Source organism: Nicotiana tomentosiformis, chromosome 10 (assembly GCF_000390325.3).
Source record: "Nicotiana tomentosiformis chromosome 10, ASM39032v3, whole genome shotgun sequence".
In the NCBI taxonomy this organism is placed as follows: domain Eukaryota; kingdom Viridiplantae; phylum Streptophyta; class Magnoliopsida; order Solanales; family Solanaceae; genus Nicotiana; species Nicotiana tomentosiformis.
In genome coordinates this window covers 62,777,078-62,921,256 of record NC_090821.1, presented here as the reverse complement: position 1 = coordinate 62,921,256, position 144,179 = coordinate 62,777,078, and the positions used below count along the sequence as shown (strand labels likewise).

The 144,179-nt window shown below is 35.8% G+C and overlaps 7 protein-coding genes, 1 long non-coding RNA gene and 2 pseudogenes across 13 annotated transcripts in view; 3 read left to right on the top strand and 7 right to left on the bottom strand.

Moving 5' to 3' along the window:
* LOC104089499 (uncharacterized) overlaps window positions 1-1,111 on the bottom strand; it is a 2,946-nt gene extending 1,835 nt beyond the window's left edge. The window contains exon 1 of the mRNA XM_009594413.4: window positions 294-1,111. Coding sequence (XP_009592708.1) covers window positions 294-660 — 367 coding nt within the window. The 5' untranslated portion in view covers window positions 661-1,111. The remainder of the gene's footprint in view (window positions 1-293) is intronic.
* A 10,554-nt stretch (window positions 1,112-11,665) lies between these two features.
* Window positions 11,666-18,005, bottom strand: LOC104089500 (pentatricopeptide repeat-containing protein At1g80150, mitochondrial). Of its 2 annotated transcripts, XM_009594417.4 has the most exons (5): window positions 16,253-18,005; window positions 15,791-15,983; window positions 14,356-14,446; window positions 13,356-13,546; window positions 11,666-12,368 (listed from the first exon to the last, which is right to left on the bottom strand). In XM_009594417.4, exons 1-2 carry the CDS (start codon window positions 17,265-17,267, stop codon window positions 15,943-15,945), a joined length of 1,056 nt encoding a protein of 351 aa, XP_009592712.1. In that variant the 5' UTR covers window positions 17,268-18,005; the 3' UTR covers window positions 11,666-12,368; window positions 13,356-13,546; window positions 14,356-14,446; window positions 15,791-15,942. The 2 variants fall into 2 exon arrangements, with proteins under 2 accessions (XP_009592712.1, XP_009592709.1); XM_009594414.4 differs by having other exon boundaries at window positions 15,791-18,005.
* Window positions 18,006-51,221: 33,216 nt separating this feature from the next.
* On the bottom strand, window positions 51,222-58,049 carry LOC104089501 (uncharacterized; annotated as a pseudogene).
* A 6,920-nt stretch (window positions 58,050-64,969) lies between these two features.
* LOC104089502 (probable inactive purple acid phosphatase 1) lies at window positions 64,970-71,548 on the bottom strand. 5 transcript variants are annotated; one of them, XM_009594418.3, is made up of 13 exons: window positions 71,256-71,548; window positions 70,144-70,330; window positions 69,889-69,980; window positions 69,652-69,718; window positions 69,445-69,567; window positions 68,989-69,081; window positions 68,702-68,831; window positions 68,407-68,488; window positions 67,879-68,011; window positions 67,372-67,577; window positions 67,151-67,276; window positions 66,358-66,667; window positions 64,970-65,555 (listed from the first exon to the last, which is right to left on the bottom strand). In XM_009594418.3, exons 2-13 carry the CDS (start codon window positions 70,309-70,311, stop codon window positions 65,250-65,252), a joined length of 1,836 nt encoding a protein of 611 aa, XP_009592713.1. In that variant the 5' UTR covers window positions 70,312-70,330; window positions 71,256-71,548; the 3' UTR covers window positions 64,970-65,249. The 5 variants fall into 5 exon arrangements, with proteins under 5 accessions (XP_009592713.1, XP_009592714.1, XP_070043413.1 ...); XM_009594419.3 differs by having other exon boundaries at window positions 70,144-70,327; XM_070187312.1 differs by lacking the exon at window positions 71,256-71,548 and adding an exon at window positions 71,012-71,095.
* Window positions 71,549-83,255: 11,707 nt separating this feature from the next.
* Window positions 83,256-83,849, top strand: LOC104089503 (uncharacterized). The gene has a single exon (XM_009594420.1). It carries the CDS (start codon window positions 83,256-83,258, stop codon window positions 83,847-83,849), a length of 594 nt encoding a protein of 197 aa, XP_009592715.1.
* Window positions 83,850-91,470: 7,621 nt separating this feature from the next.
* Window positions 91,471-99,189, top strand: LOC104084559 (argininosuccinate synthase, chloroplastic). The gene is made up of 10 exons (XM_009588451.4): window positions 91,471-91,655; window positions 91,764-91,822; window positions 91,926-92,007; window positions 92,858-92,999; window positions 93,602-93,650; window positions 93,799-93,981; window positions 97,065-97,139; window positions 97,252-97,437; window positions 98,078-98,166; window positions 98,256-99,189. The coding sequence occupies exons 1-10, from the start codon at window positions 91,598-91,600 to the stop codon at window positions 98,806-98,808; spliced, it is 1,476 nt and encodes a 491-aa protein (XP_009586746.1). The 5' UTR covers window positions 91,471-91,597; the 3' UTR covers window positions 98,809-99,189.
* LOC117273812 (U1 spliceosomal RNA) lies at window positions 97,862-97,998 on the bottom strand (annotated as a pseudogene).
* Window positions 99,190-99,640: 451 nt separating the features above from the next.
* LOC104084558 (wall-associated receptor kinase-like 20) lies at window positions 99,641-102,014 on the bottom strand. The gene is made up of 3 exons (XM_009588450.4): window positions 101,144-102,014; window positions 100,516-100,572; window positions 99,641-100,058 (listed from the first exon to the last, which is right to left on the bottom strand). The coding sequence occupies exons 1-3, from the start codon at window positions 101,952-101,954 to the stop codon at window positions 100,024-100,026; spliced, it is 903 nt and encodes a 300-aa protein (XP_009586745.1). The 5' UTR covers window positions 101,955-102,014; the 3' UTR covers window positions 99,641-100,023.
* Window positions 102,015-104,608: 2,594 nt separating this feature from the next.
* On the top strand, window positions 104,609-105,550 carry LOC138900290 (uncharacterized). The gene is made up of 3 exons (XM_070187013.1): window positions 104,609-105,226; window positions 105,320-105,397; window positions 105,470-105,550. Exons 1-3 carry the CDS (start codon window positions 104,609-104,611, stop codon window positions 105,548-105,550), a joined length of 777 nt encoding a protein of 258 aa, XP_070043114.1.
* Window positions 105,551-117,561: 12,011 nt separating this feature from the next.
* Window positions 117,562-121,026, bottom strand: LOC108943092 (uncharacterized). Its single transcript, XR_001966998.3, has 3 exons — window positions 120,635-121,026; window positions 117,756-117,787; window positions 117,562-117,682 (listed from the first exon to the last, which is right to left on the bottom strand). It is a non-coding gene; the product is annotated as an uncharacterized lncRNA (long non-coding RNA).
* Window positions 121,027-144,179: the final 23,153 nt, after the last annotated feature.

Sequence of the window (144,179 nt, the reverse complement as noted above, 5' to 3'; positions counted from 1 at the left end):
CTTATTTCTCAAGAAAGTGAATGAAACAATAAGATGTGAGATCAACTAAGATAGTTGAGTTTAACTTATATACACCGATAATGTAAAAGAACTTTCGCACTAACATGTCACCTTATATGATTATTATACGTAACCATCCATAAAAAAGTGAGATCAGCAACTTGGAATGTAAGGTAGGTTACATGCTACAATAAGTTAAAATATATTGATAGCGTAATTTTTTTTTATATAATCAGTATATATAAAAGTTAAATCCAAATAAATTTTGGTATAATAATTGAAGCTGAAAGAACCTGTTGAATTGAATGGTCTACTAGAAACTTTGTTCCTGGTAATTGTATGCTCTCTTCCAGTATAATCTTCTGGTTTGCATTCGACCGCAAATTCAAAATTTGCTGATGAATCAAGATTAAGATGTCTGAATCCGAAAACCCCTTCGTCAGAAACTTCGTTTTTAGCTCTTTTTCGAGCTAATCTTCGAAATGGACAAAACATTTCACGCACTTGGTACATCAAATTCTTGTTATCTGATTGTTCATGTGTTGAGATTTTAGGGAATTGCTTTTGCTCTAGTAAGTTGTCCTTATTGTCTGATGAACTTTGCAAATACTGTGCTACATAACCAGCACCTGCAGCTGCTACAACAACCCAAAACTCCATATTCTTGAATCTTCATGCACAAGAAAAACTACACCTTATTTCCTTACAAAGAAAAAAAAATGATCTTTACTTTCTACTATGTCAAGATTACTAAGATGAGCTTAAATGAAGCGGCGTGAGCAATGAGGATTCACTCAATCGATCCCAATTTACTTGTGATTGAAGCGTAGTAGTTGTTGTAGTATTTCAGAGATTTTTTCCCATCGAAGGGTAGATTTGGCTATTACATGTAGGAGGTAACAGGTATACCGTGAGATAGTCGGAGGTTGCACAGATCATGAACATCACCGTTAGAAGAAAAAACATGAATATGGAGTATAGACTCTAAGTTGAGAACATAATATTGATTAAAGAGGAGAGAGTTTCTGCTAAAATTTATTGGATTATAGATGATCTAAAAAACAAGTTGGACTAGGAAAAAAAGAAAAGAAAGAAATGGAGAAAGTATGAACTGGAAAATGAAAATCTAGTAATTAATTACTTATTCAAAGATAAGGAAGACGTGGAAACTATGATAGTAACATTGTCCCTTCTGAAAATCCACAAAGAACATAGCATAATTCCATAGATGACGACATAGAGTTAGATCTATTAGATTAATAAACTTTATGGCTTATTAAGAAAAAGAAAAAATGATTTTTCACAAGCCGTGCAATCGGCCACTAATTAGGCTGCTTACATCACACCCCTTTGGAGTATCGCCCCTTCCGCGAATCCTGAATGAACGCGGGAATGCGTCATACACCGGGTTGCCTTGTCTTTGGAGGCAAAATAACAACATAATTTAAGTTATAAATACGGATAGTATAAAAAACTCTCACCTATATGCAAATTAGTTATCATTTTTATCAATTTACAAATTTATCTTTAAAATAGATATTTATTACAATTTTATTATAAATGACCAGATTATATAAATATTTATCACACTATTAATATATAGAACTTAAACTCTTAACAATATTAGAGTAGTTCAAAAAAACACTCTATACAGAACCATTTATTCCTAAAAGCAATTGCCAGTCATTTTTTACGAAAAATAGAAGGAAAAAAATAGGTGGAATTATGTATGGTTATCATAGTTTAGTCACCATGACCACGTAGCTTGTTCTTGAAAGTGAAAGCTGGAGCCAAAGAAATAAATTTGAATAAATATTAGTATTAATAAAAAAAAGAAAGACTAATAAGTGGACTTTTCCAACCCACTACAATGAAGTCCAAACATTTTCTTTTTCTCAAAAAAAAAAAAAGAAAAAAGAAGTGAGGCCCTAAATGATTCACGTATCTTTTGAGATAATTTTAATTTGTATATTATTTTTTTCGACGAATTTTTAAATTTAATTGTTATTATAGCTACCAAAATAGCTGGCGCCAGAAAAATTGTGAGCCAGCATTTGGCTAAAAATTCGGCAACACAACTAGAATTTAATTACCTGGTTTGAGATTGGATCCCACTCTAGATTGCGTTTGTTTCAAGAAACAGGTGAATTTCTTTTTTTTTCCAAACATTATTTCTGAAACCTTTTTCTTTCAGATTTTTTAGCACACTGAAAAATTATTTTTGAGGTGCTTTTCAGCTTTGCAAAAATAAAAAAGCTTCTTTCTAATAGGAGTAGTATTTAGTTGGAAAACATTTTTCCATAAGTTTTTCAAAACAAATGATGGGATTGTTACAAAAATAGTCGGCCAGATTCATTATTTTTTTTAGTCGATATACATAGATTATATACGGTTATATACATATTATTTACGAAATATATATATATATATATATATATATATATATATATATATATATATATATATATATATATATATATATATATATATATATATTATACATCCACCGGCTATTTTTATTTAAGAGATTAAGTGGGCTCCTAAGTGAGTTAATTCTTTAAACATTTTTCATTTTTTTTACTCCTATTTAGAAGCGAGAATAAGGAGGTCTTGGTCGTTCAGGGCTACTTCGGTCTTTTCAACAAGAGCAATGTACGCCTAATTTTTTTCTATTCCATTCGGTTCGCGCTCGCGGCTCTTCATCTTCTCTGACGTGTAACATTAACCTGCTCTTGCTTTTGGCGCTTTGAGCTGTTTTTCTAGCTCGACAATACATGCGTTCTTACGGGGATCTACAATATATTTTTAGGGTTAAACATTATCTCTTCAGCTTAGATAAATTCGATGCCCTTGTTTTTTTGCATATTTGATTTTTAATTTTAAGGTTATATTTGACAGTTTATTGAACTGTTTAGCTGTGATCGTCGAATAAATTCTGAAACATGCTCTGTTTTGCTTGGGTTTCCTTTTCTGCTATTTATCTTGTCTTGTCGTCTCCATCTCTGCTCGTTTGCTGATAGGTTATTACTTTGCGCTTCGTATTTCATCTCCTTCTTCATATTTGTGTGCCTGAGTTAATGGAAAAAGTAACTTTATTAGAAGTACTATTCAACTTTTTTGATAGAAATACATAAAGGACCATACTGTTATAAAATAAAGACTGTAAAGTAAAGACAAGTATAGAGAGAAACTGATATATTATTCAAACTTCAAACTTCTGTACATAATGAACTGAAAACTCCTCTATTTATAGAAGAAAGGAAGCAGCTACGAGGCTTTTCAGGAAGCAGCTGCAAGGCTTTTCTTTAGCTGCTTGTAAGATGTCTGCATGAGCTGTTTGCAACCTGCATGTTTAATAAGAACCTGCTGCAAATTATTTCATTGAGCTGCTTGCGACCTGCCTGCATCAGCTGCTTGTAGATAAACTTCAACAGAGTACTAAATGGATAATCTTCTTCAGGAAGATTATCTATAGCGGAGTAATAAATGAACATCCACAATATAATTATTTTTATAATACTCCCCCTTGGATGTTCATTAAAAGGTATTGTACCTCGTTAAAACCTTACTAGGAAAAATCCAGTGGAAAAAATCCTAGTGAAGGAAAAAGAGTAAACATATTTAGTAATACGCATTTCTAGATGCCTCATTAAAAACCTTATAAGAAAAACCCTGTAGGAAAAAACTTTAGTAAGGAAAAAAGAATACATCGCGTATTTTACTCCCCCTGATGAAAACCTTGTTTCAAATATTTGAGTCTCCGCATTCCAATCTTGTATACCATCTTCTCAAAAGTTGAAGTTGGCAAAGATTTAGTGAATAAATCTGCCGGATTGTCACTTGAACGAATTTGTTGCATATCAATGTCACCATTTTTCTGAAGATCGTGTGTGTAGAATAATTTTGGTAAAATGTGCTTCGTTCTATCTCCTTTAATAAATCCTCCCTTCAATTGGGCTATGCATGCAGCATTGTCTTCGTATAAAATTGTGGATCTTTTATCACACTCCAAACCACATTTTTCTTGAATAAAATGAATCATTGATCTCAACCATACGCATTCCCTACTTGCTTCATGAATAGCTATTATCTCAACATGATTTGAATAAGTAGCAACAATTGACTGCTTTGTGGAATGCCATGATATGACAGTACCTCCACATGTAAACACATACCCGGTTTGAGATCGAGCTTTATGGGGATCAGATAAATAACCTGCATCTGCATAACCAACAAGATCTGCACTATCTTTGTTAGCATAAAACAAACCCATATCAAGAGTTCCCTTTAAATATCGCAATATATGCTTAATCCCGTTCCAATGTCTCCGTGTAGGAGAAGAGCTATATCTTGCTAGTAAATTAACAGAAAATGCTATGTCAGGCCTTGTAGCATTAGCAAGATACATAAGTGCACCAATTGCACTGGGATAGGGTGTTTCAGGACCCAGGAGTTCCTCATCCTCTTCTGGAGGTCGGAACGGGTCCTTATTCACTTCAAGTGATCGAACAACCATTGGTGTACTCAATGGGTGCGCTTTGTCCATATAAAAGCGTTTTAAGACCCTTTCTGTATAGGCAGATTGATGTATAAAGATCTCATTTGCTAAATATTCAATTTGCAGTCCAAGACAAAGTTTTGTCTTTCCAAGATCTTTCATCTCAAATTCTTTCTTAAGTCCAACAAGATTTATGTCATCAACATAAACAGCAAGTATAACAAATTCTAATGCCATTTTCTTTATAAAAATACATGGACAAATAACATCATTTATGTAACCCTCTTTCAACAAATATTCACTGAGGCGATTATACCACATGCGCCCAGATTATTTTAAACCGTACAAAGATCTTTGTAATCTGATTGAGTACATTTCTCGAGATTTTGAATATGCTTCAGGCATTTTAAATCCTTCAGGGATTTTCATGTAAATCTCATTATCAAGTGACCCGTACATATAAGCTGTAACCACATCCATCATATGTATTTCAAGCCTTTCACGTAAGGCTAAACTGATGAGATATCGAAATGTTATGGCATCCATAACGGGTGAATATATTTTTTCATAATCGACTCCGGGTCGTTGTGAGAATCCTTGTGCGACAAGGCGAGCCTTGTATCTTTCAACTTCATTTTGCTCATTCCTTTTTCGCACAAAAACCCATTTATGACCAACTGGTTTTATACTAGCAGGTGTTTGAACTACTGGTCCAAAGACCTCTCTTTTAGCAAGTGCATTCAATTCTGATTGAATTTTCCCTTTCCATTTTGGCCAATCAGATCTTTGTTGACATTCTTCGACAGATCGGGGTTCAAAATCCTTACTATCTTGCATAATGTTAAGTGCAATATTATATGCAAAAATATTATCCACTACTATTTCAGATCGATTTAAATTAATCCCATCACCAATAAAACTTATTAAAAGTTCCTCGCTCACTTGAGCCTCGGGTTTATTGATTTCTTCAGGAATCTCATAACTAATCAGATCTTGGGTCTGTTCAGGAGATCCCGTCATAATATCATTTTGATCATTTGTCGATTTTCTTTTTCTAGGATTTCGATCCTTAGAACCCATAGGCCTACCACGCTTTAGGCGTGCTTTAGGTTCACTAGCTCTCATGCTAATAGATGGTCCTGCTGGGACATCAATTCGGATAGGCACATTCTCTGCAGGGATATGTGACTTAGTTATCCTTTTCAAATCAGTAAATGTGTCTGGCATTTGATTTGCTATATTCTGTAAATGGATGATCTTCTGGACCTCCTGATTACATATAGGGGTATGTGGATCAAAGTGAGATAATGATGAAACTTTCCACACAATTTCTCAATATTCTGTAAATGGATGATCTTCTGGACCTCATGATTACATATAGGGGTACGTGGATCAAAGTGAGATAATGATGAAACTTTCCACACAATTTCTCTTTTGATTTTCTTTTTCTCTCCCCCTAATTGTGGGAAATTTCTTTCATCAAATCGACAATCTGCAAATCGAACAGTAAATAAATCTTCCGTCAATGGTTCAAGATAGCGAATAATAGAGGGTGATTCAAACCCAATATATATTTCTAACCTTCTTTGGGGGCCTATCTTACTGCGCTGTGGTGGTGCTACTGGCACATATACAGCACATCCAAAAATTCGTAGATGGGCAATATTTGGTTCATGACCAAAAACTAATTGTGACGGAGAATATTTATTATAATGTGTTGGTCTGAGACGGATAAGTGATGTTGCGTGCAAGATAGCATGGCCCCAAACAATAGTGGGCAATTTTGTTTTCATAAGTAGTGATCTTGCTATCAATTGCAGACGTTTAATAAATGACTCTGCAAGGCCATTTTGAGTATGAACATAAGCTACCGGATGTTCAACTTTTATCCCAACTGATAGACAGTAATCATCAAAAGCTTGAGATGAGAATTCTCCAGCATTATCAAGGCGAATAGCCTTTATAGGATAATCTGGAAATTGTGCCCTTAATCGAATTATTTGGGCTAATAACTTAGCAAACGCCAGGTTGCGAGATGATAATAGGCACACATGAGACCATCTTGAAGATGCATCTATTAGGACCATAAAATATCTAAACAACCCACTTTGTGGGTGAATAGGTCCACATATATCCCCATGTATACGTTCTAAGAAGGTAGGGGACTCAATGCCAACCTTCATTGGTGATGGTCTAGTGATCATTTTGCCTTGATAACAAGCATCACAAGAAAACTCATTATTTGTAAGAATCTTCAGGTTCTTTAATGGATGCCCACTCGAATTTTCAGTAATTCGTCTCATCATTATTGATCCAGGATGGCCCAAACGGCCATGCCAAAGCACAAAAGTATTTGAATCAGTAAACTTCTGGTTTACGATAGAGTGTGATTCAACTGTACTAATCTTTGAATAATATAAGCCAGAAGATAAAGTTGGTAACTTTTCTACAATGCATTTCTGGCCAGAAATATTCTTTGTAATACAAAGATATTCCACATTCATTTCATCTATTGTCTCAACATGATACCCATTTCGGCGGATATCTATAAAACTCAACAAGTTTCTTCGGGACTTGGAGGAGTACAATGCATTGTCGATAATAAGTTTTGTTCCCTTAGACAGGAATACAATAGCTCTTCCGGAGCCTTCAATCAAACTTATATTACCAAAAATTGTAGAAACATTTTCTTTTTCCTTATGCAAATAAGAAAAGTATTTCTGATCTTTGAATATGGCATGAGTTGTTCCACTATCAACTACACAAATATCTTCATGATTGGTCTTTGATCCAAACATAATTTGAGGATTATCCATATTCTTCAAAATGACATAAATAAAATAAATATGATAGTAAACATTATAACTTTTATTTATGTACAATAATTACATAACTATACTATCTACTACAAATAACAGAAATTAAAATATTTACATCTCTACAGATTCACTACCGATCACATGACTTGTTTCTCCTTCTGGGAGTGCAAAGTAATCAGCTACATCCAAATGCATGAAGTCTAAATTATCTTCAGAAATAAAATTTGCTTCAGCATTTTTCTCTGTCTTCTTCAGGGAAGCTTGATATAGCTCAACCAGGTGCTTTGGCATACGGCATGTACGTGACCAGTGCCCTTTTCCTCCACATCTATAGCATGCATTTTCTGGCTTTGCTGCTTGTATCGCTTCATGCTTTTGTTCCTTCTTTTTCCACTGCTAGTGGTGAGGAGGGTTCTTTGGTGCATTATTATTACCACGATTAGAGTTTCCTCCCCGACCACGGCCATGACCACGACTGGGGCCACGTCCTCTTCCACGTTTAGCTTGGTGGAAGTTCGTCTCATTCACTTCTGGGAATGGACAAGAACCAGTAGGTCGGCTTTCATGATTTTTCATTAATAGCCCATTATGTTGCTCGGCTACAAGAAGATGTAAGATAAGTTCAGAATACTTTTTGAATCCCATCTCTCGATATTGCTGCTGCAGGAGCATATTCGAGGCATGAAAAGTGGTGAAAGTTTTCTCCAACATATCATGATCAGTAATATTATTACCACATAGTTTCAATTGGGAAATAATTCTGAACATAGCAGAATTATACTCACTGATAGATTTAAAATCTTGTAGCCTTAGATGAGTCCAATCATAACATGCCTGTGGAAGAATGACCATCTTCAGGCGGTCATATCTATCTTTCAAATTACTCCACAGTATGACTGGATCTTTAACAGTAAGATATTCCATTTTCAAGCCCTCATCAAGGTGATGGCGTAGGAATATCATTGCTTTGGCACGGTCTTGGTTTGATGCCTGATTTTTATCTTTGATGGTGTCTGCCAGACCCATCGCATCAAGATAAATTTCGACATCAAGCATCCAAGACATGTAACTTTTGCCCGATCTATCCAGGGCTACAAACTCAAGTATAGAAAGATTTGACATTATTTAGAAAAAGAAAGTTCGTACCTCTGATACTTTCAAAGTATTTTCTCGAGATGGCAGAGTCTCGTGCTGATAACGTGTTATAAAATAAAGACTGTAAAGTAAAGACAAGTATAGAGAGAAACTGATATATTATTCAAACTTCAAACTTCTGTACATAATGAACTGAAAACTCCTCTATTTATAGAAGAAAGGAAGCAGCTGCGAGGCTTTTCAGGAAGCAGCTGCAAAGCTTTTCTTTAGCTGCTTGTAAGCTGTCTGCATGAGCTGCTTGCAACCTGCCTGTTTAATAAGAAGCTGCTGCAAATCATTTCATTGAGCTGCTTGCAACCTGCCTGCATCAGCTGCTTGTAGATAAACTTCAACAGAGTACTAAATGGATAATCTTCTTCAGGAAGATTATCTATAGCGGAGTAATAAATGAACATCCACAATATAATTATTTTCATAATACATACAAGTAACTGTTCCTTCTTCTACTTATTTTTTGATTTTTTGGTCTGAGAAAACAGTCTTCCCTTGATTAGATTGAGAACTAATTTACTGTTACAGTGCTTGTTTATTACGACACGCTCCATAATGGTAAAACTCTAGGAAAAAAGTGCAGGAAAGAACCGTACATATATTGTTACATGTTGATGTGTTAGCTCCTTTAATTTGGTAGCAGGCAACAAATCTAGATTATTTAAATCGAGACATAAATGTGGGAAATGACAGAACTATGATTGAGAGATAGGGAAAAAGAAAAAGTATTAAGAGAGGTAAAATAGTCAAGGACTTTGTAGAAGCAAAATCTACACTGTACTTTGCTTGTTTAGCCAAGGAAGTGTTAGCTTTAAATTTGAGGCAGTTCATAATTATGTTCTTTCTTGAATTTTGCTATGATCTAGAAAGAACAAATAAAAATGAAAACTTTATTATTCTTTCCCTTTTATTGCTGGAAGTTTGGTCAAATTCATTCAAATTGTGATTTTGTAGCTCACTTATTGTTCAGAATCAAAGCCCAGCGTTGTTTCCTTACCACTGAACCAACACCCTAAGGGAAATTTGGGTTAATATATGTGATTGAACAAGTTGACAAAGGAACTTTTAGGTATTACGTTTGTGTCAAATGTTACTTGTCCACAAATAAAATTGTACTCCAATCAGATATTAGGAAAGTAAAAGAAAGAGACTACAAAATCAGAAGTAGAAAAATAATAATGTGAAATTGAGAGGCATCAGGAGTATAATAACTATGATATGAGACGGAGTGAGTAGAAATGGCAAAGCTTTGCCCTGTTTTGGTATAGGAAAGTTGTGGCTTGAAGAGGTGCTGCCTCTTTTTTGCAACATCTCTGACTTAGCTTGAAGTAGGATGAAGGGGATGAATAGAGAATAGAGAATCTCAAGTGTCTCTCACTCATTTAGCAAGTGTAATTTCTACATGCTCTCAGTGCATGTCCACAGTTATGCCTATTTTTTAATATGTTTGAATTTTTTTTGACACATTTGTGTCAATCAAGCTTTCAAGTTAAAATACGAATTCTGCTAAAACATTCTGTTATCTTGACTTTTTGTTCTGGATAGTAGAAAATAATATGAAGACAATGTATCATAATTATTACTTCGTATATCAGTTAAGCGAGAATACAAAAGGCATTTATATAAAAGAAAAGAAAAGAAAAACGAATTTCTTGATTGCAAAGTTTCAAAAACAAGTTTACTTTTGTTGGAAGAAATTAATTTAATCTAATGAAAATATTATTACACTCTTTTGATTCATATTCCTACCCGGATACACAAATGCATGAAAAGTTGATTCTTAATTGTTTTAGGAAAGTTTTTTTTGTTTTTTCCTGATTAGAATAGGATTAGAAGTAGGAATATATAGTATTATAAATAAGCACAAAACTATTTAGAGACACTTACCAGAGTTAACTTAGCAATTCTTTTCTCTTTGTCTCTAACCAATTTCTCCTTCTTTTTTTTGGGTATAATAAATATTGAATCAATATTTCTAAATCGTTTTTGCATAGAAAAAAAAGTCCGATAATATCTTTGAGTTGATTCAAGCAACTACAACCGTGGGTAAATGGGAGTATCCTACGGAGTTTAAGAAGCACAAATGATATAATGAAGTGGTTGATGAATCCGGAAATATCATCTCAAGAATATGAATCTCATGAATATGATTCTTCCGTTGAAGTGGAGAAGATGGAATCTCATGATCTATTTTCAACTTCACCTAATAATATTATTATTTATATTATTAAGAATTAATTCAAGTTAATAAGATATTAATCATGTATTTGCAATATATTACCTTAGATCTTGTTGTAAAAATTTTGTTTACCAATATGAAAATTTTAAATTGTTTAATTCAAAGTTCTAAAATATTTGTACTGTTAAAAGTCGATAGTCTTTCTTTCTTTTTATAGAGATTTCGCTCTTTTTTTTACAAACTTTAATATTGTCTAAACAAAAATATTTTATTTATTTCAATATTAATACTGACAAGAGGGGTTGCTCTGATGGTAAGCAACCTCCACTTCCAACCAAGAGGTTGTGAGTTCGAGTCTTCTTGGAGGGAAGGATGCCGAGTTTCTATTGGAAACAGCCTCTCTGCCTCCTCCCCAGACCCCACTACCCCCTAGATGGAAGTGAAGCAGATGGAAGCAATTGTTCAAAGAGAAAATTCATATTTTTCAAGATTAAGAAATACAAACCTAACTCTAGTTTAACAGCAGAAAAATATAGTTTCAAAAAGATGGCCATGTTTCCAACACAAGAACATGAATACAGTAACAACGATGTCCAAGAGTTACACTGATGGTTTAAGGAAGATCAAGGTGTCCATCAAAAACACAAAAAGGTTGAGGAAAAAAAGAATTCTTCTAAATACGACTTCCAAAGAGAAAAATAAAATTTTACTAAAGTCATTGAAATCCCTCTTTTTGAGCTTCTTTACTTCGTTAATGGCTTCCTTAGCAACGGTTGAAGAAAGAGAAAGAAAAGAAAAATATGGAAAAAAAAAGATTAGCAAAATACAGTTAACCACAATAAAATTTAAAAAGTGAAATTTTAAAGTTATTTATGACAGTGAGATACACTTTTTATGCCATGTAGACTCGGAAAGTGTTATTTATTACCGTTCAAACAATGACGAGGGTCATAGAACCTCCACAAAGTATAAAATAGGTTATCCCGATAACAACAATAAAACAAGAGAGCTGAATGCTCGCTCTGCAATGAACTACTACTCCTACTTTTATTATTTCCAAAAATAAAATGACCGCATTCTACTCCAGCAAAAGGATTCTCACTCTACTAAATCGAAAGAATGACTCTCGCGTTTGGAACAAATAAATTCAATACAAATAACAAAGAATAGGAATTGGAGAGCAAGACGCGCTTCCCTAGTGGAAGCCCCCTTACCAACCCAAAGAAAAAATGCCAAAACTATATGGAAAAAAAAAAGATGCCTATATCTGCAAAATAGTATAATTCAAAACCCCTGATAATTAAAGGTTCTCTATGATGCTGAACCAACAATGTTTAACGCGCTGGCAGTTTCACACAGTTGTGCACATTGAACTGAAAATGCCATATGTTTCTTCATAAACCGATAAAGAAGACGAGGGCCATGCTTCAGAAACTATCCGCAGTGCTGGCCAGGTACAGCAATAGAAGCATCACTTGACTGTTTCTATTTATTTGATCAAAGGGATTGATAGCAGACTGAAACGAGTACGATATGGCATCATCTGTCAGCGACACTCCTTTGTGAATCAGTCGCTTTCAAGAGATGGAGACTGCTGGTTCGATACTCAGACGCTGTCAGCTTCACATATACCTGAAAGTACTCCGTTTAAAGTGCTTCTCGCTGTTTATCGCTGACGCACAGAGGTAAATTTCTATATTTTGCATTGCTATGTTGATGTATTTAACTGCAAAATGGGGCAATTTCATTCAAATGTTAGGCAGAACAGCATATAGCTACTCTCTTTAAACTCAAATTCTGATGTTAGATTCTTTTTATTCAGTACAGCAAAATATAAATTTTGTTAGATTTACTTTTACATTATAGTAAAAATAGTTCACATATATTTCTAAGATTTTGTAGGCAACATATTCATTTTGGTTTCTCAGTAACGGAATAGGGGAAAAGAGAAACCAGCACTAGAAAAGAGAAACTGTTACATTGAGACGGGTAAAATTCGGTCACATATTACTTAATTGGGTTATGTAAATTCAAACCTTTGCTCATAAGGAATTTGGGTATTAATTGCGGATAAACTAGAGAGGAATTTAGGGTATTCAATTTTCGCATAGGAGTATATGAGATTTGATGTTCTGCTTTTAAGTAAACAACTAAATCTTTCTATACGATAGTACAATTCTAAAATAGCAAATTAAAAAGATTATAACCGAGAAATCCACGAGGGTTGTTAGCATACAGTTCGAAACTCGGTGGATAATGAGTCCGCCTCTCTATTCTTCTCCAATTAAATACCACGATTTTGTAGGGTTCGAAACCGTGAATTATGTCTAACCCACACATCGCGCATGGTGCTTTTAACACTAGATCAAAGCCCTGCAGGCTAGACCACGAACTATTCCCTCCTTCCACTTTATAACACTATTACTATTCAGAGAGTGCAACGTCTATTTTGACCAAAAAATTTCATATATTTTTTTTAGATATCTTCAATATTAAAAAACTGTAACTTACAAAAACTTTTTATGTAGTTTATAATTATGTAAATTTTATTTTCAAGAATGGCATCACAAACCCTTCTCGTTTCTTTTCTTCTTTTTATTTCTTTTTTGCTTTTCAGTTCTTTTTGGCCAGTAAATGACCGAAAAATCATATTAAAAGCCCTGAAGATACCTGGTAAGAAAACTTATCCAAAAAAGTTACAGAAAATAAATACCTGGTAATAGGATGTCCTTTCATAGTTATGTACATGTTCATTATTCATTATACATCCGCAAAAGCTTTTGAAGGTTGCCCTCCTCTTATGATCTACCAAAGATCCTACATCAGCCTGAAATTGGAGTGACCCGTGTTGGATCAATTGAAGTTGACGAAAAACCTCTCTTCAATTTCAGAATTGACGATTTTCTGAAAGAAGGAAAAAGCATCAATAAACATTATTCAAAGAAGTACTATAAGTTGTAACTTGTAACAAAGAGTGGGAGAGGAAGAGAGATGATAGGAATTACGTTATAACCACCCCATAAGAACAATCGAGGAGAAGAATGAGACAGGTCAGGGAAAACAGAGAGGAAAGATACAGAGAATAGAAGAAGTTACATCAACTACAGCTACACCTCAATCCTAAGCTAAACGGAGTCAGCTAATTTCAGGAAAACAAATTTTGGGGGAAATTCTTTTTGGAGAAAAAGTTTGTATAGAAAGAAAACTGTAAAGTTTGTAGTTTTTCTGAAATTGTAAGAATGTCTTTAAGTGAAAAATTACTTGTTGGTTTTTATAAAATAATTTTCTGTTCCAGCATTGCAGCAACGCAAGAGGAGAAAGAGGCATTGTCCAGCTGAGGTTCAAAATATTGAAGAACATTGCCCATATTTGGGAGGTGATGTTACAGTAATACAGTGTAAGAACAGATGGTCGGAATCTTGTTTATCAAATCATGTTCAGTGTTTTAAATCAGCTATGCACAACTGGCACATGCCATAATCAGTATTAGACCTCAAAGACTCAGAGAAGATATGGGAACCTATGAAAAAAAAGGGAGTTCTACATTGAAGCAGAGATCGGGACTCCCGTCCTCCAGCTTCCTCTTTTCTAAAACTACGTAGTTGCAGCAAGCTTCTCTTGGAAAGAAAAAGGGGAAAGAAAACTAAATACCACTTACTCGTTTATTTCTATAAAAAGAACTAAATTTTACCAAATAGCTGAAGTATAAGTACCTTGAAGCAACCAGCTCAAATTCACAAGCAAATTGATCCATTGTAATGGTATATTCTCTTGCGAGGCACATGAGAACACTGGATTATTCTCCTGCATTTCAAAAATTAGAAGCCAGTCATTACTATATTGGCCATGAGAAGACTGCTAGGCTTAAGAATGCTTGACAATGTCTTCTAATCTATGAAGTTCAGTAAAGAAAAGGAGAAAAGAATGCTAAAAGATGGGGAAACTGAAGGAAAAAGGTGTTAAGAAACTTTCTTATTTAGGAGGAACTTTACAACAACAGATCCAACATAATACCACAAGTGGGCTCTGGGGAGGGTAGTGTGTATGCAGACCTTAACCCTACCCTTTGAAGATAGTGAGGTTGTTTCCTCGGCTCAAGGATAAAGAAAAAAGGGGACAAAAATCAACAAGCAGTAACAACAACAAGATAATAAGATAACTGAAGCAAAAGAACTTTGTCAACGAAAAAAGAGAAGAGACAATCATTTCTGAATGGAAGGCAAAAGAGCTCTACATTATAAATCCTAATATCCAACAAAAACCCATAGCCATAGATGTCCATCTAATACCAATATTACGATAGTAACATGTTGACTAGCTGCCGTGCAGTAAAAGGCTATGGTAAGTCTCAACTTGAAAGTTCAATTGTATCAGCACACATGATAATTTGGTATATCAGAGGGTCAACTTTTTGTGACATTCCTAAGATTATTAATCGTCTGATTATTTGTTATTGCCAGGGTCAGCGTGATATTTACACGAGTGTATAATGTACACATGTCAAAGGTACAACGAGAGAGATATAGTCTTTGCATTTCTCCGTTATCAAGTAATACAAGGGTTTTAACTGGCACCACAACAATCTAGTGGGACACAACACTCGGTCCCAAGTATAGAGACAAGTGAAGATAAATAATTAATCAACTATATCATACTGCAACTTTTTTATACTATTAACTGCAATGGCTGTCGAGAGATGATAACGGAGAAACTGCTGCATACCCTTAACATCCCAAATACACCAAGAAATCTGAACGCAAGAAAAATAGAAATTTCTAAGAAACATCTCACTTCCTTCAAACACAGCAACTTAATGTCTGAGCTTGAAAAAGTAAAAGAATTACAAATGCAAACATATAAATGAATATGTCTGCCAGAAGGGGTTTCTATATAAGCGGGACAACAACAACAACAACAACATACCCAGTGTAATCCCACCTTGTGGGCTCTGGGGAGGATAGTGTACGCAAACCTTACCCCTACCTTGTGCAGGCAGAGAGGTTGTTTCCAATAGACAGCAATTTAGAACAAGAGATGCAGGAATCAAGAAGGGAAATATGCAGAAACAAATCAACAATAGCAATACACTGAAGCATAAGTAACATAAAATGGAAGGGGAGTCATAAAAAAATGGAAGACAAAACTTACCAAACAACTTAGGTTGCCAGTGTACCTCCAAACATCTTTCAGTCCCCATTGCACTTTCTGGAAAGAGTAGGAACTTATTTCTTGATAAATTACAACTTATCTTCGTTTTAGAGGCTCATAATCCATTGAACTAATAGCTCATCACTTCTGCTTCACCAAAAAGAGAATGGAGCTTTGCGGATTATACAATTTGCTGCAAAATCAGCTAAACCAGTGAGCAGAAATTAACGTTTCTGTACTTTTAACTACAAGCTATTATTGACTGCATCACATTCAAAGCGTCTGATGAGAAAGGAGGTATCTTTTTCTTAGCCAGGATGATTAAAAATCGAGCCTTTCCCATCTTTTCCTCCGTTCCATCTTTGCACAGCCCTTCAAGTAAACTTTTAATACTATCAAGACTTGGAAACCAATTCTTTTTCATGCTATCTCTACACATTGAATATGCCAAATCAAACTCACCCGCTCTAGACAGGTAATGAATCATGGTCTGATAGATTTTAGCATTTGGATTGAAGCCTGCACCACATAAAGCAGAATAGATTCTTTTTGCCATATCAAGATTCTCTGCTCGGCAAAAGCCTTTGATCACTAAATTGTATGTAACCTCATCAGGAGTTATCCCAATACGTTTCATCAACAGCAACAATTTATTAGCTTCCCAAGCAAGCCCCACATTTACTAAGAATTGAATTCTAACGTTAAAGGTAGCAACATTAGGCATACATCCCTTACCGACCATGAGGTTCCACAATCCATCACCAATCTGCCATCTGTTGACTTTATAGAAGGCATATATAAGTGTCGTATATGTAAAAACATCAGGCGTTATACCTAACTTTTCCATCTCAACCATGACCAAATAAGCCTTCTCCAAGATACCCATTTCACAAAATGAGCTAATGACTGTATTTACTGAAAGTATATCTATATTGATGGAGAACTTCTCAGGAACATCCCACAGGAACGACTCAATCGCCTTCAAATCACGAGATTGAGTCAAAACCTTGAGTGCAGCGTTGAATGACTTAACAGTCCGCGGACAACCATATAAATGCATGTCATAGAAGGTATTTACAGCATGCTGCGTCATCCCAGCCTTCCCATAAAGCATTATAAGCCGAATAATGAAACCTTCACGCCGACCTTGCGGAAGAGTCTTCTGATGCTCAAGAAGATTTTCAATATAATCAAACCTGCCCGCACCTGCTAAGCGAGAAACTGTGTCTTCAAACACAAAGCGGTTCTCAACAACAACCTTATTATGAGCATTCTCCTTAAATAACTGAAACAACTTCTCAGGGTTCCTTTCCTTTTTTAGCTTTATAAGTGCAGGCTCATCTACTTTTAAAGGCTTTTTCCTAGATACTAAACCTTTACTGGAATTCTTACCAGCAACACCTGAGGATGCAATAGCCGTGGCAGCAGCAATGTGACTCGCAGTTCCAAATCTGCGAACCAGGCGCAGAGTGAGCATGTTCTGATGCTCTTTCCCTCAGTTTCAAACATATACACCAACCAAGAACTAATCTTTCATTCAATATAAACAAAATCTTGAGTACCCTCTAATCTTCAGTTCATACACAAGCAATATCTCGAAATACCACTAATCTTCACTTCAACATATAAGCGATATCTCATAGTACCACTAATCTTTAGTTCAATACACAGCCAATATCTTAAAATACCACTAATCTTCACTAAATATATAAGCAATACCTCAAATACGACCAATCTTCAATTCAATATAAGCAAAAATGTTGTGTACCCACTAATCTTCAGTTCAATATATAAGCAAAATGCTGAATGCCCATTTCAAGAATCAAGAACCCCAGCATCACTAACCATCAAAATAGGCAGAAACTATTTTCAATTTCATCAAACAGCTAAGCTAAGAAAAGCAAACTGTGGATTCAATTAAATGCAATGTGAAACCTTAAGACCCACAAAAACCAATTAAACCCCAGATGGTTCTTGATTCTTAGCAACACATTCAATCATGTATTATGAGTTTGAATCATATGAAAATATTATAAAGCTGGCATTTTTATGTATCAGATTAATAAGAATTACCAGGAGAGATAAAGAGCCTTGTATTGCAAGAAATTATGATTTTGTAAAATGGGTTTTTCAATGATATTTGTAAAAACAAGCCAGCGAAACTAGGAAGCTGGTGGTAGAAGGGATGTGAGCGCCATGGGGTTTAGGTTTTTTGGCTTCTAATCTAGGGCCCAGTGGATTTGCCTCAGGAAAGAATATATACAAATTAGTCCCTAGAGTGTTTGGATGGGTTAATTAGGTCCTAGGTTTAAGGGTGGAACTTTCTTTCTTCTTTTATTTCTAATGGAAGCGGGACTCTATATCACATCAATTTAGCAAGTATTTAACAAACTTAGTTAGGGTCGTTCGGTAAATAGTAGTATATTACTATATGAAATAATGCGTGAACTAAATTATTATTTCCTCTAATAATGATGGGTTGTTATTTCTAATCTCCTTGTTAGTGATTCTTGCATCAAATTTTAAGTAATTGATATATTATTTCATATGGGAAATGATAATATACGAATTAGCAATGCATGTACAACAACAATAACAACAACACAATAAATTACATAAGTGGGGTGTGGGATGATAGTGTGTACACAGCTCTTACCTCTATCTTGGGAGTAGAGAAGTTATTTCTGATAGACTATCGGCTCAAGAAAACGAAAAGAGATAATAGATCAGTAGAAGCAACAGAAGTAACAGCAACAGAAGCCAGAAAAAGACTATTGGCAATGCCTGTAACAACTCATGTAAATTACGGAAGATGCACTTTCACGGATAACTTGTTTAATCAATTAATTTTTTACAAATTGCCTATCATTGGTTCCTAAATAAATAATGTCAAATTAACCCAAATGATCATTCACCTAATATCTTAAACTAAAAATAGTCGACAAATGTATAATATATGTATAATTATATATACGAATGTATAATTTGTGTATATCGACTAAAAAGGCAAATATTGAATCTGGCCGACTATTTGTGTAACAATCCCCCATCAACAATGTTTATAGTAGTATTAGTTTAAAATTGTACTTTTCATGTTTGGAAAAGGAATGCAAAACTTATTTATTTATCCCATGTTTACTGAACTTCATTTTAAATTTTGCTATAAATATATTATATTATGGATATTCATTTAGTACTCCGTTGTAAATAAATTTTCTGAAGAAACTTATCCATATGAGACTCCGCCGTAAATATGTTTATCTATTTAGTACTCTATTGGAAATAAGCCTCCTGAAGAAACTTATCATTTCGGTACTCCGTTATGGATAAATATTACCCCTGGTAGAAGATTATCTATATCTGGTACAATAGCAACTTACAAACAGCTTACACAGCAGCTTGCAGTAGCAGCTTACAAGTAGCTTACACAGCAACTTGGAGTAGCAGCTTACACAGCAGCTTGCAGTAGCAGCTTACATAGCAGCTTTCTTTCTTCTATAAATAGAGGAGTTTTTAGTTCATTATGTACATCAGTTTGAAATTGAATAATATATCAGTTTCTCTCTATACTTGTCTTTACTTTACAGTCTTTATTTTATAATACGTTATCAGCACGAGACTCTGCCATCTCGAGCAAATACTTTAAAAGTATCAGAGGTACGAACTTTCTTTTTCTAAATAATGTCAAATCTTTCTAAACTTGAATTTGTAGCACTGGATATATCGAAAAAAAGCTACATGTCTTGGGTGCTTGATGCCGAAATTCATCTTGATGCGATGGGTCTGGCAGACACCATCAAGGACAAAAATCAGGCATCAAACCAAGACCGTGCCAACACAATGATATTCCTACGCCATCACCTTGATGAGGGCCTAAAAATAGAATATCTTACTGTTAAAGATCCAGTCATATTATGGAATAATTTGAAAGATAGATATGACCACCCGAAGATGGTCGTTCTTCCACAGGCACGTTGTGATTGGACTCATCTAAGGCTATAAGATTTTAAATCTATCAGTGAGTATAATTCTGCTATGTTCAGAATTATTTCCCAATTAAAACTATGTGGTGATAATATTATTGATCATGATATGTTGGAGAAAACTTTTACCTCTTTTCATGCCTCGAATATGCTCTTGCAGCAGCAATATCGAGAGATGGGATTCAAAATGTATTCTGAACTTATCTCACATTTTCTTGTAGCCGAGCAACATAATGGGCTATTAATGAAAAACCATGAAACCTACTGGTTCTTGTCCATTTCCTGAAGTAAATGAGATGAACTTCCACCAAGCTATGCGTGGAAGAGGTCGTGGCCCCAGTCGTGATCATGGTCATGGTCGGGGAAGAAACTCGAATCATGGTAATAATAATGCACCAAAGAACCCTCCTCACCACCAGCAGTGGAAAAGGAAGGAATAAAAGCATAAAGCGGTGCAAGCAACAAAGGCAAAAAATACATGCTATAGATGTGGAGGAAAAGGGCACTGGTCATGTATCTGTCGTACGCCAAAGCACCTGGTTGAGCTTTATCAAGCCTCCATGAAGAAGACAGAGAAAAATGCTGAAGCAAATTTTATTTCTGAAGATAATTTAGACTTCATGCATTTGGATGTAGCTAATTACTTTGCACTTCCGGAAGAAGAAATAAGTCATGTGGTCGGTGATGAATATGTAGAAATGTAAATATTTTAATTTTTGTTGTTTGTAGTAGATATTATAGGAATATAATTATTGTACATAAATAAAAGTTATGCTTTGATAATAATGTTTACTATCATATTTATTTTGTTTATGTCATTTTGTAGAATATGGATAATCCTCAAACTATGTTTGGATCAAAGACCAATCATGAAGATATTTGTGTAATTGATAGTGGAACAACTCATGCCATATTCAAATATCAGAAATACTTTTCTTATTTGCATAAGGAAAAAGCAAATGTTTCAACGATTTTTGGTAATATAAGTTTGATTGAAGGCTCCGGAAGAGCCACTATATTTCTGTCTAAGGGAACAAAATGTATTATAGACAATGCATTATTCTCCTCCAAGTCCCGAAGAAACTTGTTGAGTTTTATAGATATCCGCCGAAATGGGTATCATGTTGAGACGATAGATGAAATGAATATGGAATATCTTTGTATTACAAAGAATGCTTCTGGCCAGAAGTGCATTGTAGAGAAGTTACCAACTTTATCTTCTAGCTTATGCTATTCAAAGATAAATACAGTTGAAGCGCACTATATCGTAAACCAGAAGTTTACTGATTCAAATATTTTTGTGCTTTGGCATGGCCATTTGGTCCATACTGGATCAATAAAGATGAGACGAATTACTGAAAATTTGAGTGGGCATCCATTAAAGAACCTGAAGATTCTTACAAATAATGAATTTTTTTGTGATGCTTGTTATCAAGGCAAAATGATCACTAGACCATCACCAATAAAGGTTGGCATTGAATCCCCTGCCTTTTTAGAACGTATACATGGGGATATATGTGGACCTATTCACCCACCAAGTGGGTCGTTTAGATATTTTATGGTCCTAATAGATGCATCTTCAAGATGGTCTCATGTGTGCCTACTATCATCTCGCAACCTGGCGTTTGCAAAGCTATTAACCCAAATAATTCGATTAAGGGCATAATTCCCAGATTATCCTATAAAGGCTATTCACCTTGATAATGCTGGAGAATTCTCATCTCAAGCTTTTGATGATTATTGTCTATCAGTTAGAATAAAAGTTGAACATCATGTAGCTTATGTTCATACTCAAAATGGCCTTGCAGAGTCATTTATTAAACGCATGCAATTGATAGCAAGACCACTACTTATGAAAATAAAATTGTCCACTATTATTTGGGGCCATGCTATCTTGCATGTAACATCACTTATCCGTCTCAGACCGACACATTATAATAAATATTCTCCGTCATAATTAGTTTTTGGTCATGAACCAGATATTTCCCATCTACAAATTTTTGGATGTATTGTATATGTACCAGTAGCACCACCACAACGCAGTAAGATGGGCCCACAGAGAAGGTTAGGAATATATGTTTGTAATGACCCGGTCGATCATTTCAAGTATTACAACCCCGACTCCCCATTTACTGCTCAAGTTATGATTTTTAGTTGTTTTATGATTTACCGGGTTAATTGATTCGGGTCCAGTGAGGTTGGGAATGATTTGGAATATTTAGTTTGAAGGTTTAAAACTTAAGTTGAAAAGGTTTTGTGGTACTGAGGTAGATTAATTAGTACAAAGGTTGTAGAAGCTCGGACGTTTTGAGTTAAACATTGCACCGATATGTAAAGAAAATGTTTTGCCGGAAAAAGGGTCATTTCTGTGGCCCACTATGCGATCGTAGAATCACTTTTGCGGACCGCATGATGACCGTATAGTGAATCAGGAGTGGGGCAAGTATGGAGGAAAGTTTGCGGCGCATTATGTGATCGTATATCAGTTATGCAGTGCATTATGCGACCACAGAACAGGTATACGGATCGCATAACGACCGCATACTGAGGCAGACTTGCCCAGTTTCGGAGGCCACATTTCGCGGCCATTTCGCAAGCCGCAAAAGCGTTATGCGGTCACATATGCGACCGTAGAGTGTGTTTCGGGGCTTAATTTTTTTGGTTTTATAAACCCGACCCCATTCTTATAAAACACTATTGGGGGTCATTTTGAAGGTTTTCATCTGATATTTTAGAGAGAGGTGAGAGCATTTTAGAGAGAGAAAGTGAAGACTTAGTCATTTATCCATCAATTCTTGTTCAAGGTTTGAAGATTTCACAAGGATCTTGCTAGGGCTTCAAAGAGGTAAGAATTTCTTTCCCCGATTCTTCAATTTCGGGTTTGGAGTAAAAGATGGGTGATTAAGAGTATGACTCTTGGGTGTGAGAGTATTACTTATACATACACATACCAATAAGGTTTGTGAAAATATTGTTGAGTTCAAATGGGTAAAGATTGAGTTGAAAATGGTAGAAATCTTCAAAGACTTTAACTTAAGATTTGGCGTTCATATTTTGTAACTTTTGTCAGGTTCCGAGACCTGGGCCCCACAGGCGATTTTTGAGTTAAATTTAGGATTTTGTTGGAAACATTGGTATGTTCATATGGAATAAATTCATATGATTTGTATTGACTGAATCGAATTAATTGTGGCTAGATATGAGTCTTTCGGAGACCAATTCACGAGGCAAGGGCATAGCGGAGTGAGAAATTACACGGTTTGAGGTAAGTAATATTTCTAAACTTGGTTCTGAGGGTATGAAAAATATCTTTAAATGATTTTACTGGAACTAAGTTTAAACGAGATGTTTTGATTCAAATCCTGATTTTTAAAGCATATGGTATTTTATTGAGATTTTATGATGTGAACTTTTTATACTTTATTGCTCGTCACTACTGCTCAGTCTTTATTTATTGTTATTACTTACTGAGTTGGCGTACTCACGTTACTCCCTGCACCTTGTGTGCAGATCCAGGTATAGCTGGACATGGTAGCAGTTGTTGATTATTCTGGTTGCAGATTTTCTCGGGGATAGCAAGGTAGTTGCTTGGCGATCGCAGGCCCTGCTCTTCTCCCGCTTATCTTCCTTTAGTTGTATTTAGCTATTTTCCAGACTATGTTAGTCTTGATATTGTCAGACAAATAGCAGTAGATGCTCATGACTAGTGACACCCCGATGTCGGACTTTTCTTTTCCGCATTTTTGTTTTTTTTTATTTGAACTCCTTTACGAAGGTTTTTACGCTAAATAGCTTTGAAATTATCCTTGAAATGAAAATATCGGTTTGTTTTGGAATGAGTCGACTTGTCTAGTTCCACGATAGGCGCCATCACGAAAGGGGTTAGTTTGGGTCGTGACAACGAGGAACAACAATGGTGAAGCAATGTCTATTGTTCATTATGTCGTTTCTCATGGGCCCAAAAATTTAGGCGATTCAGAGCGTCGTCCGAATTCATGAAGATGACGTGGACAATAGCACACAAAAAAATAAAAATCGTCTTGAATTATTATTTATGGCCCTAAAATGCCTTAAGTAATTGTCATAGAAAAGATATGACTATTGTTCATTATATCGTTTCCGATGGGCCCATAAAATTTTATGCGATTCAGAACCAGTCGCTCGAATTCATGAAGATGTCATGGACAATAGCACTATGAAAAATTGGAAAACATCTTGAATTCCTGTTTTATGGCCCTAAAACGCCTAAAAAGGAAGAACAATCATAATGAAGCAATGACTATTGTTCATTATGTCATTCCTGATGAGACTACAAAATTTTAGACGATTCAAAGCCCTTCGCCCGAATTCATGAAGATGGCGAGAACATTACATGAAAAACTTGAAAACATCATGAATTTCTGTTTTATTTCCCTAAAACGCCGAAAAAGGCAGAATGGTCATGGAAAGATTCCGTGGAGTTGCATAATTAAATAAATTTCATTATCCGTACATCCTCCACGTGTTAGAGAAATTGAGCTGAGACTCATGTTAAAGATCATGATTTGGCTATGTGCCGATATATTTTGGGACCCACATGGGTCGTATTGTTGTTGAACTATTTGTTTAAATTTACAATTTTGTACTCAGTCACATCTATCACTTGCATATCATATCTCAGTCTCTGTTGTCATTCATTGATACTTCATATCATCATGTCGGGTTGATTTTTCATGTTATTGAGAGCCCGAGAGACTGGTGATTTTGAGTGATAGTTATGTTTATTTATTTATGCCTGGATCTGGTTATTATAGCGCTTGGGCTGAAGGAGCCCCTCCGGAGTTTGCACCCCCATTGTGAGCGTAGTTGATATATATATATATATATATATATATATATATATATATATATATATATATATATATATATATATATATATATATATATAGGGATGGATCTAGCTAATATAGCGCTTGGGCTGAAGGAGCCCCTCCAGAGTCTGTACCTCCCATAATAAGCGCAGTTGATATACGTATATATATATATATTGAGGGATGGATCTTCCCTGGGCATGGATCTTGCCCGAAGCATTTATATTGAGGGATGGATTTTTCCTGGACATGGATCTTATCCAAATCATTGATATTTGGGGATGGATCTTCCCCTGGGCTGGATTGGCCTTATACAGTACTGAGTGACTGACTGCCAGTTGATGGATATACATATATATTTGGGATGGATCTTCCCCGGGCTGGATTGGCCATATACAGTACTGAGTAATTGAGTATTTTAGATCGTGAGTACACGAAGTTTTCACTAAGGTGCATCACATACAGTATGTACATTGGCATGTAGATACAGAGATGTCATATTCCTCACATCGTTCAGAATTGATCTATTTTATTTGTACTGAGAGTAACTGTTGAACTTGAAAGCATGCTTACATTTCTATATTGTTATTTCTATACTGGACTGTACCTGCTGAGCTCGTCACTACTTTCAGCCCAAAGGTTAGTCTTGTTACTTATTGAGCTGGTTGTACTCATACTACACTCTACACCTCGTGTGCAGATCCAGGTGCTCCCGGATACGGCGGTTGCTAGATTTTGGAATTTATTATGTGGAGATTATCAAGGTAGTTGCTTGGCGTCTGTAGACTTTGACTCCCTTCCTTTTTAGTTATTGTACTGTTCTATATTTTAAGACAGTGATTTTATCAGTCAGACCTTGTATTCATTTAGATGCTCATGTACTCAATGGCACCAGATTTTGGGAGTGTTTATATATGTATTAGTGAGTTTTCTTCCGCTGAATTTAGATATTATGTTTTCAAACTTAAAATATATGATAGTTTATTGAGAATGTCGGCTTGCTTAGTATTGAGATAGGTGCCATCACGACATGTGAGATTTCGGGTCGTGACAATGTTGGGTTTGAATCACCCTCTATTATTCGCTATCTTGAACCATTGACGGGAGATTTATTTATCTCGATTTGCAGATTGTCGGTTTGATGAAACAAATTTTCCACAATTAGGGGGGGAAAGGAAATCAAAAGAGAAATTGTGTGAAAAATTTCATCATTATCCCATTTTGATCCACGTACCCCTATATGTAATCAGGAGGTCCAGAAGATCATCCATTTACAAAATATAGCAAATCAAATGCCAGACGCGTTTACTGATTTGAAAAGGATAACTAAGTCACATATCCCTGCAGAGAATGTGCATATATGAATTAATGTCACAACAGGACCATCTACTAGCATGAGAGATAGTGAACCTAAAGCATGCCTGAAGCGTGGTAGGCCTTTGGGTTCTAAGGATCGAAATCCTCGAAAAAGAAAATCGATAAATGATCAAAATGATACTATGAAGGGATCCCCTGAAGAGACCCAAGATCTGATTAGTTCTGAGATTCCTGAAGAAATCAATGAACCCGAGACTCAAGTGAGTGAGAAGCTTTTAATAAGTTCTACTGGTAAAGGGATTAATTTAAATCGATCTAAAATAGTGGTAGATAATATTTTTGCATATAATGCTGCACTTAACATTATGCAAGATAGTGGGGATCTTGAACCCCGATCTGTCGAAGAATGTCGATAAAGATCTTATTGGCCAAAATGGCAAGAGGTAATTCAATCAGAATTGAACGCACTTGCTAAAAGAGAGGTCTTTGGACCACTAGTCCAAATACTTGCGGGTATAAAACTAGTTGGTCATAAATGGGTTTTTGTTCGAAAAAAGAAAGATAAAAATAAAATTAAAAGATACAAAGCTCGTTTTGTCGCACAAGGATTCTCACAACGACCTGAAGTCAATTTTGATGAAACATATTCACCTGTTATGGATGTCATAACATTTCGATATCTCATCAGTTTAGCACTACATGAAAAGCTTGAAATACATCTAATGGATGTAGTTACAACTTATATATATGGTTCACTTGATAATGAAATTTATATGAAAATCCCTGAAGGATTTAAAATGCCTGAAGCAAATTCAAAATCTCGAGAAATGTATTCAATCAGATTACAAAGATCTTTGTACGGTTTAAAGCAATCTGGGCATATGTTGTATAATCGCCTTAGTGAATATTTGTTGAAAGAGGGTTACATAAATGATGTTATTTGTCCATGTATTTTTATAAAGAAAATAGCATCAGAATTTGTTATACTTGTTATTTATGTTGATGACATAAATCTTGTTGGAACTCCAGAAGAGCTCCAAAAGGCAACTGAATATCTTAAGAAAGAATTTGAGATGAAAGATCTTGGAAAGACAAAACTTTGTCTTGGTCTGCAAATTGAACAATTAGTAGATGGTATCTTTATACATCAATCTGCCTATATAGAAAGGATCTTAAAACGTTTTTACATGGACAAAGCGCACCCATTGATTACATCAATAGTTGTTCGATCACTTGAAGTGAATAAGGACCCGTTCCGACCTCCAGAAGAGGATGAGGAACTCCTTGGTCCTGAAACACCCTATCTCAGTGCAATTGGTGCACTTATGTGTCTTGTTAATGCTACAAGGCCTGACATAGCATTTTCTATTAATTTACTAGCAAGATATAGCTCTTCTCCTACAAGAAGATATTGGAATGGGATTAAGCATATTTTGCGATATTTAAGGGAACTCTTGATATGGGTTTGTTTTATGCTAACAAAGGTAGTGCAGATCTTATTGGTTATGTAGATGCATGTTATTTATCTGATCCCCATAAAGCTCGATCTCAAATCGGGTACGTGTTTACATGTGGAGGTACTGTCATATCATGGCGCTCCACAAAGCAATCTATTGTTGCTACTTCTTCAAATCATGCTGATATAATAGCTATTCATAAAGCAAGTAGGGAATGCGTATGGTTGAGATCAGTGATTCATTTTATTCAAGAAAAATATGGTTTTGAATGTGATAAAAGATTCACAAATTTATATGAAGACAATGTTGCATGCATAGCCCAATTAAAGGAAGAATTTATAAAAGGAAATAGAACGAAACACATTTCACCAAAATTATTCTACACATGATCTTCAAAACAATGGTGAAACAAATCCGTTCAAGTGACAATCCGACAGATTTATTCACTAAATCTTTGCCAACTTCAACTTTTGAGAAGATGGTATACAAGATTGGAATGCAGAGACTCAAATATTTGAAACAAGGTTTTTATCAGGGGGAGTAAAATATGCGCTATACTCTTTTTTCCTTACTAAGATTTTTCCCACAGAGTTTTCCTTATAAGGTTTTTAATGAGACAACTAGTTATGCGTATTACTAAATATGTGTACTCTTTTTCCTTCACTAGGATTTTTTTCCCACAAGATTTTTTCTAGTAAGGTTTTAATGAGGCACATTATCTTTTAATGAACATCCAAGGGGGAGTGTTATAAATATATTATATTATGGATGTTCATTTAGTACTCCGTTGTAAATAAGCTTCCTGAAGAAGCTTATCCATATGAGACTTCGCCGTAAATATATTTATCTATTTAGTACTCTATTGGAAATAAGCCTCCTGAAGAAGCATATCCTTTCGGTACTCCGTTATGGATAAATATTACCTCCGGTAGAAGATTATCTATATCTGGTACAATAGCAGCTTACAAGTAGCTTACACATCAACTTTGAGTAGCAACTTACAAGCAGCTTGCAGTAGCAGCTTACACAACAACTTCATTTCTTCTATAAATAGAGGAGTTTTCAGTTCATTATATACATCAGTTTGAAATTGAATAATATATCAGTTTCTCTCTATACTTGTCTTTACTTTACAGTCTTTATTTTATAACAATTTTCCTATTATACTTGATAAAATTTTAACCATTTTAATTTTACTATTATACTTGATAAAATTTTAAAATCAACTATTATATAAATCATATGAATTTTAATTATATTAAGCTAATTATTTTTTAATTATATAATACTAGAACTAAAACTATATTGGATAAAGTGATTTAATATAGGCATTAGGCAGCGGTATTTCGGGAACATCGTATCCATATTTCAATTCGATGAACCAAAAATCGATTTCAACTATATTAATTCAATGATTACTGTATACGGTCAAAATCGAGCTCGCCTACGACTTGGTAGATTAGGTTTGGAATGCGGCAACCAAGGAATGAAGATCGACCTCGAATCCCACCGAGCTAGGACCCGAGGTCGGAACGTCTGCCTTCGACTAGCGGTGAGTCCGGTGTCGACCTTAGCCTTGAACGAGCTCGGAGAGACATTGTTGAGATAACTAACATAAGACCAAAAATCCATGACCGATCGGATATTGCGGCGGGAATCTCGGCACGTATCAATAAGGAACCGGCAATCAGCAAATCAAGAGATTTTTTACCTTTTATAGAATTGTACCTAAAGTATGGCTCATCTACTATATAAAGAGGGTCTGATAATTCATTGAACACACTGTAACTCGCATCCCAAAGCAATATATTGTTATTTTTAGTTCTTATTATTCTCTTGTCATTCTGTTCTGATATCGATAAAAGCACTTTTGGCTCGAGGGCGACTAACTTTCTAAGGCTGAGACTGTTCAACTTATGTGGTCTGCATTTACTTTCCCATTGTTTATTTCAATTTCAATCTAATTTATCATTATGTATCAAGCTAGATCACGTATCCTTAAAACCAAGTATAAATTTAATTGTTATCCAATTTTGAGGGTAAACAGTTTGGTGCCCGATGTGGGGCTAAGGATAATAGTGGTTATTTGATATAAATCTCCATAACACACACTACTTTACGCTTGCTCTTTGAAGTGTCTCTGATTTCAGGTTAAAACAAAAATATCAAACTCTCAATCAGCACCCATACATGTTGACAACGAGTCCAGTCATCACGGTGAAAATAACAACATAGTGCCCGGTAACGAGGTACCGCCTACTGATCCCGTCGAATTCCGGTCGCAAACCCAATTGACGTTAATTCACGTGTGGCTATCGACACGAACCTGCCAACCGATACCGAAAATAGCATCTGTGGTGGAGCCCGATTAGCGGCTCAAAATACGCAAAACGTTGGTGGAGACGGGATCAGTTTAAGGGTGATCTTCAAAATTTTGCAAGCTCAACAAGCGGAGATAGCCAGTTACAAAACCAAAGCCGCACACCGAGCAGAGTCGAGCCCGATCCGCCCAGAGAAGTTACCCGTAGGGATGAACCGGTTGCAGAAAGATCTAATGAAAGTGAATCAGGGACTAAACTCGAGATCATAAAAATGCTCGAGGAACTGACAAAACGAGTGGAGCCAAAAAGAAAATCGAAGCTAATGAAAAAAAAGTGTAAACCTATAATTTCAGGGTAGACCAGATCCCAGGAGCACCGCCGATATTGAAAGTCCTGAATTTCAAGAAATTCGTGCAAAAACCTTTTCCTCCGAGCGCGGCTCCGAAGCCGATCCCTAAGAAAATCCGTATGCCTGAGATACCTAAGTATAACGGAACGACCGACCCAAATGAGCATGTAACCTCTTATATATGTGCCAGCAAAGGGAATGACTTGGAGGACGATGAGATCGAGTCTGTTCTGCTGAAAACATTTGGAGAGACCCTGTCAAAGGGAGTTATGATATGGTATCACAACTTACCTCCTAATTCTATTGACGTATTTGCTATGCGTGCAGATTCTTTCGTGAAAGCACACGATGGTGCCATCAAGGTCGAGACCAGGAAGTCGGACCTTTTCAAAGTAAAACAGAAAGATAACGAGATGCTCAGGGAGTTCGTGTCCTGTTTTCAGATGGAACGGATTGACCTACCATCAGTTGCTGATGATTGGGTTGTTCAAACTTTCTCTCAGGGACTCAATATCCGAAGCTCGGTGGCTTCACAACAGTTAAAACAAAACCTGGTAGAATATATGGTCGTTACTTGGGCCAACGTGTATAACCGGTATCAATCAAAGATCAGAGTGGAAGATGATAAACTCGGGGCCCCTTCGGGGTCTGTTTATCCCATCAGAAACATCAACAGAGTATAGAGAGACATCGATCGTGAACCGAGACCAAACAGGGATCGGTACTAGCTGTATGATGGAGACTAAAGAAGCAGCGAGTCCGGGCGGAACTCTATGAAAAAACAAAGGAGAAGCGATAGAGGTCATAGCAACCGGGGACTCATGAGCAAAAACAGCTTCGATAGGCCCATCGGGCCTAAAGAAGCACCGAGGTTATCGGAATACAACTTTAATATCGATGTTGCCACCATTGTATCAACTATCGAACGTATCAAAGATACCAAATGGCCTCGACCTCTACAATCTGATCCAAACCAAAGGGATCCTAACTAGATGTGTAAATATCACGGCACTCACAGCCACAGAACGGAGGATTACTAATAGTTGAGAGAGGAAGTAGCCCGACTATTCAATAGCAGGCATCTTCGAGAATTCCTGAGTGATCGAGCCAAGAATCATTTTAGGAATAGGGATTCTAACAAATAGACCGAACAAGATGAACCTCAACACATCATTAACATGATCATTGGTGGGGTCGATGTCCCTCAGGGGTCAATGTTGAAACGCACCAAAGTATCCATCACAAGGGAGAAACGGACTCGAGATTACATACCGGAGGGAACTTTGTCTTTCAACGATGAGGACGCGGAAGGAATCGTGCAGCCCCACAATGATGCACTGGTAATATCTGTACTCATAAATAAATCCCGAGTTAAATTTGTGTTAATTGACCCAGGTAGCTCCACCAATATCATCCGATCGAGTATCGCGGAGCAACTCAGTCTACAAGACCAAATCGTGCTTGTAGTCCGAGTTCTAAACGGGTTCAACATGGCATGTGAAACCACTAAGGGCGAGATAACATTACCAGTAAACACCGCCGGGACCATCCAGGAAACTAAATTTTATGTGATCGAAGGAGAGATGAGGTACAACGCTTTATTCGGAAGGCCATAGATCCACAACATGAGGGCAGTGCCCTCGACACTGCACCAGTCACTGAAATTCCCAACACCTAGTGGAGTCAAAACAGTCTATGGTGAACAACCGGTTGCCAAGGAAATGTTCGCGATCAAGGAGGTGATACTGGCACCTACAATCTTAGCATCGAAGGATCTGAACCAGATGGTAAAAAACGGGGCCAAATAGCAATCACTGATACTAGCCTCGGCAGATTCGGACAAACGAGGAGAAGGCGAGGATGATGATTACGGGGTTCCAAGATCTTTTATAGCCCCCGATGATTCCTACGCCACTAAATCGATGGTCGAGGAGCTGGAACAAGTCATATTGAGAGAACACTTTCCCGATCGAAAGGTATACCTAGGCACGAGGTTAAGCTCCGAGCTCAGGAAAAAACTCATTCAATTTCTTATAACTAATGAAGATTGTTTCGCTTGGTCCCATCTTGATATGACATGGATCCCACCAGAGATAACCACTCACAGGCTAAGCGTGGACCTGAAATTCCATCCGGTCAAACAGAAGATGAGGCCCCAGTTCGAGGTCAAACATGCTTTCATCAAGGACGAGGTATCTAAACTCCTTAAAATAGGGTCCATTCGGGAAGTTAAATACCCGGATTGGTTAGAAAACGTAGTGGTAGTCCCTAAAAAGGGAACAAATTAAGAATGTGTCTAGACTATAAGGATTTGAGCAAGGCGTGTCCCAAGGACTCTTTTCTTCCGCCCAACATCGATCATATGATCGATGCCACGATCGGCCACGAGATCCTCAATTTTCTCGATGCTTATTCCGGGTACAACCAAATATAGATGGACCCGTATGATCAAGAAAAAACCTCCTTCATCACAAAGTACGACACAACTGCTATAACGTGATGCCATTCGGATTAAAAAATGCCGGTGCCACTTATCAACGCCTAGTAAACTGGATGTTCGAGGAACAAATAGGAAAATCAATGGAAGTTTACATTGACGACATATTTGTTAAGTCCCTGCGAGCAAAGGACCATTTAAAACATTTGCAAGAAACCTTCAGCATATTAAAGGAATACAATATGAAGTTGAACCCGGAAAAATGTGCGTTTGTAGTTAGGTCAGGTAAATTCGTCGGATTCATGGTATCCAACCGGGGAATCGAGATCAACCCTAACAAAATCAAAGCCATCGAAGATATCACGGTCATGGACAATGTGAAGGTCGTGCAAAGACTAACCGGACGCACAGCCGCCCTGGGATGATTCATTTCCAGGTCGTCCGATAAGAGCCACCGATTCTTCACTCTATTTAAGAAGAAGAATAACTTTTCATGGACCCCGGAATGTCAACGAGCTTTGGAGGCACTCAAACGGTACTTATCGAGCCCACCACTGCTTCACACACCAAAGGCAGACGAATAACTATACTTGTACTTGGCAGTTTCAGAGATAAAGGTAAGTGGAGTCCTGGTTAGGAAAGATCAAGGTACGCAATTTCCAATTTACTATATTAGCACGACCCTAGGTGAGGCCGAAACTAGGTACCATCACTTAGAAAAACCGGTGCTCGCTTTGCTAAGCGCCTCTAGGAAGCTAAAACCATACTTTTAGTTTCACCCCATATGTGTCGTAACTACTTACACGTTGAGGAACATTATGAATAAACCCGTGCTCTCAGGCCGGTTGGCCAAATGGGCCGTGAAAATAAGTGGGTATGATATTGAATACCGACCCCGGACCACCATTAAGTCTCAAATTTTGGCAGACTTTGTGGCCGACTTTATGCCGTCCCTAATACCTGAGGTCGAAAAAGAGTTATTAATTAACTCAAGGACCTCGTCAGGAATTTGGACCCTCTTTACGGACGGCGCCTCAAATGCAAAAGGGTCCGAACTTGGCATCGTATTGAAGCCACCAACAAGCAATGTAGTTAGACAATCTATTAGGACTGTGAAATTGACTAACAACGAGGCCGAATATGAGGTCATGATTGCATGCCTTGAACTAGCTAAAAGCTTGGGGCAGAAGTGATCGAAGCCAAGTGCGACTCCCTCCTTGTGGTAAACCAAGTTAATGGAACATTTGAGGTCAGAAAAGAACGAATGCAAAGATACTTCGACAAGTTGCAGGTAACATTACATCAGTTCAAAGAATAGAATTTGCAACACGTACCTCGGGATCAAAACAGTAAGGTCGATGCCTTCGCTAACTTAGGGTCATCGGTCAAAGACGACGAGTTCAATTCGGGGGCAGTCGTACAACTTATGAGATCAGTGGTGGAATAAGGTCATGCCGAGATTAACTCGACGAGCCTAACTTGGGACTGGAGAAATAAATATGTAGAATATCTTAGGACCGAGAAAATGCCCTCGGATCCAAAAGAATCGAGGGCCCTGCGTACAAAGGCATCCTGGTTGAGCCTGTCCGAAGACGGAACCCTGTTCAGAAGAGCATTCGATGGCCCACTCGCAGTATGTCTAGGGCCAGGAGATACTGAGTATGTTTTGAGGGAAATCCACGAAGGTACCTGTGGAAATCATTCGGGCACCGAATCATTGGTTCGAAAAATAATCAGAGCCGGTTATTACTGGATCGATATGGAAAAAGACGCGAAGGAATTCGTACGAAAATATGATGAATGTCAAAGACACACTCCGATGATTCATTAGCCTGGGGAGCTGCTGCATTTGGTTTTGTCATCATGGTCGTTCATGAAGCGGGGAATGGATATTGTTGGCCCCTTTCCATGGGCTCTCGGTAAGGCTAAATTCATATTATTTATGACTGACTATTTTTCTAAGTGGGTGGAAGCCTAGGCATACAAAAAGATCAGGGACAAAGAAATCATCGCTTTCATTTGGGATCATATCATATGCCGATTCAGAATGTCGGGCGAGATTGTATGCGACAACGGGAAACAATTCATCGGCAGCAAGGTAAGCAAGTTTTTCGAGGATCATAAGATCAAAATGATCCTATCAGCACCCTACCACCCTAGTGGGAAACGGTCAAGCATAATCGACTAACAAGCCATACTCCAAAACCTCAGAAAGAGGTTAACTAACGCCAAAGGAAGATGGAAGGAAATCCTGCTCGAAGTCTTATGGGCATAACGAACGACCTCGAAGTCCAGTACCGGGGCTACCCTGTTCTTACTGGTCTATGACGCCAAAGCTCAAATACCGGTCGAAGTCGGAGAACCAAGTCTCAGGATACGATATACAACCAAGGAATCAAATGATGAGGCTATGAACGCGAGCCTAAATCTACTGGATGAAAGACGCGAAGCAGCCCTTGTCCGGTTGGCCACCCAAAAGCAGCAGATCGAAAGGTATTACAATCGACGGGCCAACCTTCGACACTTCAATATCGGGGACTTGGTACTAAGGAAGGTTACACTAAATACCCGAAACCCGAACAAAAGGAAGTTGGGTCTGAACTGGGAAGGCCCTTATCAAATTGTTGAGATCACCGATAAAGGATCATACAAACTCGGAACGATGAACGGTGAGCAACTACCTAAGAACTAGAACATAGCTCACTTGAAGCGATACTATTGCTAAGGTACGACCCCATTCATTTCCTTTTATTTATTTACATTCAGAACTAACACTTGCAGGGAATCATCAAAGAACGATACAACTTTTAGGCCTGAAAGCACGCGTTGCACTCTTTTTCCCTTGAACCGGTTTTGTCCCAAATGAGTTTTTCGGCAAGGTTTTTAATGAGGCAACAAGTAAATCGTGCTAACTTAGAATTGAAGGCCGATTACGAACTGGTATCAAAGAACACAACAGTATTCGAGGCCTTTCTTCGATAGGCCCCGAACACCGGGGGTTCACCCTCGGTTAACGACTTTAGCAAGGAAGGAAACTTTATGATTGAACGGTCACGACTCGATTGATAGGATATACTGTAAGGGCCAAACGGTCACATGAACCATGCCCGCATAGACTACTCGAGCCCTGACACAAAACTTGTACACATGTGTAACTGTCATGTACAAGAATAAAAGTTTCTACCTTGCGGATAAATATCTTGTCCTTTAAGAATTTATCTTTTTTCTTTTGATGAATTGCTTATATTCGATCTCCTAAAGGTATCGAGCCCAAGGGCCACCTTTATCTGGGTTTAAACGATCACTCCCAATCGGAGGCTGCCATCCAAAAACAAACTCGGACGAATCAGATTATCAAAGCCCGGGGGCACAAAGCCTATTTGGCATTGCTCGAATTAAAAGGCTACAGCCATTCCGGGATATCGAAACCTGAGGGCACAAAGCCTATTTGGCATTGCCCGAATTAAAAGGCTACGACCATTCCAGGATATTGAAATCCGAGGTCACGAAGCTTATTTGGCATTGCCCGAACTCCAAAAAGCTACGGCTAACCCCGTTCGAGGATCGTTATCTAAGGCAAGTCCGGATAACTCGAGGTGACAAACCCATTGGGCAACACTCGAACTAAAAGGCTACGACTATATTAAAACGGCTCAGAGACATCCGAAACCTATAACAAAAAGTACCGTTGGCAAATTATAAATCTAAGGAATTATAAGTACTTTGGGTAAAATTTCCGGTCATACCGGATTCTCACGATGCCTTAGAAAAAATAAAATCAAAGGCAAAACCAGTTCGAAACTCCGAACATGGCTATTTAACGCTAAGGCGTTTCAATCTCTTCAAAACATAATAAGAAAGGCAAAGGAAAAACTCGAGAATTATGAAAGAGAAATAGAAAATTTGTATTTATGAAGTATAATCTTTACAAAGGCCAAACAGCCTTGACAAAAAGTACTAAATACAAAAAGAAAAGAAACAAAATTACATAGAGGCACTTAAGCAGCCTGATCTTGGCCGGAGTCCACCTCGTCACCGAGATTTCCGGGGTCTTCTCCACCCTCGTACCTGCTTGAGTCCTCGAAACTGTCCTCCTTGGGATAAGCCAGCTTCCTGGCTTCGATTTTGAGCACCTTAGTATTCTCGATCTCAGCTGATAAATCAAAACCCCCAGTGTGAACTTCCTCGAGGGCCTCCCTTCGGGATTGCCACTTCATATGATCAACTATATTTTTTACAAGGTCCTGAGCCGCCTCGGCATCGGCCTTGTACTGGGCCACTATTTCATCAACTTCGGCTTTGACCACAACGACCTCTGACTTGGCCGTTTTAAGCTCTTTGGCCAGAATTTATCGATCTGAGACAGTCGAACCTAACCGGGATTGGAGCTCCTCAACCTTTATGGTCTGAACCTCGGCCCTTTTCTTTGCCGCTCTAAATTGTATTTCAGCCAAAGTTAGTTGCGCCCGACCAACCTTTTTTACCGAGGCCAGACGATCCATTCCGCCTCTCCATTCATCGGTCTCATCTTTGACTATATCCATTTCAGCTCAGAGCTGGTCAATCCGATCAAGTTTTTACTGGACCTGCGGATTTTGACCATCAGTCACCAAATCAAATTCATCGTCACTAACCTCAAAAACTTTTACCTGCTCGACCAAATCAGCATGTTCCTTCTGAGCAACTTCCAACTCAGCACGGAGGTTCTTAACCTCCCCCTCGAACTGCTTGCTAAGAAGTTTAAAGGCGTCTCTCTTCTTAGTGAGCTCTCAAACTTCAACTTCAAGTTTTTTCAACTCGTCTCGATACCTTAAAAAGGTCTCATGATAAAGCATCGATTCCTACGAGCACGAAGAGAAACACTAAGTTATCTACAAAATAATCTAAGTGTAAATCAAAAAATCACTTGGGAAAGCATGAAGTTACCCGGTTCAGCGCATGTTGTGCTTCGTTGAAAAGGTAGGGTGCATCCACCTCGTTCATCTTGGCTTGATCATCCTTGATCACCAGACACCAAAGATAACTGGCCACCCCTACGGGGGCGGAGAGGACTCGGGCATCCTCCGGAAGGGAGATAACAATGGATCGCTTCTGATAGGGATTAGCACTTGGGGAAGGGAATCGATCGACCAATTTCCGACTCGGGGAAGGCCCACTTGCTTCAGAGGGTGAGCTCTTCCTTAGTATCTCTAAATCGCCAAATTCGGTAGCGTTTTCTGTGGCCGCCGAATCCACGCCGTCGAAAAAACCGCGGAAGGGGTCGTTCGCTCTATGGGCCCCTCGATGGGGCATTATTTTGCACCTTGGGCCTCGTTAAACATCAACTCTGTGAACAAGGGCGACTTGGCAATCCCTATCGGGCGAAGTGCTTCCTGCGGGGCTTTGCCCGCATCCCAGGAAGCTTTAGTTCCTGCCTCTTCCTCGGCCTCCCCGACTTGATGAAGATTGGCCTCGCCTCCCTCTGATTCGGAGGCCCCTTGCCTTTTGAGCTGCGGCGTCACACTGGCCACCAGATTGAAGGCTTCTCTTTCCCCCTCGGACTCATCCCTCAATCGATAGAGTGAGTCTGAAGACAATGCTCGAGCATTGGTGCTTTACTTGTGTTTACGCGCCAATCTTTTCCTTAGCTTCTTCTTCTCAGAGCTCGGATAACTCGGATCCATTTTTCTTTTCTTCTCTTTATCCTGCCTCGGAGAAGATGGTTCGGTGAGGATATCATCATCACCGGATGGAGGCCTCATTGCAACATCTTTTAATAAACCTGTCAAAATAAATAATATGAGTAAGAACTCAATAGCGCAGAAGGGAAATCAAATGCAACTTAAGAAAAATCTCACCATGGGAACGGGCCTCCCATTAGTCCTTCGAAAGCTCGCGCCACGAACACTCAGAATAGGTCCTTTGTGTTACAATGCCCTCGACCCATTCCTTAAGTCGAGGAACTGCATCCAGCATCCGAGCAATAGCTGCACTGCCATAAAACATCGATGAGAAGGGAGGAAAAGAAAGAGCGATGAACAAAATCTTAAAAGCAAGATTATACTTACGTGTCATGTTCCACTTCTCAGAAAATGGCATATGCTCGACTGGGATCAAATCTGAGGTCTTCACTCGGACAAAGCGGCCTAACCAGCCTTGATCCCGATCTTCGTCAATGCTCGAGAACGGGGCCTTACTGGCCCGACATGCAAGCTTAATTTATCGCCCTCGATAAAGTTGGGCACTATATAAGCGCATGAGATGGTTGAAGGTGAAAGGATACCCCCCGATCTTGCTTACGAAAAAACGGAGGAGAATTACTATCCTCCAAAGAGAAGGGTGAATTTGACCAAGGGTCACCTCGTACCTCTTACAGAAGGCAATAATGACTGTGTCCAAGGGACCCAGCGTGAAGGGATAAATGTAAACACTTAAAAATCTCTCCACGTGGATAGTGATAGCTTCCTCAGGCTTGGGGACCACTACGTGCTTATTAGTCCAGTTGCAATCTTTCTTGACCTCGGAGAGGGCGTCCTCGGTGATCGAGCAAATATATCGTGAGACCAACTCACACCGACCCGGTACCGAGGAGGGCTTCTCGATCTTGAAATCAGCACCGGTCAGGCACCCCCCGGGGATGAATATTTTCAGAGGAGGTTCCGGTGCCGGTTCCTTGGTAGCAGCAGACGAAACGTTTTCCTCAATAGCCGGTCGCGAAGCAGAGGGAGTTTCTTTTTGGGGAACAAATTTTGAAGTCTTAGTCATTTCTTTGATAAATGAAGAAAAGAGAGGGAGTTAAAAGATTAAGCTTGATGGTTTGGGTTAAAAACAGAGTTGAAGTTCTTATAAAAGGATTTCAGAATAGCCAGAAATTTAATGCTTGGAAGTGTTGAAATTTCTAAAGGTACGAGGTTAGAAGGTTTGAAAGTAAAGTTTGAACGAGCTAATGAGGGGGTATTTATAGCTTCCTAGCGACTGTTCACATCTGGGAATGGCCAACCAGTAACTGACGAGCATTTAATGCCATTAAGACATGACTGACGAGACGTTTCGACTGTTTTGTCGTTTCTGTCACAAAATATCAAAGTCACGATCGGAAGTTCATATCGTTTTTCATTATCTACTCCCCTAAAAATGAGGGGACTATCTGTATACGGTCGAAATCAAGCTCGCCTATGACTTGATAGATTAGGTTTGGAACGTGACAACCAAGGAATGAAGATCGACCTCGAGTCCCACTGAGCTAGGACCCGAGGTCGGAACGTCTGCCTTCGACTAGCGGTGAGTCTGGTGTCGACCTTAGCCTCAGACGAGCTCGGAGAGACATTGTTGAGAGAACTAACAGAAGACCAAAATATCCATGACCGGTCGGATATTGCGGCGGGAATCTCGGCACGTATCAATAAGGAACAGACAATCAACAAATCAAGAGATTTTTTTACCTTTTATAGAATTGTGCCTAAAGTAGGACTCCTCTACTATATAAAGGGAGTCTGATAATTCATTGAACACACTGTAACTCGCATCCCAAAGAAATATATTGTTATTTTTTGTTCTTATTATTCTCTTGTCATTCTATTCTGATATCGATAAAAGTACTTTTGGCTCGAGGGCGGCTAACCTTCTAAGGCTAAGACTGTTCAACTTGTGTGATTTGCATTTACTTTTCCATTGTTTATTTCAATTTCAATCTGATTTATTATTTTTATATCAAGCTAGATCACGTATCCTTAAAACTACATACAAATTTAATTGTTATCCGATTTTGAGGGTAAACAATTATATTTCCTGCATTACACGCGTATAAATTGTCACAAATCAAAGGACCTTATACGAAAAACAATTCTTGTTTATGCTTTCTTAGTTGATTAGGGTATGGAGGTCGAGGATTAGGGTAGTAAAGGACATGACCCTTGATAGGAAGGTATGGAGGTCGAGGATTAGGGTAGTAGAGTAGGTAGTCTAGAGTGTTCATAACAGTAGTATTGGCACGCAGTCTCACTTTCTGTTGGTAGTAGGTTTTTATGCATAACCGTTATTTTTTTTCATTGTTGATCACCTTACTGTCTTGCTTTTATATATCTTTTTGGTATTGTCCATTCTTGTCTATATTTTCATTAATATGGTGCGGCCTAAGAAGTATTGGGGAGAGGTGATCAGGCAGGATATGGCGAGACTCCAGATTTCCGAGGACATGACACTTGATAGAAAAATGTGGAGGTCGAGTATTATGGCTATAGGTTAGGAGATAGTTGAGTCGTGCCTTACTTCGTACTATTGTGAGACTAGCCATGTAGGGGTTTTGTCTAAGATAGCTAGTGGCAATGTTGTGTCTTACTATTTCGCTTTTCAGTGCAGGTCCTATTTACTAGCTATCGCTTTTGCTTTGCATCTTTCTTCTGGATTTCATGGTGTTCTTATTTTTCTTATGATTGTTGTGGTGATACTAATATTGTCTCCCTTTGCTTTGTATCTTTCTTCTAGATTTCATGATGTTCATATTTTTCATATGATTGATGTTGTGATACTAATATTGTCTCCTTTTTGTCCTTTTGTCTTTTTGTTTTTTTGAGCCGATGGTCTTTCGGAAACAGCCTTTCTACTCTTTTGGGGTAGGGGTAAGGTCTGCATACACACTACCCTCCCCAGACCCCATTAATGGGATTTTACTGGGTTGTTGTTGGTGGTGGTGGTGGTGCTTATGCTTTCCTGAGCCGAGGGTCTATTAGAAACAACCTCTCTATCCTCACAAGGTAGGGGTAAGGTCTGTGTACATACTACCCTCCTCAAACCCCACAGTATAGAATAATAATGGGTATATTGTTGTTGTTACTTGGTTGATTTACCTTCCTAGTAACGTCAAGCCTATTGTAGAGCATGTCTAAATGTTTTTGAAGTAGATTAACATTTTTTTTTTTCCAACAGGAAGTTACCTCTTACACGAGTTTGAAGGTAAACATATATAGACTTCTAAACGTATGTTATTTTTATCAAACTTTCAAAAAGTAAAAGTTTGTGTTACCATGTTAAGTGGGCTCCATATTTATTCACATTTACCATATAAAGGAAACCAAAAGAAAAAAGATGATTCCACAATCAAATGGGAGAGTTCAATGCATGATTCTTATGTTGCACGGTTGTATCCAGTTTCGTAGCTAGAAATTACGATAATCATGTTCAAATTTTAAATAAGTCAATAATATTTTTGTCGATGAATAGTGTAGCAAAACTTTTAGATCAAACTATGCAACATTTAGCTAAACAATAAAAAAAACTTTTAATAGAACTATAATTTTATAAAATAAAATTAAAATAACAAAAAATAATTTAGAGATTTTACTAATAGAAAGAAGCATAAAACCAAAGGAAATGGAGTCGAGAGGATTTGTAGCTTGTAGAGAGCTTTTGTTGAAGAATTTTTTGTAGAACTTGACTTTTAAATTATAAAATTTATTTAAAGAAATAACCTTGAGATACAAAATTACTTTTAAGATTAGTTGTTTATTTCTATACAAATTTTAAGTTTTAAGAGTTATTTTATTAGAAATTTGTTAGATTGAAAAAGAATCAAATAGACCACATGGTGGTCTCCGTTTACTTTTGGTAAATAAAATGGGCAGCACTTTGAACCCGTGAACAATACGTTACTTTGAACACCCTGAACCGCTGGACTGCTTTACTCAACTGTCTTAAGTAAATATAATATATAACTATATAAAATAGTATTTAACTTATATACGCAATATATTTTTTCGGCGAAGGGTGTACGCTTGACCACCTTGGCACAGGGTCGCTACGCCACTGGTTGTATCGTAATCGTTACATTAAGTATATATATTTTTCTTAACTGTGTACTAAAGATTTATAAGAGATGCAGAGTGCCTATTTCTACTCTTGTTTACTTGATCAGGAAAGTTGCATAGCACTACCATCTAAAAGCTTAAAGTAAATACTACAAATCTATATCTATATATTATTAAAAGGAGAGATAAAATTCCTCTCCTTAAGTCAAGTGGCAACCTAGAAAAAAGTTACATGGCATAAGTAGTTAATAATTAATTATTGGTAATTACTTTTTAATTTAACTATCTATAAAATAATAAAATAAAATATTTTCTAATAAAAACGAAAATTAAAAAATAACTGTCCATTCAAATTGGAGAGTAGTTTCAAGTTGGAGTTTTTAAATCTATATATTATTAAACGAAGAGGGAAAAACCCTCTCCTTAAGCCAAGTGGTAGCCTAGAAAAAAGTCACATAGCATATAATATTAAAATGAGAAGAAAAAGCCCTCTCCTTAAGCCAAATGCAGTCTAGAAAAAAGCCACATGGCATAAGTAGTTAATAATTAGTTATTTAGTTAATAATTAATTATTAGTTATTATATTTCAATTTAACTATCTATAAAATAATAAAATAAATTTTTTTCTAATAAAAAATAAAAATTAAAAAAAATGTCCGTTCAAATTGGAGAGTAGTTTCAAGTTGGAGTTTTTAAATCATTATCTATATCTATATATTATTAAAAGTAGAGGGAAAAGCCCTCTTATTAAGCCAAGTGTCAGCCTAGAAAAAAGCCACATGGCATAAGTAGTTAATAATTAGTTATTTAGTTAATTTAATTATTGGTTATTACCTTTTAATTTAACTATCTATAAAATAATAAAATAAAATATTTCCTAATAAAAAACGAAAATTAAAAAAAATGTCCATTCAAATTGGAGAGTAGTTTCAAGTTGGAATTTTTAAATCTTATATTATTAAAAGGTGAGGGAAAAGCCTTCTCCTTAAGCCAAGTGGCAGCCTAGAAAAACGTCACATGTCATATATTATTAAAAGAAGAGGAAAAAGCCCTCTCCTTAAGTCAAATGACAGCCTAGAAAAAAGTCACATGTCATATCTATATCTATATATTATTAAAAGGAGAGAAAAAAGCCCTCTACTTAAGCCAAATGGCAGCCTAGAAAAACGTCACATGGCATAAGTAGTTAATAATTATTTATTTAATTAATAATTAGTTATTGATTATTTTTTTGAATTTAAATCTCTATAAAATAATAAAATAAAATATTTTATAATAAAAAATAAAAATTAAAAAAACAAACTGTCCATTCAAATTGGAGAGTAGTTTCAAGTTGAAGTTTTTAAATTATTCATTAAATTTCAGATAATATTCTTCAGAACAATTAGATAAAATTTAAAATTAAAAAAAATATTTCAAGAGTAATAAAATATATTTTTTCTATTATATTATAAAAAGAAAGTAGTAGACAAAAATATTAAATAAAGTAATATGCTAATAAAATATTCTATTAACAATCTATATATTATTAAAAGGAGAGGAAAAAGCCCTATCCATAAGCCAAGTGGTAGCCTAGAAAAAAGCCACATGCCATAAATAGTTAATAATTACTTATTGATTATTTTTTTAAATTTAAATATCTATAAAATAATGAAATAAAATATTTTATAATAAAAAACCAAAATTTAAAAAAAAACATTGTCCATTCAAATTGGACAGTAGTTTCAAGTTGATGTTTTTAAATTATTCATTAAATTTTAGATAATATTCTTCAGAACAATTGGATAAAATTTAAATTTAAAAAATATTTCAAGAGTAATAAAATATATATCTTCTATTATATTATAAAAAAAAGTAGTAGACAAAAATATTAAACAATGTAATATACTAATAAACAATTCTATTAACAATGCAATTATATTAAATATTGAATAATATAATAAAGAAAATACATAATAACAAAAGTTATTCGATAACTATATAAGTCCCTTTAATTTAATTGAGATTTTATTCATTAAATTTAGATAATATTATTGACAACAACAGAATAAAATTTAAAATAAATATATATATATATATATATATATATATATATATATATAATTCTCTTATATTATAAAAAGAAAGCGAGCAGGCCAAAATATTAAACAAAGTAATATGCTAATAAAAATTTCGATTAACAATGTAAAAATACTAAACACTCGATAATAGAAAAAAAGAGAGAAAAAAATCCTCTCCTTAAGCCAAGTGGCAGCCTAGAAAAAAGTCACATGGCATAAGTAGTTAATAATTAGTTATTGCTAATTTTGTTAAATTTAAATATCTAAAAAATAATAAAATAAAATATTTTATAATAAAAAACAAAAATTTTAAAAAAAATATCCATTAAAATTGGAGAATAATTTCAAGTTGGAGTTTTTAAATTATTTATTAAATTTCAGATAATATTCTTGAGAACAATTGGATAAAAATTAAAATTAAAAATATATTTCAAGAATAATAAAATATATATCTTCTATTATATTATAAAAAGAAAGTAGTAGACAAAAATATTAAACAAAGTAATATACTAATAAAAAATTTTATTAACAATCTATATCTATATATTATTAAAAGGAGAGGAAAAAGCCTTCTTCTTAAGCCAAGTGGCAGCCTAGAAAAATGCCACATGGCATAAGTAGTTAATAATTAATTATTTAGTTAATAATTAGTTATTTATTATTTTTTTTGAATTTAAATCTCTATAAAATAATAAAATAAAATATTTTATAATAAAAATGGAAATTATAAAAAACATTGTCCATTCAAATTGGAGAGTAGTTTCAAGTTGGAGTTTTTAAATTATTCATTAAATTTTAGATAATATTCTTCAGAACAATTGGATAAAATTTAAAATTAAAAAAATATTTCAAGAGTAATAAAATATATATCTTCTATTATATTATAAAAAGAAAGTAGTAGACAAAAATATTAAACAAAGTAATATGCTAATAAAAAATTCTATTAACAATGCAATTATATTAAATATTGGATAATATTATAAAGAAATATACATAATAACAAAAGTTATTCGATGACTATATAAGTCACTTTAATTTAATGAGATTTTATTCATTAAAATTTAGATAATATTATTGACAACAACAGAATAAAATTTAAAATAAAAAATATTTTAATATTAATTATATATATATATATATATATATTCTCTTATATTTTCTCTTATATTCCAAAAAGAAAGCGAGCATACCAAAATATTAAACAAAGTAATATGCTAATAAAAATTTCTATTAACAATGTAAAAATACTAAACATTGGATAATAGAATAAAAAAAAAATATAAAACAAAAAAATTATTCAATGACTATATAAATCTCTTTAATTTACTAGCGATTTTATTATTAGATATATCATATTGATAAATAAGATGACAATTGAAATTTATTAAAATAATATGATCTAATATATTCGAATAAACCCGATCATAATTTAATTTAATTAATATTTTTTAATAATGGTCGTGCATCGCGTGGGTACCACTACTAGTATTATTAAAAGGAAAGGAAAAAACTCTCTCCTTAAGTCAAGTGGTAGCCTAGAAAAAAGCCGCATGACATAAATAGTTAATAATTAGTTATTTAGTTAATAATTAATTATTGGTTATTATTTTTAAATTTAACTATCTATAAAATTTATATATTATTAAAAGTAGAGGGAAAAGCCCTCTTATTAAACCAAGTGTTAGCTTAGAAAAAAGTCACATGGCATAAGTAGTTAATAATTAGTTATTTAGTTAATAATTAATTATTGGTTATTACCTTTTAATTTAACTATCTATAAAATAATAAAATAAAATATTCTCTAATAAAAACCAAAATTAAAAAACAATTGTCCATTCAAATTGGAGTTTTTAAATTATTTAAAAATAAAAAACTAAAATTTAAAAAAAATGAAAAAAATGCAATTTTAAAATTTATTTATTTTTTTAATAATTTTGTTTTTTTAAAAAAATAAAAGCTTATTTATTCAGAAAATATTATTGAGAATCATAGAATAAGGTGGGGAGTGGGTTGACAAGAGTGGGTTGCTCTAGTGGTGAGCACCCTCCACTTCCAACCAAGAAGTTCTTGGAGGGAGGGAGTCGAGGGTCTATCGGAAACAGTCTCTCTACCCTAGGGTGGGGGTAAGGTCTGCGTACAAAATACCCTCCCCATACCCCACTAGTGGATTATACTGGGTTGTTGTTGTTGTATAGAATAAAAAAAATATATATATATCTTCTATTATATTATAAAAAGAAAGTAGCTTTCAAAAATTTAAATAAAGTAATATGCTAATAAAATTTTTATTAACAATGCAATAATACTAAATATTGGATAATATCTATATCTATATCTATCTATATACTAATTAATATTAAATAACTAAATCCAAATATTAGAAATTTTACTATATAATACTTACAAATATTATTATTAAATTTTAAAAAAATTAGTAATTTCGAGTAATATTTTAAAATAAAATTAGTATTTATATCAAGATCAAAAAATCACACATTGATCTATATTATATTAAAGGACATAAATGGATAATGATACTAAATAATGAGGAAAGTTAATGAAGGCCACATGAAAATATAAAATACTATATATTAGGTAATGTAATAGCAATAATTAAAATTTTAAAAACATTTTAAATTAGAAATAGAAGGTAAAGATGATTTGAACTTGAGATTAGATTAAAATTATGGTAAAAACGCTCAAACTATGAATATGACCGCAAAATTAAAGTTTTACTAGATAAAGAAAAATAATAATAGGATAACAAATTAAAATATTAAGAATACAAAATAAATGTCTCATGTAGATAATTTAGTGACGAAAATAAAAGTTAAACTTTTATCATGAAACTAAAAGAGAAAGAAATTTTAATTGCACGTGATATAAACTAATTATAAGAAAATACAATAGATTTAAAATTTGCTAATTAAAAAAACTTATGTATTCAATATTTTAGACTAATTCAAAGTTATGACTTAAAATAAAATGTGATATTACATATTTTGATTATTGGTAAAATACTAATATAAAAAACTAATTAAATTTCCATAATAGGGGTAAAAATATATAAAGAGGAAAATAAAGGGAGTGTGAAAATATCTATACTTTGAATTAATTTAAGGATAAGTATATTAAATAATTAAATAATACTCAAAATATTATTGATAGATTTAAATGACGAAAGAGTTCTAAGTAAGAGGATAAAAGTATAAAAATACATTAATTTTTAGGAATAAAAAATTTATATTTATATATGATTATCAAAAGGGTAATAAGCAAGATATTAAATCAATTGATAAGCTAATAAAAGATCACATGACAATTTAACAATGTTAGGTAATGAATAATTCAATAACTATAAGCCAAGATTAAAGAGAGATTTTTTTTATGGTAAAAATGTAAAAGGATAAGACTTATTCGACTTTGAAGTAAAACATAAAAGTGTTAGTAAGAATTTTATTAAAATAATATGCTCAAACAAGACAAATTACAACGTTATATATTTAATACTCTTTAATATCGACCACAGAATAAATGCAAGTACTAAGATCAAGGATGTTACAAATATAAAAAAGAAATATGTTATCCAGTAAGATATATGAGAAACAGTTTCATATCCTGCTTCTTAATTGATATCTAATAATTATATGTAATTTTTATCCAGAGGGTTTAAATTTTAAGGTAAATTGCATATAATCCAAATAACATAATTTGATATTTGTGTCAGCGCATCGTGCGGGTACTAATACTAGTCGAGAGTTAGAAGTGTAAAAATTTCTCTGAATTTTTTTCCGAAGTAATTCACGAGATAAGAGTTCCATAAGGTTGTTATAAGCCGATAACATGAAACGCTTTGGCGTATGCGTGAGAGGAAATTTTCTTCATACACAATTTAATAAATAAATTAAAATAAAATACCAAACAATGTACGTGAGAGGAATTATTGTAACGACCCGGTCAGTCATTTTAAACGTTGTAGCCCCATTCCCCTATTTACTGCTCATTTTGTGCTTTATAACTGTTATGTGACTTGTCGGGGTAGTCGATTCGGGTACGGAGAGATTTTAGAATGAATTGGAACACTTAGTTCCAAAGCTTAAAACTTAAGTTGAAAAGGTTGGCTGGATGTCGACCTATGTGTAAACAACCCCGCAATAGAATTTTGATGATTCCAACAGCTCCGTATGGTGATTTTGGACTTAGGAGCGTGATCGGAATTTCCTGGTGTCTGAGTTCTAGTTTCCTTGTACGCGATCGCGTGGGGTGATCCGTGATCGCGTAAGCTAGCTGGGCGATAGGATGGAATTGTTCTTCGCGTTCGCGGACAGGGGCATATGAACGCGTAGTGAAGTGAGATGGTGCTTCGCGAATGCAGAGACAAGGTTGCGTTCGCGTAGGGTTAAGTGGACCAAAGCTGGACCACGAGCTTTGCTCATCGCGAACGCGTGTGGACGTTCGTGATCGCGTGAGTCTGAGAGCCAGAGCATCGCGTTCACGTGGTGTTTTACGTGTTCGTGTAGAGTTAATCCCTGGGGCAAGCAAAATTGTTCTTCGCGATCGCGTGGCTATTTCCACGATCGCGATTAAGGAAATGTCTGGGCAGTATTAAAGTTTCCAAAAACGGGGGTTTTGCCATTTTATCAAAAACTTGAGTTGGGAGCTCGGATTTAGACAAGATTTTGAGGGAGTTTCAGAGATATCGATTGGGTAATGATTCTACACTCCATTTTTTGGTTATATTCTGCTAATCTATCATTAATTTCCTCTTAAATTTCGAATTTTTGGGGTTGAAATTGGGAAAAATTGGAAGAACTTCTTCAACAAAGATTTCGAGTTTTGAAAGGGAATTTGTGGTCGGATTTGAGTAATTTTTATATGGTTGGACTCGTGAGTGAATGGGAGTTCATATTTCGTAATTTTTGCCGGATTCCGAGACGTGGGCCCCATGAACGATTTTTAAGTTAATTTCGAATTTTATTGAAAAATGTAATATTTTCTTATGAAATTGATTCCTATAATTTTTGTTGACTGTATCGAATTATTTTGGCTAGATTCGAGCCATTCAGAGTTGGATAATCGAGGAAAAGGCCTACTAGTGGATTAAATTGGAGCAAGTCGAGGTAAGTGACTTGTCTAACATTGTGTGAAAAAATTTTCCCTAGGATTGGTATTGATGTGATAATTGTAATGTGTTGAAAGTCATGTATACAAGGTGACGAGTTTCTACACGGGCTAAATGTGAAAGATTATGTCTTTAAATTGTGTAGAGCACTGTTGCATATTAATTAAATTATTTTATTGTGTTATATTCATCATCATTAATATATTTTCGTATTTTTTTTAAAATTTGCCTGACCTGTTCCTGCTAAGTGTTTTACCTGTTTAGTTGAAACTCTGTTTTCTTTTATTCTGTGCATTACTTGAATGATGGATTTCTTAATTTAAATATTATTAAAAATGAAGTATTTTATATTTAAAAAATTGATATTTAGGCAAGGTGTTAAATTTGTGAAATATTATTTTTGCTAAATATTTTATGAGATTTTCGTACTCATTGTGATAGAGCCGTGAGCTCTTTATTATGGAAAATATTGTTGTTGATTTATTTTGGCATGAGCCGTGAGCTCTTTATTGTGGAGAAATATTGTTATTAATTTATTTTGGCAAGCTAAAATATTTGGGCACTTGAGGTGCAAATTGTGATATATTGTGATATTGATATGCATGCGGTGGTATAAGGTCTGGGTGTTGAAACGCATGCGGTGAGATAAATGTGGCTTGTACGCGTGGCTAGTAGGGGAACTACTAGAAGTCATGGCGGTGGGATAAGGGTGGCTAAAACGCGGGATGCTATTTCGGGAAAAATATTTTCTTTAAAATTAAATGTGAAGGGTCCCGCGGTGATATAAGAAAATGAGATATTGTAAAATTATTTATTATTTGGGACTACGAGGCGGTATCTCGGGAGTGCCCTTGTTGATATTTATTTATGGCCGCAGTTGCCTTTGATTAATGTTGTGTTTTTCTTAAAGTTGAAAATTCTGTTTTGTTTCCGCGAGGTATTATTTGCCCTTATTCTGTGTAGTTAAATGGTGACATACTATTTACCTGATTCATTTCCATTGTCATTTTATTGTTAGTATATTGTTAAACATGTTACCATGTCTTTCATTATTCCGGAAAGCCTTACCCGACCTCGTCACCACTCTACCGAAGTTAGGCTTGACACTTACTGGGTACCGATGTGGTGTACTCATACTACGCTTCTGCACATCTTTTTGTGCAGATCCAGGTACTCCCTATCAGACCAGGCATCAGTGAGCTACCTGTGTACGGAGATTTCGAGGTATATCTGCCAGCGTCCGCAGACTCCGGAGTCCCCTTCTATCTTTATTATGTTGTTTTCTTTATTCACATTAGACTCTGATGTATAAAGATATTAGTACTACTTCTTTAGAGCTTGTGACTTGTATTTCACCGGGTTTTGGGAATCTCTTTATGTATTAAGATGTTGAGATTTTAAAAGTTTTTAATTGTTATTTTAATTATTCCGCATATTGATAGGCTTACCTAATCTCAGGAACTAGGTGAAATCACGACATCCTATGGAGGGAAATTTGGAATCGTGACAATTATGAACTTTTTGGTTTTAACTAGCAGGTTTAATATTTTATTCTTTTAAAATAATTTTAAACTCCAACTTTGTTAGACATTTGTCCTAAAAATTAACACTTGTTGAACTGTTGTTTTGCCACTCTGCATCATATAATTGTTCTGCTTCTTTTTTTTCTTTCTATATAGATAGATTATTGTGAAAATGAGTAAATTCGCAAATACTTATTCACTCTTTACCAAGGGAGGTGTACTCTCACTCATTAAGAAAAAAGAAATATTATTAGACGAAAAATGACAATCTATATGAAATCATAGACCATTCAAGGTGTTAGTTTTTGGTCCTATTCAATTCTTTGAGAAGCAATTGAATAGGTAATTACAATGCAGAAGCAACTTAATGAGAAGATGAGGCAATTTCAAGAGGTAAACCCAAAAAAGGTTAAGTCTCACAAATAAGACAGTTGTTGATTCCCTAGAGCTTGTTGATTTAAGAGTTAAGACATTGCTCCTTTTAGAACAAAAAAAGGGCAGGTCGATGCACTAAGCTCCCGCTATGCGGGGGGTTCGAGGAAGGGCTAGACTACAAGGGTCTATTGTACACAGCATTACCCTGCATTTCTGCAAACGGCTGTTTCCATGGCTCGAACACGTGACCTCCTGATCACATGACATGAAGAATTAACTTTTAATCGTCCTCCTCCTCGGGGTCAAAATCTTTAACCTTCACATCAGCATCCTCTCCATACTGAATGCAGTTGTCAATCTGAAATAAGATATACTGTATGCTGCAAAACGGCAGAGAACATTCATCTTTGTCATTGAAGCTGAAACAATAATTTAATAGCAAGACTAAAAGGTACCCTTGTGTGGGTTACGCATACAACAAACACACACACACACAAAAGCACAGACAAACAAGCTATCATCCATCTGATAGTTAAGACGTCTGACAACTTGTTTGGATGGTTGTTATGTATCGTTTCATAATGTATCGTATTGTATTGTATTCTACTGTATTGTATTGATGTATACAATGTTGGATAGATAGTATTGTTTGTCGTCGTTTCATGATATCATGGACCAACAATATGAAAAATAAACTTGCAATATTATAAAGAAAAAGTAAGGTATGAGGTAGAATAATTATATAAAAATATGGGATAAAAGATAAAATAAGATTATTTAATAATAAGGAAAGGCAAGATGAGAGAAAAAAATAAGGTAACGACGCAACCACACCAAATCGGTCGTTCCATAAAGTGGCACTTTTCGTCATTACGTAACAACGGATTTAACGATACAATACAGTAAAATTTACGCAACAATCAAAACAAACATTGTATTTAAAGTAACAACACATAACAACCATCCAAACAAGTTGTAATGTACTATCCCTTAGATCAGAAAGTTATTGGCATAATTTTACCAATCAAGCAATCTATAAGAAATGGCTAAATACCTGGAAAACTAAAAAGCACAAGTTATCACTGTCGTCGTCATCACATTTTTATTTGACAACACTTACTATGAAAACCCTCCTAAGTATGAATGGGAAGCAGGGAGTGAAAACAACATGAGAACCAGGTGCATATTGAGACACTGAAAAATCATTGCATTATGGTTTGCTGTAAGCTGATCAATTCAATCTCGAACAAATGCTGCTTCCATTAAAAAGGGCAGTCCGGTACACTAAGCTCCTGCTATGCGCGGGGTCCGGGGTCTATTGTACACAACCTTACCTGTATTTCTGCAAAAGGCTGTTTCCACGGCTTGAACCCGTGACCTCCTGGTCACATGGCAATAACTTTACCAGTTATGCTGCTTCCATAAAGATTATTTAAATTTACCACAAGGAACAGTATGTGTTACCTGCTCTCTTTTCTCAAGTCAAGAGGGAGAAAGCTCACCATGCTGTACTGTATCAGCCATTACAGATAACTTTCTGCCTCATATCTTTTCATCCGACTTAAAGTAGGGAAGAAGAATCTGTGGCAGATAATTCATATCCTACAAGCCTGTAAAATCTTGTTTTTAACTTGGGAGAAAGAACAACCTCTTCAAGTAAAAGTTGTCGTTAAGTTCCAATGACAAAAGAGAATAATCGAAGTACACAAAACATATATGATTGTCAATTCAATAACTAATACACCAATTCTTGGAAACATTCAGAGCTTACCACTTCAATCAAAGCTTTGTTAAGCTTCTGATATTGTGGAGCCATTCGCTGATTCAACTCTGCCAGTAACAGCTAAGCTCTGGATCCAAGTAACTGAAGGGAAAACAAATTTCAATACACTAAATTAACAAAGACACTTAGTGGGAGCATGTGTTGAAAGCTATGTTGCTCGGACACTCCGAAAATGTCGTTTGGTGTGTGTCGGATCCTCCGAAAGTAGTGTATTTTTGGAGGATCTGACACGGGTGCGGTAGCATTTTGGAGAGTCCGCGCAATATAGGTTGAAAGTGCCAAAGACATGAAACGAATAGTTAAGAGGTAGTAGGACTAACTTCTCAACATCCTTTTTGTTTGTCACAAGATCCATTTTTGAGAGAATGTTAACATGGGGTAGTTCAAGTTGAACCATAGCAGAGAGTGAAGCCATACAACCACTTATGAATTTGGTCACATCTGTGATAACCTGAGATACAAAAAGAACATAAATGCCATGGTTAATAGCAGGGGAAGGAAAAAGAGAAGAAGAAAAATCAACTAGTAAAGATTGCGCACCTGAGAATCAAGCAAATACACAACACAAACATTAAAATTTTTACGCCTTAGGTGTTTCACAAAGTTCTTCAGCACAGGAACATGTGAAAAGAGTTCGATCTGGCATGTATAATGATGAAAAGTCAGAGTAGTATTTGTGTGTGCGCGCGCGCGTCTGGGAGTGTATGTGTGCATTTCTTTCTATAAATACATAAAGATATTTATTAAGAGATAAGAATACAGGTCAGAGTAAGAAGTTGGATTATGGGTAGTCCTAATAGGAGACAGATGGCCGAGCAACAACATACCAATGTAGAATCATGTTAGGAAACTTTGAACAAATTTTCCAAAGTTAAGGATAAGATGAGTGCAATGGACTAAGGTGGAATTGCTGGATCATTATTATCCTTCAACGACTTGAAGCAAGAAGAGGGACCACCGTATATACAGCCTTAGGATGGAGAGATGGAGCCCAAGGAGTGGAAAAGGAAGGAAGTTCTCAGTTTGACGCGAGCCTTTACGTAATGCATTTAGAAAAAACAGGATTTTAAGTTCTCATCCCATATCTAAGATTGCTCCATCATTTTCCAATGGAGTAGAAGGGTCTTAATCGCATAAGTTGCATCAAAGAGTAAATATATCTGAACATGCAATGTTCATTCTCTGAAAATGTACACAAGTTGGATGTCATGGACACAAATAATGACATCAAGAATTAGACAGGTATCTGAAAATTAATTCAGAAGCTTTGATACAAATGTTTCCGGTATAAGTTATACAGGTATATCACAGAATTAGACATGTATGGAAAGGGCAGCCAAGTAGTAAGCTCCCGCTATGCGCGGGTCCGGGGAAGGGCCGGACCACAAGGGTCTATTGTACGCAGCATTACCCTGCATTTCTGCAAGAGGTTGTTTCTACGGCTCGAACCTGTGACCTTCTGGTCACACGGCAACAACTTTACCAGGTACGCCAAGGCTACCCTTCATAATTAGACAGGTATCTCAAAACTAATTCATGTGATTTGATACAAATGTGTCCAGTGGAACAACATTCTGAAGTCATTAAACAAGAAAGAAACAGCTAACCCCTGATTTCAATCTATGAGCTATCTAAATGGCAAGCGTCTGTAGAGACAATTCCAAGGAAAATTACAACTGATAGTCAAGCTCTTGGAGACTCTCCACCACCCCTATGTCCCTATAGTATTTACTCACATGAAATTATGTTTGGCAATATTCTAGGTTAATATCTTCGCCTGATAACAAAACTCTGTAGTCTACAGTGGAGAATTAGTATTGTACCGCTAATATAAGAACAAATATGAGAGGGAAATGTACAAGTACCTGGGCAGTCAAAGACTAGGTAGTCGTCATCCAAGTAGTTGTCCAACTCTTCTGTTAGCCACTCATCCAAATTTTCTTGAAGATGTCTGATATCACCATCAAGGGCTTACAAATTTGAATGGACAAAAACAGAATTTTGAAATTTTTGTAGAAAAAAAACAGAACTCTGAAAATGAAAATCCTCTAAAGGAAGGATACTCCATGCAATACATAAGGCCACCATTTGGTCCGAGACCGAGTTCTTCCATAACATCATCCAATGAGATGAGTTCTCTGATGTCTGCAACCAATATCATTAAGTTAATTTTAGAATTAAGACACTTATAAATGGAAAACTAATTTCTTAAAATACTCCATCTCTGCTCACCCATAGCCACTGGATAGTCAAAGTTCTCTGCAGCAGGATCCAAGTTGACAATATGGATAGTGCGCCGCGTGGTCTCACAATGTTGATGCAAACTAGAGCAGTAAGTGGACTGTGAAAGAAAATTCAGTCTAGGTGAAACTAGCCATACCAAGGACATTTTTTAGCAGGATTGGACATCCAAATATAAATCAAGGACAAATCCAATATAAAACATTATAGTAACGTGTATGATCCAGCTATCACCTTTCCACTGCCTGCAGGGCCAATAACCAACTGTGCGTAGCCCATGATCAACGCTTTTCAGTTCCTTTTACACGTTGCTCAAATCGAGAGGTTAACTGAGGGGAACGTGAAGAGTTACATAAGGTGCCTCTCTATTCTTTAGATGAATAAGAATCTCAAAAGTTATCCTGCTTCAAAACTCACCAAAAGAGAAGCGCGAAATCAACAGATAACTCAAAAAGATGCTACCACCTATACAGAAAACCATCAAATACAGATTACTTCATTGCCCTCCGAAGTAAACCACTTCTTCTTGAACCATATATGTATTTACTTTAAAGCGACAAAACAATATGTTCTTGAGTCTATGATTTGATCACATTGTAAAAGCTGAAACCAAACAGACAAAGATGAAACATGCAGCTCAATCTAAATCAAACGAATCTGGCCACTTGTGCATATAATTGTGTAATGTTAAGTGTAGAAAGGTCATAAAAGCATATTATCAGTCATAAAGAACCTAATCCTAGACCATTTACTATTCGAAACTTCTAGCTATATACTCCTTACTATCAATCCGCTGAGCTCCCATTATAATTGAACTTGTCTTGTCAATAGTTTTGACCTGAACCACTCATCGCCCTTCTATCGTTCTACTTATATGGCAAGACGCTCTAAAGTAGATTATCAATTATTAGTCCACTCAATCTTGCAGACAGTAGGCTCTTAGATAAAGCAGAGTAAGACTCTATACAGTAAAAAGGGCAGCCCGGTGCACTAAACTCCCGCTATGCGTCCCCGGACCACAAGGGTCTATTGTATGCAGTCTTACCCTGCATTTCTGCAAGAGGCTGTTTCCACGACTTGAATCCCTGACCTCCTGGTCACATGGCAACAACTTTACCAGTTACGCCAAGCTCCCCTTCTAAGACTCTACAGTGGCATCCAAATAATCCACCATATGCATTACTATATATGACTTAGCACTCCATGGAACATGACATGCTGCATATTATTCTCCTTCGGTATCTGATTACAGCGTCCGGGTTACTAAAAAGACTGAAGTTACTAGACAAAAGGGATAAACCGAAAAGAGACACAATCCTGAATTTATTAATGCCCCTTGATTAAAAAAATGAATAACTAAAACTTTAACAGTTAAATCAGCACCTGGTCGATGAAGGAAAAGTACAGAATTCACTCGAGTAAAAGCAATTCTCATCTTAATTACACTCTCATAAACCTCCTACAACATAGAAATCCTTTCCTGTTACAACGTACTGAATTTTCAAGTCATCACTCAACAATCCCACGTTCGCACAAGGCAAAAGCAACTAAGCCTAGAAATTAAGGCAAAGCTTCATCTGAATCAGAACAAAAGACTGCTAGAATGCAGCATCGATGTACTAACACCTCAGTCTACAATGACCACGGGGGTAGATCCGTAGATAAAATCAAGATCCTAGTGCCACCCCGCCCAGGAAACTCAAACTAAAACCGAAAAAAGAAAAAGGAAGTGAGCAATATCAGTTCATTTTATGGCAAAATAAAATCCTCTAGGAATCACTATCTGAGAAACAGAAAACAACCACATTAAATCCCATTTGTTTGGATAACCAAGAAATCTTGGAGGGCTAGTGGCACACGGTTCGACCCGCCCATTTACCCTTCTCCACTTAAATACGAGGGTTTTGTCTGCCGAAGGTTCGAACCCGTGATATGGGACCTCATTGAATACCTTATTATGAACTCAAGATTCACATTAACCAAGAAAATAAGCATACAATACACCATCAAGTGTACTTTTACAATAAAGGGAATTTTTTCAATGCAAATACACAGGAGAAGCGCACCCAAGAGTGTGGCCTAGTGGTCAATGAAGTGGGTGAGAATCACGAGGCCTCAGGTTCAAATCTCAGCGGAGTCAAAAAATACTAGGTGATTTTTTCCTATCTATCCAAGCCCTGGTGGATAGAGTTAGCTGGTACATGTTGCCCGGGAGGTGTCAGGAATCCATGTAATTAGTCGAGATACGCGCAAGCTAGCCTGATTACCCGACACCATGGTTATTAAAAAAAAATTTACACAGGAGAAGCACAATATCAAGAACACCAATGAACCCAAGAAACAAACATTAAGAAAAACTACAGAAACTTTTAGCACAAACTGAATCCACAACAAAATTGACACAAAAAATGACACCACAACTTCAGTTTCTATCACAAATAGTGCAATAATAAAGAAAATAATTGAAGGGAAGGGAAAAATGAAAGCAAACTGAGAAACAAACCTTAGTATGTGTGTCGCAAATGGAGAGTGGTGTGAAATAATGATTAGCGAGGAGTTAGATGAATGTAAGTGAAAGAAAAAATATTTAGTTTTCTAGTTTTTATTTGGAAGAATATAGTAAGCAAAATGTCAAATGTTAACTCTCTTTATAAGCCAGGATAAGGTCTATCTTTATAAGGTAGATGTCATCTTCCGCCACCACTGAGAATATATTATTGTTATTGTTTATTATATCAATAAAAAAATCTCGTGCACATTATAAATTATATTTGTAACGTACTGTTGCAAAAATAAGTTGATTAGACAATTCAATATGAAATAAGCGACAACTACGTTTTACAAAACTAGTTTGTAGGCGCTTTGGGCGTGTGCCTATATAAATAGGTATATAATTTTAAAAATTACGTAAATATTGTTAAATAGTAATGTATTTGAGTTATTGAATAAAAATTTAAAAAATAATTTATTTATTTTTTGCATTCGGGATATGTGCCTTTACAATGATATAAAAAATAGAGATATTTTTTTAAACTCCTTCTTACTCGAATAACATCTTTTTCTCTTCTTCGATGTTTTCGCATAATATTTAAAAATTATATTTAATTATTAGAAAAATAGTTAATTAAGTACATACATCTTAATTTAATAGTAAGAATGTATAGTAATCCCACCCCACCCCACCCCCACCCCCTAAATTATAAGTTCAAACATATTTCATATAGAAATTGGCGTAAATAAATATAAGCAAAAGACAATGCAATATTGTTATTTCTCCCAAACAATATTTATGTTAAGACAATGTAATACTGTTATTTCTCCAAACAATATAAGTAAAAGATAATAGATCTTTGTGGTCCGGCCCTTACCCCGACCCCGTACATATGGGGAGTTTAGTGCACCGAGCTTCCTTTAATATTTATATTAAAGTCCTAAATATTAGGACTTCTTACATAATTCAACACAAAAAATATTTTATAACCAATTTCGTGTATTTCAAAATACTATATATTACGATAATAACTAAATTACGATTTTGTCTAATGTGAAGTTTAATTTTAAATGGTAAAAAAGTGAACGATATTTCATTAAGGGACTTCGTGCTTTTAATATAGATAGATATGTAAGTTATTCTATATTATAGAAATTAATTAATTTAGTAGTGTACTTGATTAATCTTCTCTTTTTTTTAGCGTTTTAATTTGAAATTCTACAAATGATACGGAGATTAGACGTGGTAAAAAGCTAGTATTGTTTTTCCTTTTGAAACATAAGTCTTTAGTGTATTAAAATCACGTCTTCCTATTGCAAATAAAATTGTAATACAATCTAATAAGGAAAGATTAACAAATAAAATTCTAGTTGATTTTAAAGTTCTAACTTTAGGAAAATTAGCATAAATGGTAATTGAATGTTTATTCCTAAATATTAGGAAGGCAACTTAAATTACAATTTTATCTAGTGTAAAGTCGATTTTTTAAGGGTAAAAAAGGCAAACGACATTTCACTAAAGGTCTTTATACTTTTAATATAGTATAGATTATTGTACATGCTAAAATAATATTTTTCATATAATAAGGTGACACAATCACAAATAAACAAGTAGATATATAAAATCTTGTCGAGTAATTTGGTTAAGTAACTGATATTAAATAAACGGAAAATGGCCTAAAATGCCCCTTTACTATATGAAATAGGACAGGCTAGCCCTCCGTTAAAAGTTGATCTCTATTCTACCCTGGCCGTCAACAAATGGGCTCGTATATGCCCTTCATCACTAACAGGAGACTCATAAAGCCACGTGGAATATATGTGAGGGCAAGTTAGACTTAGTTCGAAGTGTACAGGGGCATACATGAGTCAGTTATAATAATCATTTCTCAAACACTTCACAACTCCATATCAGTTTACTTAGATACCTATTTGATAATACCAAACTAATTATCATAGCAATTAATCTTAGTCATAGACACAACAAATGAACGGCAATAACTTCATTAAATCCTTGTACAAAAACATAATGCTTCATAATAAAAGACAATAATTAAGCCACAATAACACTAACATTACATATCATTTCCCACATATCCAAAGAACATAACAAAATATCCCAATATCACACACATGAAAATCCACATCTTCTTCCGAAATTTAGCATCAAGCACAACTGAGTACTCTAAATCGGTGCATCAAGCATATGAGATTTGAAGCTCTAGGAGGAAGCTCTTCATCTTCCCATTCCCAATAGGAATATTTTTCATCCGAAAAATCAAAATTAAATAAAATAAATTTACAAGCAAATTGAAATAATTAAAAGAACCCATCAAAAAATTTACTTACCTCATGCTTCGGGCACTTGAAAAACCTTCTCCCAGCATTTAAAGGAGTCCATGCCATGAAATAATTGGTAGCAAGTCCGCAACGACACCTCCTATTCGACCCCTTTGAGTTACTAGAACATTCTGACATTGTCTTTTGTTGTCTTTTATTATGATTCCACCCCTTTGAGCTACTAGGATTTAATGAAGTCATTGTCGTTCATTTGAATGTTTATGTCTATGACTTAGTTTATTTTCTATGATAATTAGTTTGATATTGTCAAATAGGTGTCTAAGTAAACTGATATGGAGTTGTGAAGTGTTTGAGAAATGACTATTATAACTGACTCATATATACCCCGGTACAATTCGAACTAGGTCTAACTTGCCCTCACATATATTCCACTTGGCTTTATGAGTCTCTCGTTAGTGATGGAGGGCATATACGAGCCCATTTGTTGACGGCAAGGGCAGAATAGAGACCAACTTTTAACGGAAGGCTAGCTTGTCCTATTTCATATAGTAAAGGGGCATTTTAGGCCCTTTTCCGTTAAATAAAATATTGTTTGAAGGCTCTTACTCCCATCCAAAAAAATAATAATTAGCTTAAACCAACAAAAATCTTACCTTTTCTGACGTTTGCGGCAGTGGACCTATAATATCCATTCCTCATTTCATAAATGGCCATGGAGCGAGCACGAGATGTAACGGTTCTACTGGCTGATGTAATTGATTCGTGTACCATCGACACTTATCACATCTTTTTACGAAGCTTTTTGCTTCTTCTTCCATTCGCGGCCAATATTATCCTGCTCTTATCAATATTTTTACCATCAATTTACCACCTGCCTGATTACCATAATGTATTTCATGTACTTCCCGCATAACATATTCAGTCTGTCCATAATCGAGAGATTTAGCCTAGGGACCACTAAATACTTTTCGATATAAGTTCCTTTACGCTAAGCAGCTTGTGTTCGTAGCCGCTGAGATTGCTTCTTATCTTCAGATAATGTAATGACACGCCCGGTCATTTTGAGTATTATAATCCTATTCCTCCCATTTACTGCTCAATTTATGCTTACAGTTATTTTATGACTTATCGGGTTAGTTGGTTCGGGTCCGGAAGGAATTCGGAGTGAAATGAGATATTTAGTCTCATGATTAAAATTTTAAGTTAGAAAAGTTGACAGGATGTGGACTTATGTGTAAACGATCTCGGATTTAAATTTTGATGATTCCAATAGCTCCGTAAGGTAATTTTGGACTTAGGAGCGTGTCTGGAAAATTATTTGGAAGTCCGTAGTTAAATTAGGTTTGAAATGACTAAAATAGGAATTTAAGTTTAGAAGTTTGACCGGGGGAGTTGACTTTTTGATATCGGGGACGGAATCCAGTTTTGAAAATTTGTATAGCTCCGTTATGTTATTTATGACTTGTATGCAAAATTTGAGGTCAATCGGACTTGATTTGAAAGATTTCGGCATCGAATGTAGTAGTTAGAAATTCTTAAGTTTCATTAAGCTTGAATTGGGGTGTGATTCGTAGTTTTAGCGTCGTTTTATGTGAATTGAGATTTTAAATAAATTCGTATGATGTTTTATGACTTATTGGTGTATTTGGTTGAGGTCCCGAAGGCCTCATGTGAGTTTCGGATGGTTAACGGATCAAAAGTTGGACTAAAACAGCTGCTGCAATTTTTCTTCTGCTAGAAATTCGGGGAACCTAGAAATCGAGCCCAGGATCGAGGGCCATGATCGAAGACCAGGATCGAGGGCCAGGATTGAAGGCCAGGATCGAGGGTCAGGATCGAGGCCTAGGACCGAGGTCCATGATCGAGGTAATGATCGAGCCCTAGGATCGAGGGTTAGGATCGAGGCCCAGGATCGAGAACCATGATCGAGGGCCATGATCGAGGCCATAATTGAGGGCCAGGATCGAGGCAGGACCGAGGACTGCCTGGACAGAATTATAAAGCAGGGGACTTCGTCCCATCCGCCATTTTTGACAAATTGGAGCTTAAGGAGAGGCGATTTTGATAGATTTTCAAGAAACAATATTGGGGTAAGTGATTCTAACTCGGATTTGGTCAATATACACGAATATATCATTGTTTTCACTTTTCACCATTTAATTAGTGTTTTGAGATTGATATTTGGGAAAATTTTAGAAATCTCATAGAAACGAATTTTTGAGATTTCGGTGTCGATTCGAAGTCGGATTTGAGTGAAACTGGTATGGTTGGACTCGTAATTGAATGGGTTGTCATATTTTGTAACTTTTGTCGGGTTCCGAGATATGGGCCCTTTTTGAACTAAATTTTAGATTTTTATGGAAAATTAGCATTTTCTTATGGAATTAATTACAATAAATTTTATTGACTGAATCGAATTATTTGTAGCTAGATTCGAGGAGTTTGGAGGCCAAATCACGAGGCAAAGGCTTAGCGGAATAAGAATTTCATGGTTTGAGCTAAGTAACAGTTTTAAATCTGGTCCTGAGGGTACGAAACCCCGAATTTTGTGTCATTTGATTGTTTTGGAGGTGACGCACATGCTAGGTGACGGGCGTGTGGGCATGCACCGAGGGGATTGTGACTTGGTCCGTCCCGTGAAACTATAAAGTTGAATAACTTGTTGTTAGCTATATGCTCTCTATGTGTTAAAGAAATTTAACTGTAAATCATGCTTAAGCTATGTGATAGTACTGTTGGGACCCCAGAGGTCGCGTACTTGTTGAATTATTTTCTAATTATTGTCTTGTACTCAGTCGTAATTTTACTTGTGTATCATACCTCAGTCTTTCTTGATTTTTGTTGATACACTATGTTATCTTTATTTGGGCTGATCTTTGTGAATTCCGAGAGCCCGAGAGACTAGAGAGGTTGATGACTAAGTGAGGTCGAGAGCGTGTCGGTGAGGTATGGATATTATAGCACGTGAGTTGTTCGTGCAGCACGTGAGTTGTCCGTGCGGATTATAGCGCTTGGGCTATAGGAGCCCCTCCGGAGTCTGTACACCCCCAATGAGCGTGTGTATCCATTGAATGTGAGTGCTGAGGGCCGAGTGGTTGAGCTGTTGTGACGAGTTGAGTGACTGTTGCCCTGAAAGGCTGTACTTGCTTTTTATTTGTTGTTACACTTAGTTGCTATCTGTTATTGCTGTGAAATTCTCTGAAAGATTTTATATCCGGATTACATGAACTTGAACTGTATAAAATTGATTTGACTTAAACTGCTAGATTTGAAAGCATGTCTATTCTTTGCTGGAATTACTTGAAATGAACTATAACTGTGTAGCTCGTCACTATCTTTAGTTCCTTATTTATTTTTGTTACTTGCTGAGTTGGTTGTACTCATACTACACCCTGCACTTCGTGTGCAGATCCAGGTGTTCCCGGACATAGCAGGTGTTAATTCTTTCGCGCAGTTGATTTTCCGGAGATTTTGAGGTAGCTGTCGTGTTTCGCAGACCTTGTCTCTCCTTCCCTATCTCCTTGTTTACTGTATTTGGTCTTAGACTATTATAGACAGAATTTTTCCGACTTATATTCATACTAGATGCTCATGTACTCAGTGATACCAGTTTTTGGGAGTATTTGTATTTGTACTTGTGAGATTTCTTTCGCTAAATTTAATCATTCTGTTTCAAATTTAAAAGATATGGGAGTTTATTGAGATTGTCGGCTTGCCTAATATTGAGATAGGCGACATCACGACGGGTGAGATTTTTGGGTCGTGACAGATAATATCCCATAGTGCAAATAATTTATAAATTTATTTCGCCAATCCCATTTCATTCAAAATTATAAACAAATCCCATTTCGAATGCAACTTGTAAATTGTATTTATAGAATGCAACTTGTAAATCGGACTTATAGAATGAGACTTGTAAATCGCATTTACAGAAACGACTTATAAGTCTTTGATGAATAATTTATGCTTCCGCCTTCTCTATTCCTATGTTTTATCCTTAAGTGGCATCCATTCAATGCATTTTGCATATTTTTGGTATTTTCCTTAAAGAAACAACACACCACTGCAATTATTAAGCTAAAAGTGTATATTTAAAAAAAAAATTGAGTTTTGTACTATTAGTTGAAGAAATATACTTGGGAATCTTAGTAGCTTAACTGAAAGTCCCATTCATCACCTTGTAATCCCTTATCCCTACTCCTATATATGTGTGTATATATATGTATATATATATATATATATTTAAAAAATAAAGAAAATTGAAGAAATATACAATTGTGTTCTTATATGAAATAACTTTTGAAGTTGAATTCAACTCAAGTCCTTTTTCTTTTGAGACATCTAATTTCATTACATTATGTTTTTGGGTTGCAAAAGTGTAGCAGATAATGATGGGGGAAATATATAATTTTCTAAATAAAGACCTTTTGATTATGACACATAAATTGGGATTTAATTTTCTAGTATTTCCTGAAAATACCTAAGAATGGGGTAGTAAAGTGTATTATTTTCCAAAAAAATTCTAGTATTTAGAAAGTTAGATTAAAATGAATTTAAGTTATGCACCGGCGGTGTAATTCTTTTTTTTTTTCACCAACAAGTTATTTAAAAAGTAATTGCAGGTAATTTCATTTTACATTAATTGGAAAATTATAAAAAATGTAAGTAATCTGGTTTAACATGTTATATTGCACTAATGGTGTAAAAGGTTGGTATTTTTAAAATATTTTGAGTATTGAAAATCGAAAATAATATGACTAGAAAAAGTAAACAATTAATATGGCCGGCTTTTGTGTAAAAAACCCTGATGCATTGCCTTTCATTACCAATTTTCTCAAACTTTATGAAAGATGAAAAAGATAGCACATTGGACCTCACAAATGTTCCATTTAACTTCCCACTCTTATTCCCAACACAACCAAATAAATACTTGAAAAGGCTAATAAACAACCTATTTTCCTCAATCATTTTTTCATCCACAGGTGCTTGTGGCTCTGAACTGGATTTGCATCAAAATGTAGAGATTTTGATGGTATAATCAAACTTTAAATCTTCCTTCATAGACAAATCAAGATGCCAGTGTCATGCTCGGGCAGCTATCGACAGTGCACGCCAAGATATCTCTGTAATCCCGGGAAATATTGAAAGAGTCGTACACTTTACCATCTCTGCTCTTCTTGTACTCGAATAATAGATTTGAATGATCGAATGCTGTCATCTTCACAAACCCATAATCATAATCTTTAAAAATACTCCACCTAGTCTGGAGGGATGTAAACTTTACTAGACCAGCTCCACCTCCACCTGCAACAACATGTATCGTCCCGTTCAAGGTTCCCTTGTAAGAGTTCTTCTCGTTCATTGTACAAGTATTCTGCCATTTGCATAGACACATTGAATGCGTTAAAGATAGAACTATAAACATTTGAGGAACAAGACAATTATAGGTTGTTTAAAGAAATTCTTTATGCAGCTTAACTACTAGCTGGTTCTCCAAACGTAAAGCTTTTACTAAGAAAGCAAATAGGATTAGGTGAATTGTGCATGCAGCTTAGCTCTTTAGTACTCCCTCCATCCAAATATATGACTCTTTTCCCATTTTGAGACGAAGGGGAGCCTTGGAGCAACGGTAAAATTGTCTATGTGTGACCTATAGGTCACGGGTTTGAGCAACGGAATCAGCCACTGATGCTTGCATTAGGGTAGGCTGCCTAAATCACACCCCATTGGGGTCCCCGCAGGATGCTTCGTGCACCGGGCTGCCCTTTCCTATTTTGAGACGTCCCAAAATATTTGACATGTTCCATTTTTATAAGACTTACACAACTTTAAAGCATACAAATTCATTAAACTATCCAAATTTTAAATTTTTTGATATGATGTTTTCACCATTAAAGTAATGTTTCAACCATTGTTTTAATATTTTCTTCCTCGTCTCTAATATAATATATAAGCCAAATTTTCATCCTTAAACCCGGTGCTAGTCAAACATGGTCATTTTAAAAAGGACAAGTCGAGTATTTACTTTCTGGGAGTGATTTAATCGGGAGAGAGGTATAAGAGCCTCATTATTTTCAATGTTCACAGAACCTAAGCGGCATCAGTGGCACTCGTCGAGCAATTTGACTAAGATAAGAACAAAAACCGCAGATGAACTATCACAAATTTCAGGATACCTGGTAAATGGGACATGTTCGTTCGTAATTATGAACATGACCATATATGGCTATATCCACTTTATACTTCTGCCAAAGCTTTTGAAGGCTTTCCCTCCCCATTGGTTCTCCAAACGATCCTTCATCGGCGTAAAAATCACCAGAAGAGTAACCAAGTACCCTATGTGCAAGGAAGATTAACCAAGGCTGTTTCTGTCTATCTACAGATGCAAAGCAGTGTTCAATGAACTCATATTGTTCTGTGCCCTCTCTCCAATCATGTTCCGTATCAGCAATACAGAATCTGAACATGCCATAATCAGTAGAGTACCTGAGAGCATACAACAAGATTAAACCTAATACTTTTAAAGCTTTTGATATATAAAATCAAAATTAAAATATCGGCATCGCACATGAGTGATGTTCTTCTCTTTCTTTTGTCAAAAAGTGGAAATCTCTCAGTATGTTCGCATGATATACTTCACTTGTTATCTGATACTCGTAGTCACCCAGAGAACACCAAAAAAAAAAAGAGAAAAAAAAGTACCTATTTACTGCCTCCATACATGCAAAATCGATGACACTTATGGCTAGTTTTAGTTTATCCAATAGCAACGCACATTAGGTTTTTAATAATCTTTGGGCGCAAAGATCATTAAAAGTCTGCTTACCCATAAATGTCACCGAAAAGGTTCATAGCCATAATTTCAGGAAGAAGAAAAAAATATGTGTGTGTAGTAGATAAGTACATTCAGTAGGTGGGATTTGGCAGGGAAAACAAAGTAGGATTATCTAAAAGATACGGTAACCATACCAGAACTTATCCCTATTTTCAGCAGGGAAGTAGAACATTGTCTGAGCCAAGACACCACATTCTCCGCCTGAATCCTTTTTACCGTAAAATGACCCACTATCAGGCCAATCACGTTCATGGTTGCCACTGGGAGAAAATTCTTTCATTAATCACATAAAAAAAGGAGGAAAAAACAGACTATTGTATACTGAGAAATAAATTGCAGGAGATCTGCAAAGTACCTAGCAATCATGTATGGTACTCTTGAAGTAATTTGCTCAACTTGAGAAGTAAACTGATCCCACTGAGAAAGATATCCATTGGCGTAAACGATATCCCCGATGTGAAAGACTATGTCAATGTTCTTCAAGTCGTCAACGATTTGCTTGGTAGTGTTGAGGGAGCCAGGTTGGTATTGATTGTACACATTGGAGCCATCAGCTTCTTCCTGTAGTTCAAAAGACAATTATCGGTCTTTGCCAAGTGTAACTTCTGAACAGTAGATATTTAGCAATGGCAGAATTCAGATATAGCCTTCCACAATCACTGCTAATGGAACAGTAGAATGCAAAAATAATTCAGGTATGAACGGGATTGTTACATAATCCACTTCTGAACGGAAGGACAGGAAACTCAAATGCGAGCAATTTCCGTACTTAGAGAGGAACAGAGTTTCTAAGGCTTTTGGAAACGGAGACTGTCAAGAAATTGAAGTAAAAATATTTATGGACAGATAAATAAACTTCAACCTTTCCCATGTCGCCAAAAATGACTACTCGCTGAAGAGAGTTTTGACCAGGATAGGGCGATGATTTAAATTTGTACATCTGACTCCAGATATATGTGCCATTAAACAGTTTATGCCCCAGCTTGTAGGTATATCTGCAAAATCAGAAAGTGCATTGAAAGTTCACACTTCAAATGTTAACCTGCATTAGCATGGAGATGTAGTTCTGGTATTCGATTTTAGGGGGAAAGAAGAAGATTTCAAAGTTATCTAACATCTTCAAAAAAGGATACCCAATAAAGGGCACCCAGTGCACTAAGAGCTCCCGTTGTGCGCGGGGTTCGGGGAAGGGCCGGTCCACAAAGGTCTTTTGTACGCAGCCTTACCCTGCATTTCTGCAAGAGGTTGTTTCCACGGCTCAAACCCGTGACCTCCTGGTCACATGACAACAACTTTACTGGTTACGCCAAGTTTCCCCTTCAATAAAACATAAAATCTTTTGAAAGATTAGATTGTTGTCTTTCGGCTGCTAGGAAGAGCGTAAACCTACACTGAATTGGGCCACAACTCCTTCAGAAAGCTAGTGTGAATGAATCCAGGATCGCGCCATCCAACAGTTCTTGCTGGTGCACCTGCGGAACAAAAAGCCATTTTTTAGGGGGGAAAAAGAAATATAAGGTAATGCAGAATAGAATGCCATTCATCAAGTAGTTGTCATGCAAACTAGATGTATTTCACACAGAATTGCTACACAACCGTTGTATCCAATCAAGTTTCCAACATGTGCATTATATGTAACAAAGATACTAGTTTTCGGTGCCAACGTGAAGGAAGAAAATACCCACCACATAAGCTACTACGATCGATAGTCAAAGTCCCTGCTGGCGAACGAGTCTGTTGTCCTCCTTGCCGACCCCACTCCACAAAGGGCTCTGCTTCATTGATATCATATCCACTAGTCCATGTAACAGTCATCTGAGCATCAATTCTAAACTATGTCATTTTTATGATATTCCATAAGTGGTCCTAATTCAAACTATTAGTCATGCTGCAAAACACATCGATTATTCTGCCTGAAACATATTTTCAATTTTGTTTAACATATTAAGCTACAGTGGAAGAACCAACTTACTTCATTCCACGTCTTTCCCTGTGCTAACCGCGGGTATACTGGTGCATTTGGATTTGCAAAGGCAACAGTATTTGACACTGCAACCAGTTTTGGCTGTTAAACAGGGAAAGAAATGAATTAGAATAAGCTGACATCAACTCAGATACGCATATTTAGCCTTTATCAGATGTGTAAAAGCAACAAATATACCAGAACTTTAGCCATCACCTACAAGTGCTCGTTCATAGCATGATCAGAGTGTGGAAAGTATCTTCATAGATAGGGATTAAAAAGGCAGACAAACCAATAAAATATAACCAACCAAAAAGAAAGAAATCAAGGATTTTCACCAAATTAAAAACAAGTCAGGTCTCCTCTTGCAAATCTCCCGGATTTTAAAAGTTGGACGCTGTTTGTTCCATGTGAAATTTGCAGACTCTATAGAAGCAGATAAGGTAAGGGTAACTAGAAACATACATTTCGTAATCCGCCGGAAAACAGTGCAAAAGAGAAATCTGATCTCTGGTTGATCAATTGAAGCTTTAATGAACCTTTTCCTGTCCTTTTGTAATTGGGATTGGAGTGATTTGCAAATTGATACTGCAAAAGAAGCGAGGCAGGAGTCACTCTCCAGAAAAAAGAGCTTCTAAAAGCTTGCACTATAATTCTATAGACGGAACCGACCTTTATAGGAGCTGTACATAAAAGTGGTGGAGTCACCATGTTATTTTCAGGGTCACAAATAGCTGCACTGAAATATTTTGTAAATGTTCATCACATTAGCTTAACGTAATGAAAAATTATGTAACTAAATTCAGCAAAAGAAAATCATTTATCACATCTTAAAATTTTCAAATAGAGCATTACTATTTTAGATATATGAATAAGTCCTTGACAGTTTAACAACCAAGTTTCGTGCACCTGAAATTGGCAGGAGAAAATACTCCAATCCAATCATCATTTAACGGATTGCCTGTGCCAAACTCCAGAGTTATCCATTCTTGATTTAGACCCTAGAACATAGAGATAATGTACACGTATCAGAACCTAAAATCCTTAATTATCAGTTTGAAAATTGGCTAGCACATCCACTCAAATTTTTTGAACAGAGAAAGAATGAGGAAACTTATGGTAGCTTAAGTGCTAGGATTATAGTTGCTTGGTAATGACACTTACGTTTGACCCAAGAACAGAAGGAGTTGCTTTGATATAAGCACGAGTGTCCAAAGCGGAGATAGCCTTATGAACAGCAATCCTTGCAAGGGGGTGATCTTCATGAGACGTTACACCTTGAAGAGCAACTAGAACCGATAAAATTGGCAACAACATGATGAACAATTTCATCGCATCCACCTGGTGGCTGCTGCATCATTCACCAATGAACAGACGAGAGAATTAAGAAAATAAGATACAAGAGATAAAAATAAGTCATTTCTTCTAAAAACTCAACTTAGGACATGTATTATAGAAAAGAATCATTCTTTGCATTTAATATGCTAGACGGACAGGGGCAGAGCTAGAAGCCTGGCTACCGGTTGGGGCCGAACCCAGTAGATTTTGCTCAAACAGTGTATTTTGTTAAAAAATTCATTAAATATGTACAAATATTAAATTTAGTACCCAATTCTTAACACTTAAAATCGCCGAAAGTTGAAATCCTGGCTCCGCCTATGTAGACGTACCACTCCAAAAACTTACCAAAGAAAAGATGAAAAACAGCTACATGTAATCAAACAAATAGGAATTTGTAATGAATACACTCACCAACTCACAATGTTCAATAACATCCTTAAAATAAGAGCTAAAATAGCATTTCCTTTTTTAGGCAAAACTGATGAAAGGCAATATTTCACAAAAAATATCCCTTACTAATTAGACATACTGGTGATTGGTGAAAACTAAAACTTTCTTTGTGCCAACCAACCCACCCAACATCAAACAACACACATCAGAACTCAATCAGAAGATTTAAATTTGAGAAAAATGAATCACAGACATTACGCAAAAACTAAATATGGGTTTGAGAACAAATTGAAAGAAATACCAGCTTCTGCTTGGCATAAAGATTAACAGACATCAATCCCAAGAAATAAATGCAAAACAAAGTTAATCACAAAACTGACAAAACAAAGTTAATCTCAAAAAACACAATGTGGATGTCATCAAAAATTGAAAATTACCAAATACCTGCTTCTGATCAATGAAAATTCGAAAACAGACAAAAAAAGTGTAACAGAAAAAGAAGCGCACGAAACTCAATGTGGGTGTAATCAAAAATGGAAAATTACCAAAAACCAGCTTCTGTACAGATTATCAACTCCAGAAATATACTGGCCTGAAACTGAAATGGGTCAAATCTAAGAGAAGAATACTGAAGTTTAAATAAAATCTACACTGGTATGTGGAAAGTGATAATTAGAAGGAATGGATGTTTAATCAGAAGCAAAGCAATTGACTTAAATTCAGAATAAGCAAGAAGTGCTAGTCTTATTATAGTGGGAAAAAGGGTCGGATAAATTCTTGGATATTTCTAAGATTCGACCAATCGATTGGATTTTAAGGCACAATCGTTTGACTTCTGATATATTTTGATAATAGAATTAGTTTTTCTTCTTTGTTATTATAGGTCAAGAAGTATAAATAAAGTTGACGATAAACTAGACTTTAGATGCTTATTATTGTGTTTTAAGGTAAAGTTATCTTTACGTATACTTTTGCTATATAAAATGTTAAAAAACAATTTCAACTTGGAGAACAGAAAGCTTTTTCCCCATAAAATATGGTAGTATGCTATAACCAATTTATTGATAATCAATTACTACATCCGTTCACTGTTAATTATCCACAAAACTATGTACGTCCCTAAAAAATAATAAATAAAATACATATTTTTCTATAATTGCTATTTGATTGTTTTATCTCCCATTTTATTTGAGTCAAAAGTCTATCGGAAACAACCTCTCTATCTCTATAGATCTATCGGAAACAACACCTCTATCTCTATAAGGTAGGGTTAAGGTTTGCGTACATACTAACCTCTCATGATCTCATTTATGGGATTACATTACGTTTGTTATTATTGTTATTGTATATTTTACTATAATACCCCATAATAATAACACTATTTTGAGAAGTATTGGGAAACGATTTGTGAAATGAGTAATTAATGATAAGGGCAAAACAGAAAAAAATAAAATATAATCTCCTCTTGACTTGCAAAAATTAATAAGTAAAAGTAAAAAATATATTTTTATTATAGTGAATAAGTAAAAGTAAATGGATAGTATAAGTAAGGGGACAAGAAAAAAGTTAAAGATTGAAAGGTAATAGAGGTGCCAATGGATGTAGTGGGGTTGCAAGAATTCGTTATATTTTAATTAGAAATCTCGAGTTCGATCCCTAAATACAGACGTCGAACCTAATTAATCAGGTTTCAATTATCAAATAATTAAAACAAGAGAAAGAATCATTAGGCATGAATTATTCTCACATACAAAGCTTCCAAATAGCATTAAAAATAGGAACTTGTAATGAATTCTTGTAATGAATGCACTCACCAAGCCCATCTACATCTCCTTAAAATAAGAGCTAAATAGCTCTTCCTTTTTTGGCAAAATTGATGAAAGGCAGTTTTCAGGAAGAAAAAAAAATACTAGTAGTATATCTTACTAATGTCATAATTAGAAGCTTAACTAGCCTACTACAATACCTTTGTTCGCACCTTAATTATTTCATAGGGTAACTATTATTTTCCATCAACATAAATATTAGGTAACTCTATTCCGCAAAACTCAGCCATGTACAAAAATTCACCTAATATTTTTATTTCTGCAAAAATGTGAAAATTACAACTTTCTTGTGCCTATTAAACCACCAACAAGGCAACAACACACATGAGAACTATATTAGAAGGTTTAAACTTGAGCAAACTGAATAACATAGAAATAGGCAAAAAAACTCAATGTGGGTTTGAGAACAAATTGAACAAAAATCACTTCTAGTTGGCCAAAAAGATCAACATTAACAGCTATAAATTTCAAGAAATAAAACACCTAGTAGAACTCAATCAAAAGATATAAAACTTTTCAAAAAAAAAAAACCACAAAAACGCAATATAAATCAGTAAATGTGATAAAAGAATTAACAAAAATCAGCCTGCAGGTTGTAAGGAATATTAGAATATTATACTTCAACAGATATCAACTAGTACAAGAAATGACCACCTTGTAGAAATGTAACCAAATATGAACATGAACAAGTAGTTGTAACAGTCCAGTCCGATAGTGATATTGTCAGCTTAAAATTTAGACCCTCACGGGTTTAAAACACGTCACTAGAGATGTTTACTTATATACCCAACATCTCTCCCGTATTTTATCGATATGGAATTCACCTAAGGTGTCATACCAGTAGACCAATGAAATTACTAAAACTGAGAAAAGGAACACACACAAAAAACACACACACTAAAACTCAATGTGAGTCAGCTGATCAGAAGCTGCTACGTCTACGTCCAAATTGGTCCAGCCTGAAGCATCTATTAATGGCAATGTGCAATTATAGGTTATTCTTATGTACCAAAAATAGTAACTAAAGGTTTTTCTTGTTTGTTACGGGGCAAGTAGTATATTTGGTCAGTTGATAAGAAATAATTATATTTTTTAGTTAAATATATTAAAAATATGTATAAATTATATATTATATATTAATATATAAAAATATATATTTTACCAGTATTATTAGGGAACAATTATACTGTATAGTTTTCCCTTTGTTCGTTATTTTGTTATAGACTTTCAAGAAGTAAACATAAAGTTGAGGATAAACTTGACTTTAGATGCAGGGAGGATGCACGTTCGATAAAATGGTGTTACGCGATACCGCTTTGTCAAAATATTTTACTAAATATATGTATTAATACTGTGTAAAAATGATCAAGTAGAAAAAAATGACATCACTCAACACAAATTGTCTCTTGGCGTATTGGTTATGTGCCTTTTTTTGCTCTAAGAGTACAAAGGTTCAAATCTCACATAGCACTTATTTTTGAAAAATATTTGAGAAAGCCTCTATTAGAGTTATTTCTTGTCTAGAAGTATGATAATTAAAATTATTTATTCTCGTTCTTCTATAAATTTCGACATCACTTATAAAAATTAATGTGTACGCCTATGTTTAGATTAGTACTTATTATTGAGTTTTTAGCCAAAGTTGTCGGCTTTACGTGTACTTTTAATATATAAAATTGAAAAGGAAAAAAAAGAATGTCAACTTGGAGTACCAAAAGTTTTTTTGCCATAAAATATGGTATGCTATAACTAATTTGTTGATAATCAATTACAAGTAGGGGGACAAAAAAGTTTAGGTCAAAAAGGTAATAGAGATGAGAATCATAAGCGTGCATTTGCCAATGAATGTAGTGGGACCGCAAGAATTTTTGGTATTTTAACTAAAAATCTCGAGTTTAATCTAAGTATTCTGCAAGAATCATAAGTATAGATTCGGCTAAACCCGCAAACAACGCTAATTCTGCCCCTAATCCCTAGCTAGATATAAAGAAAGTTTAGAGAGAAGTGTGTTGTTTCCCTAATTAATGTTTTTGACACGGATCTTAACTAGTTTCGAATATGAGATAATTAAACTATGATAAGAAATTATGAGGCATAAATTATTCTATCGTTCAAAAGTACAAAACTTCTAAATCTATATATATATTAAAGGAATAAAGTTATCATATATAATTGGCATTATAGTTAAATCAAGTGGCAAGCTAATAAATGTCAATAGTATATGGTAACTTTATTCTATATTAGACTATGTTAGTCAAATTTAGTTTTTTTTTATATATATTTATATATATATATATATATAAAAAAACTGAATTTGAATTAAAAGATAATTTTGAATTTATAGATTAAGTTTTAAAATTCAAATTTAAATTAAAAATAAAAAATTATCTTTTTTTAATCATGTTATCATACTTAATTCGGTTAATAATTATATGCAATCATGTTAGGAACTTTTATTATCTTTTCTAATTATTTAAATAGTACTTCGCCTCTGGCAAAAAAAAAATCACTCCTTATAACTATAAAACTCTTTCACATTTAAAACACTATAATTATAGTTCTTTAAAACACTGTAGCTAGATTTGAATAAAGCGAATTTATTTTAAAATAAATGTAATATATAGGGTATACGTCTATGTTTATCCAAATAACAAAAAAAAGTTTAAAAATCGAATAAAAGTTTACTTACATATATAATAAAGTAAACATACATGCCAGAGAAAGAAACATCACAAAAATCAGTCAATATTAAAAAAAAATTCTTTTCTTTTTGAAGAATATTTGTTTGAATAGTCAATTTATATAAATAGACATCAAACAAATAACAAAATTGTGGCTATACAATTGCTATCATTAATTTCAATTTAACACATTCTAGGAATTGAAGGGTATAAGTTGAAACCCCTTCATTTAGCTGCAGTCAAGCCAATATTGCAAGGGTATAATATTTTTTTGGTTGAAGAATATTAGTTTTAAATCATTAGATTATGTGAAAGGTTTTTTTTTCTCGAACTCAACAAGAGAGATATTGGTTTCTAATTGAAAGTTTCTATTGCGATTTTCAAGTGTAACAAAGAGTATATTTTTAAAAAAAAAATTGGAATGACGTGCATTTGTTTTTTAAATGTAAACAAATTATTTCGAAAGAACTCTTTACTTTTTTCTACTTCAAAGATAATAAAAAGATAAGATATTTTTGAACATTAGTAGAGAGTTTTTAAAATTAGTATAATTGAAGTCGTATCATGGATAAACTCAAAAAACCGAAATCTTATGGAATATTTACATAAATACCCGGCCAGATTTATTGTTTACTTTTTATAGCTAATATAAATAGACGATATACCGACAACACACGATTATACACATATTATATATGGATTAAAGTGAAATGAATTAATTTTTTATAACAAAAGAAAGAATGACATAAAAAATAAGATAAAAGAAAATAGATATTGAAAAAAATGTATGAAAGATCCAAAAATCATAAATAAGAGATGACAACGAATTTCTTCTTATATTTCATTTTTGTTGAATATAAAAAATTTAGAAGCTAATCTCATCGATTTCAAATATTTTTTCAACTCAAATATATAGATTATAAGATAAGGATATGTTAGAATATTTTTTTTATTTACATTGTGTGTCGTTTTTAAAAAATCACTATTACTAACAAACTGATATGATATTCGAATTTGAATTTAAATGCAATTTGAGTAGTTTGCATTGAGGTTAAGCTAAGTATGGTGTCGAAAAATAAACTACTTGACAATTTTAAGACAATATATGCAATGTTATATAATAACAATCAACTAATTTAATATTTAATGATTCAAAGAACAAATTTTTTTGTATATATATGGTATTAAAAATTCAAAATCTGTGGCTAGAGATATCGATAAACTTAAAATGGAGTCATACCGAAATAAAGGTTTTCCGGCTAAAGAATCATTTAAATTTTTAGATAACCGATTAAAGTAAATTTTAAATTAAGGATTATATCTTCACTTGTATCATTATAAAGATAATCGTTTTTGAAATATATATAAAGTTTTAGAAATTGGAATTTCAAAATAGAATATTTTTTGAAAGATAATATCATACCAAATAAGAGTTCAAGTCGTAGTAAAAGAGTCGTGTCGTAACCAAAGAATCGTTTATATTGTGTCAATATTTGTGCTTTACCATAAATATGAGTTATTATTTCGCTTTGTGGCTATTTTTAGGTTCCAATGACACCAATGAGGATAGTGCAAAAATAAAATTATCACTATGAGATTTGAGAAAATGTTAGTTTTTTTTTCATGTAGTGTTTCTTAATTAATATCTAACGATTATCTATAATTATTTAGAAGGCTTAAATTTTAAGATTATTTATACATAATTCAAATAACTCAGATATTTAACATGGTTAATGTCAAATATCAAAATAGAGTCATACTGGAAAAATAATTCACTCGCTAAAGAATTTTTTTAAATTTGTAGATAGCCAACTAAAATTAGTTTTGAATTAAGGATAATATTTTCACTTATATTATTATAAAAATAATTATTATTGAAAAATAAAGTTTTAGAAACTGAAATTTGAAAAAAGAAATATTTTTTAAGAGATATCAACACACAAAATAAGAGTTCAAGTAGTAGTAAAAGAGTCAAGTCGTATCCAAAGAGTCATTCATAGTCTCAATATTTGATTGTTTTGCCATAAATATGAGTTATTATTTTGCTTCCTAACTATTTTTAGGATCCAATGACACCGACGAGAATGGTATCAAAAAAGAAAAATAGAAGAAATGGTTAATTTTTTTCATGTAGTGTTTATTATTAATATCCAATGATTATATATATTTACTCAAAAAGTTTAAAAATTTTAAGATTATTTACATATAATCCAAATAACTTAAATATTTGATATAATTAGTGTCCGCCCATATGCGCGGGTGCTAATACTAGTTATAGTAGTATGGCTAAGTAGTGTTTTTCCGATTAAAATTCATTGTGTGTAGTCTTTATGGTTGCTGGATTGGCCGATTCCTTGTGTAACGATCCGACTGGTCATTTTGAGCTCTAGCGTGTCGTTCGGCGGTTTGAGACCCTGAATAGCTTCACTTTATGTTTTATGACTTGTACGTGTGGCCGAAATTGAATTTCGGAGTTGATTTGGAAGGAAAATTATAAATTCGGAAGCTTTAAGTTGAAAGAATTAACTAAGATTTAATTTTTGAGTAAATGACCTCGGAATCGAGATTTGAAGGTTCCAATAGATTCGTATGATGATTTCGGACTTAGGCATATGTCCGGGTTGAGTATCGGGTCGCCCGGGAGCATTGCGACGCTTATTGTGGAAAGTTGACATTTTGAAGATTTTAGAATTTCCTAAGTTTGGCTTAAAGTGGATTTTTATGTTATCGATGTCCGTTTGGGGTTCCGAGCCTTGGAATAGGTTCGTATTATGATTTATGACTTGTGCGCAAAGTTTGGCGTCATTCCGGAAAGTTTAAGGGTGATTCGGACGCATTCGTCGAAGTTTAAAAGTTTGAAAGTTTAAAGGAAAGTTTCGATTGTCGATTCACAATTTTGATGTTGTTTGGTGTGATTTGAGACCCCGAGTAGGTTCGTGTTATGTGTTGGGATGGGTTGGTGGATTTGGTTGGGGCCCCGAGGGCCTCGAGTTTGAAACGGATTGAACTTGGAAGTTAAGGGAGGACCTACTGATGCTGTTGAAATCTTGTGCCATCGCACCTGTGGAAGGAGTGGCCGCAAGTGCGGTCACGCAAGTGCGAAGATTCAATCGCAGGTGCGATTATCGTGGGGGAAGTCTGGTAGCGCAGGTGCGAGGATGTGTCCGCACCTGCGAAGCCGCAGATGCGGAAAAGAAGCACAGAAGCGAAGGTTGGCCAAAAGTCCTGGGCCGCAGAAGCGGACATGGACGCATGGGTGCGCGAAGCGCTTGAGGCTAGCAGAAGCAGAAGCGCAGATGCGCTACTTGGGGCGCAGAAGCAGGGACTGTTGGGTTGAGCTGGAGACGCACCTGCGATGGATTTTTCGCAGGTGCGGAGCCGCATAAACGGCTAATGGACCGCAGGTGCGAAGGTCGCTGGGTAGTGAGGTGTTTTTAATTCGAGACTTAACCCATTTCTCTCACATTTTTATTTGGTTGGGCAATTTTTGGAGCTCTTAGAGGGAAGATTTTCATCATCTATGTCAAAGTAAGTAATTCTCACGTATTGTGAGTTAAATACATGAATTCTATAAGGATTTAAACATGCTAGTAGAAATTGTAGGGTTTTGGTAGAAAATCTAGAATTGATAATTTTGAATTTTGACCATGAAATTGAACATGAAATTGGAAATCAATCATATATTTGAGTTCGTGTTGTTATGGGTAAAGTTTGTCTTCAAAAATTTTTGAAATCCGAGTACGTGGGTCCGAGGGTGGATTTTATTGACTTTTCGAGCGAAATTGAAAATTGTTATGAATTGATTTATTATGAGTATTAGGGTATATTTTTATTGGTTTGCACATTGCTTGACTAATTTTGGAGAGACGTTCATCAGTTTGAGGTGTTTGAGTGGCGTTGGAGTCGGTTATGGAATTTCGAAGCGAGGTAAGTCTATTGTCTAACCTTGTGAGGGGGAAACTACCCCTTAGGTGATAATTATTTATATGTGCAACTAGTTGTGGGTGCTACGTATGTACGAGGTGACGAGAGTACGTACGTAGCTAAAGCATGTTTATGTCCGGGTAGACTTAGGACTTTATCATGTAATATTTGAATTGTTTGGACTCATTTTTGCTGGCCTAATTAATTGAACTTACAATTGGAATTGATTTAGAAATAAATATATGTATACTAGGCCGAGCCTTATTACCTTGAGTTGTTGGCTAGTAATTTGAGAAACGATAAAGATTACATTCCCTTTGTGCTCGTATATTGTATTGTAAGTACGTGTCTCGTAATTCGGTAACTTTTTTCTTTCTTGTGGAGCGGGATAAACGCCTCAGTAGTATAATAGATGCATCTATGGTTCGTGCCGCTCAACTCTCGGCAGTGTACATATTATTCTGGATCGGGTCGAACGACCTCGGCAGAATCGTGCGCTATATCGCTAGTAGTCCGAATGTTCACGAGATAATCTTCCTGTTGATGCCCGGTATTTTATATGGTATTTCTTATTTATTTGATATTGGCACTTGACATTTTTGGAGCTGGTAGGGTAGAATACAAGATTGAGAAATTCATACCTTAAAAGAAATATTTGGAAGACTATGTAACTTACAGATTTACCCCATTATTTTTGTGTGCTTTATATTTACTTTTGATTTATCATATTGCTTCATTGGACCTCTAGTAAGTGTCGATGTCGACCCCCCGTCACTACTTCTCCGGGGTTAGGCTAAATACTTACTAGGTACGCGTTGACTTACGTACTCATGCTGTACTTCTGCACTAAATGTGCAGCATCTGATAGGTTCATTTGGTGATCATCTTGGCGCGTAGGCGCGTCTGTTGAGGAGACTTGCATTCCAGGCTATGCATCGCAGTCCACCGAGACTCCATCGTTCTATTTATTTTATCCTGTCTTATTTATATTCTAGACAAATATTGTATTATTATTGTACTCCTTAGAAAATGCTCATGCACTTGTGACACCGGGGTTTGGGGTTATACTAGTTGATGCTTAGAGTTTCGTATATTATTATCGCCTTTCATTTCTTTTATAAATTACAAATGTTGTACGTTCCCGTTAGTTAGAATGTAAATCTCCTTTTCTTATTAACATTTGTGATTTCAAAAGTAATAAAATGAGTAATCAAATTGATAAATCACTGTTGACTTGCCTGACGGCGACGTTAGGCGCCATCACGACCTATAATGAATTTTGGGTCATGACAACTTTGTAGTGCGCAAATGTTAAATGCCCCGAGGGGAATTTTCAACTATCTTTATGTAGGGGTACATGAAATATTAAATAATTCTTGGATTGTCTAGACTCAAGTATTGAATTTTTGATGTTACACAGAAGTATGTGAGTTTCAAATACTTTTATCTAATTAGAAAGTCTAATATCATTAACAAATTATATTTGTATGATTGTTTTATTTTTTCTACATATGTTACAAAATAAATACTATAATTAGGAGTGTTCATGTTTGGTTTGGATCGATTTTTCCTAAAAAGAAATCAAATCAAGTAAGTTAGTTTTTTAAATATTGGACCATACCAAACCAATTAAGTCGGTTGTTTTATCGATTCCGTTTTTATCGGGTCTTGTCTTCTTCTTTTTTTCTCGATTTTTCTCATTTTTTCTTTCTTAAAGGCGAGACATACACTACCAAACACATATTCCGGTGACTACATTTTCAACGTAACACTATCAAACAAATTGCTTTTTGAGAAATCTATCATTTATCAAGATATATTGATGATAATTGAATAAAATAGTGATAAATAATTTAAGGACTCAATTAAAAATAGATTATTTTTAACATGAAATAGGTTCTCGTACTTAGCAAAAGAAAACTACAAATCAAACTAGAATGTAAAGACAAAGAACCAGATTATTATAATAGCAAAGAACTAGACTAAAAGTGCAAATGATTAACATGTACCATAAAATTTTAGAAACTTTGTATAAAAATATACATATATATATATATATATATGTGTGTGTGTGTGTGTGTGTGTGTGTGTGTGTGTGTGTAATAATAAATTTTAAATAGCTACTTCTATTGTCGGTTTGGTTCGATTTTTTTGGGTTATTTTTTAATTAAAACAAAAATCAAACCAAATTTGTTCGTTTTTAAAATTCAAAACCAAATCAAAAGTATCCATTTTTTTGGTCGGTTTGATTTGGTTTTCAGTTTGGTTCAATTTTTCGGGTTTTTACGAACACCATTATAATTTTAATTGACTAAGTCTATAAATTGCGTAAACTCCATGTAACTCAATAATGGAGTAGCATTTGCAATTGACTTCTCGTGACATGTGTAGTCTTCAAATACAAAATCTACAAAATAAATCACACGTACCTTATTCTATGAGATCCAAATCTAAGATCTCAAAGTTAGTTGCTAGCAAGATAACACAACTAGAAGGCCAAGTATTACAATTAACGTATGCATCTCATGTGGCAAAATAAATAATAGATTTTATGCTTATGTTTTTCAAATAAATTAGAAACAAAGCAATTGACTTCAGTTCATAATAAGCAAGAGCGTGCTACATTCGAGCTCTGATAATGAAATAAACTATAGTAGGAAAACTTCTGTTTTTAATGAGCCTTACGCCGTGCTAATTTAAAATTGAAACTTCAAAGAGAGAAAATTCTCGTATAAGTTCTTGAAATCTTTTTAATATTCGGCTAAACGGTCGGATTTTAGGCTCAAACCTTAGACTTCGGATATTGAAAAAAATAGAATTAAGAATTTAGAGATATGGGCTGATCGGAAGCTACAATATGTGCTATCAAATTGTTACATGCTGAAGTGTTTTCATTGATCTATTAATGGAATGTGCAGCTATAGGGTTTTCTTCTTTGTATAGTTTAAAAAATATAAGGTTGACGATAAACTAGACTTTAGATACTTATTATTGTGTTTTTAAGTAAAGTTACGCTGTCTTTACTCTTTACGTATACTTTTGCTACTTAAAATTCTAAAAACAAATGTCAACTTGGAGAACGAAAAGCTTTTTTCCCATAAAATATTATATGATACAACTAATTTTTTGAAAAACAATTACAAATGGTTGGAAAAAAAGGTATATCAAAAGGTTACACATAATCATAATGCCTACAAATAGATATTGCGGGATAGAAGGAACCATTTTCTTAAACAGTTCAGTTCGCGAATATAAGAATATTGTGAAAGAGAATGTGAGTTCGAGTAACCCAAGAGCAAGGTGGGGAGTTCTTGGAGGGAGGGAGCCGAGGGTCTATCGGAAACAACCTCTCTATCCTAGGGTAGGGGTAAGGTCTGCGTACAAATACCCTTCCCAGACCCCACTAGTGAAATTATATTGGGTTGTTATTGTTGTTGTTGTTGTCGTGAAAGAGAATGTCACAATAGGATTTTTATACGTAATTCCTCCAATATTTGCAAACTACGCAATATAAACAGATATATTAGAAACTACAAATTTTTGGCTTGTAATATCGTAATTTGATAGTCAGCAATGCTCTAGTCTACTCACGGAATAACACAGTTCCCTTATTGGTAATATTGCTACTTAAATTTTTATTTTTTAAATAATGTTATCCCATTAATAAAAAAAAGGTCATATTTTTCTTTAAAGATCAGAAAGCATTGCTCTTTGTTTGCTGAATTGTTGGTTAATATAGTTGTTGTTGGATTTTGCATCTGTTACTGCTACTGTTTTCTAGAATAATTAGTTGTTTAGTTTTAGAAGGAGTCTGCTAGAAGATTCCGAATTTTAATTATAGTAAAAGTTTAGTAATTTAGTTGTAGGATGAGTTTACTACTTTATTTATTTGGCTATTTAAAGCCCTATGATTAATAAAATTTTAGAGACATTTTTTCAATCCTATTTTCAACCTTCTTGCTGCTTGCATATTTTTTCTAAAATCCATAACAGTGGTATCAGAGCCTCCATTGATCTTGACGGATCTCTGAATTCGCTGAAAAACAACCAATTTCAACCACTTTTAAACCATACGCATTTTTACCCATACCGATTTTTAACCAAATTTTTAAAAATGGCAAGCAGCGGTCTCTCTTTGAATACCCCACAAACTTTCACCGGTGAAAATTATCAGATTTGGTCAGTGAAGATGAAATCTTATCTTGAAACTTATGATCTATGGGCAGTTGTAATGAAAGACAAACTTATACAATCACTTCCTGCAAATCCTACCCTTGCCCAAATCAAAGCTCATTCAGATGAGAAAACCAAAAAATACAAAGCCAAAACTATAATTCAAAATTCAGTTGCAGATTCAATCTTCTCTAAAATCATTGCATGTGAGACATCAAAAGAAGCTTGGAAAACACTCAAACAGGAGTATCAAGGAAGTGAACGAGCCAGACAAAATCAGATTTTAAATTTGAAAAGAGATTTTGAATCTCTTATAATGCAAGATGATGAGACCATCGCTAAGTATTCTAACCGAATTTCTTTAATTGTCAATAAAATCAGGTTACTTGGCGAGAATTTCAAAGATGACAGGATAGTTGAAAAGATTCTTGTGACAATTCTCGAGAAATTTGAATCCAAAATTTCCTTTCTGGAAGAGTCTAAAGATCTCTCTACCATCTCTATTGCAGAATTAATAAGTATTCTTCAAGCATAAGAGCAAAGAAGGGCTTTTAGACAAGACAAAGTTACTGAGGGTATTTTTTATGCGAAACACCAAAAAGAAAAAATCGATTGTCCTTATTGCAAATATTGCAAAAAGAAAACACACTTAGAAAAATTTTGTTGGTGGAGACCTGATGCATTATGTGAAAATTGCAAACAAAAAGGTCATATTACAGAAGTGTGCAAGTTCAAAGATGCTCATGCACAGGCACTAATAGCAGAAAAAGGAATTGAGGATGACCTTCTTTAGACTGCAGCAACAGAAGCAATGATGAATGTTGGATTTTGCATCTGTTACTGCTATTGTTTTCTAGAATAATTAGTTGTTTAGTTTTAGGAGGAGTCTGCTAGAAGATTCAGAATTTTAATTATAGTACGAGTTTAGTAATTTAGTTGTAGGAGGAGTCTACTACTTTATTTATTTGGCTATTTAAAGCCCTATGATTAATAAAATTTTAGAAACAGTTTTTCAATCCTCTTTTCAACCTTCTTGCTGCTTGCATATTTTTTTCTAAGATCCATAACAGTTGTGCATATGCGAAACGACGAAGGTAAATTTCAACTATTTCTATCTAGAGGTACATAAATTAAATTCTTGGATTGTTGAAACTCGAATCTAGTAATTTTGGTGTTATACTAAAGTATATATGATTTTAATTTTTTTTATCTAATTCAAAAGTTTAATATCATTAACAAATTATATTTGTAACAATGTTTTTATTTATTAATGCTATGTTACAAATCAAAGTATACAAGTAGCATAAACTCCACTTAGTTATACTCTAAATCGACCAGTAGCCACCACTTTTGGCGTAACTTCATACACTTTCCCACCTTAGACCCGAGATTGCTTTAAGAGCATCTCCAACCTTAAGCAATATTGTTTACATCAAAATAGTGTAAATACAAAAATGATGAAAATTAACTCGAACCCATTACACTATTTTTTACATCAAAAAAGAATATCCCTTTTATATTCTTTTCTCTCTTCTATATTATATTATTTTTTATATTTAAATTATATTTTTTTATTTCATAAAACAAATTCTTTCTTTTTTTCTTTTTTACATATTCATCCCATATAATTCATATTTATTTCTTATATAACAATTTAATATAAAATTATTTTACACCATAAATTTTTAAATAATATAAATTATAAGCAAATATTATACATTATACATATTAATGGATAATTCAGTTATAACTTATAATAAAATTAACTTACAATTTTATATAAGAATAATATATACAAAAATTAATTTATAAAAATTATACACCACACTTAAGATGTAAAATTAACATTATAAAGATATTACATAAAAAACAATTAGGTATATTAGGGGCATAAATAAAAAAAGTAAAATTTATAATATGTTAAATTAAAAATATTATATAATAAAATATTGATAAATAGTAATGGTGTTGATGAATAGTGTTGGTATAACACTATTTACACATCAAAATGGTGTAAGAAATGGTGTTGGGTTGGAGCACCAAAACACCAAATATTACACCCAAATAGGATTTGGTGTAATATTTAGTAAGGTTGGAGATGGTCTAAACAACTAATATTTTTGGAGACGAAATATTTAAATCTTATGCTAATATTTTCACGTAACTTGTTATATCTACATAACATTGTTAGTGAAGAAATTATTCTCACTAATTAGTTTTATGTACTTAATTGTTGATTAATTGAGATTCACGTCCCGTGTACCTTAACCTTTAATTAAGGTGGAGGAATTCTATCCATCATAATCTCTTGATGATTTGGGGACAAAATAACCTAATCCAATAAAATGTATTTTATCATGCTCTTTTAATGACTGGATTTTTTTGGACATAGTTGATAGCCTAATTGGGCAAAATAAAGATTTTTTTTGATTTTTTTTTTTAAAATGATAGATTTTTTAAATTGCAGCCAGATTTTGTCTAGAACTGGACTAGGATCTAATTCGTTTCTTTAAAGATTAAGGCGTCAGAATCTGAACGCACATTTGAATATTAAAATGTATATTAAAAATAAAATATTTGAATATATATATGAATATTAAAATATATATTAATATTTAAATACTAAATGATTAAGATTGTTTATATTTTTAATATTTGATTTTTATTTAAGAATTAATAAATATAAAATTTAAATAAAATACTAATTAATTTAATATTCTATTAATAAAGTATTTTTTAAAAACAATATTATGGTAGTTGGTAGTGATGATTGCTAACAGTGGTGCTTGTGGATATTGAATGGAGGCATCGATTAGAGGTGATTTTGGTTGATGCTGATGGTTCTGGATAGTAGTTAGTGATGATTGGTAGTAATAGTTGTGGTTAAGGAAGGTGGTGGTATAGACATTGACTTGATGATAGTGGGGGGATGACTGATGGTAGTAGTTGAGATGGGGTGAGTGGTTATGGTTGAGGATGATGGTGGTGGTAGTTGTTAATGGCAGGGGTGATAGTCGATAATGGTGGGATGCTGGATGGTGGTATTAGATAATAATGGCGGTGGTATTGTTACGCGGCGCCTTCCTGAAGTTCCTTGGAAGGGCGACGTAAGGCTAAGAAACCGATGTCAGTACGGTTGCTATGCGCCAACTGAGGTCCTCGCCGTACGCTAGACTAGATTGTCAGTGCCGTACGGAAAAATCAATGTCGTGAGCAATTGAGCAGCGAAAAATGAGCAATTGATGATGAAAGCTGATGATTGTATTGATGATGATGAAAGCTATTACAAGATGCAATGCGGTGTCGGGGGGAAGAGACACCAGTACAGAGAATTGTTTGAATGCTTGAATGTTTGAATGCTTTGGTCCCCCTTAATAATGCTTAAAAAAATAAACCAAAGTTACATGAGTTGACCTAAGAAAGCTGTAGAAGCACACTGAAAATGAATGAAGTAAAACTACTCTATAATTACAATGAAAAGGACTTAGTCTTCTATGGAAGCAAGTCCGATGGCAACAACTTTGTCTTGAGCATCAGGGTCTGCGCGCGCATTGCTGTGGGCACGCGCGACACTATTTGGATCTGCCAGCGGCGGGGCGCTGGTGCTTGGCGTTGGGTCTGCGCGCGCGGCATTGTCGGTGCGCGCGTCGCTGATGAAATTCGCCAGCCGCTGGGCGCTGGCACTGATTATCGGTGGGGCGATAGAGGCGCATGCTCGCTTGTCACTTGGCACTGCCGAGACCACGGGGCCGACCGTGGCGCTAGGCATTGGGAGGCTTGCCAGGATGCTACGGGGCGCGTCCAAGGGGTCATGGGTCGATGATGGAAAGCAGCCCATGACATTCTCCCCCACCTGAGTTGGCGACGTCCTCGGAGCCTTACCTGCCGGATGATGATGATTGGTCAGGCTCTTGTTGGCTGGGAGGTCTGTTTCCCTCGGTGTTGTGAGATGTCAAACTGAATGATCTTCCATGTATTTCTGAAATGGTTGGAGGCGGCTGACATGGAAGACTGGATGGATTCTCCACCAGGCTGGTGTGTTCAGCTGGTATGTGGATTTCCCGATGCGCCTTTCAATGGAAAAAGGCCCGATGTAGTTTTGCAATAGGCGAGGATCTTGGGTCCTCTTTGCAAACAAGTTCCACCTCGGGGTTCTTACCATCACTTTGTCCCCTGCTTGATGTTGGGCAAAGCGACGGTTTTGTTCGGCATGCCTCGTTGCCCTGTCCTGGGCATTGACAAGATAGTTCTGTACTATCTTCAAAGTTTGTTCCCATTCTGTAGAGAAACTGGCAGCTCGATGAGATGATGGCATGTTTGGTGCATTCACATTTTGTGGGAGTAGCGGTTGCTGTCCGGTAACAATTTCAAAAGCGCTTTTGTTTGTATGGGTGCACTTTTGTGAATTGAAACACAGCTGAGCAACATCCAGAAGCTTCACCCAATGTGTTTGTGACCCGGTTGAAAATTAGCGGAGATATTCCTCCAGCATGTCATTAAACCGGTCTGTTTGATTATATGTTTGCTGATGATGATGGCTTGAGTTGTAACTCAATTTGGATCCGAGGTAACTGAAGAGTTGGGTCCAAAACTTGCTAGTGAAGCGTGGGTCGCAGTCACTAATGATGTTGCTGGGCATACCCCAATGTTTGACAACATGAGAGAAGAAGAGTTGAGCTGTATCTTCTGCTGATATGTTTTGTGGGGCTGCGATGAAGGTAGCATACTTGGAAAACTGGTATACTATCACCATGATGGTTGCATGATTTCCGACCTTGGGTAATTCTGTGATGAAATTCAGGAAAATGCTTTCCCAAGGTCTCTGTGGGACAGGTAGCGGCTCCAAGAGTCCCGTTTGTGCTGAGTGATCCGACTTGTCCTTTTGGAATGCTTGACAAGTCTTCACATAATGAGTGGCGCCATGAGATGTTGGACCCCGATGATGTGATGTCTGTTTGATGATGTTGAGGGCAGCCGAAACTGTGGGTTCAGGTCTATTGGTTCCCTCCTTAAACTTCATGGCCGTGATGTTTCCAACGGCCATCTTCTTGGATATGCACGGTATGGTGTGGGGTTTGGCCCTGTTGTCTCCCATCATTAGGAGCATGTTGGCATATGGTACCGGGATGGTGTTGGTCTGCCTGAGGAATTCCAATCCCACTATCAGTTCGAAGTCATCGATGATAGCTATGCGTAGGTCGAATATTCCCTTGTATGGGCCAAGCTGGATTGGCGCTTCTTTGGCTATTCCACTCACTTGCTGAGATGGAGAGTTGATAGCCTTGACACGATCCTTGCATTTTTGCACTGCTAGACCGAGGCGTTGCACCTGAGTTGAGGCCAGGTAGTTGTGGCTATCACTCGTGTCTATCAATGCCCGAATAGGTCTGCCGTTTACTTTCATGTCAACGAACATTAAGGTCCTCTTTTGTGATGTGGGAGGCCTCTCGTCCGCCTTTCCTTTCCCTTTCTTGTCGATTGGGAATGCCTTCTTCTTGGGGTTGCCAGTACTGGTTCCCGCCAAGGTATCATGAATGGAGCTGACACATGCGTTGAAGGCACCTACTTGATCAGCGCCGTCTGAGTCGTCCGTATCTGACTTGTCATCATCAACAGTTTGTTGAGCATTGATTTGTGTATTGGGGCATTGATTGTTCCAATGTTCCCCGCCGCAATGACGGCATTCTGATGGGGGCTTTCTCCCCTGATAGTTGTTGACTGATGCAGTAGTGTTACTGCTTAAGGAAGGAGTCTTGGATTTGGATGCACCTCGATCTCCTCCGTTTCTGTTGGGGCCACCGTTGCTAGGTTGGCTCCCGTTGTATCCCCCTCGGACAGGCGGCTGGGGCCTATCCTTCTGAGTTTCCAACTGATAATCCCCAAGGCACTCAGCAACTTGAATGGCCTTGGGTAGGGTATCTACCCGTTGTCTTTGCAGTTCCATACGAGCATGAGGTTTCAAACCTTCTATGAATGCGAACAGTTTGTCTTTGTCCCCCATATCCCGTATGTTTAGCATGAGTGTGGAAAATTCACGCACGTAGTCCCGCACCTACCTGGTGTGGCAGAGTTCACACAACTTTCTTCGTGCATTGTATTCCACATTTTCGGGAAAGAATTGTAGGCGTATGGCGGCCTTCAGTTCTGCCCACGTCTGGAGAGTATCTTCACCGGCCCTGATGGCTTCGTATTTGACTCGCCACCAGAGTTTTGCATCGCCTTGAAGATACATGGCAGCAGCTGCTACCTTCTTGGATTCCTCCAACTGTCCAACGGCATCGAAGTATTGTTCGATGTCGAAGATGAAGTTTTCCACTTCTTTAGCATCCCGGGCTCCGTTGTATGGCTTGGGCTCCAGAATTTTTAGCTTTTGTGGAATGGGGGCAATGTTCATGGCACCCCTGATGTGGTTTTCGCCTCCTTTGAGCAGGCTTTGAAGGGCAGCATTGACAACATTGAGTTGGCTTGTCAAGTTGTCTATGGTTTGCTGCATGACGGTCAGTCTGTCTGCCTCTAATTCCCGATGGGCTAAATCCTCGGCACGCTCCTGTTGGAGGTCCTCGAATTGGCCATGAATTTTGGTTGCCTCGACGGCAGCCGTTTCCCGGTCTTCCTCAGAGTCTTGACTGATGTTTGCTATGTCAATTTCTGCCTGCCGCATTCTGCGGTCCAGGTCATCCAACCTTTGCACTAGGCTGGTTTTTAGATCAGGCAACGTATCCACGATTGGCCGTAATGCGTCAACCGTCTCTTCTAGGGTCGTGATGCGATCCCCGTAATTCGCCATGGTCAGTAATGGTGATGATGATGCCAATGAGTTCCCTCGTCCGATGTCGAGCCTAGGCTCTGATACCAACTGTTACGTGGCGCCTTCCTGAAGTTCCTTGGAAGGGCGACGTAAGGCTAAGCAACCGATGTCAGTGCTGTTGTTATGCGCCAACTGAGGTCCTCGCCGTACGCTAGACTAGATTGTCAGTGCCGTACGGAAAAACCAATGTCGTGAGCAATTGAGCAGCGAAAAATGAGCAATTGATGATGAAAGCTATTACAAGATACAATGCGGTGTCGGGGGGGAGAGACACCAGTACAGAATATTGTTTGAATGCTTGAATGTTTGAATGCTTTGGTCCCCCTTAATAATGCTTAAAAAAAATAAACCAAAGTTACATGAGTTGACCTAAGAAAGCTGTAGAAGCACACTGAATGAATGAAATAAAACTACTCTATAATTACAATGAAAAGGACTTAGTCTTCTATGGAAGCAAGTCCGATGGCAGCAACTTTGTCTTGAGCATTAGGGTCTGCGCGCACATTGCTGTGGGCGCGCGCGGCACTATTTGGATCTGCCAGCGGCGGGGCACTGGTGCTTGGCGTTGGGTCTGCGCGCGCGGCATTGTCGGTGCGCGCGACGCTGATGGAATTCGCCAGCCGCTGGGCGCTGGCACTGATTATTGGTGGGGCGACAGAGACGCATGCTCGCTTGTCACTTGGCGCTGCCGAGACCACGGGGCCGACCATGGCGCTAGGCATTGGGAGGCTTGCCAGGACGCCACGGGGCGCGTCCAAGGGGTCATGGGTCGATGATGAAAAGCAGCCCATGACAGTATCTATGGTTTGGGATGGTGGTGGTAAGTAGTGGTAGTTGAGTATGGCGGGGAGTAGTGAGTGTGGATGATAGTATCTAGATGAAATTAAACATCTATTATAAATTTTAATCGTTCAGACCTGTTCAGACCCCCTAAGTAGTTGTGAAATAAAAAAATAAAAATACTTAATGATTAAAATTTTTATAATTAAGATTTAGATTTAAAATGTACTTAATATTTGAGATCCGAATGATTAAAATTTAGGGATTATGATAAGTACAAACAAACGATGCCTAAAACCCTCCCCTTAAATAATTAAAAAAACAAACTAAAACCCTTAACCCCATCTCTTGTACACGTGCAACTTGGCAAATACATTAAATTTTCATATAGGTCTCCCTTTCTTTTATTTTGGACTATTCTTCTTTAATAAAAAGGGACCATTACTTTACAGTTAGAAAATTTTGTCTCTGTATATTCTTTTTTGGTTTTATTGTTAACCAGAAAACCAATAAATATTATTTAACATCAATAAATTAAATTATTTAATGTTGAGGGGTATTTTTCCAAGCGTCACACCCCTAAACGAAACCTACTCTTTGCTTATTCGCTGTTTTTCCCATTGTTCTTCAGTCTTTTCTTTGAAGCTTATCACGTTTTCTTTAAGCTTATCAATTTGTAAACTGATCTTACTAAGATGGCTCAAGCTCAAGCGATTTCTTCAGTGAATCTTCTCTTTCGGGGCTCCATAAAAAGTATTCGTATTCACCTTTTTTTGGGCGTTTGTGTTATCAAGAAATGTTTTTAAACCTTATAAAGATTGGATTTTGAAGCTATTTTTAATTACCCTTTTGCAAATGCAGGTTCACCTCGGATTCAAGATAAGCTTTTCTGCTCTAAAAAGCTGGATTCTTTACAGGAGGTTGGTTTCTTGATTGATACCTTTTATATTTATTTTGATGTTTTTTAGCTGAAATTTTTACTGATGTTTTTTTTTTAATTTATAATATTCTTGGTTATTGCAGCTTGGTGTAAAAGCTAGTGAATTTAATGGTCTTGCAATTGCTCATAGCCGTTCTAGCTTTGCTTTGCCTTGTGCCAATCATGGTAGTACTTTTTTTACCAGCTTTTATTTTGGTTTTTTTTTTTTGGATAGATTATATAGTTATATAAGAAGTTCATTCACGTGCGAGCTTCATTGTGTTAAATGATTGCCTTAGGTTTTGGGTAAGATGCTCGGATTTTTTTCACAAATTTTAATGCTTTGTGTTTCTGAAGAGGCTGAATGATATTTTGAGAATGGGTTTTGAGTTGGAACTAAAAGGACCTTAATTTACTGCTATTCAGAAGCAGTATTCTTTGAGAAATATCTAATCTTTATAGAGGAATACATTATAACTGGAATCATGTTTTTGTGAATAAGGAAAGAGTTTAGTTCTGTACGAAATATCATTTCATACCAACCAAGCACCAGCCTTTTCCCGTTCATGAATGTTCTGCTAAAACAGGTACTCGTGTATGTAACTTTGGTAATAACGCGTTGGTCTATGTTCTATATTAGCACTTGAATGCCTTGTTGGGATGTGGTGATGGAGGTTGGGGTGGGGTTGGGGTTGGGGCATGGCTGCATGGGTATGGTGTTCGTTGATAATAAGTAGAGTAGAGAAATGTAGACATGTTAGTAGGAGCGAACAATGAGGAGTGGGATTTGAGTGGAAATTACTTACCTTTGTGGACTTAGGCTGTTTTTTCCTCTATTTTCAAAAGTTTCAGCAACCAAATATTGGACAATCAAGAAAGATGGTTTTCTCGGAAGACATTACATAATGCTAAAATTGAGGCCACTATGTCAATATACTCTTTTCGTATTAAAAAAATGCTCATGTCATGTCTTTACCTGCTTTCTACAACTTTCAGTGTATAGCATAATGATGAAAACTTTACTTGAATATTGCAGCTATCCAGGCGGTCTTGACCAATGACAAAGAGACGACGAGTTCCACTGCGGTTGGGGAAAAACCTCTTCGCAAAAAGTTGAACAAAGTGGTTCTAGCTTATAGTGGTGGCTTGGACACTTCAGTTATTGTACCTTGGCTGAGGTAGCTCCATTCTGTTTTTATTTTCTTTTCTTTTACAGCATTGTTCACCTAGGGTCCTAGGCTATGTTCCTTCTGTTGTATGTAACCCTCACTGTCGGAATATTTGATTGATGACACTCTAACCTCAAATGTTAGTTGACTACTTACGTTACGTCGTTACCTCTTTTAGCATTATTCTGTTAGTTCTGCAAAAAGGTTTCTAGAAATTCATCTTGTCTGTCAGCTTTACAAGGTGGAATCTCTGTTAACCTTGTACTGTTTGTTATGTATATCTGAAGTACATGTAGATAGTGCGGAAAGGCTTGTCAAAGTATAAGAACACTACTATTTTTGTGATGTATGGAAAAGGACTTTATGCAATGAAAGCAGCTCGAATTCAGCTTAAAGATAACTGCTATGTTTGACCTTATATTTTTGAAAAAAACAAGAAGATAATGTTGATAGTTGATTAAGAAGGTATCCATATAATCCGGTCTGTTAAATACAAATATCCATGATTACCAAAATCAAAAAATTTCCTGAAAAAGTGAACAAGTTTGTTGCATGGTCCGTATGCGATGTTTTCGTCCCTTCGTCTACTTAACATTCTTTCGTTTTTGCAGAGAGAACTATGGCTGTGAAGTTGTCTGTTTCACTGCAGATGTTGGTCAAGTATGTTATTTCTCTAGTCACCTCTTAGTTCTTTTTCTTCTTGTTCAGAATAAATAATAGAATTATTGTGCATAAAATGGAACAGTCGAATAGACAATTTTATTTTTGTAAGAACCCATATCTGAGATGAATTAAAATTCTTTCTCAGGGGATTAAGGAATTGGATGGTCTGGAAGCGAAGGCCAAGGCTAGTGGAGCTTGTCAATTAGTGGTGAAGGATTTGAAAGAAGAATTTGTGAAAGATTACATATTTCCTTGTCTGCGAGCCGGTGCTATCTATGAAAGGAAATACTTGCTTGGGACATCAATGGCCCGCCCTGTTATTGCTAAGGTGAACTCCATATCTTAAATACTAAATTGAACCTTTGTTGTCATTTCTCCTTCTGTGAACCACCCTCCCACCTTCCCAGGAAAAGAGAGAAAATAGGTTCAGTTGGAGAAGTTCATGTTTGTTTGCCAACTAAATAGAGGTCTAACACAAGTTTAGTGATAACTCATAGTTGTCTTAATCTAATTTTTTGTCTCTGGTCAGTAGTGCATTTTATTGGCACCTAACCAAGGATAGTTGACTATGTTTGCTCTCATAAAGCAGGTTATGCGAATAAGTTCCAAATTCTTAGAATCATAATTAGTTCGTATAGTACCCCAAGTTAATATTCTAATTGTCTTGTGACAGACACTTTCTCCTACATAGTTCATTTTGTAAGTGGTAGTTTGTCCTAAAACACAAGCATAAAACAAAAGAACCGAAAAAAGGAAAAAAGGAGACAGTCACATCAATTAGACAAAATCACAGGTACAACTGTTCATTCCGTGAAAATAGAGCTTGTGAGAGAACAATGTGCAAGCTCTTAGCTCTAGGGTCTTGATCCGTGATTCTTGGAACAGATTGAATTTGTGCAAGGATTCTATGTAATCATTCCAATAATTGGTACTAAGCTTGTTATTTGAGAAATCCCAAGATTTGGTGCTTCACAGGCAGGCAATTAACAAACCTAGTCACTTAGAGCATGTTTGGAAAGCCACCTATGAATTGGATTTGGGTGTAATTGGGTGTAATTACACAGTTTGGTATGTTTGTCTGGCCAAGTAATTACTTGGTTAGCATGAAATTGGGTGTAATTACACTTTCCAATTCTCAAGGGAAGGTGAGAATTGGTGGTAATTACACTGTGTATTACAAGGTTTCTTTTTAATTTCTTTCCTTTTTGTTTTTATTTTAATTTAATTTCTTTATAAATTTTTATTTCCATTATTTTAAATTCTTTTTATTTTTATTTTTTTATTTTTTACTTTTTAATTTCTTTTTAAATTTTAAAATATATTTTCTTTGTACATTATTTATCTTTTATTTCTCTACCTTTACTTCTTGTGATTCCATGTAATTGCTCGTATATTTTATTTCTTATTTATTTTATTTTCTTTATTTAGCGTAACTACGTTATTATTTTAGTTTTTGAAACTACACCTCCTAATATTAGAAATAATGAGTCATTAACAAACTGGGCATATAATGAGTGATGTCATTAAAGTAGAATTTCATTGTTGAATGAGGTTATAAACTTATTATGTTTCCTAATTTTAAGTTGTATTTGAACTTATTTTTATTATGTTGGAATTTGACATGTTAAAGTTATTTTTTTTGGGGGATTTTGAAATTGTGTTATTTTTATGGTTCCAATTTACTTGTTTTAGTAGTATTGGTTTGTTATTTCACATTGCATGTTGTTCATTTTTTAGTTTGAATTTATAGATTAGTTTTGTCGAACATTTGCATAATGTTATGACATTATATTTATAAATATTAATTTATTTTACCACACATGCATTCCATGATGTTCTTACAAAACGTATGTTTTTAGTTTTTATAATTAATTAAATTAAATATTATTAATTTTGAAGATGTATATCAATTATTTTTACAATATTAGTTATAAATATATGATTACTAATTAGTGTATATTCAAAAAAAATATGCATTTTAAATATCAAATCTAATAAGGCATATATTTATTATATTAAATTTTAAATTTTGCTAATTACTTCATTTAAAATTTAATCTAAATGTGTAATTACACTTGTGCAACCAAAAGGTACGCTTGTAATTACACTGTAATTACGTTATGACAATCAAACATGTCATCGTAATTACTAGGCTGTGTAATTACTACCCTAGTAATTACATCAATTTCAATTACCAGGTGGCTTTCCAAACATACCTTTAGTGAAGGTGTCACATGCACAATGTTTGTGCCTGCAGTAAAGAGAAAATCACGATTCCGGAAATAGGCACCATTTGAAAAAATAGTTATGTCTGTCTCTGAGTCAGTTTAACTTTTCTTGTTATTGGAGGTTATAGAAAGATGGGGCTGCTTGTTGGCTTTCTGGTAGTAGGTAGGTTGGTTGCCTGGGAGGCGTATACAGCACCCTAGATGAATTTCCGCTGGTTGGATTCAGGTTTTGCCTCTCAAATTGTGACCTGACTGTATGAGAGGAAACATTACTTTGGCAGAAGGTTATAAAAAGCTATGGCTGTTTGCCAGCTCCTCTTACAATAGATTTTTTGCCTGGGAGCTACTTAACTTGGATCCTCCAAAAGTGCTGCTGCATCCATGTCAAACCAAAATTTTGGAGGGTCCAACACGGGTGCAGCAACAATTTTATGGGATCCGAGCAACATAGCCTGATACATATATGCAGCACCATAAATTTCCTCTTGTTGAGTTCAGGTTGACCTCTCAGAGGCAACCTGTCTATAAAGGAGGAAATATTAACTTTGATAGACATAGTTGCGTTCATTTCTGTCCGTAAAAGCAGTTCAGGCTGGTCTTTCCTCTATATTGTCTGACCTGAGCGAAACAAATAATTCATTAACCTGTATAGCAAAGAGGCTGAAGAACTTTGCCGGTCTTTACATACGAGCTTCTCATGGAGTGACAAGATCAGCAACTGAAATTCTTAAGAACATAAATAGGTCAAGAAAACCAATGGTCCACTCAAAATGAGAAATGATATAACTTGCATTTGCAGGAAGTCTGATGCGCTCCTTTTTGTTTGGTCATGATTTATGTTTGGTTATGAAACTTTCTTCTGGTCAGCTTGTGATCTTTAGATATGCGCTGCTATTTTCTTTTCTTTCCCTACGTTAAATGTGTTTCCTACATCAAGCTTTTACATTTCCAGAAAGATGAACCTGCTAGTAAAGTACCAGCACGGGCATCTTCAGTTCTTCACTAGGTATAATTTATGGGGCCAAACTTTTCATGCTCATATGCTGGTCCACTAAATTGACATACACATATTCCAGTTATGAAGCAGATATAGCAATTGATAAATGAATGTCCGCTTTCTATCAACGGTTCTCTTGTTGCCTTAAATTAGTTTTGGACTCTGAAATTTAGCTGATAATTGCAGGCAATGGTTGATGTTGCCCGAGAGGTCGGAGCTGATGCTGTTTCTCATGGATGCACAGGGAAGGGAAATGATCAGGTATTATCCTGGATCTTCTTTTAACTTTACTGGATCGTTTAAAACCTATTTATCTGAGCCCAGGGGACTGCTGAAACAACCCATCTTGGATTATGCTTCTTTACCATTACAGGTCCGTTTTGAGCTGACATTCTTTGCGCTGAATCCTGAACTCAGTGTTGTTGCCCCTTGGAGGGAATGGGAAATTACAGGAAGAGAGGATGCTATTGAATATGCTAAGAAGCACACCATACCAGTTCCCGTGACAAAGAAATCCATCTATAGCAGAGACAGAAACTTGTGGCACCTTAGTCATGAGGTAATATCAGCAACTTGTTTTGGACCTATGTTGCTTGTTGATACTCATTTACTATGCTGATGACTTGGTTGAGAAGTATTTGAACTTCTTTCCTTTTTATCAGATACCATTTCCTATTTTCTATTTCTTCGTGTCTAAATTTGGAATTTTGTATCAACAACAGCGTTGTTCCTTTCCTTCACTGCTGCTGTAACTATTTTCTTTTCGCTAGGAATTTAGACCAAATGAACAAGCTTATCTTTCCTGGGACCAGTAGTATATAATACTGTTTAAAAAAGAGTGCTATAAGAGGTACCAATCTGAATTGAGACTTGTATAGGAATATCATGATTGGTAAATGAATCACGAAAAAGATGTATCTTTGCTCTTAATAGTTTTTAGTGATTTCCTTAGTAAACAAGGAAATAAGAACCTAAAACATCAAGAATTAAGAAAATATTATGACGTAGGCTCTGCCACTTGGGCGGAACTAAGACGGGCACCCCTCCAAAGTGCAATGGAGCCCACCAACCTAGGCCATGGGCATTCTTGATCGCCCATTGACCCTGTTCAGGTAAGTTTTGGAAAAAAAAAATATTGAAGTAAGGCCATGTGAATAGCCGATTATTCCCGTAAAACTCATTTTGAAATGGTATTGAAGGGAGATATTCTGGAGGACCCTGCAAATGAACCAATGAAGGATATGTACATGATGTCAGTTGATCCTCAAGATGCACCTGATCAACCCGAGTAAGAGACTATTTTTTCCTCATTTATTGCGGTAGTAAAGATCTAATGCATTTCCTTGCTCACTTTCGAAACTACTTCTAACTGTGTAGGTATGTAAACATTGGGATAGTCTCTGGTGTTCCTGTTTCAGTAAATGGGAAGGAGCTGTCTCCTGCAACTCTTCTTTCTGAGCTAAATGAAATTGGCGGGAGACATGGAATTGGACGAATAGACATGGTTGAAAATCGGCTTGTTGGAATGAAGAGCCGTGGAGTATATGAAACTCCCGGGGGAACTATCCTCTTCACAGCCGTGCAGGAACTCGAGTCTCTTACACTTGATCGTGAAACAATCCAAGTCAAAGATTCTCTAGCCCTCAAATATGCCGAGTTAGTTTATGCTGGGAGGTGGTTTGATCCGCTTCGCGAGTCAATGGATGCTTTCATGGAGAATATTACCAAGACTACAACGGGTTCAGTTACTCTCAAACTTTACAAAGGATCAGTTTCAGTGACAGGTCGACAAAGTCCACATAGTTTGTACAGACAAGATATCTCATCGTTCGAGAGTGGAGATATCTACAATCAAGCTGATGCTGCAGGATTCATACGGCTTTATGGACTTCCGATGAGGGTTAGGGCAATGCTTGAGAAGGGTCTTTAATTTTTTGATCATGTCGTGAGTTGATGAAGGGGAGCCTTGGCGCAACGATAAAAATCGCCGCTATGTGACCAGAGTTCACGGTTCAGGCCGCAGAAACAGCCTCTTGCATAATGCAAGGTAAGGCAGTAAGACCCAATATGGTCTGGCCATCGCCCGTCCCCTGCATAGCGTAAACTTGCACCAGGCTATCCTTTCTTGAATTGATGGTGTGTGTAGTGTTGAAACGAAAATCAAGGGTCAGTAGAATCTTGTTCTTCCATTTTGTTGCACTGTGTTTTCGTATTACTCTGGAGGCTAGTTTGTTCAGATTGTTTTGTAGACCTTTTCTCTCGTTTGGATATCTAAGGCAAAACTTTTGGACTTGATAGTTCATTATGGAAACTTGCTGAATCACATATCAATAGTCAAATATCTGTTGAGGCAAAAAACATTAGGTGATTTCTGTACATGAGAGAGAGAGAGAGATACTCGGTGCTTGTGATTAGTAGGTATCTGATGAGATAGTCAAGGTGCGAAAGCTGACTTGACACCACCGTTATAGAGAAAAAAGAAAACTGCTGAGCATTCTTGCTTTTACCTTCTGATTTTCTTTACCAGTAGCTATATTGTGAAACCAGGTTGTGAAAACATTGTGCTCTGCGTGGGGAAATCACATTGCCTCTTCAACGTTATTTGTGTTTGATTGTTAGTTCTTGTTTGATTACTTAAGTAGTACAATAAAATGTAGCAAGACTTGAAACATGAAGTCCTTACTGGAAAAATCTTATGTGCCTGGGTCAATTGCAGCACCAAAGGGAGTTTGTAAAAACAAATATGGGCAAGATAGAGAAAAAGAGTGAAAAGTCATTTTACTGAATGTTACAACTTCATTAGCCATGGAATTCATATAAAAAAGCTACAATCATCTAATTTCAGAACCAAACTTTTTGGCTTTTGATCAAGATTTAAATGGTAGCTGGTGCACAAAGCATCCCGCATTCACGCCGCGTCCGGTAAATGGCCGCACCCCTTGGGGTGCGATGTAGGCAATCTACCCTAATGCAAGCATCAGTGACTGATTTCTCGGTTCAAACCCGTGACCTATAGATCATACGAAGATAACTTTTGATCAAGATTGAGTAAATTTTAGTCTAATCCTAGTAAACATAAATTTCATAGAATGGACTGTTTGCTCTTCCATTCATGTTCCTGAATCTAAAACAAGATCCTGCCGCCTTAGATGAAAAGCATCATCCAAAAGAATAAGATTCCTGCAAAAATAAAACAGAAAACAAAAAAGAATTTAAGTTCTATACTGGACAATTAAAAGATAACTACATGTAACTATTAACCGTTCAAAGAAAATGAGATTACCTGCTAGAACAGTTTAAAATACAGTACATTGATCAATGTATTCAAGTTAAATTCAAAAGAAAAGGAAATTGTTCATCTCTTGAAATGTGTTCATGGAATTTGGTAGCAGACACATATTATGCTACATGTGAGTATTAGGGAGTGTTGATTTCTTCCATATTTTTCTTTAAAAATTTGATTTCAGTAGCACCTACCAAAATTCCTCATTTTTGGGGTGAGGATAAGCTTTCATTTTTAGGAGAGAAAGAGTAATGTAAAAGGGCGATAATCTAGCAAAAATTTTCAAATAAAGAAGACTTTTTGTCCAAAAAGTTTAAAGCTTTAAAGAAACTGAAAAAAGGCATTGCCTTTTACCTCCAATAGTCATTTCAGTTTGAATTTTGTGTCTCCATGTCCCACTCCAAGCATATCCTGATCACATCAATATAGTTTATTGGTCTTAGAGTAGAATAGTTTAACTTCTATACAAAAGATGTTACACTATCAGGATCATATCAAAAGGTAATTCCAGGTATCTGTAGTAAAGTAGAATTAGTAATTTGAAAAGACAGACAGTTAACCCTAGGTGCGAAAAACTAAGTTATCCAAGGATTAATTATTACGGGACTAGTTATTTCGAGATTGTTATCCCACTCTCTTAGAGAGATAAAAATAACACTACAATTTCGGTATAACAATTAGTTATAACACGATTTTATCCCAACCAAACGTGGGATAAACTAATCTAAAATTTAATCACGTGATTAGTTATCACTTATCCCTCGTACCAAACGGGCCGTTTGGTACATGGGATAAGAATAATAATCCCGGGATAAAGTTTGGGATTATCTTTATTCCATGTTTGGTTTGAAGTATTAGCTAATCTCGGAATAACTTTTACACTAAAATGGTAGGATTAGTTATCCCATCGGATATCCCACCGTTGTACCAAATGACCCTGCCAGGTTAAATAACATTGATTGTGTAAAAATTCTCAACAAACCTCGTCCGAAGCAATTAATGGTAGTGTTAACACCATTCCTACAAATGCAAGCAAAAGACTCATCTGAACCAGAAAAACCACAAATTCCACCACTATCCTCACAGTTCTTGCAAGAATTATCAGTGAAATATGAATTATTATACTGCAAAGAAATCCCATATTGCCATTTCATAGGATCTCCTTCATCACCTCCAAAACCATATATCGACGAATACGAAGAACATTGAAGTCTAGGCAAGTTCAAACCATAACCTGAACCAATAAGAACTGGTGGATCATATACACAACATGTAGATATAGGAGCATTTGGTTCTAAGCCAATTCCTGTTACTCCTTTACAAGAATAAAGTCCTCTGCATACATTTGAACCCGAGCCGGTATTACACAAATCTTGTTTTGGATCAAACACAGCTGATGTTGTAGAACATCCTAGTAAAACAAAGATGTTTTCTTTCATAATGCTGAAGGGAGTCGACCGATCCAAATTAAAACTGCCTGAGTTTTGCATTGAGGAACATGTTGACATAAAGGGGTCTGTTAAAACAAGTGTGTTGGTTGTGTAGTCTAGTGTGGATATAGTGTAAATGCCAGTGCCAGTGGAAAACTGAAGCACCCCATAAGTACAGTTTATGAATCTTGAAAATGTAGGATGTCCACAACCAAATCCTGAACCAAAGGGATATTTTAGGACAATGCTGCCACATTTATCAGTACAAGAACCATTTAGTGGAATGATACTTGGAACAGCTTGAAGTGGATGAATAAGAAGAAATAAAAGAAAAAATGGAAATATTTTTGTAGGAAATGACATTGATACTTGAAAAGAGAGAGAGAGAGGTGTTTGATAATAGGAGGGAGTGATTTGAGTTTACTGATGAATGTGGAAAATGAACCTCTTTAAATGTGACAGACAAATATTTGAGTAAGTGGGGTATGCTTTTTTCGGTGGAATAGTCATATTTTCAATTCTCCTCAAAAGGAGAGCAAGATTTTTATCATGTCTCTCGGTTAAACATCTATTTGAAACAAATTTTTTTTTACCCCTAGGTAGAAATAAGACATACACATTATTCTTTACGATCCATATTTGTGAAATTATACTTTGTTATTGTTATTGTTGTTGTATAATAGAAACAAAGCTTCTTTCGGGTACCAAGTTTTCAAAGGCTGCACATTGAGATGACAATATGATTAAGTAGAAGCAAATTTTCTAACTGGTGTCCTTACATGCTTGTGTGAGCTTCCTCACATTGTCGATCTCAAGCAGATGGATTGTGATAGGCTGAACACCAAACCAAGTCCTTTTTGTGATGAATCCCCACAATACATAATTTTTGTGGGCGTTTGGACATAAGTAACGTGAAATTTTGGAAAAAAGTGAAAAAATATTCTAAGTTAAAATGGTATTTGAAAATTAGAATTGTGTTTGGACATGAATACAATTTGGAGCCGTTTTAATTTTTGTGACTGATTTGAAGTGAAAATTTTGAAAAACATCTTTTTGGAGATTAAATTTTTGAAAAATTCCGAAATTCAACTTCACGTGAAATTTAAAATTTTCATAGTCAAATACTGATTCCGAAAACAATGAATTTTTTTCGAAAGAAAGTAAAAAAAAAAAATTATGACCAAACAGGCCCTTAGTCATGGCATTCCAATAGCTAGGGGAGTGCATATACTTGTCCAGTTAGAAGTGATCTAGAGCACCAAGACTCTAATTATCTCCATAATGTTTCAATGTAACAAGATTTTTAGCAAAGGCCAAACCCATAAACGACCCCTTAAACTCGGCTCCACTTTTTATTTTGACACCTTTACTTTGGCCTTTTTCATTTTGACGCTCCAACTCATTCCCTCATGTGCCACTTAAACACAAAACGCATGGCCTTTTTTAAAAGTCATGCGCGTGTTCATAAGCGCCGCCCACGTGTAAATTGAATCAATTATTCTCTGCAACTTGGATATATCATCCACCTAGGATCCCCAACCCAGATCAATTAACCCCGACCTGGTGAGACTAACCAACGACGAGTTAAAGGGTTAAAACAAAATAACCCCTTTTATTTTTACCTAAATTAATCTGTTTTCTCTCACCCCGCTAACCAAAATCGCAAACCCTATTAGATGAAACCATCGATTTTCAATGGATTTTCGTTCTTGTGAAGGCTATACTGCGAACATCGGCTTGAATTTTCGCTCTATTTCATCTGGTTGTTGCTGGTAAGTTCTTAGAGACCCCTATTTTAAATGCGTTTTTTTACCGTTAGGTTTTTTTATCTTGTTTTCAAATCTTCTGACGTGTGACCTTCTTTTGGCATTTTTCCTTTTTATTGTAGGGAAGTTGATATAATGTCAGCCAAAGAATATATTCTTGTATGTTTCCACCATGGTGGTACTTTTATCGAAGATTCTGTCGCCAAATACGTTGGTGAGAGTGAGATAAAAAAGTATTCAATAGATAAAGACCACTTTTCATTGGTTGAATTTCTGTATTATACAAGGCAACTGGGGTATGTTACTGTTTTTTTTTTTTTTTTATGTCTTTAACCCTAGGTCAAAAAAATTCGTGCTGGTTGAAAATGATGAACAATTGTATAATATTGTCTGCTACTGTAAAGAGGGGGTCCTGAACATATTTGTTAATCATGTTATTGAAGAACCTGCTTTGGAGGTGGTCCCAGCTACTCTTATTTGTGGGCCTGATGTGGTTGAAGCCACTAATAATGAGTCTAGGGCAACTTTAGATGGTGGTTTTGGTGATATAAATGCAGAACAACAATATGGTGATGAAGTTGGGGAGGTTGTAATAGACAAAGTTGCCGAAAATACTAATGTAGATGGTGCTGAACATTTAGAGCTAGATTTGTCAGATTTGCTTAGTAGTGATACTGATTTAGATGATATACATGAAGGAGATGATGGTGAATTAGATGAGGAGTCAAGATCTATAAAAATATAAAAAAAGGAAAAAGAATCTGCAGAAAGAAAAGGGGAAACAAAGGCTGAAGAAGAAGGGGAAGCCACCTACTCCAACAAAGGAGGTTGAGCTAGGGGAAACTGGAGCAGACAAAGGTTTTAATGACATTGATAGGCCAAGTAAGAGAGATAAATATACTGGTAAATTAGGGGAGGATATGAGGATTACTATGGTAGTAGTGACATAGGAAGTGATGACAATCAAGATGAGCTAGATGTGCTTGCTGAACCTGTGTTGACTTACCAGCTAGAATAAGTAGTAAGAAGCTCAGGTTTGACCCAGAATGTTGACTTGCTATTTTTGAACTTGGTATGGTCTTTGAAGGTGTTGAAGAATTTAGGAAGGTTGTTCAATCCTATGCTGTTGAGAACAAAGTGCAGCTTACACTTAGGCCTAAGGAAAAACATAGAGTTAGAGTTAAGTGCAAATGTAAGGATTTGTGCAAATGAGAGTTATATGCAAGTAGAGATAGAGATTATGGAGATTTCATGGTGAAGAAGTACCATCCATGGAATAAGTGTACTAATAAAAATAAAAATAAGTTGTGCACTTCTAAATACATTGCCAGAAAATTCAAGGACAGAATAATATCTAAGCCAAACATTAAACTATGGGAGATTCAAGAATGGGTTAGACAGAAGCTTGGTTTATATGTTGGGAGGACTATAGCATACATGTCTAAGGCAATTGTAATGAAAGAGTTTATTGAGGACTGGAAGCTAGAATTTTCCAGATTGGCTGATTATGCTGATATGATTAAGAGGACAAATCGAGTGAGTTCTTACTGGATCAGAACTAACAAGGATACTGTACCAGGGAAGAACATGTTTGTTTACTTTTATGTCTGTTTTGATGCCCTTAAAAGGGGTTGGTTAGAAGGTTGCAGAAGAATTATTGGTTTTGATGGATGCTTCTTAAAAGGCTTGTGTAAAGGTGCGTTGTTGGTAGCTGTTGGCAAAAATGGGAACACTCATATGTTTTCCATAGCATGGGCAGTTGTGGACCAAGAGACAAAACACTCTTGGACATGGTTCATTCAAAATCTGAGTGCTGACTTGGAGTTAGGAGATGGTTTCAACTTAATAGTAATGTCAGACATTCAAAAAGTAATCTCCAGCTTACACTTATTTTACTGTTGTCTGCTATCCTTAACTTCAATTAAATGATATTAATTTTACTGTTGTCTGTTATTTTTACAGGGATTAATACATGCAATTGAAGACTGTTTACCAATGGCAGAGCATAGAATGTGTGCTAGACATATATGGTCCAACCGGGCAAAGAAATAGAAAGGTGACGAAAGAAGGATACAATTCTGGAGATGTGACAAGTCTTCCTTTATAGTGCAGTTCAAGGATGAGCTTGCAAGATTGGGAATGCTGGGGAGAAACATATGTGAAGATGTTCTGGATTACAACAAAGAAGTATAGGTAAGGGCTTATTTTAGTCATGTGTCTAAATGTAATGCTGTTGAAAATAATATGTGTGAGACATTTAATTCATGGATAATGGTACCTAGGCACAAGTCAATTATAAATATGTTAGAGGAAATGAGACACAAAGTGATGACTAGAATTGTTGATATGAAGAGATTTGATGATACTTGGTGTAACGACCCGGCCGGTCGTTTTGAGTATTACAATCCCATTTTTTCATTTACTGCTCTATTTGTACTTTATAGCTATTGTATGACTTATCAGGTTATTTAGTTCGGGTCTGGAGAGAATTTAGAGTGAAATGAGACAATTAGTTTTTTAAATGGAAAGCTTAAGTTGAAAAAGTTGATCGTATGTCAATTTATATGTAAACGATCTCAGATTTGAATTTTGATGATTCCAATAGCCCCGTATGATGATTTTGGACTTAGGAGCGTGTTTGGAAAATAATTTAGAGGTCCGTAGTGGAATTAGGCTTGAAATGACGAAAATTGAATGTTTGGAAGTTTGACCGGGGGTTGACTTTTGATATCGGAGTCGAAATCCGATTCTGGAAATTTGAAATAGGTCAGTAATGTAAAATGTGACTTTCGTGCAAAATTTAAAGTTATTCCAGATTGATTGGATGTATTTCGGCACAAGATATAGAATTTGAAAGTTCAACGTTCATTGATTTTGAATTGAGGTGCAATTCATCGTTTCGATGTTGTTAGGTGTGATTTGATGCCTCGAGTAGGTCTGTATTATGTTATGGGACTTGTTGCTATATTTGGTTGAGGTCCCGAGGGCCTTGGGTGAGTTTCGGAGGGTTAACAGATCAAATTCGGACTTAAGAAAATGCTGAAACTGCTGCCTACTGGTGTGATCGCAGGTGCGAAGCCGCATATGCGCGCAACCGATCGCAGAAGCGGCCAATAGTGGAACTGGGTAGTGCTCGCAAGTGCGAAAAAATGGCCTGCATCTACGAGGCCGCATGTGCGAAGGGGAATGCGCATCTGCGAGACCGCAGATGCGAGATTTTTGAAGGTAGGCTGTTTCCGCACACGCACATTTTCGTCTGCAAAAGAGGATGCATGGGTGCGAGCCTAGGCACCACAGGTGCGGAAATTCCTGGGCAGTGTTAAAACGAGGGTTCCGAGATTTTTCTCATTTTGGAGCTCGGTTTGGGCGATTTTGGAGAGGAATGTTTCCACACAATTTGAGGTAAGTGTTCTTGACTCCCTTGTGATAATATTCCATGAATCTATCTTCATTTTAGCAATTGGTTGATGAATTTAAAGAGAAAATTTGGGGTGTTGGCCTTAAGTTCATAATACGAAAATTTGAGTTTTGAACATCGATTTGGAGTCAGAATTGAGTGAAATTAGTATGGTTGAACTTGTAATTGGATGGGTTATCGAATTTTGTGAATTTCATTGGATTCCAAGATGTGGGCCCCACATATGATATTTTGGGGCATAATTTTGAATCTTTGTGGAAAATATTAGTATTTTGATATGTAATTGATTCCTATAAATTGTGTGGACTGAATCAAATTTATTGTGACTAGATTCAAGCCGTTTGAAAGTTGATAGGCAAATAATGGAATTTCTGGAGCATTGTTTGGCTTGCTCGACATTGGATTCGAGATGTTCGAGGTAAGTAACTCTTCTAATCTTGGAGTTGAGAGTATGAACCCTGAGTATATGTGTTATGTATTTTGTGTTGAGGTGGCGCACATGCTAGCTGACGGGCGTGTGAGCGTGCACCGTGTGAACTGTATAGTTATTTGAACTTGTCTGAAATCATGAAATCTCTATGTACTAGAGTTATCAAAAATGTGATTCATGCTATAAACTATGTTTAGACTACATGTCTATCCTGTTGGGATCCACCGAGGTCATTTCTGCGATTAAGTTATTTGTTTTTATTGCATTACATACTCAGTCATACGCATTCATATGCATATCATATCTCAGTCTCTGTTGTTATTTATTGATATATTATATCATCATTTTTGGGCTGTTTTCATGGCATTGTGATCCCATGAGAGAGAGACTGGAGAGATTGATGACTGAGTGAGGCCGGGGGCCAGATTGATTCTGATATTGATACTGATTTATGATAGTGCTTGGGCTGAAGGAGCTCCTCCGGAGTCTGTAATACACCCCTAGTGAGCGCGGATGATATTATTGAGGGATGGATTTCCATGGACATGGATTTGGCCGAAGTATTTGATACCTGAAGATGGATTTCTCCACAGGGTTGGATTTCCCTTTTTCCTCGGTACTGGGTGACTTATAGTCAATGTTGTATATGTTCCGGGATGAATTTTCCTAGGCCGTGCGGGCCATATACAGTACCGAGTGGTTGATCATAATGAATGGAAAGTGTGAGACAGGGAGATTGAGTACTCTGAGAGTGTGAGTACATGAGTCATCTCTGAGATACATGGCATTGGCATGCACACATGACATACATACATATAGATGCATTTTCCTGGTTGTACGGTATCACGTCATTCATGATTTTTTACACACATTGATATGTGGGCATAATGATACATTTGTCTTATACTGGTTATCTGAAAGGAAATGAGACATGTTACTTATTTTGGAAAGGATTTTCGGGAAAATTATTTTTTTCAAACTTATTCATATTTTTGGCAACTTCGGTAAACAATTTGGGTTTTTCACTGATGTACTTGAAGGGAAGAACTATTTTTTTAAAATCATGATTTAGTTGAGCATTTTTATCTCTGAGTTACTACTTGTATTATTTGCTTTACGTTGTTATGGACTGTTATGGACTATTGGTTTGGACCCGACTTTGATAAAAGCTCGTTACTACTTTTAACCTAAGGCTAGATTTGTTACTTACTCAGTACATGAGGTCGGTTGTACTGATACTACACTTCTGCACATTGTGTGCAGATGTTGGATGCTGTTGTTGCCGGACTTGAAGATGTACCTGCGTTCCGGTTGTAGCTGCCTCTTGTTCATGGTAGCCTTAGATTTATAACAATCTGCTCATGTACATTCGAACAAATAATGTATTATTTCATACCAGTTTTGTAAATTCTATTCTTAGAAGCTCATGATTTGACTACGAGTTCTTGGGAAAATGTATTGGTTTTATCTATTTTCTTTTAATTAATTACCTTATTAATTTTATTGGAATTGGATAGTTGGTAATTGGCTTACCTAGCGGGTTGGGTTAGGTGTCATCACGACTAGTTAGAGTTTGGGTCGTGATAAGGTGGTATCATAGCTCTAGGTTCATAGGTTCTACAAGTCATGAGCAAGTGTCTATTAGAGTCTTACAGATCTGTATGATGACGTCCATACTTATCTTCGAGAGGCTATAGGGCATTTAGGATAATTTCCCATCTTTCTTTCTTTATCGTGCAGAATTGATTCAGCTTGAAATATAACTCTTTGAATTCCTTCCATGCATTCGTATGACATATGAGCGCTCGGTATCAGCTGTGCATCGCCGACTTGTGATTCCATGGATGAGGTTCGATGTGAGTATTCTTTGTTTTGGTGATGGGCCAGTCTGGAGGATTTGAGGACAAGTTTAGAACACAACTTAGGCTCGGTATCTTCAGTTGTAACCTGTACATTTGGACTCATATGTCCGATAATGTCCCTACAAGTGGAATTTGTGGCTTGATGAGCGGTGAAATGGCTTTATGATGAGTATTAATGTTTTGAAGGATCTTTCACGTTGTTAAATTTTGGGACAAATTAAATTCTCATGTCTGGTTAGTGAGTTTGGACTCAGATAGACTAAGTGATTACATAGTAATTGTGACTGCGAAAGGGTATAACGAGATACCAATTTGAGGCTAAGCAGGTGGGTTATCCCTTGCGGAGTAGTCTACGTAGGTGTGTTCCTTATAATGTGAGTGGAGAGTTTCTTTTCCGCTAGTGGGACGTATGTGTTAAGATTTGAATTTGAATCTAGTTGAGAAAGTTGACTTTAGTGTTAAGAGGATGAATGCGAGCCTAGAGGACGATTGAAGTATTTTATGATTGGCGTTGTATGAGCTTGAGAAGAATTTTTGTTGAACTGACTGCAATATTATGACGGTAATAGAGTATGAGTATTGTGAGTTATAAACTGTTTTGTTCTATGGTTTTGAGCCAAGTGGGGAGCCTGCTGCTGACGGTTTAGTTTCATGATTATATGTTAAATTTTAGTTTTGGTCTGACGCATACTTGTGGGTTAGTTATGACTTATGGAGGTTGAGATCGAGAAAGACTAAAATAATGAAATTCCTGAATACGAGTTATATTGCGCTGTATGATTATATGAAAATCATGGAATGATTAAGTTGTTATTTGAAGGATGTAGTGCGCACGAAGTATAGATTCGATTGATGGTGTTAAGGCATGGTTACTTCTTTGAGTGGTGCTGTGCTAATGGGGCACGTGTCTTTCAGCCCGTTGGGCGGTGCAATTTTTAGATTTGAGCAAAATGTGTGACTCTCGAGAAAGTTCCAATAGGTACAAGGTTTATATATAGCAATTGAGAATTCCTCCAGATTTGTGTATGGATAAAATCTGAGATTTGCATTTGATGGTGCCTCGACTTGCGGAAATTCTGTATGAATATAGATTCTGTATTTTAGTATAAGGAAGGTAAGAAGAACAATTTTAAATTTACATAAGGTATTTTCAAAGTGAGTGTTATAATTGTGTTATTTATGGAGGTGCTTAAGAAGAATACAATTGCTTAAGGGTCGTCGGGCGTTGTGGTTCTATGCTAAGGTTCGTGGGGTGAGTTGTGGTTAAAGATCATGGTGTTTTAGCAAGGATAAGTATCAATTTGAAGGCAAATTCGGAAGGGAATCGAGGAAATAAGACAACTTGGTGGTAGATTGGATCAGTATGGTAATGGATATGATCGGTTCTTTGGGTGCTTATAATGTGGGGATTTTCTACAGGTGCTTTGTGGCAATACTCTTGGGTTTGGTGACCTGCGTGGCTAGGTCGAGTTAGAGAAATTCAGTTCTAATCGCTTGGTTATATGCAAATGAATTTCAAAGTGTTCTTGATAGATTCAACCATGGTTTGAGATGGATATTTTCTATCGACGTGAGGTAACGTGTTGAGTATTGTGATTTTCTACCTGTTGGGATCAAATGGAAGGCTTATGGATAATCGGATATGTATTCTACTTATGACTTAGAATAATTATGAGGTTCTCGTAATTTTCATATGATGGCATAATAGATGCGGTGTGTTTTATGGGATTAAGGTTGGCGTGTGCAAGGTCACAATTTAGTTTTGAAAGAGAGGTCATAAATTCTTAGAGGGCATGGACGGTTTTCGATGTTTAGATGAATGCTATAACTATTTGGTATTGCGTGAGTAGAGCGTACATTTCAGAAGGCGCACTATGTTTTGAATTATGGATATTTCATAGGTATTGTGGCATTTTCCTGGTTGATCGACTGTTGATTTTAAGACGTTGCTATGTGGAACGAAAGAATGGGAGAAATATTCCTCGTGGGATGATTGTGTACGAGAGATGTGTTAGACATTCAGGCGGTGAAGATGGAATAATAAATAGTGATTCGTATGTTCTATGGATTTGGAGACTGTGAGTTCTCAGGAGCAGATTGTTTCGTGGTTGTGGACTGTAAAGTTATGACCAAAGCTATCCAGATGATAATATGTGGTATGACTTAGTCATTATGGATTTTCGGAGGGTTATTTATCTATTTGTGGGTAACCAGAGTTGATTTGGGAGTCCATTGGTAGGCCCAATTAGGATGTGTATTCTACACCGAGTCGGATTGGTTGGCTCCATACTGCTATTTTTGGGGGATGTTCCATTCGGTTGATGTTGAGCTTATTCATATTCTGGAATGATCGGTGAGTTACTCTTTTATGCTACGAGGAGTTGTGATTCACTAGTTATGCACACATGGTGCGGTTCTATTGGGGGCCTTGTGGAGGAATTTGAACGAGATAAGCGTTTGGGTATTGCATGATTGATTGCGTATTGGTTATGTTCTTTCAGGTTTTGTGGGGCATTGCGTCATTTGCCTCTCCGTGGTTATTTATTTTGAGCAGGGTGGCTCGGGTTATATAATATGGACAAACGTTTGGATGGGGTCATGCATTGCAATAGAGTTATGCTAAGGTATGAACCTTGTGTTAGAATCGGGTGATGGTTCTACGGTGTGTGATGGGTTTTCAACATTTCGTTGTGGCAGTACTTGTTAATCTTGCGGCGCAGTTCTCTCATTTGAGTCATTTTCCATGACTGAGTACATTTGAATTGTTGCGTATTGGCGCACCGATGGAACGAGCTGTGGCTCTGAGTTATATTGATGTGACATGTCTATGGGATAGTTGTGTTTAATAATATAAGGTCATTGGACCTAGAATGGGTAATATCAGGTTTGATTTCGGTATATGTGGGACGATAATATTGAAATTCGGCTTAGAAAGTAATTATGGTTCTGGTTTGGGCGAGAGAGCTCCATGACTTGTTTATCTGATAAGAGCTGACCAGATTCTGCGTGTTTCTTTTATCAACAGTGTACGAAGGTTTTGGGATGAGGTTTGGCTTGATATGAGGTTTAAAATACTAGTACTTGGTTGGTTTGAAGTAGTTACCGTGATTAGGAATGGTGCTACGGGCATGCGAGTTATGTAATATGCAAGGTGATTATATCTGTGGTTATAGTTATAGCTTGATGCAGCTTGTTCAGACTCATACAATGTGTAAATGTAAGATTCGTGCCTTGAAAAGAAACTGAAGGTTGGGAATTGAATTCCAAGAATTTGTTTAAATTTTCGGGCTAAGGTTAAATTAAGGATTTTCAGTTGTATTGTGTTGTGAGGCCTATGTGGAATAGGGTGACGCGGGATCACCCCCGGGTACGTGTGTGGTAAGATGGAACAATGATTTGATGGTTTGGAAACAACTCTTGGCATGTTCGAGGACGAACATATGTTTAAGTGGGGGAGAATGTAATGACCCGGCAGGTCATTTTGAGTATTACAATCTTGTTTCCCCATTTACTGCTCTATTTGTGCTTTATAGCTGTTGTATGACTTATCGGGTTAGTTAGTTCGGGTCCGAAGAGAATTTAGAGTTAAATGAGACACTTAGTCTCTTAAATGGAAGGCTTAAGTTGGAAAACTCGACCATATGTCGATTTATGTGTAAACGACCTCGAATTTGAATTATGATGATTCCAATAGCTCCGTATGATGATTTTGGACTTAGAAGCGTGTCCGAAAAATAATTTGGAGGTCCGTAGTGAAATTAGGCTTAAAATGGCGAAAGTTGAATTTTTGGAAGTTTGACCGGGGGGTTGATTTTTGATATCGGGGTCGAAATTCTATTCTGGAAATTTGTAATAGGTCCGTAATGTGAAATGTGACTTGCGTGCAAAATTTGAAGTCACTCCGGATTGATTGGATGTGTTTCGGCACAAGATATAGAATTTGAAAGTTCAACGTTCATTGATTTTGAATTGAGGTGCGATTCGTCGTTTCGATATTGTTAGGTGTGATTTGAGGCCTTGAGTAGGTCCGTATTATGTTATGGGACTTGTTGGTATATTTGATTGAGGTCCCGGGGGACTCGGGTGAGTTTCAGAGGGTTAACGGATCAAATTCGGACTTAAGAAAATGCTGGGACTGCAGCCTACTAGTGTGATCGCACCTGCGAAGCTTTTGAACGCAGGTGCGAAGCCGCATGTGCGCGCAACCAATCGCAGCAACGGCCAAGAGTGGATTTGGGTAGTGCTCGCAGGTGCCAAGAAATGGCCCGCATGTGCGAGGCCGCATGTGCGAAGGGGAATGTGCATCTGCGAGCCCGCAAATGCGAGAAGGGCGCCGCAAATGCGAGATTTTAGAAGGCATGCTATTTCTGAAGGAGCACATTTTCGTCTGCAAAAGCATATGCGCAGGTGCGAGCCCAGGCACCGCAGGTGCAGAAATGCCTGGGCAGTGTTAAAACGAGGGTTCCGAGATTTTTCTCATTTTGGACATTTTGGAGCTCGGTTTGGGCGATTTTGGAGAGGAACTTTTCCACACAACTTGGGGTAAGTGTACTTGACTCCCTTGTGATAATATTCCATGAATATATCTTCATTTTTAGCAATTGGTTGATGCATTTAAAGAGAAAATTGGGGGTATTAGCCTAAAGTTCATAATACGACATTTTGAGTTTTGAACATCGATTTGTAGTCGGAATTGAGTGAAATTAGTATGGTTGAACTTTAATTGGATGGATTGTCGGATTTTGTGAGTTTTATCGGATTCCGAGATGTGGGCCCCACTGATATTTTTTGGGGGATAATTTCGGATTTTTGTGGAAAATATTAGTATTTTGATATGGAATTGATTCCTATAAATTGTGTGGACTGAATCAAATTTATTGTGACTAGATTCAAGCCGTTCGAAAGTTGATAGGCATAGAATGGAATTTCTGGGGCATTGTTTGGCTTGCTCGACATTGGATTCGAGATGTTCGAGTTAAGTAACTCTTCTAATTTTGGAGCTGAGGGTATAAACCCTGAGTATACGTGTTATGTATTTTGTGTTGAGGTGGCGCACATGCAAGGTGATAGGCGTGCACCGTGTGAACTGTATAGTTATTTGAACTTGTCTGAAATCATGAAATCTCTATGTACTAGAGTTATCAAAAATGTGATTCATGCTATAAACTATGTTTAGACTACATGTCTATCCTGTTGGGACCTACCGAGGTCATTTCTGCTATTAAGTTATCTGTTTTCATTGCATTACATACTCAGTCATACGCATTCATATGCATATCATATCTTAGTCTATGTTGTTATTTATTGATACATTATATCATCATTTTTGGGCTGTTTTTATGACATTGTGAGCCCATGAGAGAGAGACTGGAGAGATTGATGACTGAGTGAGGTCAGGGCTCTGATTGATTCTGATATTGATACTGATTTATGATAGAGCTTGGGCTGAAGGAGCCCATCCGGAGTCTGTAACACACCCCTAGTGAGCGCGAATGATATTATTGAGGGATGAATTTCCCTGGACATGGATTTGGCCGAAGTATTTGATACATGGAGATGGATTTCTACGCAGGGTTGGATTGCCCTTTTCCCTCGGTACTGGGTGACTTATAGTCAGTGTTCTATATGTTCTGGGATGGATTTCCCTAGGCCGTGAGGGCCATATACAGTATCGAGTGGTTGAGCATGATGAGTGGAAAGTGTGAGACAGGGAGATTGAGTACTCTGAGAGTGTGAGTACATGAGTCATCTCTGAGATACATGGCATTGGCATGCACACATGATATACAGACATAAAAATGCATTTTCCTGGTTGTCCGATATCATGCCATTCATGATTTTTTACACATATTGATATGTGGGCATAGTGATTCATTTGTCTTACACTGGTTATCTGGAAAGGAAATGAGACATCTTACTTATTTTGGAAAAGATTTTCGGAAAAATTATTGTTTTCAAACTTATTCATATTTTTGGCAACTTCGGTAAACAATTTGGAGTTTTCACTAATGTACTTGAAAGGAATAACTATTTTTTTAAAATCATGATTTAGTTGAGCATTTGTATCTCTGAGTTACTACTTGTATTATTTGCTTTACGTTGTTATAGACTGTTGTGGTCTATTGGTTTGGACCCGACCTTGGTAAAAGCTCGTCACTACTTTCAACCTAAGGCTAGGTTTGTTACTTACTCAGTGCATGAGGTCGGTTGTACTGATACTACACTTCTACATATTGCGTGCAAATATTGGCTATTGTTGTTGTTGTGCTCAATGGTTGCCGGACTTGAAGATGTACCTGCGTTCCGGTTGTAGCTGCCTCTTGTTCATGGTAGCCTTAGATTTATAACAATCTGTTCATGTACATTTCGGACAGATGATGTATTATTTCAAACCAGTTTTGTAAATTCTATTCTTAGAAGCTCATGATTTGTGCTACCAGTTCTTGGGAAAATGTATTGGTTTTATCTATTTTCTTTTAATTAATTGCCTTATTAATTTTATTGGAATTAAATAGTTGGTAATTGGCTTACCTAGCGGGTTGGGTTAGGTGCCATCACGACTTGTTAAATTTTGGGTCGTGACACTTGGATAACAGATATATCCCCAATAACAAGAATGAATTTAGAAGAAAATAAAGATGTATCTAGGAGATGTAAAGTTCTTTGGAACGGGGATAATGGTTTTTAGATTTTTGATGATGATATTAGGTATATTGTTGATTTAAGAGAGAAGACTTGCACTTGTAAAACCTGGATGTGGAGAGGAATTCCATGTCCTCATGTTATTTGTTCCCTATATCACTTAGGACAAAATCTAGATGTCTTGGTTGAACATTGATACAGAAAGACCACCTTCATGAAAGCTTATCAATATTTTATACAACTTATTCCCAACATGAAGATGTGGCAAGAATTATCAAATCCCTCTATTGAGCCACCTGAACCAAAACCAATGCCAGGAAGGCCTAAAAGATGCATGAGAAGAGCAAAGGATGAGCCAACAAAGAAACATGGCGAGCTGTCAAAGAAAGAAGTGAAGATGACTTGTTCAAAGTGTCATGAGTTAGGTCACAACAAAACTGCATGTAAATCAGGGGTAAGATCAATTAATTTTCTATGATTTTAGCATTCTATAATTCACACTAACCGTTTATGCTTCTAGCCTAACATGGTTGATACTCAAGCAAGTCAGTCAACTCAAAGAAGTCAGCCAACTCCAAGGAGGCAGCCAACCTCAACCATGCCTACCATTCCATCCTCAATTTGTGAGGACACATCTGCTTTGAAAAGATGTGGTCAGAGTCAGTCCAGTTCTGTAGGAAGAGGAAGAGGAAGAGGAAGAGTAAGGGAAACGAGATAATTTAGATCAGCAACTACTGCTATGGAAGGAAGGGGCATAGACACACAAGCAACATCTGAAACTCACCAATTAGTAGGATATAAGAGGCCTAAGCAGTCTGGTTTTAGTGTTTATCAAGACACAATGACTGGAAGATCTATACTGAATGCAAGCTAGTTCTATAACCTTGTTTCTTTATTTTACATATCAATTGCTAATTTTAGTATTTTGCAGCCTGGTGCACATTCCGAAAGAGTAATAGCACCTGGTACATTTAGAGATGCATTTGCAACAAATTTTGATCTTGGATTTAAGCCTATGTCTGAAATGGAAAGGAAAATAATTAGTGACTACTTTTCAGTTTCAGAGGATGAGTGCAGTCAGGAATATAAGAAGTTCTAGTCAACCCATGAAGGGGAAATGCTTTAGAAGTCTTTTGTCTATGTTATAGGGCTAGTTAAGTCAAGGTTGTTATGAATCTTTTATTTGATATTTTTTGTTATTGCAATTGTAAGACCCCTATTGGGGCTGCTTTATGTTGTTTTACAACTTGCAGACTTAAGTAGTCGATGATTCAGACCAATTGCCCTTTAGTTTTTGCGATGTTATTCTGGTAACTAAAGAATTGTTGATGCATTTAACTCATTTGTTAAATTTCTGTTGTTAATTTTGTGTTGTTAGTTTCTGTTGTTAAATTTGTTGATGCTTTAGTCAGTTTCCAGTAAGTTCCAGTCAATTTGTGTTGTTAAATTTCAGATGTTAAAATGCAGTTCAGCAGTTTGTGTTATTTAAATTTCAGCTGTTAAAATGCAGTCAGTTCAGCGGCCTTGGACATGGCATTCTCTTAGAATGAAGCTGCAGTCTGTACATAAGAAGTTTCATAAACTATTCTGGAAAACTAGCAATTTCTCATACACGGACTGTAGCATTTTGATTTACATTTGAACCAATACCACTTTATTTTTAACATAACCAGTACATATGCAAAACACGGTATAACAAGCTTCAAATTTTTGATTAACAAGCAAAAGTGAAAGCTACACAAAACCCATCCCAAAAACAAACATTAAGACTGCCATCCTCAACAAAACGAAGGAATAACCAAACAATTCCATGCGATGAACACAACTACAAACACAAAAATCCACTTCTTCCTTGCCCGAGCCAATTTTGCATAATTTTCTTTGACCCTTTTCAGTAAACCATTAATGGTCCTCTTGGCTTGTTCGGGAAAATGTTCGTCATACCATCTAAAGTACTCGCAAGCACCTCGATCCTTCAAAATAAGATGAAACCGAATTTGTTTTAACGAACTTAAACCAATAATTCAAAATATATGGTCGACTTACTTTGTCGAATTTACACCCATAAAATCGTCGACCTGGATTGTAACGACCCAACTAGTCGTTTTGAATTTTAGAATTCCGTTCCCCTAAATAATGTACTTTTAATGATTTATGACTTGCGGGGATGATTGGTTCGGGATTTGGAAGTGTTCAGATTAGAATCGGAACACTTGGTTCCTTAAGTTAGCTTTAAAATGCCAAGTTTGACTTTGGTCAATATTTTGAGAAAACGATCCCGGAATCAGGATTTGACGATTCCAATAGGTTCGTATGATAATTTTGGACTTGGGCATATGTTCGAATCGGGTTTTGGATAACCCGAGAGCGTTTTGGCACTTAATAGTGAAAGTCAACTATTTAAAGGTTTAAAGTACTTTAAAATTTGGTTTGGAGTAGGTTTTGGAGTAATTGAAGTCCGTTTGGAATTACGAGTCTGAGAATAGTTTTGCATAGTGATTTAAGACTTGCACGCAAAATTTCGTATATTTCCGGATAGTTTAAGTACGTTTCGGCGCATTGGAAGTAAATTGAAGAACTTGAAGTTCTTAAGTTTGATTCAATTTGATTTGGGGTATGATTCTTAGATTTGATGTTCTTTTACACATTTTGTGAGTTCGAGCGAGTCCGTTTTATGATTTCAAACCTGTTGGTATGTTCGTGCGAGGCCCTGGGGGCCCCGAGTGTTAACCGGACGAGGCTCAGATCATTTTTGGAATTTTGAAGAAGAACTGAAGCTTCCAACTTCTGTCAGAATCCTACCCAGGCATGGGCCAGCCACAGGTACAAGCCATACAGCGTATGTGCGAAGGAGAGGAGCTGTCAGCAACCGCAGATGCGAAGGAAGGGGCGCACCTGCGCTTGCACAGAAGCAAGCAATTTGTCCGCAGGTGCGGTGCCAGACCAAAAGGGACAAATGCGCACTTGCGAGGAATTTCCACAGGTGCGGAAGCCGCATGTGCGGTACTTCTCCGCATGTGCGAAAAATCTGTTTGGGTAGAACCTTAAAACAGACGAAGCTCAGTCCATTTTTGTTCGTTTTTCTTCTATGTATGGGCAATTTCAGAGCTTCTTGAGAGGATATTTCAACTAGCAATTTGGAGGTAAGCTAATTCTACACACCTTGAGTTAAATACATAGATTATGGGTAGATTATAACTAGTAAATCTTAGAAATCAAAGGTTTAGGTGAAAAACATAGATATTTATAAAAATGAGATTTTAACCACTAAAATGGTTATGGAATTGGATAGAAATTATATATTTGAGTTCTTGAGATTATGGGTAACGTTTTTATCCAAACATTTCCAGAATCCGGGCACGTGGTCCCGGGGTGAATTTTATTAATTTTACTGTTTTGGTTAGGGTAATTTATATAATAGCCCAAATTCGAATTATTGAAGATGTATTAATTATTTTGTATAACATTTTGATAGTTTCGGATTTTTCGACATCGAATTGAAGTTTTTACACGACATTTTGATCGGAAAGTGGACTTTGAGACAAGGTAAGTCTCTTGTCTAATCTTGTGAGGGTGAAATTACTCCATAGGTAATTAAATTAATAATTGCTGCTAATTGTGGGGGGGATACGTACGCATGAGAGGACGAGAGTCCGTGCGTAGCTACTATTAATACTAAAGTTTGGGTAGTTTAGGACACAAAGCATGAATTACTTGTGCAAATTGTATTCTTTGTCTAATTAATATTATTTGATATATATATATATATATATATATATATATATATATATATATATATTGTGAATTGTTAGTTAAAAATATTAAAAGATGAAAATCCGATATGCTTAAATTTTCTGTTTAAATTAATTAATTATTAAAAAAAATTATTTATCCTCTCGAATTGATCTTTTAATGAATATACTCTCCTTCCGGAGGTACATAAGAAAATGTTCTCCTTTCTTGTGGATCGGGCCGAACGCCTCGGCAGGATAGATGCATCTATGGATCGTGTCGCACGTCCCTCGACAGTGTACAAGACACTTTGGATCGAGCAGTATGACCTTGACAGAAATCGTGCCTAATAATAATAATAATTACTCGATATTTTTCTATTTTAATTGCAGCTTGTGAATTTAATTAATAGATTGAGAATTGTTGCATTTGAATGAATTTAATTGATAAATTAAAAATTATTGGAATTTCATAGATCTAATTATCTCTGCTTGTTAAAAAAATTATTGTTATTCCTATAAATGAGGCTAATTGATAAATTGGAAATTTATTGGAATTGAAGAAGTTTAATTATTTCTGTTGGTTAAAGAAAATCATTGTAAATTCGATAAATCATGTCGATCTAGATATTGCTATTTTTATTTTATCCATTGTTATTGACTCTTAGTGAGTGTCAAAGTCGGCCATCTCGTCTCTACCTCTTCGAGATTAGGCTTGATACTTACTGGGTACACGTTGTTTTTTGTACTCATGCAGCACTTGCTGCACATTTTATTGTGCAGGTACATATATGTCTAGCGGCCTCGTGGGCATAGAGGTGTGGTTAAAATTGTGGGGACATAGGTGAGCTGCATTCTGTATTACGATCCACAGCCAACAGAGTCTCTTTCAGAGTTATCATATTTTTTCTGTCTAATTTGTATTCCGGGCATATGCTGTATTTTATTTTAACTCCCTAGTAAATGCTCATAAACTTGTGACACCGAGTTTTGATAATGGTTGTGAATTATTTAGAAATTTAGTTGCTAAAAATATTTATCATTTACTCTATGAGTTTTATATTTATTATTTCATTGAAGAAATTTTTGATTTCAAAAATACTTAAATGGGTAATTTAGCTAAGTGTGTATTGTTGGCTTGCCTGACAGTGGTGTATGATGCCATCACGACCTCAAAGGATTTTGGGTCGTGACATGGATTTCTAGGGGACCATGAAATTCTCAGTTTCCCGTTAAAACCACAAAAACAAATATCCAATCCCTTTTAAGAACTCTCTGCTCTTTTCGACACGGCTACAATGGCCATGGAGTTCGAGTTAAAAATCAGGGAAGAAGAAGAAGCAACTAACAAATTAGGGCTATGGAGTTCGAGTTAAAAATCAGGAAGAAAAAGAAGCAACTAACAAATTAGGGCAATAGGGTTCACTTTCATATTAATTTCGACTAAAGCTTCGACAAATTGCAGAAAAGAAAGCAGCCTTTGAATATTCATGGAGATGGAGCCTTTGAGAATTAAGGATTTTTTTTACATCTGATAATGGAGAAAGGGTAAGGGAAAGTCGGGTATAAATGGGACTCAACGATAAAATTTAATACCGTTAAAAGAGGACTGATTTTACCCCTCCTAGAGGCCTCACGCGCGACCTGGGTGACGAGGCTCACTCAATGTAACAAGTCAGTATTTTGTGTTTAAGTGGCACATGAGGGAATGGGTTGGAGCGTCGAAATAGAAAAGGCCAAAGTAAAGGTGTCAAAAAGAAAAGCGGAGCCGAGTTTAAGGGGCCGTTTATGGGTTTGGCCTTTAGAAAAATATTATTTTAATGATGTTAGTGCCTCTGTTTGAAAAGTCCAAGAGACATTTAAAAGTAAGAGGGATGAAGCACCTACAAGTAGGGGTGTACAAAGAAAATCAATAAATCGCACCAAACCGATAATCCGAGCTAAACTGAAAAAAAAATTCGATGTGATTTGGTATTGGAAAAACAAATCCGACCATAAATGGTTTGGTTTGGTTTTAACTAAAAAAAGTCAAACCGAAACCAAACTAACCCGATATTACATTTATACATTTCTTAAAATATTTTTTACAGTTTTATCTTTTAATGTATTATTTAAAGTTTGGACTTAACATTCTTGAATGGTCCAATAAGTTTTATAGCTCATAAATGTAATAATTCAAATAAAGTTCAAATCAATACTAATGATAATAAAATAAATTCAATTCAATACTAGAAATGACAATAGTGTTGGATATCTATTTTTAGTTTTGCATTGATTTATAATTGAAATGCATAACTTAATTTATTTTTTTATTTAGTGCTTAGTCATGTAATTAATAGTACTTATTAGATGTACTTATTTTAGAATGACTTATATAGTACTTTTAGATTATGTTCATTTTTATTATGGCTTATTAAATAGTATTTGTTTTATGCGATTTTATTATCTATGTTATGAAATATTTTAGTACAATGTTATGACTCATCTTATATTATTGTGTTATTTTCTTGAAAAATATATTATATAGTTGTATCCTACAAGGATTAAAGAAATATTTGGAGCACAAGTTACATATTTTGTGCTATGAAGACTTTACTGAAAAAATCCGAAAACCCGAAAAAACCGAAAAACCCGACTTTGTTAGTTTGATTTGATTTATAGATTTAAAAATCCGACACCATTGATTTAATTTGATAACTAAAAAATCCAAACCAACCCGAATCTATATATATAGACCCCTACCTACAAGTAAATCTCTAAAAGTAACTATCTTATCATGGTTTCACACCAAAATAGAAAAGAGGTTTCTACAAGTGAATCTCTAAAAGTAACTATCTTCATCCAAGTTTTAAATGCTTCCAAAAAAAATAAGGTATGGAAGCTACTAATTCCTGGTTTAGGGTCATGTGAATGAATTTTATTACCTTTATGCAATTTCATTTATTAGAGAGTGTTGATTTAAAGGTTATGTCCATGCATTGATTTTAATCGTATAAAAAGATTTTATTTTTCGAAAAGCCTTCTGCATACATGTAAAAGGCATATAAGTAGGGATTCGTATATGGGATTGATTTGCTCGGATCGGATAATATACAGGATACTGATTATGTAGATTTGAATCGTGATATCTCTCAATAACGTTCACGAAGACTTTGTTAATGGATTGGCTGGATTACTTACTCATTTTAGTTGCGAGATGTGACTAAATATAAGTTGTTTCTCATTCACTTATAATATATTTTCTTTTTGAATTTATAATGCAAACACTAAGTATTATTTTTTCTTGAAATAAAAAAGTTTCTTATTTTTTGTATTGGATGTTGTTGTTCACTATTGAATTTCATAAAAGACCTAATGTACATATTCAATGGAGTTTGGACTTGGGATAGCTACAAGCATTGTTATCCATTATCTAACAAATCGAATGAAGCGCGATATGAGCGTTGATGATAGGATAGTAATATCTAATGTTGCACGTAATGCAGTTGATAAAAAAAGTGGAGGAATGAGATTGATGCAAGTTATTTTTTATTCGAGAAGATAAGTTGTTGCAAATATGTCTAATTTTTAACATTTGAAAGTGATTTTTATGCACATTCTTCGAAAAAATAAGTAACCTTCGATCGAAGTTTTAATATTTGTTTTTTACATCTAAACATTAAAAAGAACAATTGATTATGTAAAATTCTATCTATTAATTATTTGTCAAGAATTTTCCTTTAATAATGCACCATTTGTGTAGAATCGAGGTTTAAGGGGGAAGAGTTTTATAAGCTTTGGTGGAGATTTTAATGCATATCTCTTTAGTGACACCGGGAGGTAAGAATGAAAGATTGAAGTAATTTTTTGATATTTTCTTCTATTAATTATTTTCATTCTGTATATTGGTGACACTTGTAATTTTCTCCTACTTAATCGCAGATGCTTTGGATCGGAAATGTGTTACCACCGCCGCAATTATTTTTTATTGTTGATAATGGAACTCAATATGAAAAGGTTCGTGTAAGGCAAAAAGTGTGTACATGATAATTCTGATTTAATTGGAACGTGATAGTTGTCACACCCAAAAGAAGTTTTTTTTTATTGAAAAGGGATTGGTTTATTTATTTATTTTTGAAGAGTCACCACTTGAAATAATTATTAAGGTGTCCTAAGTTATTGGTTTATTTAAAATTCCAATTTAAGAAAAAATTGACTCTGAATTACTGTTCGCGAAACATAGAAATTATAGATTTCTTGTATAGTTTTCAAAATTATTTTGTTAGGGAATGTACAATATGATTTAGTTAGTTTTATTGGTTATTATTTGCTCTATTTTGTAGATGTTTATTTTATTTTCTGTAAAGAAATTGTATATATTATGTTTAGTTGTTATTTTCTTATTTCTTGCTCTAAACATAATTTTATCAGTACATTTGTAGCTTCAATGTAGTCAGTTGTTATATATGTTTACTAATTTTGTAACTTACTTGTATGCAATGTATTTATGTCTTTCTGATTGTAGCTAAATTGTAGTAGAAGTGTATTTATTTTGTTTTTTTGATTTTCAAACAAGTTTTATTAACTTATTGTTTCTTTTGGTTCAGAATCGAACATTTATAGCCTATTATTCGAAATCATGTTGTTAGGGGATGTACTACTTGATTTTGTTGGTTTTATTGGTTATTAGTTGCTCTATTTGTAGATGTTAATTTTATTTTCTGTAAACAAATTGTATATATTATGTCTTGTTATTACTTTCTAATTTCTTGCTCCAAACATAATTTGTAGCTTCAATGTAGTCAATTGTTATATATGTTTACTATTTTTGTAACTTACTTGTATGCAATGTATTTATATCTTTCTGATTGTAGCTAAATTGGAGTAGAAATGTATTTATTTTATTTTTTGGTCTTCAAACAAGTTTTATTAACTTACTGCTTCTATTGGTGCAAAATCGAATATTTTTTGCACTACATGATGTTGATTATGGCACCACTAGGTTCCAGACATTATTCGACCATGCTGTTCCTGGCTAAATCAAGGTGTTATTGTCTTAAAATGGGTTAAATTTGTTTAAGAAGACATATTTTGGGCATTTTCTTTCCCTGCCCAAAATATGTATCCAAAATCAGGCAATTCACCTTCTCATGAAGTATGAATTGAACGCATCCGGTTCTGATTTTTTTACGGCAGAGGTGAGAGGCTGAACTTTGGGTTGAGAGAGTTTGCCCTTATCACTGGCCTTAGATGTTTTACAGTGTCACGACCCAAAATTTTTACCTTCGGACTGTGATGGCGCCTAACATTTCATTTGCTAGGCAAGCCAACGTTAGAATAATATTAACCAATTCTTAAACAATTTTTAAATTTATTAATAACAAAGAACGATTGCGGAAGTAAAGTCTGAAATATAGTGAATAATCCATAAAAATAACGGTGTCTAAATACCATCCCAGAATTTAGTGTCACAAGTGCACGAGCTTCTAGAATAATATAAATAAGGGCCCGAATAAAATAAAGCTGTCTGGAAATAAACACACATCTAGAGTAAAGTAGACGGAGACTTCATAACTGCGGAAGTCGTGCAGTTATACCTCAAGTCTCCTCTGAGTAACTGAAATCCGAGCACGTCTATAGCACACCGCTGGGACCAACTCCAAAATCTGCACAAGAAGTGCATAGTGTAGTATCCGTACAACCGACCCCATGTACTGATAAGTGCTGAGCCTAACCTCGACGAAATAGTGACGAGGCTAAGGCGGGTCACTTACATTACCTGTACGCAATATTAGTAATAACAACAATAATAGAAATAAATCAGGTAACTCATTTATAATAATTGAAGCCAATTCAGCAGTCATAACCAATTATCATTTCCATCAATTCTGTTGCAACGTGCAACCCGTTCTCATAATATATTCACATTCAATTCTGTTGCAGCGTGCAATCCGCTCTCACAATATATTCACATTTAATTCTGTTGCAGCGTGTAACCTGCTCTCACAATATATTAATTTTCAATCCTCTCATATAATTATTTTTAATCAAGTATATATATTGACTTTTAAATAAGTCTATTGCGGCGTGCAATTCGATCCCCCAAATATTGATTTTTAATAAGTATGTTGCGGCGTGCAACCCGATCCTCCAATATGGACTTTTTAATAAGTCTGTTGCGGCGTGCAACCCGATCCTCCAATATATCCATTTCAATCAATTCTGTTGCGGCGTGCAACTCGATCTTCCAATATATCCATTTACCAATTCTTATAGAAGAAATTTCTCCAATAAATGCAACAATTAATATAAAATTATAAGACAACAAGCATACAATAATTATGATTTAATTATAAAACAAACAATGACAAATAGCAAATTATTATGGAAATCAGGGAGAAAATAGGCAGTTTAATATTTAATATGCTAAATGTCAAATAACAATTAAGACACATAATTCAAATAGAATGTAACAATTAATGCAGAAATTCAAGAATTAATATTTGACAAAGAATATGAGAGAAACAATTATTATAATAATTAATTCATGATTTAAAACGATTTATGATTTTTTAAGTAATTATGCAAATAATTAATTTGACGACGTATAGACACTCGTCACCTCGCCTATACGTCGTTCACATGCATTTCACATAACAAATAATTTAAGGGTTCTATTCCCCCAAGTCCAGGTTAATCACGACACTTACCTTGCTTTGCGAATTCCAATCAATTACTCGACCACATCTTTTATTTTTAAATTTGTCTCCAAAAGCTTCAAATCTATTCACAAACAATTCGATATACTCAATACGAATCATATGAATTAATTCCATATGAATTTACTAATTTTTCCGGATAAAAATCCAAAATTCATTTAAAATATTCGACAGTGGGACCCACGTCTCAAATCTCGAAAAAACTTATAAAATCCGAACACTCATTCCTATACGAGTCCAACCATACAAAATTTATCAAATTTCGATATCAAATGGACCTTCAAATCTTAAATTTTTGTTTTTGAAAGATTTTATAAAAAATCCAATTTTTTCCATCTAAATCCGAAATAAATGATGAATATAGACTTAGATTTATGATATACCATCATTATATGATAAAGAACACTTACCCAGTTCGAAATCGTGAAAAACTCCTTTGAAATCGCCCCTAAACCGAGTTCTAATTGAGGGTTTGTGTAAAATGAGAAAAATCCCATTTTGGTTCTGTTTTAAGTCACATGCGTCAGGCCTGTCGCGTTCGCGAAGGGCCTGTCATGTTCGTGATGAGTAGCAGCCCGTGGCTTTTGCGTTCGCGAGTCCTCCTTCGCGAAGGCTTTTTTCCCCCTGGCCTTCGTATTCGCGTGCCAGTGCTCGCGCTCGCGTAGAAGAACGACTGACCCCTCCCCCAGGCCTCTAAAGCTTCGCGTTCGCGAAGGGTAAAGTCCCCATAGCTTCGTGTTCGCGAAGAAGGAAAATTCAGCCAGCCCAGTTTGCTCTTCGCGTTCGCGAGAGTATATTCGCGAACGCGATGAAGGAAATACGAGATGCCTAAAGTTGCAGAAAACCAGATTTTTCTAAGTTCTAAATCATCCCGTATCCTATCCGAAACTCACCTGAGCCCTCGGGGCTCCAAATCAAACATGCACACAAGTCCTAAAATATCATACGAACTTGTTCGCACGATCAAATCACCAAAATAACACCTAGAACTATGAATCAGACGCCAAATCAAAGGAAATTTTCAAGAAAATTTTAAAACTTATATTTTTACAATCGGATATACGAATCTCGTCAATTCAATTCTGATTCTCACAAAATTAGGTAGACAAGTCATAAATATTATAGTGGACCTATACCGGGCTCCAGAACTAAAATACGGATCCGGTGTCAATAAATCCAACAATAGTAACTTCTAAAACATCTTTAAGCTTTCAAGCTTTTAATCTTTCATCAAAATTCCATATTTCGGGCTAGGGACCTCGGAATTCGATTCCGGGCATACGCTTAAATCACGATACGGACCTACCGAAATTGTCAAAATACTGATCCGAGTCCGTTTGCTCAAAGTGTTCACCAAAGTCAACTCAATTGAGTTTTAAAGCTCTATTTCACATTTTAATCCATTTTTCACATAAAAACTTTCCGGAAAATTATACAGACTGCGCACGCAAGTCAAGGAATGATAAATGGTGCTTTTCGAGGTCTTAGAACACAAAATTACTTATCGAATTTAAAGATGATATTTTGGGTCATCACATATAGAAGTAACGAACTTTGGTTACACAACTAAGTATGACAGTAAAATAATGAGGAGCTATTTTCTGAACAAGGAAAAAGTTGAGAAGTCTACTTGAAATAAATTGTAACCAGCCGTAGTTGGGTGAATGATGAGGATGCAGTCAATTCTCTATCTGATAGAATTCTTCCTCTGTCCTTCAGAGAAAGATAATGGTTTGATACACCATTTTAGATTCTACTTGGTGGACTCGGGGCAGTATGCGAATTTAGCATGGGGTATCGAAACTTATACACAATTGCTTCAGTCCGTTAGGCACAAGCTCAACCATTTTGTGCATTTTTATCTCATTTGAGGTTTTGCACTCGCTATGCAAATATGGTTGTATGTGTGTTGCTCTACAGTCAACACTGATATGGCTACAATGGTTGGTAATTTGATCCCCGCATACTTAACTGGACAGCTAGTAAGGACAAGATATGTATATCTGCATTGGAAGATAGAATGATCAAACCACCATGGATCAAGATAAATATTTTTCACTTCTGGACATACAATTTAATATAAATTATCTTCACATTTTATACATATTATGACTAGGTCCCTCACATTTTTTTCACTCAGTTCACCAACATGCTTGAAGCCCCAGAAGAGCTTTCAAGAACGAATTTGCCAGACAAAATTGAATACATCCTTGAAGAAGCTGAAACAAAGGCCGAGCATCCGACAGATTCTCCATCTCTATCTGGACATATGCATGCAATGGGAATAGATGACAAGAAAGATATTGTGAAATAATTAAAAAAATTAAGAAAAGATGTTGATAAGGTAGCCTCTTAAGATAATCTTAACTGGTTTCTTTAATTTATGTTATGCAAATTATTTCTTTAACTCTTTCTACTTTAATACGTAGGTCGGTTCAGACCTTGGAACCTTCAAGAAAGATGTATACCTAATTCTTGATTTTTAGTCTTCTTTATATATATATATATGCCTCTAATTGTCATATACATAATAATAATTTTTTGTTCTTTAGGTTTTTCAAGAATTAGATAGCATTCGATTGCTACTCAATGATTATATCAAATTTGTGTTACATGCAATAAAAGGTCAACATGATATGGACATTGATGCTAAGGTTTCATTCAAAATATATTCATTTTGGACAACAATTTTTACCATGTTTATGTTTATAATAGCATTCATAAAGTACATAACTTAACAAATTTCCAATGCAGTTTACTGGTAGTTCTACGAAAAATGATGAGCATTACAAAGAAAAGAACAAACAACAGAATAAGGGCAATAGTGCTAAACCAGTGTTGGCCAACAACAGTAAAACATGTATTTTAACAATTTTAACACAATTTGATGATAAATAATCTACATTATATTTATATTATATCTACATTATATATACATATAGCCTCAATTACCAACAAATAATCTACATTATATTTTCAATTGTTCTCTTAGATACATGGCACATGCCTGGCATTTAAAATGAGGAGAATATTCCTGTAGGTGTTGACATTCAAGGGGCATTGGAGGAAGAAACTGCAGGTATGATTTAGTACATTTTATCTACATATTTCACAATACATATTACATTTGAGCTACAGGACAATATTTAAATAAATTAACTACAATTTATCTACAATGATGTTTCTATTTATTACAAATGATCTACAATTTTATTAAGTTGTACACATTTATTGTAACAGAGAAGAAAACAATGCATGTGAACTCTCCAAAACAGGATGCAAAACTTGGCATACAAGGAGAGCATTTAAATGAGAAGAAGGAGACTATGCTTTTGCAATCTCCCATTCAACAAGCAAATGATATACAAGAAGGAGACCATTGTAATGAAGATTTCACTGATATTATATGTTACAATATAATTGTAGGAAAAAATAACTGCTTTCATATAAGTTTCAGTTTTCCTAAAAGAAATAATGCAACCAACATACAATATTGTTCTTTTGTTTTAAATATTGTAGGTGAACCAGCCGACAACATCAATGTGATTCGCACAATGACTCTAGGTCCGGAAAAAGGGCAGTAACACTTGATGATTTTGAGCTTCCAGCTAACTTCTCACAGATTGTTAAGTTCGGAGAGGTAAATGAAGATGAAACAACCCATGTGCATTAGGAAAGTACAAGGGTTCCTGGAAAGCATGCCAGATCCCTATTTCTCCCTTATTTCAGTTCTGGGAAAAGCACTTCTGTTGGACCTCCTTCAATTTTCAACATCAAGCATCCATTTACTGGGGTTATTGGTGACGATGTTGATCCTGACTTGTTGAAAGAATTCAATAAGTGGTTATATTTAGGTACCGAAACAGTTTCAAAGATATTAGATTATACAATTTTTTCATATTATCGAGTGCATACAATTTATGGATTTCAAACTGAAACTACATAATAATTATACTTGCTATATCTTTAAATAGGAGGAAGGCGCCTTATACTTTAAAAGATAACCAGCTCAAGCCATGGTTTGATCTTGGTGTGGAGAAAGTTGATAAAAAAGGATTGGTTTTATACTTTAGCATATCCCGAGCAAGTACTCAACAACACGGTATACACATACCCTGGCATAATTTAATGATTAGTTGTAGTATTATGTTATTTTAGAAATATGTCGATTTTTTATTTTTGAAAATTGCAGTTAAATTGTATGAAGCATTGAGAAATAATGAAATCTATTTTTTGTGCAGCACATTTGATGTTATTTTATACTATTTGAGGAAGATATGAAAGTATGATCCTGAAAACAAAATACGGTTTACAACCACTGACTGTATGTTCAAGACTAGAATTGAACAAATTTATGAGAGGTACATTAATGCTCCTGCCGATAAGAAGCTTGATGTTGTCAAACCCCATGACATCGTAGCAGAATACATATTGGGGTACCTATTATTTGCAAATGTTTCATGGGACAAAGTTGATTTTGTGATTATGCCCATAAACATTATGGAGAAATTTTATTGTCGACAAGTTTGCTATTATGATCCCCTCTACTTGTCATACACCGGCTTCTATGGCAAACGTCCAGACATCAACTATAATAACAAAAAGGCATGCATTGAAAAAGGTATTACTGACCCTCTTGACATTCAGTGGTTGGTTGGTGAGATACCCCATCAAAAAGAAGGATCACTGTATGTGCTGCTTTCCTTCTATCTATTTAACTAATTGTATTTTACATTGAATGCTAAAACTTATCCCATATTATTTTTTGCAGTGACTGTGGTATATACATGGCGGCATTTGCAGAATATGTCAGCATTGGAAAGCTATCGATTTCAAAGGAAGACCTTTCTGATATTGATCAACACTGTCGACGCTATGGAGCGCTCCTTTGGGATTATGCTAGGAAAAAGAAAGAGTTTGGTGCAATTAGTGAAAGTGAGGTGACTGGCAGATTAGCAAGAAGAAAAGGTGCACCAGCTGTGAACAAGAGAACAAAAGTCCAGAAAAAGAAGAATTAATTGCCCTTTTAAAAATTGTAGTTAAAGTGTTTAGATGTAGCTGGATTGTAGTAAAGTTGTAGACAAATTATTTATTAAGAAAGAGTCAGGTACAATTTATTTGTAGCAGATTTGTGCTACAATTGTTTTACCTTTTGTTTTGTTATTTTGTCTAGAATTCTACTACATATAATAGACAATATCTGTGGCTTTTCTTTTGGTTGAAAGTTATTAGTACTTGAAATCGATATTGGTACTATATAATTTATTTACAGCATAACTACAATTATTTCTACAACTACTATACAAAAATACATAATCTATTAAATTTAGCAGTATTGTTAGGAAATGTTGAAAGTAATAAATAAACCCAGTATTTGATCAAAACAACTACAAACCAATTGCATTAAGAGTTGAAATCTGTTTAGCAAATATTCATTACATGAGACAATCTTTATACAAATTAGCAACACAATTACACCACAACTATAATTCTCTAGAACAGAACAAATACAACTTCATATATCTTAAAGGACAATTTATCATCAACAATACTCAGTAAAAAATAACTTTAAACTGTATCAATTTTTATTTTATTTTGGGAACATTCCTACAAGATCTTTTGTTATGCCCTTCTAGTCCGCAGCTGGCACATGAAACCTTGTACTTTTTTTGCATTTACTTAATCATATGGTTTGTATCTTTATTTTTGAGGTCTCCCTGGCTGCCTTTTCCCTGTAGGTAACTTTATAACTTCTTCAGCTATATATTGTGGCACATTCCATTTGCTTTCGTCAGGCAGCGGGTCTACTGGTATTTCATAAGTCTGCAGAAGGCTCTCCCTCGTGTAATAAGGAGAACAATAGTTTTCATAGGACTCGTTCCTGTGCCTCAAAGCCACCAAAGCATGTGCACAAGGAAGTTCATCAAGCTGGAATTATCCACAACTACATCTCTTGTTTTGAAGGCAAACAATGAAGCGCTTCACACCATCTATCACAGTATGGATGTAATCTGTTGAAGCATCACATACAATTTCATTACAAACACACAAAAAGTTGTCATCAATAGATATAAAACAAAATAACTACAATTATACAATAACTTTTCTACAATTAACATTATATATTTAGTTTGATTGAATCAATGATCTGATGTTATTGGCTTTACCTTACTCTCATCTTAATGTACTGTTGTCCTCTAACTCTTTGTTGTGTTTTTTCCCAAGGTATGTGAACGTACCATTTGCATTCAATAACTTTTTATTAGTCCAACGTTCAAGAAGAGTCCTCATGTACTATAATAGTTCCACTACATGCAACTCTCTTGCATCTTTGGTTACCGCATTTAATGACTCTGCAATGTTTGATGTCATCATCCACGTTCTGTTTACCGTAGCATGTACCCGAGACCATCTGTGATAGACAATATCGTATAAGTATGCTTTAACACGTGTGTCAATCTCTTCAATCTTTGACATTCTTTCATTAAATTCATCAAGCGTGTATGATCGTGCCGTGGCAAAGTACAATTCGCTTAACTTTAGATGACCCTTCTTGAACTTTGACCTTATATTTGTCCAAATATGTCACATGCAAGCATAATGTGGAATGCCAGTATAGACAGTATATGTTGCCTTCAAGATACTCTCATTCCGGTTCGAAACGACACACATATTTGTTTTTCACCATATGCATGTTTGAATTGCTCAAAAAACCACCTCCATTATCATGACCCAAAATCTCACCTGTCGTGATGGCGCCTTTCTCAATAATAGGCAAGCCGACAATCTCAATAAACTACCATATATTTTAAATTTTGAAAACATAATAATTAAATTCAGCGGAAGAAATCTCACAAATCCAAATATAACACTCCCAAAACATAAGCATCTAATATGAATACAATATCTGACTGATAAAAAACACTGTCTGAAAGTATAGAACAATACAATAACTGAAGGAAATAGAGACAAAGTCAGCGGACGCCAAGCAACTACCTTGATAGTCTCCAACTGAAAGTACTCTGAAATCTAACAGTCTCCGTGTCCGAAAGCACCTGGATCTGCACACAAGGTGCAGAGTGTAGTATGAGTACAACTAACTCAATAAGTAACAAGACTAACCTCTGGGCTGAAAGTAATGATGAGCTCCGCAGGTACAGTCCGATATAAATAATGGTATAGAAATGTATGCATGCTTTCAAGTTCAACATTTAAACTCAGTACAAGTGAAATAGATCAATACTGCATGATATGAGGAATATGACATCTCAGTGGAAAGATCTCATGTAATACTGGTCACAAATCATTCGGTCACTCGGTATTGTTTATGGCTAATCCGGCCCAGGGATATTCCATCCCGTATATATATATATATATATATATTATCAACTAATAGTCAGTCTTTCAGTACCGTATAAGGCCAATCCAGCCCTGGGAAATTTATCCCTAAATGTAATTGATACGGACAAGATCCATGTCCAGGTAAATTCATCACAATATAAATAAGTAAAGCAAGTCCATGCCCTGGGAAAATCTATCCTGAATATATATAATCATCTACGCTCACTGGGGGGTGTGTATAGACTCCGGAGGGGCTCCTTCAGCCCAAGGGTAATATAAAGCCGATATAGCCTACTGCAGGCAAGCAGTCCCGATCCCTATAATAATAAAGCCTATAAGGCATGCTGCAGGAGGACAACCTCGATCCATATAATAATAAAGCCAATAAGGCCTGCAGCAGGCGGGCATCGCCGATCCATATAATAATAAAGCCAATAAGGCCTGCTGCAGGCGGGCATCCCCGATCCATGTAATAATAAAGCCAATAAGGCCTGCTGCAGGCGGGCAGCCCGATCCCATAAATATTCTCACAATGGATGAGCATGACTAAGTATGAAATGTATATTTTAAAACAATTATTTTACAGCAACGCGACCCCATGGGTCCCAAAATATCGGCACGTAGCCTAAACATGATCTTTAATAAGAGCCTCAACTCAATTTCTCTAACACGTGGAAAATGTTCAGATAATAACACGATTCATTAATTTTACAACTGTACAGGATTTATTCAAGACATAATTTATATGGTGCACGTCCACATACTCGTCACCTATCGTGTGTGCCAGCTTCAAACAATTTATATCATACCAAATTCGGGGATTCAAACCCTCAGAACCAAGTTTAGAAGTGTTACTTACCTCAAACAGTGAAATTCTCACTCCGTTGTGCCCTTGCCTCAAGAATTGGTCTCCGAAAACCTCGTATCTAGTCACAATTAATTCGTTTCAATCAATACGATTTGTTGGAATTAATTCTATAAGAAAATACTAGTTTTCCAATAAAATCTAAAATTTAACTCAAAAATTACCATCTCAGAACCCGACAAAAGTTATAAAATCTGAAAACCCATTCAACCACGAGTCTAACCATACCAATTTTACCAAAATTCGACCTCAACTCGACCCTCAAATCTTCAAATTAAACCAAGAGGGTTTTTCTAAATTTTTCAACTTAATTCACCCATTAAATGTTAAAAACAATCACGGATTCAGGTAATTTAACCAATATTGAGTTAAGAATACTTACCTCGTTGTTTTCTCTGAAAATCTCCCCAAAATCGCCTCTATCCGAGCTCCAAATCGGTAAAAATAGAAAATGGACGAAGTCCCATTTTCAAATCTTAAATATTTTGTCCAGGTTCATATTTGCGGACAAAAACTTCGCATTTGCAAATAAACAGTACCCATGAACAGTGTTCGCTATTGCGACAAATTGTTCGCATTTGCGAGTGAACAATTTTTTTGCAATTGCGACACATTGTTCGCAATTGCAAGTGAACAGTGTTTTTGCAATTGCGATAAATGGTTCGCAATTGCGAATGAACAGTGTTTTCGCAATTGCGAACAATGGTTCGCAATTGCGAATGAACATTACTTCACTAGAAACCGGCAAACTCAAACTTCTTTGAAATTATCCGAAACCACCCTAAAACTAATCTGGAACCTCCCGGACACAAACCATATATAAATTTCAATCATAAAACATGCTACGAACCTGATCGCGAACTCAAAACACTGAAAAGAGGTCGTCTTGACCCGATATTGACCATAGTTAAACTCCCAATTTTTTTAACTTTACTAGTCTCTCAACCAATTATCCAAAAATTCAACCAAGACCCTCGGGACCCGTCAATTCTTACCAACAAGTCCTAAAACATCATACGAACTTAGTCAAAACTTCAAATTACGTCAAACAATGCTAGAACCACGAATCATACCCCATTTCAAGCTTAATGAAACTAAGAAATTTCAACTTCTGCATTAAATGTCGAAACCTATCAAATCACGCCCGATATCAAAAAGTCAACTCCCCGGTCTATCACGATCCAAAATCCCAACCTGTTATGATGGTGCCTATCTCGATACAAGGCAAGCCGATAATCTCGATAAATCACAATTTCTCTTAAGTTTGAAAATACAATAATTTAATACAATACAAAATCCCATAAATACTGACACGAACACTCCCTAAAATCTGGTGTCACCGAGTACATGAGCATCTAATATGGATACAAATCTGGAACATAAGGTCTATAATAGTCTAAGACCAAAATACAGTAAACAAGGAGATAGGGAAAGAGAGACAAGGTATGTGAAATACGGCAGCTACCTCTGAATCTCCTAAAAATCAACTGCGCGAAATGATCAACACCCGCTATGTCCGGGAATATCTGGATCTGCACACGAAGTGCAGGGTGTAGTATGAATACAACCAACTCAGCAAGTAACAATAATAACTAAGGAACTGAAGATAATGACGAGCTACACAATTACAGTTCACTTTCAGTAATTCCAGCAAAGAATAGACATGTTTTCAAATCCGGCAGTTTAAGTCAAATCAATTTTATACAGTTTAATTTCATGTAATTCGGATATAAAATCTTTCAGAGATTTCACAACAATGAAAGATAGCAATCAAGTGCAATAACAAATTCAAAGCAAGTACAGCCTCTCACGCAACAGTCACTCAACTCATCACTTGGCTCTCAGCCCTCAGCACTCACACTCAATGAGTACCCACGCTCACTGGGGGTGTATAGACTCCGGAGGGGCTCCTACAGCCCAAGCGCCATAATTTGCACAGACAACTCACGTGCTGCAAGGACAACTCATGTGCTATAATATCCTGCATGGACAACTCACGTGCCATAATATCCTTACCTCACCGACAGGCCCTTGGCCTTACTCAGTCCTCAACCTCTCTAGTCTCTCGGGCTCTCAGAAATCACAAAGATCAGCCCAAACAAAGATAACATAATGCATCAACAAATATCAAGAAAGACTGAGGTATGATATGCAAGTAAAATTATGACTGAGCACAAGATAGAAATTAGCAATTAATTCCATAAGTACGTGCCCTTTGTGGGTCCCAACAGTACTATCACATAGCCTAAGCATGATTTCTAATATGATTTATAGTCAAATTTCTTTAACACATAGAGAGCATATAGCTAACAACAAATTATTCAACTTTACAGTTTCACGGTACGGACCAAGTCACAATTCCCTCGGTGCACGCCCACACGCTCGTAACCTAGCATGTGCGTTACCTCCAAAATAATCACATGACATAAAATTCTGGGGTTTCATACCTTCAAGACCATTTTTAAAACTGTTACTTACCTCAGAGCGTGAAATTCTTTACTCTGCTATGCCTTTGCCTCACAAATAATTCGTTTGAGTCAATAAAATTTATTGGAATTAATTCCAAATGAAAAATATAATTTTCCATAAAAATCTGAATTTTAGCTCAAAAGTGGAACGTCTCAGAACCCTACAAAAGTTATAAAATCCGGAAGCCCATTCAACCACGAGTCTACCCATACCAATTTTATCAAAATCCGGCCCCAACTCGATCCTCAAATCTTCAATTTAAACTAAGAGGGTTTTCAAACTTTTTCAACTTAATTCACCAATTAAATGATAAAAACAACGATGGATTCGGGTAATTTATCCAATATTGAGTTAAGAACACTTACCCCATTGTTTTCCTTGAAAAACCCCCGAAAATCGCCTCTTCCCGAGCTCAAATCCGTCAAAAATTCAGAACTTAAACTCTCTGCCCAGACATTTTCTTTACACGATCGCGAACATTCCCACGCGATTGCGAAGAACAATTTTCCATCGTCCAGAGTTTACTCTACGCGATTGCGGATTTTCCCACGCGTTCGCGAAGCATAACATCACAGACCTACGCGATCGCGGACTCGTCCACATGATCGTGAAGCACAAAACGCGTGACTTCTATTTCTACTCCACTTACTCTACGCGAACGCGACCTTCTTTACGCGTTCGCGAGTCACAAAATCCCAAAGCTAATCGCGAAGCACAAAATACCACTGCCTCACATTAACCCTACGCGATCGCAGATATCCCCACGCGATCGCGTAGAACAAAAATCCTCACTGACCAACTAAGCCTACGCGATCGCAGACGCATTCACGCGATCGCGTAGAAGGAAAACATCATCAGATATCAGAAAATTCCATCAGTTGTTCAAGTCCAAATTTTTAATCCGTTAACCATCCAAAACTCACCCGAACTCCTCGGGACCTCAACCAAATATACCAACAAGTCCTAAAACATCATACGGACTTAGTCAAACTCTCAAATCATCTCAAACAACGCTAAAACCATGAATTACACCCCAATTCAAGCCTAATGAACTTTGAAATTTCTAATTTCTACAAATGACTCCGGAACCTGTCAAATCACGTCTGATTGACCTCAAATTCTTCACACATGTCATAAATGACATAAAGGAGGTATTCAAATTTTCAGATTCGGATTCCGACCCCAATATCAAAAAGTCAACTCCCTGGTGAAACTTTCCAAAAATTCAACTTTCGGCATTTCAAGCTTAATTCCACTATGGACCTCCAAATAATTTTCCGGACATGCTCCTAAGTCCAAAAACACCATACAAAGCTATTGAAATCATCAAAATTCAAATCAGAAGTCATTTACATATAGGTTCATATCCGATCCATTTTTCTAACTTAAATTTTCAATTATGAGACTAAGTATCTCATTTCACTCCGAATTCCTTCCGGACCTGAACCCACTAACCCGGTAAGTCATAAAATAACTATAAAGTATAAATTGAGCAGTAAATGGGGAAACGAAGTTATAATACTCAAAACGATCGGCCGGGTCGTTACACGGTCAAACTTTCCAAAATTTTAAATTTTGCCATTTCAAGCCAAATTCCACTACGGACTTCCAAAAAATAATTTCGGACACGCTACTAAGTCCAAAATCACCATACGAAGCTATTGGAATCATCAAATCTCCATTTCAGGGTCGTTTTCACATAATTCACCATCCGATCAATTATTTCAACTTAAGCTTCCAAAACAAGAATTGTTCTTTCAATTAAATCCTGAATTATCCGAAAAATCAAACTTGACCACCCTCGTAAGTCATAATACACATTTCAAAGTTGCTCGAGACCTTAAGCCATCGAACGGAACGCTAATTCTCAAAATGACAAGTCGGGTCGTTACATCCATGATGCGTCATTTTCTGAATCAACAACGGCGATGCTAGTGGTAGTATGCTACCTATCACACATGTGGCAAAAAGAAATTCAATTTCTGTAATAAAACTTGAGAATATAAAAAATATAGACTCAAAAACAACTTTATAACAATATTTTTATAATTAATCTACATTGCCCGATGCATCCATTGTGCAAGTTGTTAGCAAGATTCCCCTATATGCCGACTTCAAGAAGGTGCCATCAACTACTACAACTGGCCTATAATGCTCCCAACCCTTGATGGACGTACTAAGTGCAACAAATGCATACAACAAACAGTCATCTTCAGTCTTCTGCAATTTTACTACCGACCCTGGATAAGTCTTCTCCAGAATATACAAATAACTCGGCAAGCGACTGTAGGAATCAACAGGATGACCTCTCAAAAATTTCAAAGCCTTTTCCTTTGCTCTCCAAGCTTGCATGTATGTTAAGTTCACACCACGATCCGACAACATGCCAGTTTGTATGTCTTTTAGTGTGTATATTATCTTAGGATCCGCATATTTTGGCATCACCATGCTGCCAACTACCATGGTAGTAGGTTTGCGTTGTATGTATATGTTGTCCATCAAAGAGCATGTGTGCAAGCTGTTGAATTTTCGAACCTTGAACAATGCTGATTCATTTATGCTGGTGGACAATTATCCCCAACACATACAAGGCAGTAGCTACAGAATAAAAATAATTCAAAAAATGTTATGCAAATTGTAGCTACAAAATACGAGGATGTTTATGCACAAAAACTTATCTTAAACAATTTATATACAAAAACACTACAACTTATACACAATATGAATTTGACAAATAAAATGTTCCTACCTTCTTGCACTAGACATTTTCACCCTAAATTGAAACTTATTCATGATAGAATAATGCTTCATTACACTGATAATTGTTTGCTTGTCTTGGTAAACTTGGCCTACTTCAATTACATTTGGCATATGTTCTGTTATGATAATACTTTCATATTCCACAATTGCCGGAGATGTTTGCATATCAATCGACTTCACTGTTCTTAATACTTCTCCAATTGTGTTACAATTGCTTGACAATTGTACCACGTTAGTATTACGATAATCAGAAGAACCTGTACTCAATTAAAACTATAGCAATTCAAACCTCTGTATATTCATGTGTTCAGTATTTGACAGAATGCTTGTAGAGACATAACAGTTGAACTACATTTGTTATGTAGTAAAATTGTAGATAACTTATAGTAAAATTGTAGAACACTTGAAATTGAAATAACACCAGCACTAGAAAAACAGAGCAAACCTGCAATTGTGCTCGCATTCGACATATTGCATTTCAAATCAAAATCACGCACTGTTATACACAATGGATACATTCCTAAGTTTTTGTTTTCCTTTTTTGTCTCCATATACACTCGAACTCCCATATCGCTCTGAATTTCCATTGGAGGACAATGTTCATTGACAATGTATTTAATTTCGATGATTTTTGCTGAGGTATCGATCATTAGATGCTCTGCAATTGCGGAATTTAATTGACTATAATTTAAATCATCATTGACTACAATTCCGTCAACATCAAAATCTTTATATCTCCCAACGCTATCCCATCGGCCATTGAGCTGAAGCATAATCGCTAATTTTGATATTATGTCGCGAAATTTAATTCAATTGTAGCTAATTGTTTACAATTATTTTGTTCAAAACCTTTGTTTATGGAAAATCAGAGGAAACCAGAGAAAACCAAAGAATAGAAGGATACTACAGATATGTTGCCTTGATTATGGTGCGATGATAACTAGTGAAAATCTGCGTAATATAATGATTCTACAAATATGTTTTCTTGATTATGGTGCGATGATTGCGTTAGTAAAATCTCTAAGCGATCCCAAAATCCCGCATCTAAATGAGGAAGACTATCACAGAAAGAATTTTAGTTTAAACAAATGTATATTTTTTGTAGCTAAACCGTGTTTAGGTCGGGTAAATTCAAAAACATGAACATTTTTCATAATAAAGTTTCAAATAGTGTATAGGAACGAAAAAATCCCAAACGAAAAATTGGGAACTTGGGCTTGGAAGTGGTGGAAGACTTAAAGTAATTTGGTATCTTGATATACCAAAGTATCGAAAATTTAATACCGAAGACCGTACCTAAATACCGAAATACAAAAAAAATTCATACCGAATAACCGATACCGAAATACCGAATTAATTCGGTCCGGACCGTTTTTTTTATTTTTCGGATTTTATGCCCACCCTTAGGTGTGAATGAATTTTTTTAATGGGGAGTGGCTTGGTTCGGTTTTAAGGTAGGAAGCGGACGATGTTGTTTGGCGTTTAAGGAAGGGGCTGGGCCAGGTTAGTGATTGGGCTTAGACGGGTATTGAAAACAACTAGGTTGTTCTAATTGTTTAACCCAATTGACATAGAGTGGGCAACCTCTTTTGCTTTCTTCTTCCTTTGTTTGATTTTCAAAATTAGCAACTTAGTTTAAAAATCCTAATTAAAGCATATTTTGAAAATTTAACCTCATGGTCTATTTTATATTAACAACTTACTACCTAATTAATTAGTTATAAAAATTAAAAGAAAAATAAACTCATCAATTAAACCTAAAATGCAAAGTGACTAAATGCATTTTTTGTGATTTTGTATTTTTGAAATGCAATTAACATGTAATTAAAATCTAGAAATGAGTGGATTAAATCTAAATTTTTTTTTGTCGTTTTATGATTTAATCAAATAAAATACAAAAGATTCCTAAAATTCTATAAAATGACTTAAAACTATTTCTTGGAATATTTTAGGAGTGATTTTATATATGGGAAAAAATTACATACTCACAATAGTAAAATGGTTCGTTTAAGAAAGAGTATGTGGATACATGTAAATATTTGGAGGGTGCTTGTGCCGCTTAATGTTGACAGTGCGTTTATATATATATATATGTTAAATTTTTACAAGAGATGAAAGCTTTAGTTTGGTAGTAATGTTCATTTATATTGGTTAGTGTTCTTTCACGTTAACAAAATGTTAGCGATTTGTTTTGAATGTACTACCTTGGTTCTTGTTATTACAAATCTTATTGCTAAATATAAAAATTTGAGTAGTTTAATTCAAAGAATTAAAATATTAGACGATATTATTGAAAACCTGAAAATTTAAAATAATAACTTTAAAACTTGGAAAGAAAATTCACTATATTCCTAATGTCATGACCATACAAGGAAATAATGAAGTTTAAAATTAATTGTAATTTTTTTAACAAATATGGTGGTTTTCTTGTGGTAAATAATTTTGTATTAAATAAAAAGAGAAAATAATGAATTCAAGAAAATAATAATAATAATTTTTATGAATAATTATAATCATAATTTATCCAATATATAATGGAGTTATGAATGATAGTAAATTCAATCAACATTTTATTGAAGTTTTGTGCTTTAATAATGGGGTGTAATATATATATATATATATATATATATATATATATATATATATATATATATATATAACAATTAAATTTATAAGTGGTTTTAAGGATACGCTGATTAATTCAATACAAATGATGAATTGCGTTAGATTAAACAGATAAAAGACGTAATAAATTGTCAAACCAATTAAGGGAAGTGATTCCGGTCTCTGTAACAGCTTTAGTGAAATGTCTGCCTTCGATCCCGGGCGCACGTTAATGATGAACTGATGAACAAAAGTAAGAACTTTGAATAACAGAGAAAATAAGAGTATATTGCCTTGATATGCGTGTTACAATATTTCTAATAAATAATCAGATCCTCTTCATATAGTAGGGGAATTTTACCCTAAGTACAATTTCATATAAGATAAAAATCTTTCGTTTTACTAATCATCGATTTTCTGTCGATACGTGTCGAGATTCACGCAGTGACATCCGGCTGGTCACGAATATCACGACCCTTTGTTGATCGTTCTTGATTATCTGGTAATGCTCTCTGAGGTTTTTGGAATTCGAATCGAACCTGGGGGTGGTGGCCCCAATGTTTTCGAAGGCATGTGTTTTGCCCGGACCCCAACTCGAGGGGCTCTTTGCCTCGATTATGGTTCCTTGCAGTCATGTCTCTTGCTCCGATTACTTCATTGAAAATTGAGGCGGCCCACGGGCTCGGTTTCACCCATATACATATAGTCCCCTCGTTTCTTGAAGAGTAAGTTTACGGAAATGACGAGAAACGACATGTGCACTTTGATTCCTTCTTCAATACGCCATGACAGAAAAGACAAAGAATCTGAAATGTCCCGTCAGTCGTGTCATTATGACTTCAAACGAGTTTCAGCCATCGGCAGGTCATCCCTGGATGTGAAACGGCGCAAAGCCTCTATAAATACTCCCCTCCTTCGTTCATTTTTTTTTTCCTTTTGTCCAAGCTTCTACCTTCGAGTCTTCAGGATATCATTGCCCTTCTTCATACACCTTCGTTCTTCAAGACTTCTAAGTAAATTGCAAGCTTTTACTTATTTTCTATCCAAACCAGCGTACTTGACCTTTCATCTTCCAACATTTCTTCATATTTTTCAAGTTTTTTCCAGATAACAATGGCTAAAACTTCCAAAATTGTTCCCCAAAAAGTCACTTCCTCTTCTTCACAATCAATAGCCGAAGTCGAGGAGACCACTCCCGATGTGGTCATCCTTGAGAGATCCGCTTCCAGCGCAGCTACCGATAAAACGCCTGTCGATCCTCTCTTGAAAATGTTCGTCCCGGGGGGGGGGGGAAGGTCGCCGATGACTTTAAGGTCGAAAAACCCTCGTCGGTGCAGGGCCGATGTGAGGCGGTATCTAGGTATAATTGCTCAATCACCGAAGACGTCTTTCCTGTGATTCGAAAGGAATGTGGCTGGGTAGATAAGGACGTAGTAGTCCCCGGGCCCGAGGACGCAATCACTACCTATGTGGAGGGGTATCCGAGTGTTTACACTTATCCCTTCACACTAGGTCAGGTGGACCCGGTTATTCTGGACTTCTGCAAGAGGTATGAAATATGCCTCAATCAGATTCACCCGTCGCTGTGGAGGATTGTAATCCTTCTTTGATTCTTCGAGAACAATACCGAATCCCGTTGGTTCACAATCGATCACCTACTCCACTTATATAGTCCCCGAATCTTCTGAGGGGGGCTGATAAATCTCACACGCCGGGACAGCAAAGCCCCATTCTCGAGCATCGATGAGGACCGGGATTGGGGCTGGCAGGGACGCTTCATCCGGGTGAAGACCGCAAATTTGATACCTTCCGAGCTTATGTCATTCCCCGAGAAGTGGAATGTATCACGTAAGCACAACTTTCATTTAAATGTCGATTTTACGTTTATCTCCTTTTTCCTCACCAGTATTTATGGTGGTGCAGCTGCCGCTCGAGTCCCAAATGCCATTCCTCGGTTCAATGAGTGGATCGAGGGCATTTGTGCGCAAGCTCTCGAAGGGCC

What these genes read in the sequence shown, in the direction of transcription:
- LOC104089502 (XM_070187312.1), bottom strand. An exon ending in CGATCGTAGTAGCTTATGTG is followed by an intron (nt 68,489 to 68,701) that starts GTGGGTATTTTC and finishes TTTGTTCCGCAG; the next exon opens with GTGCACCAGCAAGAACTGTT. An exon ending in GAAAATAGGGATAAGTTCTG is followed by an intron (nt 66,668 to 67,150) that starts GTATGGTTACCG and finishes GTATGCTCTCAG; the next exon opens with GTACTCTACTGATTATGGCA.
- LOC104089500 (XM_009594414.4), bottom strand. Translation starts at nt 17,267, where the DNA reads ATGCTCACTCTGCGCCTGGTTCGCAGATTTGGAACTGCGAGTCACATT.
- LOC138900290 (XM_070187013.1), top strand. Translation starts at nt 104,609, where the DNA reads ATGGTGAAGAAGTACCATCCATGGAATAAGTGTACTAATAAAAATAAA. An exon ending in TAATGTCAGACATTCAAAAA is followed by an intron (nt 105,227 to 105,319) that starts GTAATCTCCAGC and finishes TTATTTTTACAG; the next exon opens with GGATTAATACATGCAATTGA. An exon ending in GACATATATGGTCCAACCGG is followed by an intron (nt 105,398 to 105,469) that starts GCAAAGAAATAG and finishes TTTATAGTGCAG; the next exon opens with TTCAAGGATGAGCTTGCAAG.
- LOC104084558 (XM_009588450.4), bottom strand. Translation starts at nt 101,954, where the DNA reads ATGTCATTTCCTACAAAAATATTTCCATTTTTTCTTTTATTTCTTCTT. An exon ending in CATTAATTGCTTCGGACGAG is followed by an intron (nt 100,573 to 101,143) that starts GTTTGTTGAGAA and finishes TGATGTGATCAG; the next exon opens with GATATGCTTGGAGTGGGACA. An exon ending in AACTGAAATGACTATTGGAG is followed by an intron (nt 100,059 to 100,515) that starts GTAAAAGGCAAT and finishes TTATTTTTGCAG; the next exon opens with GAATCTTATTCTTTTGGATG.
- LOC104084559 (XM_009588451.4), top strand. Translation starts at nt 91,598, where the DNA reads ATGGCTCAAGCTCAAGCGATTTCTTCAGTGAATCTTCTCTTTCGGGGC. An exon ending in TGTGGCACCTTAGTCATGAG is followed by an intron (nt 97,438 to 98,077) that starts GTAATATCAGCA and finishes ATGGTATTGAAG; the next exon opens with GGAGATATTCTGGAGGACCC. An exon ending in GATGCACCTGATCAACCCGA is followed by an intron (nt 98,167 to 98,255) that starts GTAAGAGACTAT and finishes CTAACTGTGTAG; the next exon opens with GTATGTAAACATTGGGATAG.
- LOC104089503 (XM_009594420.1), top strand. Translation starts at nt 83,256, where the DNA reads ATGGCAAGCAGCGGTCTCTCTTTGAATACCCCACAAACTTTCACCGGT.